Genomic DNA, 101873 nt, shown 5'->3' on the forward strand with positions numbered 1-101873 from the left:
GGTAATGGGAGTTTATCCCCACCATCACCCCAGCTATGGCAACCTTACGGACCAAATGTGTATATATTGTTTGTATACTGTGCTTAAGGTAGATACTTTAAGTTTATTTTGTATATGATTGTAACTACATTGTGGGGTGCATTATATTCTGATTCATGTGTAGTCTTAGTTAACTTTGTAGGTAATTAAAATGTCCAGGTGTAAAAAAGGAGCTGAGTGCCCTCAGTAGGACAGAGAGATTGGGGCTGCCAGGAGTTCACTCTGGCAAGAATAGTATGGAATATTATTGTGTTTACTGGTAGATATCCTTTTGTAAATATTGACAGTTTTCTCTAATCTTGGTAAGTTTGATTTTTGACGTACCTAATAAACACTCTTGCACTAAAGTGCTAAGCGACTCCAGCAATTTTTTTCTTTGGTCATAACCCACGTATCTAACACACGGTGGCGGCGGTGGGATGGGTAAGTCGTAAAGGAGTGCGTTTCACTCGGGGGAGTGGGATTGCAGTCCCACGTCAGGAAATTCCCTGAGGCTAAAAATGAAGCTGGTACCAGGAAAACAGCAGAGACCTCGGAGGAGGAAGAACTTCAGCCCAGGGCCAAACGCAGACCAGAAGCAGAAGGGTTTCAAGATGCACCACCTCCGAACCCTCCCTGGAAAATCTAGTCAGAGACTTTGCTCAGTAGAGGAAAGACAATACTTCTAGAAAGGAACTCCAAAGCCTGCGGAAGGGTCCCAAGATGCTTTCCTTTCAACGGGGTGACAATATTACGAACTATCTCAAACAAGAGGAAGTCTGCAGATGCTGGAAATCCGAGCAACACACAAACACAATGCTGGAGGAACAGTGGACCAGGCAGCATCTATGGAAATAAAGTTTCGGCCCAAAATGTCGACTGTACTTTTTCCATAGATGCTGCCTGGCCTGCTGAGGTCCCCCAGCATTTTGGGTGTGTTGTGAATTGTCTCGTCAGGTTGGAGAGGATGACCCAGATATGGCAATGACCAGAGGGGGAGTGGGCCTGCCAGCTAGTGCCACCACTGACGGGTTAAGCTCTCGAAGCCTATACTACAATGGATGAAGAGAGTTTCCACTATCATCCTGAGCTGAAGGAGGCGCTGCTGGCTAAATTTGATATCTCAGCAGAAACCTATCACCCATGCTTCCATTCCAGTACTCTACCACCTGGAGAGCCACCTTTTGAGATGTATCATCACCTGAGAGGTCTCCACCGCCATGGATTCGATCAGAGCAGAAGTTCAAGGAGGAGATTGGTGAGGCCATTGTTCTGGAGCAACTGCTGTGGATTCTTCCTTCAGACACCAGAAAGTGGGTCCAAGAGCATAAGCCAGCGGATGGGCTCTTGCCTTGCAGTACCTCAATTCCCACGAGGGGGCGCCATCACAGTCATCATTCTGAAGCAACAGAGACTCTAATGCTTCAAGGAACTCTCAGGGTAACTGCGGAATTGGGGAGTGGGAGAAATGAGGGCACAGAACCTTCGGTAGTTTCTTCTAAATCTTTTATTTGCTACCATTGTCAGCAGCCATGTCATTAGTCCTCTGTGTGTGTCCTTTCAAGAGGGCCAAATAGTCAGGTATGTGCTCGGTCGCAAGAGAGGGGGAACGTGATGATGATGATAATGACTGTATGATGATAGTGTGAGTATGGTCACGGAAAACAAACAGAATGTGAGGAGAAAGAGCCCATGTTTATAATAGTCAGTCAATGGAAAACCTGTTCGAGCTCTTTTAGATTCTGGCAGCTCACTGTCATTTAGTAAGAAAAGTTTTACCTCTGTCTTTGGTGTAGGCTCCAGTCACCAAACACCAATCTAATGTGTCTCACTACTGAGCTGAATGACCACAAGCATCTGATGAAAGTGGGGGTGCTGAATAAACTGCCCATTGACATGATTCTGGGGGGAGACTTGTCTGTGTTACGTGACTTCCTGAGGAAGGGAAATAGCCACTCACATCCAGGAGTAGACAGTGCTGTTTGTTACTTAGGCATGGCTGGTGCTAAAAGCAAAGCGATGGCCGGTTACAATCTCTGCCTGACTTGGATACTAGTCTGTGCAAGATAGGAGCCAAAAGACCTAGAAAGTCATGCTGGCAAAGGCGCCTTGAGAAATATACTGGTTCTCCTACCTCTGTTGATATTTGTACAGATGAAGTACCCATTTGATGTTGGCTCGTAAGGGGTCATGGTGGCCTGGGAAGGTTGACCTCTCCTGTCTCAATGGCTGCCAACCGTGGAGCTGCAAAGGGCACTTGCTGACCTTCTACAGCTGTTCCGGCAGAGACCACGACTGACGAAGGTCCTAAAACATTCCTTCAGGATCAGAGATGACTGGAGGTCAGTATGCAACACTGCTACAGAGCACCAGAGCAACTTGAGGGGCCCCTGAAAGATGAGGTTCAGACTATGCTGGAGCTGGAAGTCATCAAGTCTTCAACTAGTGAGTGGAGCAGTCCCCAAGAAGGATGGCACCTTGAGATTATGCATTGCTTTCTGGAAGTTGAATGCTGTTTCTATTTTTGATGCTTATTCTATGCCCTGTCGTGATGACCTACTAGAAAGGATTGGTAAAGGCTACTGGCAGCTTTCCCTGGATGACCAGTGCCTTCCACACACTCCTGGGTCTGTTTCAGTTCACCATGATGTCCTCTGGTCTTCCTGGCGCAGTGCGGATAACTTCACTGAGCTGATTCCACAGCCCATGGACTCACTTTCAAATACTCTACAACTCAATACTGTTTATTATTTATGATTATTATTTGTTTCTTGTTCGCCTTTGTAGTTTGTTTTCATTTGCGGATTGGCTATTTATCCCTCGGTCATTTTTCAATGATTCTATTCCGCTTCTTTAGATCTACTGTGAATGCCCACAAGAAAAAAATGAATTTCAGGTAGAATACATACTTTAATAATAAACTTACTTTGAACTTAATAGTTTCCAGGATTATCCCAAGTTCCTGTCGTAGATGTGTACCTTCCCTCCCCTACCTGGCTCAGGTGTGTACCCTCCCTGGCTCAGGTGTGCACTTCCCTCCCCTACCTTGCTCAGGTGTGTACCCCTGCTCCTCTACCTGGCTCAGGTGTGTACCCTCCCTCCCCTAGCTGGCTCAGGTGTGTACTCCCCTCCCCTACCTGGCTCAGGTGTATACCCTCCCTCCCCTACCTGGCTCAGGTGCGTACTCCCCTCCCCTAGCTTGCTCAGGTGTGTACCCCTGCTCCTCTACCTGGCTCAGGTGTGTACCCTCTCTCCCCTAGCTGGCTCAGGTGTGTATTCCCCTGCCCTATTTGATTTCTCTCACCACTATCCCCTCCTGTCAGATCCCACTATCTGCACTCCTTCATTGTCTCCACCAATCACCTCCCAGCATCTAGCTCCAATCTCCCCACCCCCAGTCGGCACCTTCTGCCCACCAGCCGCTATATTTCAAACTGGCTACACCCTTCCCTTCTATACTCTATCCAGATGGTGGGTCTCTATCTGAGGTTGGAGGGCTGTGTATGCATGTGGGTGCTGACTTGAGTTTCTTCATCAGCCCGTTTTGCTTCAGATTCCAGCAGCCGCAGTATTTCATGTCTCCATCACCACCACCCTCTGCATCCACGGGGTTTATTGGCTTTGACTTTCACCATCCAACATACTGCAGGTTACATAACAGTTTAGCCCTTCCTCTGACCTCCCCATTCACTCTTTGCCCCTTCCCTCAACTTGCCATCCGACTTTAGTGGCCCTTTCTTCTCCGCTGCCCTCTCGTATTTCCCCACTCACTCACCCATGTCCTAACTCTTCTATTTTCAGTAGGAACTTCATGTCAAAGAATAACTAGTTCAGCTCCACCATGGATTTCCCTTCACCTCAGCTTACAGTTCACTTTTGCTGAAACGTAACTTCGTAAAACTGACCTTACTCTGGATGTAGAAACCCAGACACACATCTCCCGAGTCAAATATTTTGCTCTCATGAGAAAAAATAAGACATCCACAGCCACAAAAATAATTTAATGTTTTCTTTAAGTTGGACTGAACAAGAACATGCAGTACTTCATTTGAAACAGCCAGCCTCGGGATACATGCAGTGAAAGGGTGAATGATTTGGTGAAGGACAGACCATTAATGAGTGGTTTTGCTGAATCAGTTTAAATCATGACAGTCCCTCAGTTTTCCACTTTGTAACAGCACACGGGACAGCCAACTTCACAGGCTGGACAAAAGGAGTTTTCACTCTAGTGTCACTGCCTGTCCTCACCCCATCACCCTGCACTCTCTCTCCTGTAGGACGTCTGCCAGCTCCCTACTGAATGGTGTGAACGAACCTGCCTCCACATGCCATTCCAGACCCAGTGGCTGCTTCAAATAAATCCTATACTGCCCATATCTTACATGATTTCAGATTCCCTCACAACCTCCTCTGGTCCAAGGCAAACAACCCCAGCTTCTCTAGTTTGTCTACAGAACTGAAGTCTCCCTTCCCCAGAGGTCTGGATTGAAGCTCGAAAGTTGATTGTTTGCCTGGATCGAGGCTTAAAGGTTGACCGGAATTCATGTTGAGGCACAATAGTTGGAGCCCCAAGTCTGTGAATGTTGGAGGACGATGAGGAGTGAGAGTGTGAGAGTGTGTGAGTGAGTGAGAGTGTGAGAGTGTGTGTGTGTGAGAGTGTGCAAGTATTGCGAGAGTATGTGAGTGTGTGAGAGTGAGAGTGTGTGAGTGTGAGAGTGTGTGTGAGAGTGAGTGTGAGAGTGTGCAAGTATTGCGAGAGTATGTGAGTGTGTGAGAGTGAGTGTGTGTGTGAGTGTGAGTGTGTGTGTGAGTGTGAGAGTGAGTTTGAGTGTGAGTGTGTGTGTGTGTGTGTGTGTGAGAGAGTGAGTGTGTGAGAGTGTGAGAGAGGGAAGAGAGAGGGGGAGGGAGGGGGAGGGTAAGGAGGGGAGGAAAAGGCTTGTTTGATGTCGTTGCTTGGTATATTCTGTTTGGATGTGTTCTCTGTTCTGCCGAGCATTGTGATCGTGTTAATGTTGGTGCTGGAATGTGTGGTGACCTTTGTGAGCTGCCCCCAGCAATTTTGTTGTCAACACATTTTACTGCATTTTGATGTACGTGTGACAAATAAATGAGAATCTGAATCAAAATCCTTTTGGGGAATCCCCTCTGCACCCTCTTCAAAACCACATCTTTCCTAATGAGTGGCACGGGCAGTGTCGGGCTTCATTGTGACTCTGTTTATACAGACTTTTGTGACTCTCCTCAGCTGCCCTACCACCTTTCCATGAGCTGTGCACTTGTACCCACCATCCATTCCTGTGCATACCCGTCTCAACTTTCTCAAACTCCTAAAGTTGCATCAAACTTCCAACAAAATACACTGAATGTCTGAACAACCCAAGTTCTTGAGTTAGAAAAGCTGAAAATACAAAGTTCTCCTCTCAAACATCTGGATTAAAACTATCCGATAGACTAGTCAAAGACAGACCTTGACGTTGACTACACACCGGCTCCCTGGTAGAACGGCCCATGCTGGAGGGGTAGTGTGTGAAATGGATGGACTGTGGACCAAATAAAATTCAGTGGCTCACTGCCTCTCAGACCCACTCTGCGCTGAACAGTACTCTGACGCAGTAGGGAGAGAGTCCTGTGTGCTAGCTGCACTGTGTCATGGGCATCTGTCATGTTCCATAGCTGTCATTGACGAATTTGTGGGGGAGGGTGACAGGCAGTGCTGTTGGGCAGAAGGGCTGAGATTAGGGTGAGGTTTGAAAGCAAGGGTGAGAATTTCACTGCCAAGGTGCTACCTGTCTGTTGTCAATCAGGAGCTCTGTGTGAGATTACCAAGAGCAGGAGGAGGGCAGAACCACCAGGAATCTGATGTGCAAGTGTGTCTCACCGCTAGAGGGAGAACAATAAAAACAGCCTGGTGAAGACTGGAGTGTGAAATGATGATGGAATAAATATAACAACAGTGGTGTTTAGCAACCTCAAATTTTAAAAATCCATCATCCCCAAGTAAAGTACATGCTAGGAAATGAAAGCAAACAGTGGCAGAGGACACAGCACAGACACTAAGCACGTCTGGCCCCAGGGGTGGGGGTCGTAGGCCTGAGTAACTGTGGCCACTCAGCCCAACACCGTGACAGTAGAAATGATCACATGATCGCAACATGAATGTTGAAGTGGGGGGGGGGGGAGTAGTTGATGAGAGTAGCATCTGATCTCTTCATCGGCTTCAGTAAAGCTTAAGACAAGGTCCCAGGTAGCAAACTGGTCATCAGGTAGAAGACTGGAGAAGAATGAGGCCTCTCTGTCTATTGATTCTGCTCTGCTATTCCATCATGGCTGATAGATAATCCCTCTCAACCCCATTCTCCCCGTAACCTTTGTCGCCCTGACTAATCAAGAACCTATCAACCTCTACTCTAAATATACCAATGACTTGGCCTCCACAGCTGTCCATAAGCAATGGATTCCACAGATTCACTACCCTCTGGATAAAGAAATTCCTTCTCATCTATGTCCTAAATGGATGTACCTTGATTCTGAGGCTGTGTCCTCTCGTCCTAGACTCACCCACTATAGGAAACATCCTCTCCACAAACACTGTGTCTGGGCCTTTCAATATTAGATAGGCTTCAATGAGATTCCCCCTCGTTCTTCTAAACTCCAGAACCATCAAATGCTCTTCATGCATTAACCATTTCATTCCCAGAATCAGTGAACCTCCTCTGGACCCTCTCCAATGCTAACACATCTTTTCTTTGATAAGGGACCAAAAACTGATCACAGTACTCCAAGTGTGGTTTGACCAATGCCTTATAAAGCCTCAGCATCACATCCTTGCTTTTATATTCTAGTTCTCTCAAAAATGAATGCAGTTTCTGCAGATTTTCTCGTGTTTGTGATTGGATTTCCAGCATCTGTTGATTTTCTCTTGTTTGTGATAGGCTAACGTTGCATTTGTCTTCCTCACAACCAGCTCAACCTGCAAGTTAACCTTTAGGGAAGCCTGCACAAGGACTCCCGAGTGCTTTCTCAACATAACCTGCCCCTCCACCTATCTTTGTATTGTCTGCAAACTTGGCCACAAAGCCATCAATTCTGTCACCCAAATCATTGACATATAACGTGAATAGAAGCTGTCTCAATACTGACCCCTGTGAAACACTAGTCGTCTCTAGCAGCCAACCAGAATAGGCCCCTATTATTCCGACTCTTTGCCTCCTGCTAAACAACATAATTCTCGAGAAAATGGCTGACTGGATGCAAAGCTGGAATCAAAGGGTTCTACTGAACAGTTCAGAAAGGATGCAGAGATCCGCAGGAGAATGTGGAGAAGATGCTGGTGTCATGGGATGTATAAGGATTGGTAAATCCCCAGGGTCACACTAGATCTAATCCAGTTTGCTACAGGAAACAAGAAATGAGATAGCTGGGGCATTAACAAAGAATTCAGATTCAAATTCGTCTATTTATCACATGTACATTGAAACACACAGTGAAATGTGTTATTTGTGTCAATCTAAGGATGGGCTGCGGGCAGCTCACAATAGTCACCTCACCTCACATTCCAGTGCCGATATAGCAAGCCCAGTGCTCAGCAGAATAACACAAGTGGCTTCAACAGGAAACAAAGGCAACCACAGCAAAACAAGCCCTTTCCCTCACTCCCATCCCCAGACCCAGATCCAGACACCCATCCACCCACTCACACACACCCCCCTACCTGTCCCCCACCCACTCACAGACAGGCCTGACCTCAGCTACAGAACAGACCACTTTACCGCAAGCTCTGCAACTTCATTACTTAAAGAGAAGCTTCCAGAAAACAGGAGGACAACAAATGTTGTTCCTTTATTTCAGAAGAGCGGCAGGGATAGGACAGGTAACTGCAGGCTGGTGAGCCTTGCATCAGTGGTAGGGAAATGATAGGAGAAAATCCTGAAGGACAGGATTTATGCATATTTGGATGAACGGGGACTGTTGAGGGACGCTCAGCTTGGCTTAGTGAGGGGAAAATCCAGTCTCACTAATTTGAGTTTTTTTGAAGAGGTAACTGAGAAGATTATGAAAGTAGGGAGGTAGATGTTGTCTTTATGGACTTTAGTAAGGTATTTGACAAGATCCCATATGGTACGCTGGTTCAGAAGGTTAAGGAGCTGGCCAACTGGATCCAAAATTGGCTGGGTGATAGAAGCAGACATCAGTGGTAGAGGGTTGTAACTAGCGGTGTATGAAGGGATTGGTGCTGAGACCTCAGTTATTTGCCACATGTTAAAGAACTGAGTGTGAATATAGAAATCACGATTAGTCAGCAGATGACACAGTGTTGGTATAATGAAGAACAAGGAAAGTTGTCCGAAACTACAGAAGGATGCAGATCAGATGGAAAGCCAGGCAGAAAGTTAACACTGAAATCTAATCCTGAGAGTTAGATCAGGGTACAGAGTAAATAGTTGGGCACTGAAGAATTTTGATGAAGAGAGGGACCAAGTTCACATTTCACAAAGGTAACACAGGCAGATAGGGTCATGAAAAAGGGATACGGCATGCTTGTCTTCACAGAATGTAAGAGTTGGGATATTGTGTGCAGCTTTTCAAAACTCAGTTTGTACTTGTAATAAGTGTTAAGTGCAGCCCTGGTCACAGCATGACAGAAAGGATGTGATTGTGTTGGAGAGAAAGCAGAGAAGATTTGTCAAGATGTTGCAGGAATTGGAGGACTTTAGTCATGGGGAGAGATCAGATAGGCTGGGCTTGTTTTACACAGAGTGAAGGGGACTGAGGGATGACCTGATGGAAGAGCATATAATTATAAAAGGTCTAAATAGAGCAGAGGGGTATATGGGGTGTCAGAGAGGGGTAGCACCTCTGGTGGGGGAACATGTCGCGTCCTTTTCAGGGCGGTTAGTCCACCTTTGGTCCCCACCTGGCACTCAACTCTCACCTGGGGCTCCCCGTAGCTGTTTGCATGCGACAGCGGCCACACCCCGGGCAACGGCTTTGACAAGCCGGCTAAACCAGGTGAGGGTAGCCGACGGGTCTCAAACCCTCGGTGAGATAGGGAGTTGTCTATCCCAGCATGTGAAGACAGACTCCGGCGGATTGAGCGGACAAAACCAATGGAAGGTCCAACGGTCAAGAAGGCGGTCTCTGCAAGCGTCGTGGAACGTGTAGAGCAGGACAAGACACGGAAGACGTCCTGGTCATCCACTGCACCTAGTCCCATCTCCAGCCGTCTAGACTCTGTCTTGCCACTGGACCCAGATGGGAATTGGGAAGAGAGAGTGAGGCTGACGCTGCACAACTCTCCCTCACTTAAATCCAAATCACGCGCTAGTCTCGACACCATCATAATGGTGTCGAGGTCCTCATCAACGTCAACAATGGATGAACAACAAATAGAGCAGAGAGTAATAATCTTTTCCTCATGGTCAGGGTATGAATACTCTTTTCCTCATGGTTGGGGTATGAATAATCTTTTCCTCATGGTTGGGGACTTATTTGCGGAGTTGGAGATCACAGACAGCGTTGAAGACAGTTCCTTGCGGAGTTTATGCACCAATTTTAAAAAGGGAGTGGTGTCTGTCAGAGGGAGAAATTGCTTGGGTTATTAGAAAGTTAGCAAGGGCCAATAAGAAACTAGGTTTAGGCAGAGCAGCCATTGTTGGAGTGGAGCAGTGTTAGAGTGGTCAGGCTTTCTCAATAGGCTTCGGCAAGAATAGGCAGAGGCCAAGGTTGCTGGTTTTTTTTGGAGTCATCTATTTGATTGTAGAATTTAAGCTTGAGAAGTTAGAGACAATGGTATAACAAGTGTAAGCAGGATAGTAAAGCAATGAAATACTCCTCCTGTAAAATGTGGGATTACAGGATACCCAACTATTTCACTGATAGCTACATCTGCAGGTTGCACCCAACTTCATCTCCTGACTGACCAGGTCAAGGAACAGGAGCTGCAGCTGGATGCACTCAGGACCATCCGAGAGACGGAAAGATGAAACTTTTACGGAGGTGGTCATACCTAGATGGGTGACCAGCAGAGGTGAGGGGAGTAAGCACACAGTGCAGAGTTCCTCTACGGTTATCCCCCTGAGCAACAAGTACATCCCTGTGGCCCTCTCTGAGCCGTAGCAGGGAAGGGTAAAGTTGGGCAGAGGATATTGATAGGAGACTTAATAGGGGAACAGACAGTAGATTCTGTGGTTGTGAAAGAGACGCCAGGATGGTGTGTTGCCTTGCAGGTGCTAAGGTCCAGGATATTTCTATGCAACTGCAGAATATTCTTAAGGGGGAGGGTGAGTAGCCAGAGGTCGTGGTGCTCATTGGCACCAATGACATAGGTAGAAAGACTCGTGCCGAAGGGTCTCGGCCCGAAACACTGACTGTACTCTTTTCCATAGATGCTGCCCCGCCTACTCAGTTCCTCCAGCATTTTGTGTGTGTTGCTTCAGTAGAAAAGGAAGAGGTCCTGCACAGTGAGTAGAGGGAGTTAAGAAAGAGACTGAAGAACAAGACCTCTGGATTACTCCCAGTGAAATGTGCTTGTCAGGGCAAGAATAGGATGTTAGTACAGATGAACAGGTGACTGAGAAAGTGGAGTAGGAGGCAGGCTTTCAGGTTCTTAGATCATTGCAACCTTTTTTGGGACAAAGGTGACCTGTCGAAGAGGGAGGAATTGCACCTAAACTGAAGGGGAACCAATATCCTGGCCAGAAGGTTTGCTGGTACTACTCGGGAGGCTGTAAATTAGTTTGGCAGGGGGAAGGGAACCAGAGCATCAGGTCAGAAAGTGGAGGGATGGATGTCAGGGCCAGTATAAACAGGGAGGAGCAAAGTAACAGATACAATGGGACAGATAGTCTGAGTGTGCATATTTTAATGCTAGGAGTATTATGGGTAAACGTGATGAACTTAGAGCATGAATCAGTACATGGAACCATGATGTTGTTGCCATTACAGGGACTTGGCTGAGAGAGGGACAGGAACGTAATGTCCCAAGGTTTCAATGTTTTAGAAAAGATACAGAGGGAGGTAAAAGAGGTGAGGGAATTGCACTACTAATCAGAGACAGTATTACAGCGGCACTCAGAGCAGACATAATGAAGGTTCAGACACTGAGTCCGTTTGGGCAGAAGTTAGGAAGAGGAGTGGAACAATCATACTACAGACCCCTGCCACCCACCACCGGGACATTGAGGACCAGACATGCAAGCAGATTAAAGAAAGGTGTAAAAACAATAGGGTTATAGGGTTGGTGTCATGGGGGATTTTAACCTTCCTAATATAAACTGGGACCTTCTGAGCACAAGGGGTTTAGATGGGGCAGAATTTGTTAAGTACATCCAGGAGGGTTTCTTAAATCAATATGCAGATAGTCCAGTAAGAGGAGGGGCTATACTGGACCTGGACCTAGCCAGGTGACTGACATTTCAGAGGGGGAGCAGTTAGGGAACAGTGATCACAACTCCTTAAGTTTTCAGGTAGTTCTAGATGAGGATAAGTATTGAGCTTGCAGGAGACTATTAAATTGGAGCAGGGCAAATTATGAGAGCATTAGACAGGAGAGAGAGCATTAGTGAAAGTTATTTGGAAGCAGCTGTTTTGGGCAAGTCCACATCTGACATGTGGGGGGTTTTTAAAGACCAATGGCAGAGAGTACAGGACAGGTATGTTCCAGGCAGAAGGAAGGACAAGGACGGCAAGGTAAGAGAACCTTGGATGTTGAGAGAGGTGATGAATTTTGTAAAGAAGAAAAAGGATAAGAATGAAAGTCAGACGAAGCACACGAGGAATATAAAGAAGCCAGAAAAGAATCTAAGGAAGCAAATTAGGAAAGCCAGGAGGGGCCATGAAAAGTCCCTGGCAAGTAGGATTAAGGTGAATCCCAAGGCATTCTATACATACATCAATAGCAGGAGGATAACTAGGGAGAGGGTAGGATCACTCAAGGATAAAGGATAAATTTGCTTGAATGCAGAGGATGTGGGTGAGGTTCTTAATGAATACGTTACATCAGTATGTACCAAGGAGAAGGACGGGGCGGAAAGGGAGTCAGTGCCGCGTGCATTAATATGCTGGGGCATTTTGAAGTAAAGGAGGAGGTCGTGCTGGGTCTCTTAAAGGGCATTAATGTGGATACATCCCCAAGGGCCTGATGACATATCCCCAGTTTATTGAGAGAGGCAAGTGAAGAGATTGCTGGGGTCTTGGACAACATCTTCGTGTCTTCTCCAGCCACAGGTTTCCTCTATTACTCAAGGCATTGAATTCAAAACTAAGCAAGTTGTGCTGCAGCTCTAGTTAGGCCACATTGGGAGTATTGCATACAGCTCTGGTCATCCCATTATAGGAAGGCTATCGAGTTGACCAGGATTAGAGGGCACATGTTAAAAGAAGAGGGTGGACAAACCTGGTTGTTTTCTCTGGGGTGGGGCAGGAAAGGCTGAAGGAGATCTGATAGACGTTTATAAGATAATCAGAGGCATTGACAGAGTAGACAGATACTATCTTTTTCCCAGTGTCTAATACCAGAGGGCTTTGACTTAAGGTGAGAGGGGGTAATTTCAAAGGAGATATGAGGTGCGTGTTCTTTTACACAGAAAGGTGCGAGTGCCCGGAGTGCGCTGCGCAGGATGGTGGTTGGTGACAGAGGCAGAAACATTAGGGACATTTAGATAGGTGCGTGAATGTGAGGAAAATGGAGGGATGTGGACATTGTGTGGGCAGAAGAGATTAGTTTAGTTCTCCATTTGATTACTGATTTCATTAGTCCAGCACAATATTGTGGGCCGAAGGGCTTTGTTCACTGGAAGGATTGTCTTTGAAGATTCACAGGGAAGACTCAGTGGGAGGTGTGGCTTCCATCTGCCTGACGTTGATGGAGGAAGTCACAGGTTTGGTAAAGTTCTCAGATTAGCCCGCGTAAGTAACTACAGTGCATTTTGTAGATGATGCACGCTGCTGCCACTGCACTGGTGATGGAGGCAGTGAGCATTTAGGGTGGTTGATGATGTGTCAAACAAGCAGGCAGCTTTGTGGATCTCCTAGAGAGTTGTTGCTACTGTACTGAGCCAGGCAAGATACCCACCTCTGACCGGTTCATGAAGCCAGAGTATTTATGTGGCTAATGGCAAGCTCCAAGATGCTGATGGTAGGGAACTTGTGATAATAATGGTGGACAGACTTGCCCTTGTTGTATATGGTTAGTGCTGGTCACTTTGTTTGATGTAATTGTTGCTTGACCTGGCTGGTGGTGTAGTGGCAACAGCGCCGGACTTCAGGATGAAAGGTCCCGAGTTTGAATCCAGCCGGCTCCCCTGCACGCTTTCCATCCGTGCTGGGTTACGAGCTGGTGATCTTTGGAAACTCACCCGGCAGAAGGCAATGTAACTTGCCTCGTACGCGGTTCCCCACTACGTCAGTGAGGCGTGGAGGGGAATCGTCCGCTAACCGGAGAAACTCTGGAGGTGACGTACCTTTCGTTTGTTTAAATTGTTGCTCACCAATTAACAGCCATGTCTGAATGTTTTCTCATTTTCACTGTGTGCTAGCAGCTTCTTCAGCTGAGCGGGTGTATGTGGATGAACATAACCCAGCCCCCAACAGCAACACTCCGTCTGGGTAGCCTCCAACCTGATGGCATGAATATCGATTTCTCGAACTTCCAGTACTTACCTCCCCTTCATCACTCCCCATTCCCATTTCCCTCTCTCACCTTAACTTCTTCCCTGCCCATCACTTCCCTCTGGTCCTCCTTTCCCTTCCCTTCTTCCATGGCCTTCTGTCCTCTCCCATTAGACTGCCCTTTACCTCTTTCAGCAATCAACTTCCCTGCTCTTTACTTCACCCCTCCCCTCTCCTGGTTTCACCTATCACCTACTACCTTGTACTTCTTCCTCACCTCCCCTCCCCTTCCTACTCTGACCGCACCTCTTTCGCCGGTCCTGAGGAAGGGTATTGTTCCGAAACGTCGACTCTTTACTCTTTTCCGCAGATGCTGCCTGGCCTGCTGAGTTCCTGCAGCATTTTGTGTGTGTTTCTATTAATGATACAGGGAAACCGCTGAAGAAAGCTGCGCACCAACCATCTTCTGCAGTGACATTCTGGAGCTGAAAACCACAAGTACCTTCCTCTGTGCTCCGATCTCTGATGCCAATTAACCTCAGTTTACCAGTGCATCTTGGAAAAATGCACTTGGACCATGTTTGGACTGAGGCTAGGATAGGTTCTGGACCAGAATGGCATCTGGAGCGAAGTGTCAATGAATCACACTGTTGATGACACAATCCAAAGTGCCGACTGATTGGGCAGTGGAATGGATTTATCCTTTGGTGAGAGGACAGCACTGTCTTATTTCCCACATTGTCAGGTAGATGGGAGTGTTGCAGCTGTACTGGAACAGCCTGTCTACAGCACACATACTTGTGGATCATCGTCTTCATTACAACAGGAGGAACATTAGCCTTCCCCACAACCAGTCAGCTGATCACGTGGAGTGAGTAGAATTGCCTGGAGTCTGGGGTGTGTGACGCTATGATCTTAGCAGGAAGCCAGACTGAAATGCTTACATGGAACTTCTGGCAGAACTTGGTGACAATACTTGTGCCTTTTCTTCACCATTCACTTGTTGAAGGTGAGGACGTTCTTCGAGCCTCCTCCTCCTGTTAGCTGTTTAATAATTCTTCATTCACACCTGGCTTCGGACTAATCTGTTCACATCTCTCAGCTTTGTCTACACTTCAGGACAGCAGAACCTTCTCTGAATGGTTCCCTGCAGCTAAGGAGGCGGAGGGAGACTCTGGAGTGCACAGTTGTGAGGGGTGTGGATGGAATTTCCTTTGGATGGGAGGTCTATGTAGGGGACATGGATTTAAGGTGATGTGTTGAAGATGGAAAGAGAACTGTGCTGGTATTGGACCTCTGTTGGTGAGGAGAGGAAACAAACCCCGTTGAAATCTTGAGGCTGTGGAGGAAACACTGACAAGTGGGATTTGATCGGACTGCAGTGCATCAGCCAGTGTGGATGTGAAGGGGTCGTTCCCTTCCCTATAAACAAAGGTTTCCCCATCTCCATTGGCTTGTGTCCCGTGCGATGATGCAAGTGCATAAGGGGCCAGGACCAGAGGTCACTGGAGATCAGGGTGAGGGTTGGGGGCCAGTGTAAGGAGTCAGAGTGGGGGTGGGGGTGAGGGTGATGGGTCGGGGCCACTGTGAGGGTAAGGGTGGGCGCCCGGGTGATTAGTCAGGGCCAGAGTAATGGTGATATGTCAGGGACAGGGTTTGAATGAGTGGCAGAGGTCAGGATGAAAAGGATGAATGAGTAGGTCTGTTCAGAGAAAAGGTGTTGAATCTGAAGCCAATGAGAAGGAACAGGGTGGGGTTTGGACACTCTGCACCAGACTGATGACAGGTAAATCAGACTGAGACCAAACATCGTCAACTTCCACAAAACTGCAGAATGATCGGGGTCTGAATGAGCAATGGCTTTGCAGAGTTTTAAATTAGCAATTCACATTCGTAAAGTGACACTTTCACCACACACCTTGAACACAGAGGACGGAAGCAGACAGCAGTGTCGGGATCTGTGCCAGAGAACACAGCACACGTGAGCGTGGCTAATGACCGGAGAGTGACGGCTCGTCCCGGCTATGCGGTGGCTTCACTCAGGGAGAACAGGAAGGCTTTGGGGGAATTCTCAAACAAAGCTGCTCGGTTCTGTTGCAAACCTTTCTTCACCCAATGTCCGTACACCTTGAAAGCACAGCCATCGATGATTTTACGAACTCCTTTAAAAGCGTAGGGGTCGCGGATGAGCACATGTTTGTTGAGAGGCTTAGCCCGCCGATACTTGTAGTAAATACGGACTGAGGCCAGAACTGTCCAGATGATTGTCTGAAGAGCAGGAACAGGAACAGGGTTAGTCACGAGCAAAGGGCTGTGAAACCCTTCACACAACACCACCTCCCCCGGTACCACCAGTCCCCGATCTCCACAACCAGCTCCAGCCCCTCCACACTCCATCTCCCCGTTCCCCACACCCCACTCAACCCCTCCACACTCCACCTCCCCGTTCCCCACCCCTCGAGCCCTCCACACTCCACCTCCCCATTCCCCACCCCTCGAACCCTCCACACTCCACCTCCCCACACTCAACCCCTCCACACTCCATCTCCCCATTCCCCACCCCTCGAACCCTCCACACTCCACCTTCCCATTCCCCACACCCCATTCAACCCCTCCACACTCCACCTCCCCATTCCCCACCCCTCGAACCCTCCACACTCCACCTCCCCATTCCCCACACCCCACTCAACCCCTCCACACTCCACCTCCCCATTCCCCACCCCTCGAACCCTCCACACTCCACCTCCCCATTCCCCACCCCTCGACCTCTCCACACTCCACCTCCCCATTCCCCACCCCTCGACCTCTGCACACTCCACCTCCCCATTCCCCACACCCCACTCGACCCCTCCACACTCCACCTCCGCATTCCCCACCCCTTGACCTCTCCACACTCCACCTCCCCATTCTCCACCCCTCGACCCCTCCACACTCCACCTCCCCATTCCCCACCCCTCGACCCCTCCAAACTCCACCTCCCCATACCCCAGCCCTCGAACCCTCCACACTCCACCTCCCCATTCCCCACCTCTCCACCTCTCCACACTCCACCTCCCCATTCCCCACCCCTCGACCCCTCCACACTTCACCTCCCCATTCCCCACCCCTCGATCCCTCCACACTCCACCTCCCCATTCTCCACCCCTAGACCTCTCCACACTCCACCTCCCCATTCCGCACACCCCACTCAACCCCTCCACACTCCACCTCCCCATTCCCCACCCCTAGACCTCTCCACACTCCACGTTCCTATTCCCCACCCCTCGGCCCCTCCACACTCCACCTCCCCATTCCCCACCCCTCGACCCCTCCATACTCCACCTCCCCATTCCCCACACCCCACTCAACCCCTCCACACTCCACCTCCCCATTCCCCACCCCTCGGCCCCTCCATACTCCACCTCCCCATTCCCCACCCCTCGACCCCTCCATAATCCACCTCCCCATTCCCCACCCCTCGACCCCTCCATACTCCACTTCCCCATTCCCCACACCCCACTCAACCCCTCCACACTCCACCTCCCTATTCCCCACCCCTCGGCCCCTCCACACTCCACCTCCCCATTCCCCACCCCTCGACCCCTCCAAACTCCACCTCCCCATTCCCCACCCCTTGAACCCTCCACACTCCACCTCCCCATTCCCCACACCACACTCAACCCCTCCACACTCCACCTCCCCATTCCCCACCCCTCGACCCCTCCACACTCCACCTCCCCATTCCCCACACCTCGACCCCTCCACACTCCACCTCCCCATTCCCCACCCCTCGACTCCTCCACACTCCACCTCCCCATTCCCCACCCCTCGACCCCTCCACACTCCACCTCCCCATTCCCCACCCCTCGACCCCTCCATACTCCACCTCCCCATTCCGCACACCCCACTCAACCCCTCCACACTCCACCTCCCCATTCCCCACCCCTCGGCCCCTCCACACTTCACCTCCCCATTCCCCACCCCTAGACCTCTCCACACTCCACGTTCCTATTCCCCACCCCTCGGCCCCTCCACACTCCACCTCCCCATTCCCCACCCCTCGACTCCTCCACACTCCACCTCCCCATTCCCCACGCCTCGACCCCTCCACACTCCACCTCCCCATTCCCCACCCCTCGACCCCTCCATACTCCACCTCCCCATTCCGCACCCCCACTCAACCCCTCCACACTCCACCTCCCCATTCCCCACCCCTCGGCCCCTCCACACTTCACCTCCCCATTCCCCACCCCTAGACCTCTCCACACTCCACGTTCCTATTCCCCACCCCTCGGCCCCTCCACACTCCACCTCCCCATTCCCCACCCCTCGACCCCTCCATACTCCACCTCCACATTCCCCACCCCTCGGCCCCTCCACACTCCACCTCCCCATTCCCCACACCTCGACCCCTCCAAACTCCACCTCCCCATTCCCCACACCCCACTCAACCCCTTCACACTCCACCTCCCCATTCCCCACCCCTCAACCCCTCCATACTCCACCTCCCCATTCCGCACACCCCACTCAACCCCTCAACACTCCACCTCCCCATTCCCCACCCCTCGGCCCCTCCACACTTCACCTCCCCATTCCCCACCCCTAGACCTCTCCACACTCCACGTTCCTATTCCCCACCCCTCGGCCCCTCCACACTCCACCTCCCCATTCCCCACCCCTCGACCCCTCCATACTCCACCTCCCCATTCCCCACACCCCACTCAACCCCTCCACACTCCACCTCCCCATTCCCCACCCCTCGGCCCCTCCACACTCCACCTCCCCATTCCCCACCCCTCGACCCCTCCAAACTCCACCTCCCCATTCCCCACACCCCACTCAACCGCTCCACACTCCACCTCCCCATTCCCCACCCCTCGACCCCTCCAGACTCCACCTCCCCATTCCCCACACCCCACTCAACCCCTCCACACTCCACCTCCCCATTCCCCACCCCTCGACCTCTCCACACTCCACCTCCCCATTCCCCACCCCTCGACCCCTCCACTCTCCACCTCCCCATTCTCCACCCCTTGAACCCTCCAAACTCCACCTCCCCATTCCCCACACCCCACTCAACCCCTCCACACTCCACCTCCCCATTCCCCACACCCCACTCAACCCCTCCACACTCCACCTCCCCATTCCCCACCCCTCGACCCCTCCACACTCCACCTCCCCATTCCCCACACCTCGACCCCTCCACACTCCACCTCCCCATTCCCCACCCCTCGACCCCTCCACACTCCACCTCCCCATTCCCCACACCTCGACCCCTCCACACTCCACCTCCCCATTCCCCACCCCTCGACTCCTCCACACTCCACCTCCCCATTCCCCACGCCTCGACCCCTCCACACTCCACCTCCCCATTCCCCAGACCCCACTCAACCCCTCCACACCTCCACCCCCCATTCCCCACCCCTCGGCCCCTCCACACTCAGCTCCCCATTCCCCACCCCTAGACCTCTCCACACTCCACGTTCCTATTCCCCACCCCTCGGCCCCTCCACACTCCACCTCCCCATTCCCCACCCCAGACCTCTCCACACTCCACGTTCCTATTCCTCACCCCTCGGCCCCTCCACACTCCACCTCCCCATTCCCCACCCCTCGACCCCTCCAACTCCACCTCCCCATTCCCCACACCCCACTCGACCCCTCCACACTCCACCTCCCCATTCCCCACCCCTCGACCCCTCCACACTCCACCTCCCCATTCCCCACACCCCACTCAACCCCTCCACACTCCACCTCCCCATTCCCCACCCCTCGGCCCCTCCACACTCCACCTCCCCATTCCCCACCCCTTGACCCCTCCAAACTCCACCTCCCCATTCCCCCACCCCACTCACCCTCCCACTCAACCTCCCTATTCCCCACCCCTCGACCCTCCACACTCCACCTCCCCATTCCCCACCCCTCGACCCCTCCACACTCCACCTCCCCATTCCCCACCCCTCGACCCCTCCACACTCCACCTCCCCATTCCCCACACCCCACTCAACCCCTCCACACTCCACCTCCCCATTCCCCACCCCTCGACCCCTCCACACTCCACCTCCCCATTCCCCACCCCTCGACCCCTCCACACTCCACCTCCCCATTCCCCACCCCTCGACCCCTCCACACTCCACCTCCCCATTCCCCACCCCTCGACCCCTCCACACTCCACCTCCCCATTCCCCACCCCTCGACCCCTCCACACTCCACCTCCCCATTCCCCACCCCTCGACCCCTCCAACTCCACCTCCCCATTCCCCACACCCCATCAACCCCTCCACACTCCACCTCCCCATTCCCCACCCCTCGGCCCCTCCACACTCCACCTCCCCATTCCCCACCCCTCGACCCCTCCACACTCCCTCCCCCCGACCCCTCCACACCACCTCCCATTCCCCACACCCCACCTCAACCCCTCCACACTCCACCTCCCCATTCCCCACCCCTCGGCCCCTCCACACTCCACCTCCCCATTCCCCACCCCTCGACCCCTCCAACACTCCACCTCCCCATTCCCCACACCCACTCATTCCCCACCCCTCCACACTCCACCTCCCCATTCCCCACCCCTCGACCCCTCCACACTCCACCTCCCCATTCCCCACCCCTCGACCCCTCCACACTCCACCTCCCCATTCCCCACCCCTCGACCCCTCCACACTCCACCTCCCCATTCCCCACCCCTCGACCCCTCCAAACTCCACCTCCCCATTCCCCACACCCCACTCAACCCCTCCACACTCCACCTCCCCATTCCCCACCCCTCGACCCCTCCACACTCCACCTCCCCATTCCCCACCCCTCGACCCCTCCACACTCCACCTCCCCAGTCCCCACCCCTCGACCCCTCCAAACTCCACCTCCCCATTCCCCACGCTCCACTCAACCCTCACCCTCCACACTCCACCTCCCCATTCCCCACCCCTCCCCCTCCACACTCCACCTCCCCATTCCCCACCCCTCGACCCCTCCACACTCCACCTCCCCATTCCCCACCCCTCGACCCCTCCACACTCCACCTCCCCATTCCCCACACCCCACTCAACCCCTCCACACTCCACCTCCCCATTCCCCACCCCACTCGACCCCTCCACACTCCACCTCCCCATTCCCCACACCTCGACCCCTCCACACTCACCTCCCATTCCCCACCTCACCCCTCCACACTCCACCTCCCCATTCCCCACCCTCACTCCACACTCCACTCCACCTCCCCATTCCACCCTCGACCCTCCACCTCACATTCCCCACCTACCCTCCAACTCCACACTCCACCTCCCAATTCCCCACCCCTCGGCCCCTCCACACTCCACCTCCCCATTCCCCACCCCTCGACTCCTCCACACTCCACCTCCCCATTCCCCACGCCTCGACCCCTCCACACTCCACCTCCCCATTCCCCCACCCCACTCAACCCCTCCACACTCCACTCCCATTCCCACCCCTCGCCCCTCCACCCCACTCCCATTCCCACCCCTGACCCCTCCACTCCACCTCCCCTCCCCTCCACACTCCACCTCCCATTCCCCACCCCTGCCCCTCCCACCCACTCCCCACACACCTCCCCATTCCCCACCCCGACCCCTCCACACTCCACCTCCCCATTCCCCACCCCTCGACCCCTCCACACTCCACCTCCCCATTCCCCACCCCTCGACCCCTCCACACTCCACCTCCCCATTCCCCACCCCTCGACCCCTCCACACTCCACCTCCCCATTCCCCACCCCTCGACCCCTCCACACTCCACCTCCCCATTCCCCACACCCTCACCCCTCCCCCTCCACACTCCACCCCATTCCCCACACTCCACCTCCCCATTCCCCACCCCTCGACCCCTCCACACTCCACCTCCCCATTCCCCACCCTCGACCCCTCCACACTCCACCTCCCCATTCCCCACCCCTCGACCCTCCACACTCCACCTCCCATTCCCCACTCCATTCCCACCCTCGACCCCTCCACACTCCACCTCCCCATTCCCCACCCCCCGACCCCTCCACACTCCACCTCCCCATTCCCCACACCCCACTCAACCCCTCCACACTCCACCTCCCCATTCCCCACCCCTCGGCCCTCCAACTTCACTCCCCATTCCCCACCCCTGACCTCTCCACACTCCACGTTCCATTCCCCACCCCTCGGCCCCTCCACACTCCACCTCCCCATTCCCCACCCCTCGACCCCTCCATACTCCACCTCCCCATTCCCCACCCCTCGACCCCTCCATACTCCACCTCCCCATTCCCCACACCCCACTCAACCCCTCCACACTCCACCTCCCCATTCCCCACCCCTCGGCCCCTCCACACTCCACCTCCCCATTCCCCACCCCTCGACCCCTCCAAACTCCACCTCCCCATTCCCCACACCCCACTCAACCGCTCCACACTCCACCTCCCCATTCCCCACCCCTCGACCCCTCCAGACTCCACCTCCCCATTCCCCACTCAACCGCTCCACCACTCCCCTCCACTCCATTACCCCTCCACCTCCACCCCCACCCCTCCCGACCCCTCCACACTCCACCTCCCCATTCCCCACCCCTCGACCCCTCCACACTCCACCTCCCCATTCCCCACCCCTCGGCCCTCCCACACCTCACCTCCCCATTCCCCACACCCCACTCGACCCCTCCACACTCCACCTCCCCATTCCCCACACCCCACTCAACCCCTCCACACTCCACCTCCCCATTCCCCACCCCTCGGCCCCTCCACACTTCAGCTCCCCATTCCCCACCCCTAGACCTCTCCACACTCCACGTTCCTATTCCCCACCCCTCGGCCCCTCCACACTCCACCTCCCCATTCCCCACCCCTCGACCCCTCCATACTCCACCTCCCCATTCCCCACCCCTCGACCCCTCCATACTCCACCTCCCCATTCCCCATACCCCACTCAACCCCTCCACACTCCACCTCCCCATTCCCCACCCCTCGGCCCCTCCACACTCCACCTCCCCATTCCCCACCCCTCGACCCCTCCAAACTCCACCTCCCCATTCCCCACACCCCACTCAACCCCTCCACACTCCACCTCCCCATTCCCCACCCCTCGGCCCCTCCACACTTCACCTCCCCATTCCCCACCCCTAGACCTCTCCACACTCCATCTCCCCGATCCCCACACCCCACTCAACCCCTCCACACTCCACCTCCCCGCGCCTCGACCCTTCCACACTCCACCTCCCCATTCCCCACACCCCACTCAACCCCTCCACACTCCACCTCCCCATTCCCCACCCCTCGGCCCCTCCACACTTCCCTCCCCATTCCCCACCCCTAGACCTCTCCACACTCCACGTTCCTATTCCCCACCCCTCGGCCCCTCCACACTCCACCTCCCCATTCCCCACCCCTCGACCCTCCATACTCCACCTCCCCATTCCCCACACCCCACTCAACCCCTCCACACTCCACCTCCCCATTCCCCACCCCTCGACCCCTCCACACTCCACCTCCCCATTCCCCACCCCTCGACCCCTCCAAACTCCACCTCCCCATTCCCCACACCCCACTCAACCCCTCCACACTCCACCTCCCCATTCCCCACCCCTCGACCCCTCCACACTCCACCTCCCCATTCCCCACCCCTCGACCCCTCCACACTCCACCTCCCCATTCCCCACACCCCACTCGACCCCTCCACACTCCACCTCTCCATCCCTGCACACTCTCTGCATTCCCACACTCCGACACCCCCATCTCTCCTTCCCTCTGCAGTGTCATCTTCCTCGATGATTTGAACTGGCGACCTAATTGAACCAAAGGAGAGTTGGATGCTCTGTGCCGCGATCAGCCAGGAGTTGGTTCCCAGCTGGGATGTCCAGACAGGGGAGAGCAGTTTCAGGGTGAGAGGCTGCGGGTTCACATAGAGGGGAGAGGTTTCTTCAGCTGTGCGTTCACTCCAGGATTCTCAGGGGTCTGTGACACTGCCAGTGATGAACACTCAGACTGAGCACAATGGTGGGGGTCTGGGTTTGGTGCAGGATGGCGATGCTGAGGTAAACAATGTTCTGTGACTTCACTGACGTGGAGCAGTCATCAGCGGCTGAAGGGTCTGTTCCACTTTGCAGCCCTGCTCCCTTCACCGGCGCACTGCACGCTGCTCCCTTCACCGGCACACTGCACACTGCTCCCTTCACCAGCGCACTGCACACTGCTCCCTTCACCGGCGCACTGCACACTGCTCCCTTCACCGGCGCACTGCACACTGCTCCCTTCACCAGCGCACTGCACACTGCTCCCTTCATCGGCTCCCTTCATCGGCGCACTGCACGCTGCTCCCTTCACCGGCACACTGCACACTGCTCCCTTCACCGGCACACTGCACACTGCTCCCTTCACCGGCGCACTGCACACTGCTCCCTTCACCGGCGCACTGCACACTGCTCCCTTCACCGGCGCACTGCACGCTGCTCCCTTCATCGGCGCACTGCACGCTGCTCCCTTCACCGGCACACTGCACACTGCTCCCTTCACCGGCACACTGCACACTGCTCCCTTCATCGGCTCCCTTCATCGGCGCACTGCACGCTGCTCCCTTCACCGGCACACTGCACGCTGCTCCCTTCACCGGCACACTGCTCCCTTCACCGGCGCACTGCACACTGCTCCCTTCACCAGCGCACTGCACACTGCTCCCTTCACCGGCGCACTGCACACTGCTCCCTTCACCGGCGCACTGCACGCTGCTCCCTTCATCGGCGCACTGCACGCTGCTCCCTTCACCGGCACACTGCACACTGCTCCCTTCACCGGCACACTGCACACTGCTCCCTTCACCGGCACACTGCACACTGCTCCCTTCACCGGCACACTGTTCACTGCTCTTCACCAGCGCACTGTTCACTGCTCCCTTCACCGGTGCACTGCACACTGCTCCCTTCACCGGCACACTGCACACTGCTCCCTTCACCGGCACACTGCACACTGCTCCCTTCACCGGCACACTGTACACTGCTCCCTTCACCGGCACACTGCACTCTGCTCCCTTCACCGGCACACTGCACACTGCTCCCTTCACCGGCACACTGCACACTGCTCCCTTCACCGGCACACTGCACACTGCTCCCTTCACCGGCACACTGCACACTGCTCCCTTCACTGGCACACTGCACACTGCTCCCTTCACCGGCGCACTGCACACTGCTCCCTTCACCGGCACACTGCACACTGCTCCCTTCACTGGTGCACTGCACACTGCTCCCTTCACCGGCACACTGTTCACTGCTCCCTTCACTGGCACACTGCACACTGCTCCCTTCACCAGCGCACTGCACACTGCTCCCTTCACTGGCGCACTGCTCACTGCTCTCTTCACTGGCACACTGCACACTGCTCCCTTCACTGGCGCACTGCTCACTTTACTGCACACTGCTCCAGTCCACAGCCATAGTGACAAATACCCACAATGTCCTGACCGACAATGATCAGATATTATAGAGAGAGAGCAGAGGAGATTTACAAGGATGTTGCCTGGATTGGGGAGCATGCCTCATGAGAATAAGTTGAGCGAACTCGGCCTTTTCTCCTTGGAGTGACGGAGGATGAGAGGTGACCTGATAGAGGTGTTTAAGATGATGACAGGCATTGATTGTGTGGACAGTCAGAGGCTTTTTCCCAGGGCTGAAATGGCTAACACGAGAGGGCATAGTTTTAAGGAAGTAGGTACAGAGGGGATGTCGGGGTAAGTTTTTCACACACAGAGTGGTGGGTGCGTGGAATGGACTGCCAGTGATGCTGGTGGAGGCAGATACAATGGGCCTCTTAGATAGGTACATGGAGCTTAGAGAAATAGAGGGTTACGTGGTAGGGAAATTCTAGGCAGGTTCTAGAGTCAGTTACATTGTTGGCACAACAATATGGGCGGAGGAGCCTGTAATGTGCTGTAGATTTCGATGTTCTATGTTCAGAGAAGTTATTTGAGGTGTAAGGATTGGGTGGGGCTCTGAGGAACAGGGAGGCCCCTCGAGCTCGGAGTCAGACTGTGATTAGGAGTGGGGAGTAGGGTTATTAAAGGGACCCCTTCCTGCTAGAACCAGTGAACACCATCTGGCTGCAGAAGACGGGTGGTCCCAAAGTGCAGTTCCCGTGTTCTGGTTCACCTGATACAGCTCCTGGCACTGAGTGTAAATGGTGAGGCCACGACCACACGGGGTTTCGTAGGGCGGAGGTGGTTCTGATGTTACTAAGTCTATTATCTGGGCTTTATACTTGCTGTTTAGACATAACTGCACTGGGACCTGTGAGTGATTGGCCAGGGCTTTTCAGAATCAGCCGTGTGCTGGGTCTGCACTGACCCCCCTCCCACAGACACACAACCACACCAAGGTGGCTGCTGTGCCCTTGTAACACCACCACACCCATCTCATAACAGCACGAGTTGCAGACTGCAGAGTGGTTGCCTACCTTAAATTTCCTGTAGGGACTGAAGTAACGAACCTCCTCCACTAGGTACTGCTGGAAGAAGGGGTGAGCCAGGGCCTGATCTGCAGTGTAACGCCTCTCGGGGTTAACCACCAGCATCTGGGAGATCTGATCCATGCACAAAGAACCACATGTCAGTACGCCCACACTCTAGCACAGCAGCACCAGCCCCGGGACTCTTTGGGTCCACCACTGGTGAACAGAAGGTTTCCCTGTCTCCCCTCTACCTGGTGCCCTTCACTGGAAATCCTCAGATCAAAGGCAAAGGGGAATAGGATTTCCGGATCAAAGGCGAAGGGGAATAGGGGTCAAAGGCAACCGGGAATAGGGATCAAAGGCGAATGGGAATAGGGTTTCTGGATCAAAGGCGAAGGGGAATAGGGATCAGAGGCGAAGGGGAATAGGGATCAAAGGCGAAGGGGAATAGGGATCAAAGGCGAAGGGGAATAGGGATCGAAGGTGAAGGGGAACAGGGTGTCTGCTTCACCCAACTGGAATCCGTCACATCAGACCCGATGGAGGGAAAGAGTTGGGCCTCGGGCAAGGGGTAATCTGTGTGTGGGAGAGGTCGAGGTCCTGGCTGAATACTTTCCATCTGTATTCACCAAATATACATTCATGAAGACTCAAGGTTAGGTAACGAATAATCTAGTGCAGGTTAGGGCAAAGTGATGTTAGACGGAATGGGAAGGGTAAGGATTGATAATTCTGAGGGCCAGATGAGATCTAATCCAGGTTGCTATGGGGAACAAGAGATGAGATAGTTGAGGCCTTAGATCACATTGTATCCTATCCTCCCTCACCCTCTCCTGTACATGACAATGTATCCAATCCTCCATCACCTAGTCCTATACATCACAATGTACCCAATCCCCCCTCACCTTCTCCTGTACATCACAAAGTATCCAATTCCTCTTCACCTCACCTTCTCCTGTACATCCCAATGTATACAATCGCCCCTCACCTCCTTCTGTACATCTTAATGTATCCAATCCCCCCTCACCTTGTCCTGTACATCACATTGTATCCAATTCACCCTCACTTCCTCCTGTACATGATAATGTATCCAATTCCCCTTCACCTTTATACTTTATAGGTTATTGTCACCAAACAATTGATACTAGAACGTACAATCATCATAGCAATATTTGATTCTGCGCTTCCCGCTCCCTGGATTACAAATCGATAGTAAATATTAAAAATTTAAATTATAAATCATAAATAGAAAATAGAAAATAGAAAAATGGAAAATAAGGTAGTGCAAAAAAACCGAGATGCAGGTCCGGATATTTGGAGGGTACAGCCCAGATCCGGGTCAGGACCTCCTCCTGTACATCACAATGTATCCAATTCCCCCCAACTAGTCCTGTGCATCCCAATGTATCCAATCCCCCTCACCTTGTCCAATAGATCTTAATGTATCCAATTCCCCTCTCTTTGTCCTATAGATCACAGTGTATCCAATCTCCCCTTACCTTGTCCTTTATGTAACAATCTATCCAATTACAGATGTTCCCTGCTTTTCGAACGTTCGCTTTACGAGACCTCACTGTTATGAAAGACCTACTACCCTGTTTTCGCTTTCAGAAGGTGTTTTCACTGTTATGAAAAAAAAGCAGCGTGCGATAAAAAATCAGCGTGCAAAAAAATCAGCGTGCGATAAAAGGCAGCGCACACCCTGAGCAGCCACTCTCCCCCGGATTCGGAACGGCATTCTCACTGGCATTGCTTAAACACGAGCCTGTGAGCAGCCGTTTGCAAGATGAGTTCTAAGGTATTGGAAAAGCCTAAAAGAGCTCGTAAGGGTGTTACACTTAGCGTAAAACTAGACATAATTAAGCATTTTGATCGTGGTGAACAAAGTAAGGTCAAAGTGGGTTTGGCTTGTGGAAGCTGATGAACATGATGTTGAAGAGGTTTTGGCATCCCATGACCAAGATCTGATAGATGAAGAGCTGATGCAATTGGAAGAAAAAAGGATAACAATCGAAACTGAATGAGTAATGATAAAGTACGACTTTAATTTTGAAAGAGTACGTAGGTTTAGGGGATATTTGCAAGATGGTTTGAGTCCTTACAAAGAACTGTGTGATAGAAAAATGCGCAAGGCTCAGCAGTCAAGCAAGCCTTCCACATCAGCCACAGCAGACGACGAACCTCGACCTTCGACATCGAGGCGGGCAGAGATAGAAGAAGATGAACTGCCTGCTCTAATGGAAACAGGCGACGAGATGACACCCCAGTGTCCCACCACCCCAACCCCCAGGCTGCGGACAGATACTGATTCACGGAGAATGCAATGGTAGCCGGGAGGCACACAGCACATCTTTAAGAAAAAAGCTGAAATAAATATGCTAATTAATTACGTGCCAGGCGGCACCTAATTAATTAGTATGTTTGTTTCGGCTGTGTGCCTCCCGGCTACCATTGCACCCCTGCGTGCCTCGCGGCAATGTATCGCTCGGCGGGCTGGAGGGTGGGGGCCACTGCAACACCCAAACTCCGACCCAGCCTAACACACCATCATCCATGTGCTCGGCGCTGTCCCGATTCCGGTAAGTGATACTACACTGCACATACATTATTTCTACTTTATATAGGCTGTGTATTTTTACGTGTTATTTGGTACGATTTAGCAGCTTCATAGTTTAAAGGTTACTGGACGGCGCTTGCACCGTGCTTTTGCCAACAGCGCTTGCGTGAGATCTTCTGCCGACGGCGCTTGTGTGAGATTTTCGCTATGGAGAACAGTACAGTAATGATTGTGGAAAAGTATTTCTACCTTATATCGGCTGTGTATTTATCATATCATTCCTGCTTTTACTATATGTTACTGTTATTTTAGGTTTTATGTGTTATTTGGCATGATTTGGTAGGTTATTTTTGGGTCTGCAAACGCTCACAAAATTTTCCCATATAAATAAATGGTAATTGCTTCTTTGCTTTACAACATTTCAGCTTACAAACTGTTTCATAGGAACGCTCTACCTCCAGATGGCAGGGGAAACCTGTACTCCTCACTTTATCCTGTACATCACAGTGTATACAATCTCCCTCTCCTTGTCTTATACATTACAATGTATGAAATCCCCCCTCACCTCATCTTCTCCTGTACATCACCATATATCCAATTCTTCCTCACCTTGTCCTACACATACAATGTATCAAATCCCCCTCACCTTCTCCTGTACATTCACAATATATCCAATCCTCCCACACCTTGTCCTGTACATCTCAGTGTATCCAATCCCCCCTCACCATCTCCTGTACAACACAGTGTATCAAATTCCCCCTCACCTCCTGCAGTACATCACAATATATCCAATCCCCCCTCACTTACTTTGTCCTGTATATCACAATGTATCCAATTCCCCTCACTTCACCTTGTCCTGTACATTGCAATTTATCCATCACCCCTCTGTCCTATAGATCACAATGTACCCAATCCCCCTCACCTTCTCCTGTACATCACAATGTATCCAATCGCTCCTCTCTTTGTCCTATAGGTCACAATGTATCCAATCCCCCTTATCTTGTCCTGTACATAAGTAACAATGTATCCAATTACCCCTCACTTTATCCTGTACATCACAGTGTATCCAATCCCCCCTCATCTTGTCTTATACATCATAATGTATCCAATACCCCTCACCTCACTTTGTCCTGTAGATCACAATGTATCCAATCCCCCCCACCTTGTACTGTACATCACAATCTATACAATCCCCACTCACCTCATCATCTCCTGTACATGACAATGTATGCAAACCACCTCACCTTGTCCTGTACATCAGTGTATCCAATACCCCTCACTTTGTCCTGTATGTAACAATGTATCCAATCCTCCCCTCACCTTGTCCTGTAAATTACAATGTATCTAATCGCACCCCCCCCCCGCTTTCTCCTATAGGTCATTGTATCCAATCCTCCCTCATATCCTCCTGTACATCACAATGTATCCAATCCCCTCACCTTGTCCTGCACATCACAATGTATCCAATTCCCCCTCACCTTCTCCTGTACATCACAATGTATCCATAGAACATAGAATAGTACAGCACAGCACAGGCCCTTTGGCCCACAATGTTGTGCCAACCCTCAAACCCTGCCTCCCATATAACCCCCCACCTTAAATTCCTCCATATACCTGTCTAGTAGTCTCTTAAACTTCACTAGTGTATCTGCCTCCACCACTGACGCAGGCAGTGCATTCCACACACCAACCACTCTCTGAGTAAAAAACCTTCCTCTAATATCCCCCTTGAACTTCCCACCCCTTACCTTAAAGCCATGCCCTCTTGTATTGAGCAGTGGTGCCCTGGGGAAGAGGCGCTGGCTATCCACTCTATCTATTCCTCTTATTATCTTGTACACCTCTATCATGTCTCCTCTCATCCTCCTTCTCTCCAAAGAGTAAAGCCCTAGCTCCCTTAATCTCTGATCGTAATGCACACTTTCTAAACCAGGCAGCATCCTGGTAAATCTCCTCTGTACCCTTTCCAATGCTTCCACATCCTTCCTATAGTGTGGCAACCAGAACTGGACACAGTACTCCAAGTGTGACCTAAATAGAGTTTTATAGAGCTGCATCATTATATCACGACTCTTAAACTCTATGCCTCGACTTATGAAAGCTAACACCCCATAAGCTTTCTTAACTACTCTACCCACCTGTGAGGCAACTTTCAGGGATCTGTGGACATGTAGCCCCAGATCCCTCTGCTCCTCCACACTACCAAGTATCCTGCCAAACATTGGTTCATTTTTCACTCTGGAGCCTGGGGCCTGGGCTCCGCTGCTTCCATCCAGCTCGAAGTCTGCACCAATGGCTGCCACAGCTGATTCTGCATTCTCAAATTTATTTCGGAATACCGCAAAAACGCCAAATGGTAAAGATGGTTCAAAAGCACGACTCCCAAGGGGAAATTATAGGCCATGGATTGCAGTGATTGTAGTCCAGAGTGTAATTTAGTCAAGATGAGGCTTTCCTTTCTGAAAACACTGGAGATGTCCTCGTTCTTCAAAGACTGGCTTTCCCTTCCTCTATCATTGATGCTCCCTTCGCCTACATCTCCTCTATTTCCTGGACATCTGCCCTTGCCCCATCTTCCTGCCCCCATAACAGAGATAGAGTTTCTCTTATTCTTACCTCCCACCCCACGGGACTCCACATCAAGCAGGTCATTCTCTGCAAGTTCCACCATCTTGCCCATTCACCTCCTCCCTCACTCTCATTCAGCCCTCAAGCAATCCCTCCAGGGAGGCAACACTGCACCTGCAAGTCCGCATCTACTGTGTCAGGTACAGTATTCCTGGTGCAGCCTCCTCTACATCGGTGATACCCGACAGAGAAATTGCGTTATTGAGCACCTTTGCTCAGTCCACAACAGTGAGGATTTCCTGTTGGCCAGCCATCGTAATTCTAGTCACCATTCCCATTCCGAACCGTCGGTCCACGGTCTCCTTTACTGCAACAATGAGGCCACTCTCAGGTGTTTAACACCGCATACTCCATCTGGATAGTCTCCAACTTAACGGCATGAACACTGATTTCTCCAACGTCCAGTAATTTCTCCCGCCTCCCCTTCTCTTTCTCTATTCTAGCCCCACTCTTGCTCCTTCTTTTCTCCTCAACCCGCTATCACCTCTCCCTATGGTGTTCCTCCTCCTTTCCTTTTCCCATGGTCCTCCGTCCTCTCCTATCAGATTCCTTCTCCTTCAGCCTTTTCTATGTTCCACCTGTCACCTCCCAGCTTCTCACTTCATCCCCAACCCACCTACCTTCCCCTTCACCTGGCCTCACCTGTCACCTCCCAGCTTCTCACTTCATCCCCAACCCACACACCTTCCCCTACACCTGGCCTTACCTGTCACCTCCCAGCTTCACACTTCATCCCCAACCCACACACCTTCCCCTACACCTGGCCTCACCTGTCACCTCCCAGCTTCTCAGTTCATCCCCAACCCACCTACCTTCCCCTACACCTGGCCTCACCTGTCACCTCCCAGCTTCTCACTTCATCCCCAACCCACCTACCTTCCCCTACACCTGGCCTCACCTGTCACCTCCCAGCTTCTCACTTCATCCCCAACCCACACACCTTCCCCTACACCTGGCCTCACCTGTCACCTCCCAGCTTCTCACTTCATCCCCAACCCACCTACCTTCCCCTACACCTGGCCTCACCTGTCACCTCCCAGCTTCTCACTTCATCCCCAACCCACCTACCTTCCCCTTCACCTGGCCTCACCTGTCACCTCCCAGCTTCTCACTTCATCCCCAACCCACACACCTTCCCCTTCACCTGGCCTCACCTGTCACCTCCCAGCTTCTCACTTCATCCCCAGCCCACCTACCTTCCCCTTTACCTGGCCTCACCTGTCACCTCCCAGCTTCTCACTTCATCCCCAACCCACCTACCTTCCCCTACACCTGGCCTCACCTGTCACCTCCCAGCTTCTCACTTCATCCCCAACCCACCTACCTTCCCCTACACCTGGCCTCACCTGTCACCTCCCAGCTTCTCACTTCATCCCCAACCCACACACCTTCCCCTACACCTGGCCTCACCTGTCACCTCCCAGCTTCTCACTTCATCCCCAACCCACCTACCTTCCCCTACACCTGGCCTCACCTGTCACCTCCCAGCTTCTCACTTCATCCCCAACCCACCTACCTTCCCCTTCACCTGGCCTCACCTGTCACCTCCCAGCTTCTCACTTCATCCCCAACCCACACACCTTCCCCTTCACCTGGCCTCACCTGTCACCTCCCAGCTTCTCACTTCATCCCCAACCCACCTACCTTCCCCTTTAGCTGGCCTCACCTGTCACCTCCCAGCTTCTCACTTCATCCCCAACCCACACACCTTCCCCTACACCTGGCCTCACCTGTCACCTCCCAGCTTCTCACTTCATCCCCAACCCACACACCTTCCCCTTCACCTGGCCTCACCTGTCACCTCCCAGCTTCTCACTTCATCCCCAATCCACACACCTTCCCCTTCACCTGGCCTCACCTGTCACCTCCCAGCTTCTCACTTCATCCCCAACCCACACACCTTCCCCTTCACCTGGCCTCACCTGTCACCTCCCAGCTTCTCACTTCATCCCCAACCCACACACCTTCCCCTACACCTGGCCCCACCTGTCACCTCCAAGTTTCTCATTTCATCCCCAACCCACACACCTTCTCCTTCACCTGGCCCCACCTGTCACCTCCCAGCTTCTCACTTCATCCCCAACCCACACACCTTCCCCTACATCTGGCCTTACCTGTCACCTCCCAGCTTCTCACTTCATCCCCAACCCACACACCTTCCCCTTCACCTGGCCTCACCTGTCACCTCCAAGCTTCGCACTTCATCCCCAACCCACCTACCTTCCCCTACACCTGGCCTCACCTGTCACCTCCCAGCTTCTCACTTCATCCCCAACCCACACACCTTCCCCTACACCTGGCCTCACCTGTCATCTCCCAGCTTCTCACTTCATCCCCAACCCACCTACCTTCCCCTTCACCTGGCCTCACCTGTCACCTCCCAGCTTCTCACTTCGTCCCTAACCCACCTACCTTCCCCTTTACCTGGCCTCACCTGTCACCTCCAAGCTTCTCATTTCATCCCCAACCCACCTACCTTCCCCTTCACCTGGCCCCACCTGTCACCTCCCAGCTTCTCACTTCATCCCCAACCCACACACCTTCCCCTTCACCTGGCCTTACCTGTCACCTCCAAGCTTCTCATTTCATCCCCAACCCACCTACCTTCCCCTTCACCTGGCCCCACCTGTCACCTCCCAGCTTCTCACTTCATCCCCAACCCACACACCTTCCCCTTCACCTGGCCTTACCTGTCACCTCCAAGCTTCTCATTTCATCCCCAACCCACCTACCTTCCCCCACACCTGGCCTCACCTGTCACCTCCAAGCTTCTCACTTCATCCCCAACCCACACACCTTCCCCTTCACCTGGCCTTACCTGTCACCTCCAAGCTGGTACTCCTTCCCCTCCCCCACCTTCTTATTCTGGCTTCTTTCCTCTTCCTTCCCAGTCCCGATAAAGGGTCCCGGCCTAAAATGTTGACTGTTTATTCGTTTCCATGGATGCTGCCCGATGTGCTGACTTCCTCCAGCATTTTGTGTCTGTTGTTCTGGATTTCCAGAATCTGCAGAATCTCTTGTGTTTAAAAACTGCACCCAGCCCTCCAGGTGTGGCCCCACCATGCCCAGGAGAGAGACACCCCTGCCCCTGTACTCATCCTGCTGCCTTTGGCATCGATTGTTGCACCTGCTGTTGATGACGGGAGTACTCCCCAATCTAACACCATTTAGTTAATACACTGCCTTTCTGCTTTCCTCCTTAATATCCGTCCACATCTGCCACGCTTCTCTGCTTCCTCCACCTGCCTAAGTTTCCCTGAAGTCTCTTTCTGTCTTCTTCACAACCCTACTCCCCACTGTTGGCAGATTCTAAAATAGTTTGTCTCCTCACTCATACTGTACCCAGGCATGCAAACCCAGCACCTACTACCTTTATTCCCACTGTTTCCTATTGGTGCTCGCCATCCTCTGAGTGAAGACATTTCTCCTCTCCCCCATTCTAGATTTCAAACTGTGCCCTGTCCCATACTCTTCAGTCACAGGAACCATCCTCCCCGCATTCAGCCTGTCCATCCTTTTCACAACTTTGTAAGGTTAGATTAGATTTCCTGTCATCACCTAATGTCAGAGAATACAGTCCCTGTCAACTCGAGGTCTCATCTGACGTGATTGTCATGCCTGATCCCTGGAGCCAGTTATGAACCTTTGTTGCAGTTTCCCGATGGTAAGTGCATCCTTTGGTAAGGAGACCAAAACGATCCACTATATTCCCACCGTGGTTTCACTAAGGCCAGGATTTAAAGGAGGTTCGCGGAAATGACTCCAAGAATAAAAGGCTCATCATATGAGGAGCATTAATGGCTCTGGCTCGTTGTACTCGCTGGAATTTAGTACAATGAGGTGGTAGGGATCTCATTGAAACCTATTCAAAGTCGGAAAGCCTGGATAGAGTGCGTGTGCAAAGGATAGTTCCTATGGTGGGGGAGTCTAGGACCAGAAGGCACAACCTCTGAATAGAGGGACTCCTTTTAGAACAGAGATGATGGTGGTGAATCTGTGGAATTCGTTGCTACAGGTGGCTGTGGAGGCCAGGTGTAATTAAGGTGGTTGATAGGATCTTGGTTACTCAGGGTGTGAAAGGTTATGGGAAGAAGGCAGGATAATGGAGTTGAGAGGGAAATGAATCAACCATGATCAAATGGTGGAGCAGACTGAACGGCCTGATTCTGCTCCTATGTCTTGTAAAATATTCCGTCTTTGTCTCTATAACCCTCTATCTTTGTCTGGATATCTATAACCCTAGTCCAGTGGTCCCCAACCACCGGGCCACAAAGCATGTGCTACCGGGCTGCGAGGAAACAATATCATTTGGCGATATGAAACAATACGAGTCGGCTGCACCTTTCCTCATTCCCTGTCACACCCACTGTTGAACTTGAACGCACGCGAGGTCATTACGCACCGTTGAGTTTTTTGAGTGGAAGAAACGTGAGCAAGCGGGACAGAAGCAAGTGCTGAGCGTCACCACCTCCACAAATGCTGCTGCTCTGAGAGCGTGGTACTTAATGGCTAGCCGTATTGTTAAGGCTAAGAAGCCTTTCACTGTTGGTGAAGAATTGATTCTGCCTGTTGCCAAGGACATGTGCCGTGAACTGTTGGGAGAAGCTGCAGCTAACAAGATGGCACAGGTTTCTCTTTCAGCTACCACAGTTTCAAGGAGAATTGATGACATAGCGGAGGACATTGAAGCACAGCTGTTGGAACGGCCTAACGAGTCACCATGGTATGCCATCCAGGTCCACCAGTCTACCGATGTCGAGGACAAAGCAATACTGCAGGTTTATGTGTGATATATATTTCAAGACAATGTGCACAAGGGTATGTTATGTGCACTGTCGCTGCCAACTAACACAACTGGGGCAAAACTATTCAAGTCTTTGAATGACTACATGTCAGGCAAACTGGACTGGTCATTCTGTGTTGGAATATGCACAGACGGGGCTGCAGCTATGACTGGACGGCTGTCTTGTTTCACTACCCGAGTCAAAGAGGTTGCTCCTGAATGCCAGTCTACACACTGTGTCACACACAGGGAAATGTTGGCTAGCCAAAAAATGTCACCTGATCGTAACAGCGTATTGAGTGACGTTGTTGAAGTTATCAATCACATCAAAGCAAAAGCCCTTAACTCACGTCTGTTTGAGCAGCTTTGTGAGGAAGTGAATGCAGAGTACAAACGCCTTCTCTTACACACTGAAGTCAGGTGGCTATCAAGGGGGAGAGCCCTGGCCAGGGTTTTTGAGTTAAGAGAGCAGCTACAGAGATTTCTTTCAGGAAAAAAGCCACCACTGGCAGCACACTTCAGTGACGAGGAGTGGATAGCAAAACTCGCTTATCTGTGTGACATCTTCAACCTGCTCAATGAACTCAATTTGTCAAATTGAGTGTATTAGCTACTTATAAGTGACTTATAGTTGACTTATCACCTGTATTCCGGTCGTGATTAACACTAGCGCCCGCCCCCCCCCCGCCCCTGTTGACCGGTCCACAAGAATATTGTCAATATTAAACTTGTCCGCAGTACAAAAAAGGTTGGGGACCCCCTGCCCTAGCTGTCTATTTTATCTCTCTCAGCAGCCTGCTCTCATATTCTACCTTGTACTTCTTCATCAATTTCATGGTCCTCTTTTGGGGAATTCTAAAGTACTTCCAATCATCAGGCTGACCGGCATTTCTACAACATTATAAATCCCTGCAATATTTATCATTTTTATTTTACCTAACTCATTGCACATCTCAAAGGGTTCTTTAACCATGTTATCACAGTGTCATGCCTTTGTATCTTGCACAATATTTGTAACACTGCCGGGGGAGAGACCAGCTCAATGTCTCAGTGCATTCGTGAATACTTGGAACAATCTTGTGCTGCTAATAAAAGGCCTGTTGGAATGTACGTTCATCACTTCATGCTCCTGTGGTTTGATAGGAGGTGAGCATTAATGCAGTTTCGTAATTTGATACCCAAAATACATACCAAGTCCTTGACAGTGTCTGACCGGTCTTGCCATTCCAGGGAATTGAAATTGTAATTTCCCTCCATGATCATTCTGAGCATCAGCATCTGCTTCCTGTGCCAGAACGGTGGGGAGCCGCTCAGCAACGTGTACATGATCACTCCACAGCTCCACCTGCACACACAGAAACAACATCACGCACAAGCCTGTCTCACTGCAGCAACCACCCTTGATTTCTGTGCGTGGATCCAAAGTTACACTGTACAATCCCCAACCACAGCCATAACATGCTGCCGGGCAGGAATACTAGAGTACCACTTTTCCACATCAGGAGATATTAGCAAGAATGATCAAAGGTTGCAGTAAAGAGCGATTAAAGAGAAAACAGGAGGGAGGTTTAGGGAGAGAATTCCAGAGCAAAACACCTATGCATCTTCGATAATTAGAAAGATTATGTGTTTAAGGGAGTTCCAGCAAAGATGAGAGGTGAAGCTGTGTAGACATTGGAAACCAGTGATGCAGACTGCAGGTTAATTGCCTTGTATTAAATGGGACCTGAGTTCTGGACCATCTCTAGTTTACAGTGAGCAGAGATGACCAGACGCGTGCCAAGGGAACTAAAGCATCCAGTAAAACTCTCCTGGGCAACTAAATTTTAGAAAGGGCAAGTGTTAGTTGGCACCGATACAGGGAGGTGTGACAGAAGGCAAGTTCCAAATGGATCAGCGCAGAGCTAGAAATCTGAAGCAGAAGCAGGAAATGCTGGAATCGGACAGAGGGAGTTAACATTTCAGATCTCTGAGTGCCCAGCAGTGCTGGGAGAGAATCAGCCCCAGCCGTGTGAAGGAGAGCCATTTCCACAGAAAGTGGGCTCCACAAGGACAGGTTCCACAAAGCAGTATTTCCACAGGGCTCGGGCTCGGGCTTGGGCTCCAGTGAAGGCATCTTTTGGAAGGATTGAACTATGATTCGGGCACAGGCTGGGTGTGTCCTCCAAGGGGAGGAGATAAAGGAAGCCAAGAGAGAGCTTCCTGATCAGCAGTGACAAAGAATGGAATGAAACAAAGCAAGTTCGTTTACAAACTATGTGAATAATTTAAGATATAATCTGACAAAACATTAAAAACTGCCAGAGAAGGTGAATAAGAAAGTAAGGCAGACACAGAAAACTTGTTATCATAAAAAGCTTCCAGAACAAATAAAGTGGATAGGGAAAGGTTGAGTAAGACTTACTATGGAGCAAGGTTTACCCTCCGATAGACAGAGAGGGGGGCCAAACATTCATCAGTCTTTACTAAGGAACTCAAAGCTACGTATAACCCACTGTCAGTGGAGGAAGGAGGACATGGTTCTCAGCTGGTCTGGGTCAGAGTACCCCTGGAGGAGGGGAGGAGGGGAGGAGGTGCGGACATTGCAGGAGAGCTTGCCATAGCCTGGGTGCAGGAGTGGTGCTAGGGGAACGGAGAATGGCAAATACGATTGCTTTGTTCAAAAGGGGCAGTAGAAATATATCAAGCAACTACAATCTCACTGCTGGGAGCTTTGAGTTAATTAAGCGGAGCCAGTATGGATTAGTTAAAGAGAAATCAGGTTTGACTCTCCTGGTTGGATTATTTGAAGAGACTACAGAGAGATTGATTAAAGCAAGGCCATGGTTGTGGTCCTAATAGAGTTTTGAAGTCCCTCAGAAAACTCGGGTGAAGAAGTTGAGATCTGTGAAATTAAATCATCAGTGACAAAGTGAGCAAGTGTGATGGCAGACTGAGGTGCTCCTTGGGGTCAGGGTCGGGTCTACCTACATATTAATGACTTGGGGGTTTAGGGACAATTTCAAAACCTATAAATGACATCGATGGTGGAGCTGAGATAAAATGGGGGAGCAGTGGGAGGTGAAGGTGGTGGTAGACAAACGGTCCACAAACACAAGTTCAAAGCCCACAACAGCGTTTGGGTAAGTTATTTGTAAAAGTGACCAGAAACCTACCAGACTGACGTAAAAATTCAATTTGTTCACTAAATGTCTCTCCTCATCTGGCCTGGTCTGTGTGCGACTCCAGACACAGCACTCTGAAATGGCCGGCAAATCAAGGGCAGTCAGGGATGGACTTGCCAGCAACATGGCACAGTACAGGCCCTTCAGCCCACAATGTTGTGCCAACCTATTAACCTACTCCAAGATCAATCTAACTCTTTCCTTCTACTTAACCCACCATCTTTCTTTCATCCATGTGCCCATCTAAGACTCTCTTAAATGTCCTAATTCTACTCCTATGTCTTATGGTCCTTAATGTATCTGCTTCTACCACCAAACTCGGCAGTGCATTCCATGCACCTACCACTCTCTGTATAAAAGATTAATTTCTGACAACACCCTCCCCAAAACTTTCCTCCAATCGCCTAAAATTATGCCCTCTTGCATTAACCATTTCCACCCTCAGAAATAGTGCTGGCTATGCACTCTATCAATGTCTCTTTTACACTACTATCACGTCATCTTTCACCCTCCTTCGCTCCAAAAGGAAAAGCCCTCGCTCACTCCCTAATCTATAGAACATGAATAAAAGTTCTAAACAGAAGGATCGGGGTGTACACATGCAATAACAATTGAATATGGTTGAGAGATTGCTTAATGAAGCATTTATGGGATTCTGGGATCATAAAACACAGAAAGAGAGAGGTATTAAAAATAGTTGCATTTGTAGGCTAAACCCCCTTCCTGTTCACTTCTGCGACAGGGTGTAAATCTACCAGAATGGTTCCAAAGGTGAAGGAGTTTCTGGCCACAGTTAGATTGGAGTAGAGGGGTTATTCTCCTTTGGGTAAAGAAAATTGAGAGGAAATCCAGCAGGGGTGGATAAAATTACTAACTGGTTCAATTCAGGTAACTGAAGGAAACGGCTGCCATGAGTGGAGGGTTTAAGGAACGGGAGCACAAATTCCGAACGGCTCGAGCTTCGGGGATGTCAACGAGGATTTTATCTGCAGTGTGGGGTTGCCGTGGAACTCACTGCCCGTAGGGTGGTGGCAACAGTTCTCAGCACCTCTAAAGGGAAACATGCAGTTGGCTTGCTGGGCTGTGGGGCATGAGCTGAGGGAGGAATGGGAGTGACAGGGGCCCCACAACAGGGCAGCATAGGTTTGGTGGTGGCGTGTAACATCCTTTGATTCTTGGTGTTGACAGCTCTGCTTTCTCAATAGTTTGACAGCTTTAAAAAAAAATAGTCTGTATGAATAAAACTCTTACATTCCTTCAAATAATTTTAACAAATAAAACGTGAAGGACTTTTCTGCAGCAAACACTCCATCAGAACAGCTAACGGCCATCACCATCCATTTCAACTTGACTTCCCATTTTGACATGGCCTCCTCTAACTAAGATGAGGCCATATTCAAATTGGAGGAGCAACTCCTCATATTCTATCTGGATAGTCTCCAACTGATGGCGTGAACATCGATATCTCTAACTTCTGGTATGTCTGCCCACTCCCTCTCCTCTCTTTTTCCATTCCCCATCCTGGTCCTCTCACCCGCTCCTCACCTGCCCATCAGCTCACTCTGGTTCCTCTCCTCTTCCCTTTCTTCCATGGTCCACTGTCCTCTCCTGTAAGATTCCTTTTTCTTCCACCTATCACATCCCAGCCTCTTACTTCATTCCCCCCTTCTTATTCTGGCTTCTAACCCCTTCATTTCCAGATGAAGGGTCTCATCCCAAAACATCGACTGTTTACTCCCCTCCACAGAAGCTGCCTGACTTGCTGAGTTCCTCCAGCATTTGTTCAAGGGTTCCAGCACCTGTACAATGTTTTATGTTCCTGGGAAAAGGGACATGCAGACTGCACAGGCCAGGTGAAGCAAAAGAACCAACTGCTGGAGGACTCAATGTTGGGTGTAGGACCTACCGTCTCTCTCGTCTCCCTAATTACTGTGGCAAAGACTTCACAGCAATGGCAAAAGCCTTCAAGTAAACACTCGGTTGATAAAAGCCACAAAATATTTATTGAATCAACCTAATATATTTTATTCAAAACGTAACTGGAAATTTCTGATCACTAAAAACAGCTGACGCAGAGGTTTGAATGACTTACAGAGCTGTGCTGGTGATTAGTAGGAAAGTCAAAGGCAAGAGTATATCTGTCCCTGTAATATCAATGTCAGACGTTTCCATAGGGAGCATGCAGACAAAGCGAGTAACCTGATTTTAGTGTCTCATTGTGCGTTGAGTATAAACACACAATGATGCCATAGCCTTGGCCATCCGTCCCTAGAAAACAATGCCTCATGCACCAGGATGTAGTTTGTCAATTTCAGCTTGGTGTTTAACATGATCATTCCTCAGAGGCTGGTGGGTAAACTGTCCTCGTTGGGACTCAACACCCATCGGGATGCTCTTTAGTAACTACAGCTTAGCGTTCAATACCATCAACCCCTTCAAAATTAATCAATAAGCTTCAAGACCTTGGCCTTTAATACTTCCTTGTGCAATTGGATCGTCAATTTCCTCACTTGGAGACCTCAGTTAGTTCAGATTGGCAACAACGTCTCCTCCACAATCTCCATCAGCACAGGTGCACCACAAGGCAGTGTGCTTAGCCCCCTGCTCTACTCACTTTACACTTATGACTGTGAGGTTAAGCACAGCTCCAATGCCACATTTAAGTTTGCTGGTGACACCACTGTTGTTGGACAAATCAAAGGTGGTGACGAATCAGCATAAAAAGGGGAGATTGAAAATCTGGCTGATTGGTGTTATTACACAGCCTCTTAATCAATGTCTGCAAGACCAAGGAGGTGATTGTTGACTTCAGGAGGAGGAAACCAGAGGTCCATGAACTCATCAGATATGGAGAGGGTTAGCAACTTTGAACTCCTCGGTGTTGTCATATCAGAGGATTTGTCCTCGGCCCAGAATGCAGGCACCATTATGAAGAAAGAACAACAGCACCTCTACTTTCTTAGAAGTTTGTGAAGATTTGGTTTGTCATCTAAAACCTTGACAAACTTCTATAGATGTGTGGTGGAGAGTATATTGACAGGTTCTATCACAGAAATACCAATGCCCTAGGATGGAAAACCCTACAGAAAGTAGTGGTCCATCAGTGGTAAGGTCCACCAACATTCAGCACATCCACACGGAGCACTGTTGCACAAAAGCAGCATCCATCACCAGGGACACCCTCCACCCAGACCATGCTCTCTTCTCACTGCCATCAGGAGCTTCAGGACCACACCACCAGGTTCAAGATCACCCTTCAACCATCAGGCTCTTGAACTAGAGAGGATAACTTCACTTAGCTTCATTTATCCTATCACTGAACTGTTTGCACAACATAAGAATTCACTTTCAAGAACTCTTCATCGCATATCTCGATATTTATTGTTTGCTTCCTTATTTATCTGTTTGTTTTTATGTATTTATTATTATTATTTATTTTTGCATTTGCTTTTGTTGTTTTCTGCACATTGGTTGTTGTCTGCCCTGTTGGGTTTGGTCTTTCATTGATCCTATTGTGTTTCTTCTATTTATTATGAATGCCCATAAGAAAATGAATCTCAGGGTGTCTATGGTGACATATATGTACTTTGATAAAATTTTACTTTGAACTTTGAAGGACCCCAGTCAGTCCAATTTGGCAGCGATATTTCAAGTTCCATCTCGCTGAGTACTGGCTCAGCTGATTGCTGCTCATGCTGGTGACTTGCAGCTGCACTGTCTGAGCCAGCTCAAACCACATCATTAAATTCACTGATGATCCAACAGTGGCTGGTCTCATCGGCAACAATGATGAGTTGGCATACAGGCTTGTCAAATGGTGTGAGAATACAATGAGTCTCAACATGGCAAATCAAAGAAATGATTGTGGACTTCAGGGAGGCACAGGTTGACCACACTCCATCACACAACAATGGCTCTGCTGTGGAGGGAGTGAACAGCACAAAGTTTCTTGGTGTGCACATACTGTTTGATCTAACCTGGGCCCACCACACCTCTTCATTAGTCTAGAAGGCATAGCAACGTCTATACTTTGAGGAGATTGAGGTATGCAGGACTCCCATTCCAACAACTTTCTACAAGAGCAGCACCGACAGTGTCCTGTCTGGCTGCATCAGTGTATGGTACAAAAGCTGCAAGGCATCAGACCATAAGACCCTACAGAGGATAGTAAAAACCTTGTGGTTTTCCTCTCCCTATTTGTGATATTTACTGGGAGCTTGTATATGAAGACCCCAAAGAATTGTTGAGGACCCCCACCATCCATTGCATAATGTCTTGACCCACTACAGTCAGGAAGGAAATACAGGAGCATCAGGACTAGGTCTGCCAGAGGAGGTAGCAGCTCTTCCCTCAGACTGTGAGACTAATGAATACCCTGCCGCCACTGAGGTAATGTCACTAGGACAACGAGCTGTTTGGTGCTTACTGGACTGTTTCCCGGTGCCGCATACATCACATGCATTTTTGAATTAGATTTTATTAACTTATTTGTGATAATATTTAGTTTTATGTGCTGCGTGTGATATATGTATTGTGGGTGCACCGTTGTCCAGGGGAACATTGTTTTGTTTGGTTGTATATATGTAGAGTCAGATGACAATAAACTTCAACTTTAACTTACAAATCCACTTCTTTGCCATATCCAGCGTGGGTTTCATCCATAGAGCACATGATGATTTCTGGAGCCAGGTAGCCTGGAGTCCCACATAATTCTGCATGAAACAAAAGCAGAAAGATTCAGATTAATTTATTTATGACAAGCATGATACATGGAAACATACAGTGAACAGGGTCATTCGCATTAACAACCAGCACACCCAGGCATCTAGACCATTCAAGTTGTGAGCCAAGTACAGGGAGGTGGGATTAATAGGGGTAGGAGCCCATTGTTCTGCATGCCCATGGTGGACTGACTGCCCTGCTTCCGTGCTTCATGGCTATGACACTAATCTACTGCCATACTGTAATCTGAAGGGTAGTTCAATCTTATAGACAATATTGTATGAGTTACTAATAGGCAGTGAAATGGCACCTCGTGTTGTGTAAGATTCGTTTTGTTGCTGCTTGTGTTGTTTTGTGGAACATTGTGGGAATGTTATGTTGGTGCCAGAATATGTATCGACACCTGCGGACTGCCCCAGCACATTCTTCCAGCATCCACACCAGCAGCAACAATACAAATCAAGGCAACAGCAAAATAAGCCCCTTTCCCAGCAACTCGCACATCCAGGCAGGCCCCTACCCCAGGGCAAGCCACCTCTGGCCCTCCAGTCCCAGAAGATTGCTGTTTAGAGTTTGAGTGGTCAGTAGGAAAGAAAGCCAGAGCATAATGCTAATACAGGCAGTGCTCTGCCACTTTTCGAGGCTGATGTGCCACCTGTAGTTACACCATGACTTGGGAGGGTGTGATGCAGTTACACAAAGGTTCTGAGGGTTGGGTGCACATACACATCTTACACAACACGAGGTGCCCATTTCACTGATCACTCGATCCTTCAGCCCCTGCTCTCAGCTGGCCTCATCATCTCACAGCCTCTCACATCACCGCTATTCTTCCACTCTCTCTCACTCCTCTCATCTCTTACCCTCACAGCCCATGATTTCTTTCCCTCTAACCTCTCCTTTCCTGGAAGGTTACTGAATGATTGTGTCTCGGTTCACCAAATGAGCAGAGCTGGGTCAAGGTTGGGATATCAGGCTGCGGCCTACACAGAAACATCTCACCTCGCAGCTTCTCCCCCTGGGACAGTTGTAGGGCAAACCCAAAGTCCGACAGCTTTATCTTCATGTCATCGTCCAGAAGGATATTTTCAGGTTTCAGATCACGGTGCACAATGTTCTTGGAGTGGAGAAACTGAACGACCTCCAGCAATGCTCGCATGATGCTTCTGGAAGGAGGAAGGAGTACTCTTTAATTATGTCAATGTGTTCCACCTCACCCAACCCTCCCCCAAAGCCTCTGATCCTCACTGGCCCAGGGAATCTCAGCAATCTGCTCTACAGGATCAGAGACGTCCACCACTGAGACCAATCCCAGATTCCAGCTCCCGCAGTGGTAAGCGTCACAGCAGGTCGAATCCTAGAGATGGTTCCGGTCTAGGAGACATGGCCAAGGGGGGAGAACAGAAGCTCTTGAGATCACTGCCAGTTGTAAAACATGGTTTAAAGAGGAGGACGAGCAGCAGCTACAGGTACCCGGTACAGAGAAGGATGCTGGGAACAGTCAAGGAAATAACTGCAACCACGGGAACAGTGGATCAATAGGGCAATGAGCCCAAGTGGGTAGAACTGAGGGGCCAGAGTACTGATCACCTCGCCTGAGAAACACAACATGAAAAGATGTACGCACTTGCCTTCGTACAGCAATAAAGGGCCAGCAAATCCCTAACATCGAGTGAGAAACAGGGTACAAGGAAATGAGGCCACGGGCAGGCTTTTAATTCCATGTCAAACACTACAGGCCATGCATCTAAGGTGAGAGGGGGACAAGTACAAAGGAGATGTGAGGTGCACAGAGGGTGGTGGTGCCTGGAATATAATGGATGGAGGCAGATACAATAGAAGTGTCTGAGAGGGTTTTAGTCAGACACATGAATGTACAGGGAATGGAGTACGTGGACAATGTCATCGTGTTTGGCACAACCATTGTGTTCCTACATTGTGCTGTCCTATGTTTCAAACAAGAGGACATGAGTTGAGAGTTAGGGGGCAAAAGTTTAGGGGTAACATGAGGGGGAACTTCTTTACTGAGAGAGTGGTAGCTGTGTGGAACGAGCTTCCAGCAGAAGTGGTTGAGGCAGGTTCGATGTTGTCGTTTAAAGTTAAATTGGATAGATATATGGACAGGGAAGGAGTGGAGGGTTATGGGCTGAGTGCAGGTCGGTGGGACTAGGTGAGAGTAAGCATTTGGCACGGACTAGAAGGGCCAAGATGGCCCGTTTCTGTGCTGTAATTGTTATATGGTTATATGTACAGCCAGGCCAACAAGAGAGAGAGGTGCTTCTGCATATTGTTCTGGGCACTGAAGCTGGGGCAGGGACATTGGTCACGTGGAATTTGGAGGAGGGAGGGTAAATGATTCACTGTGTCTACACCGACCAAGTGTGGAGTTACTGCCCTACAACTGTTCTTCCAGCAACGTGCAAAGGATTTCAACTCCACCACTTGCCCAAGCAAAGAGTTCCACACTCCAACTCTGGCTGGGTGAATCAGTTGATTTTCTTGGGGCTTGGGATCTGTGCCGTTGGTAAAACCAGCCTATTTGCTCATGAACTGAGAGGAATTCTGGGCCATTTCAGAGAACAATTAAAAGGCAATCCCATTACCAGATGTGGATTACGTACAGGTCAGACTGAATAACAATGTCACGTGTATTCGGTGAAACTAGGAAAAGTTAATTGGCGACAACTGTTTTGGGGCAAGTCCATATCTAACAGGTAGCGTGTGTTTTTAAAGACCAATTTCACAGAATACAGGTCAGGTATGTTCCAGTGAGGAAGACAACAGAGGTTATGAATTCCATCAAGAAGGAAAAGAAAGCTTATGCAAGATGTAGGAAACTAAAATCAAAGGTCATTGAGAATTGTAAAGAAACCAGAAAAGAACTCAGGAAGGATTATCAGGAGGAACTGAGAAATTAAAAAGGGATAACTACCTGTTGGGATCGTACTATACACCTTCAAACAGCCAACATAGAGGACAAATGTTCAGGGAGACTGGGAAGAGTTGTAAGAATAATAGGATTGTCATCAGAGGACATTTTAAATTTCCGAACATTGGGTAGGATTGGATGGGATGGATTGTATTCAGCGTGTTCAGTAAAGTTTGCTCAGGCAGTATTTAGAGGGCCCTAAGTTGCAGACATCCCACCCTGCAAAAACTCATTTCAGGGAGGTAGCACCATCAATTTGCGGGAGACTCCCGGAACTTCTGGGAGAGGTGGGATGTCTGCAACAGAGTAGCTCCTTAGCAGCTAGCCAGACAGTTTAAATAACGTTAGCTATGCTAATGAACGAATGACACCTGTTAAACTCACCTCAACATGTTTTTTACAGTCTTAACCCACCACGGGCAATAGAAAAGTCATTGTTGCAAATGATGCAGCGAGCAACACTGTCATTAATTTGACCCCTATTAGGCAGGGGTACACTTTAGTGTAGTCTGGGGTGACGTACGTTTTATATTTTTTTGGAACACTCTGCCATGGCACGCTCTCGCTCGCACGCTCGCACGCGCTCTCTCTTGCTTTTCTCTCGCTTACTCTCAAAAAAATTGATTTCCGTGACAATGTATATAATTTGCGGGCATCAGGGAGCCACTATTAATGTGCGGGAGATTCCTGGAAGTTCCGGGAGAGGTGGGATGTCTGAAGTTGTATAAGACATTGGTGAGGCCTAATTTGGAGTATTGTGCACAGTTTTGGTCACCTACCTACTGGAAAAGAGTAAATAAGTTTGAAAGAGTACAGAAAATATTTACAAGAATGTTGACAGGTCTGGAGGACTTGAGTTACAATGCCAAAACAAGTATTCACTTCCCTTGGAAGTTTACATGCTTTAGTCTTTTACAACATTGAATCACAGTGGATTTAATTTGGCCTTTTTGCCTCAGAAGGCAGTGGAGGTCAATTCTCTGGATGCTTTCAAGAAGGAGCTAGATAGGTATCTTATGGATAGGGGAATCAAGGGTTATGGGGACAAGGCAGGAACCGGGTATTGATAGTAGATGATCAGCCATGATCTCAGAATGGCGGTGCAGGCTCGAAGGACCGAATGGTCTACTTCTGCACCTATTGTCTATTGTCTATTTTTTTTACATTGATCAACAGAAAAAGACTCTTTCATGTCAAAGTGAAAACAGATCTCTACAAAGTGATCTAAATTAATTACAAATATAACACACAAAATAATTGATTGCTTAAGTATTCACCTCCTTTAATATAACACACCAAATCATCACTGGTGCAGCCATTTGGTTTTAGAAGTCACAGAATTAGTTCAATGGAGATCACCCGTGTGCAGTCAAGGTGTTACAATTGATTGTAGTAAAAATACACCTGTATCTGGAAGGTCCAACTGCTAGTGAGTCAGAATCCAGGCAAAAACTACACCAAGACGACAAAAGAACGCTCCAATTAACTCCACCAAAAAAGGTTATTGAAAAGCACAAGTTAGGAGTTAGGATACAAGAAAATTTCCACGTCACTGAATATCCCTTAAGTTAAGTCAATCATCAAGAAATGGAAAGAATATGGCACAGCTGTAAATCTGCCTAGAGCGGGCCGTCCTCAGAAACTGAGTGACCGTGCAAGAAGGGACTAGTGAGGAAGGCCACCAAGAGACCTATGACAACTTGGGAGGAGTTACAAGCTTCAGTGGCTGAGATGGGAGAGTCCGCACGTACAACAACTGTTGCCTGGATGCTTCACCAGTTGTAGCTTTAAGAGAGATTGGCAAAGAGAAAGCCACTGTTGAAAAAAATCTCATGAAATCTTGGCTAGAGTTTGCCAGAAGGCATGTGGGAGACTATGAAGTCAACTGGAAGAAGGTTCTACAGTCTGTGAAACCAAAATTGAGCTTTTTGGCCATCAAATTAAACACGTGTTTGGCATAGGCCAAACACTGCACATCAACAAAAACACACCATCCCTACTGTGAAGCATGGTGGTGGCTGCATCATGCTAAGGGAGTGCTTCACTGCAGCAAACCCTGGAAAGCTTGTGAAGGTAGAAGGCAAAGTGAATGCAGCAAAGTACAAGATATTCCTGGAGGAAAACCTGATGCAGTCTGCAAGAGAACTGCAACTTGGGAGAAGATTTGTTTTCCAGCAAGACAATGACCCCAAGCATAAAGCCAAAGCTACACAGGAATGGCTTAAAAACAACAAAGTTAATGTCCTGGAGTGGCCAAGTCAGAGTCTAGACCTCGATCCAATTGAGATCTTGGAAAGGACTGTTCACTCATGATCCCCATGCAATCTGACAAAGCTTCAGCAGTTTTGTAAAGAATGGGGAAAAAGTTGCAGTGTTCAGATGTGCAAAGTTGATATAGACTTATACACACAGAATCAAGGCTGTAATTGTTACCAAAGGTGCATCTACTAAATACTGACTTGAAGGGGGTGAGTAATTATGCAAGCAATTATTTTGCGTTTTAATAATTATAATAAATTTAGAACAATTTGTAGAAATCTGTTTTCACTTTGACATGAAAGAGTCCTTTCTGTTCATCAGTGTCAAAAACGTCAAATTAAATCCACTGTGATTCAATGTTGTAAAACAATAAAACATGAAAACTTCCGGAGGGGGGGTGTTGAATACTTCTAATGGGTACTGTATATGGAAAAATTAAATAGGCTAGGACTTTATTCCTTGGAACATAGAAGATTGAGGGAAGATTTGATAGAGGTGTACAAAATTATGAGGGGGGTACTCCTCTAGAACAGAGTAGGGAGGCCCAGGGGTATTCTAGAGGGAGTGCAGGGGTACTCCTCTAGAACAAGAGAGGGGTGGGGTTACTCCTCTAGAACAGAGTAGGGAGGCCCAGGGGTATTCTAGAGGGAGTGCAGGGGTACTGCTCTAGAACAAGAGAGGGGTGGGGTTACTCCTCTAGAACAGAGTGTGTGCAGGGGTACTCCTCTAGAACAAGAGAGGGGTGGGGTTACTCCTCTAGAACAGAGAGAGTGCAGGGGTACTCCTCTAGAACAAGAGAGGGGTAGGGTTACTCCTCTAGAACAGAATAGGGAGGCCCAGGGGTACTCCTCTAGAACAGAGTGTGTGCAGGGGTACTCCTCTAGAACAAGAGAGGGGTGGGGTTACTCCTCTAGAACAGAGAGAGTGCAGGGGTACTCCTCTAGAACAAGAGAGGGGTGGGGTTACTCCTCTAGAACAAAATAGGGAGGCCCAGGGGTACTCCTCTAGAACAAGAGAGGGGTGGGGTTACTCCTCTAGAACAGAGAGAGTGCAGGGGTACTCCTCTAGAACAAGAGAGGGGTGGGGTTACTCCTCTAGAACAGAGAGAGTGCAGGGGTACTCCTCTAGAACAAGAGAGGGGTGGGGTTACTCCTCTAGAACAAAATAGGGAGGCCCAGGGGTACTCCTCTAGAACAAGAGAGGGGTGGGGTTACTCCTCTAGAACAAAATAGGAAGCCCCGGGGTACTCCTCTAGAATGGGGGGGGAGGGGATACTCCTCTAGAAGTTATATTGAGATTGGACAAGTCATTGGTGAAGCCACACTTAGAGTGTTGTTTTCAGTTTGTCATTCTTGTCATTTGCACGAGTTGTTTTTTTGCAAGGAGGAGCTGTTGATGTTCTTGTCACTGTCTGCACAATTTGTTTTTTTTTTGCGTGAAGGTTGTTTGATATTCTTGTCTTTTGTACAATTTATCTTTTGCAAGGGGGGGGCTGTTTGATGTTTTCTTTCCTTTGAACAGGTTCCATGGTTTTCCTTGTTTTGTGGCTGTCTGTGGGTTGTACTCTGCAAATTGCTTAATAATACAGGTACAGTACTTTGAATCCTTTGGGTTAGGGAATCAAACAGCAGAGAATGTGGCTTTAAGGTTAGAGGTGAGAAGTTTAATAAGAGGTGAAGGGCAACTTTCTTTTCATAAACACACCAAGTGGTAGATATATGGAACCAGCTACCAGAGTTAGTGGTCAAGGCAGGTATTTTAGATATGTTTAGTAAGTATGTGGTTGGGTATATGGATGATAAAATTTTCAAGGGATGTGTGGCAAATGCTAGGAAATAGCTTGAATGTACACCTTGCTTGGTAGGGACACACATGGGCAAAGAGCCTCTTTCAGTTCTCCCTGACTCTTTGACTCTATAAGGGAATTTGGAGAGCCGGGGTGGGGGGGGGGGGGCGCGGGGGGTGTGGTCATGAAAAGCTCTTAGCAAATGGGATTAAGGAGGCTTCCGAGTCATTCTATAAATAGCGATGCACCATAAGAAGCATCCTATTTGGATACACCGTGGCTTGGTACGGCAAGTGATCTGCATGTGGCCACTAGAAACTGCAGAGTTGTGGGAACAGCACGACGCATCACAGAAACCAGCCACACACTCAATCTACACTTCTTGATGCTTCAGTAAAGCAGCCAGCATAATCAAAGACCCCACCCGCCCCAAACATTCTCTCTTCTTCCCCCACAATCAGGCAGGAGATATAAAAGGCTGAAATATACTACTAGTTTATATCCTCGGCGCTCTATGTATCCTACACACTAGCAGGCTCAAGGACAGCTTCTATCCTGTTGTTACAAGATTACTGAACAGTTCCCTAGTAAAATAATAGGGACCCTTGACCTATATCCATCTTACACCTTAATGCTTATCTGCACTGCACTCTCTCTCTAGTGGCAACACTCTATTTGGCACTCTGTTACTGTTTTACAGCACACTGTTTTAAATTGATCTGTATGAATGATATGTTCAACAAGTTTTTGATTGTACGTATGACAGTAATAAACCAATTCACCAACTAAGAAGTCACAATTGGCAGAAATGTTGTGATGTTGAATGACCAAAAGCAGCGCCATCATCACTGGTTAGATGCTGATGACGGAAGTTCAACACTGAACTTCAGGCTGTTTCTCAGACCAGTCCCTTTCTGTCTGAGCTGTTTACGCACCTGGTCTCCTTCTCACTGAAAGTCACTTTTTCTGTCAGGTAGTCAAACAGCTCTCCTTTCTTCATCCTGTCAGCATAAGAACATGTTGAAGATGTCACTTTATCAGTTGAAACGTTGCCTTAACAGTTACCCCAAATTCACTCCAAATCAAACACTTGTGCTTATTTGACACCATCATCAGGAAGGTCAAAACTGCCAGGATTCTGTCCCCAACATCAATGTAGTACTCTACAGCTCACCACCACCTCCTCGGGATCTATTACAGATGGACAATTAAATGTTAGCTCAGACTGTGAAGCCCACACCCTCAAATGAATGTAAATTAAACATTCCACATAGGAAAGCACCCACGCTGTTTCACAGGGACATCAAGTCTTATCAAGAGATGTTGTTGCAGGTAACCAAAGCTTAGTTAAATACAAACAACTACTGCTTAAAGTCTTAAAGGACAGGTAAAGAAGTTGAAAAAGATACATTTTAGAAATTTGGAACATTGACAACTGATGCCTTGTGGCAGAATGGTTAAACGTGGTGATGGTGTAGAGACCAGTGCTGAGTTTGTAGATCTGATGACTGCTGAGGAGGGTCAAACTCAAGAAGGGGCTTGGACACAAAGTCAAGACTAAAACTGCAACAGTACTCAGACACACAAAGACCCAGTTGCTGTGTTGGTTCTTTGCTCTACTATTTCCTGCCTGTGACAGTCAGATTCTGCCCGTCAAAATCTGTAGTGCACCATCAGTATCTGTGTCCTCATCTACCTCTGCAACACCCCAAAAGACAGGACAAAAGGACAGCTTGGAGGTCTTCATTAAAGTACACACATAATTCTGACTCTTGGTAACCCTATCCAAAATACACCATCATCAGGAAGAACATATTACAAATTATTAATGTAAAAAGTCACTCAAGCATGGCACAAATTGGTAATTAGGTCCACAATGATGGAGAGAAACTGTGATGTTTCAAACCCATTATCAAGGCCACAATCCATTGAAGAACCATTGATTATCAAGATTACCATCAGCTCCAATGGTCCATAAGGCACCTTTGTGGTTTAATTCACATCATTTTACCATCTGCAACCCTTACTCTTTAGTGAAAGAGATTGTGGGTGATGAGGAATTGGTTCTACTTTGTGACCATTTCCTCTCCCAGCGATTGGTTAAAAAATGGGTTTCTCCCACTGCTGCTTGAGAAGGAAAACACCACTGTCTTCTCATTATTTTATTCTTATGATGAGGGAGTTTGTACTGAAGTGGTGAAATGTTAGATAATACAGCAGTGCTATCCCGGAACAGTGGATGAGAACATCAGTCACTTTCTTTGGCACTGGAACAATGGTTGCCACCTTGAAAACCAAGGGGACAATAGATTGTTCCAGAGAGATGTTGAATATATCTGTCAGCTGGGCTGCGCAGTCTTTCAGAACCTGATCAGGTCTTATCAGGTCTTCCTCTTCTCAGCTTTAGCCAGACGGAATGTCTGCTCCCCTGGGGCGAGGGGTGCCTTCCTTGCCAGCACTTTGTTCTGTGCATCAAACTGGGCGTAGAAGGCATTCAGCCTCTCAGGGAGTGAAACGTCCTGGTCACTTGTAGTCTTTAATCCTCTGAATTCCCTGCTACATGTGCCTCGTGTCTCTGGTATCGCAAAAGTGGCTATAAATTCTCTGAGAATACTCCCATTTTGCCGACCTGATTGAGCAGGAAAGCACAGTTCTTGCTTCCCTGAGAGCTGTCGAATCCCCAATTCTAAAGGCAATATTTATTATTTATTATTGACATAACAGCATGAAACAGGCCCTTCTGGCCCTTCCTCACAATCCCTCAACCATGCACAGACGTCAGCAGTAAGCCATGGCTTCTGATTTGCCCTCTCCCAGGTGTGTTTCGTGATGGTAACATCATCAGTACACTTCCCTATGTACACGTTTGTAACTGGTCACAGAATCCAAACACTCCTCAATGTTGAGCAGCTTGCCATGGGTAGCAGCCTCCCTGAACATTCTCCAGTTGGTGCTATCAAAGCAGTCCTGCAGTGCTGAGATTCCCCCCTCAGGCCAGGTTTTCACCAGCTTTAGGACTGGTTTGACCCTTCGCTCCGTGGTTTGGATGTGGAATTAACATTACAAATAAGTGATCTGAGAGTCCAATGTGGGGTCAAGGGACTGCTTTATAGATTCCTGGTATGTCAGTGTAAACCATATCTAGCGTATTTTCACGCAAACGCGAGGAAATCTGCAGATGCTGGAAATTCAAGCAACACACACAAAATGCTGGTGGATCACAGCAGGCCAGGCAGCATTTATAGGAAGAGGTACAGTCGACGTTTTGGGCCGAGACCCTTCATCAGGACTAACTGAAAGAAGAGATGGTAAGAGATTTGAAAGTGGGAGGGGGATGGGGAAGATCTGAAATGATAGAAGACAGGAGGGGGAGGGATAGAGCTAGGAGCTGGAAAGTTGATTGGCAAAAGGGATACAAGGCTGGAGAAGGGAGAGGAACATGGGACGGGAGGCCTAGGGAGAAAGAAAGGGGGAGGGGAGCGCCAGAGGAAGATGGAGAGCAGCAAAAGGATAAATAAATAAATAAATAAATAAGGGGTGGGGTAAGAAGGGGAGGAGGGGCATTAACGGAAGTTAAAGAAGTCAGTGTTCATGCTATCAGGTTGGAAGCTACCAACCTTATAGTTCCCACACCTTGCACTTCCCGTTTCTACCTCCTACCCAAGATCCACAAACCTGCATGTCCAGTAGACCCATTGTCTCAGCTTGCTCCTGCCCCACCGGACTCGTTTCTGCATACCTCGACACGGTTTTATCCCCCCTTGTTCAATCCCTTCCTACCTATGTTCGTGACACTTCTCACGCTCTTAAGTTCCCTGGCCCCCACCGCTTTATTTTCACCATGGATGTCCAGTCCCTACATACCTCCATCCCCCACCAGGAAGGTCTCAAATCTCTCCACTTTTTTTGGATTCCAGACCTTACCAGTTCCCCTCTACCACCACTCTCCTCCTTCTAGCAGAATTAGTCCTTGCTCTTAATAATTTCTCCTTTGGCTCCTCCACTTCCTCCAAACTAAAGGTGTAGCTATGGGCACCCGTATGGGTCCCAGCTATGCCTGCCTTTTTGTTGGCTTTATGGAACAATCCATGTTCCAAGCCTATTCTGGTATCTGTCCCCCACTTCTCCTTCACTACATCGACGACTGCATTGGCGCTGCTTCCTGCACGCATGCTGAGCTCGTTGACTTCATTAACTTTGCCTCTAACTTTCACCCTGCCCTCAAGTTTACCTGGTCCATTTTCGACACCTCCCTCCCCTTTCTAGATCTCTCTGTCTCTATCTCTGGAGACAGCTTACCTACTGATGTCTACTATAAGCCTATGGACTCTCACATCTACCTGGACTATTCCTCTTTTCACCCTGTCTCTTGCAAAAATGCCATCCCCTTCTCGCAATTCCTCCGTCTCCGCCGCACCTGCTCTCAGGATGAGGCTTTTCATTCCAGGATGAAGGAGATGTCTTCCTTTTTTTAAAGAAAGAGGCTTCCCTTCCTCCACCATCAACTCTGCTCTCAAACGCATCTCTCCCATTTCACACACATCTGCTCTCACCCCATCCTCCCGCCACCCCACTAGGGATAGGGTTCCCCTTGCCCTCACCTACCACCTCACCAGCCTCCAGATCTTCCACCGCCTCCAATGGGATCCCACCACTAAGCACATCTTTCCCTCCTCCCCCACCCCCGCTTTCTGCAGGGATCGCTCCCTACGCGACTCCCTTGTCCATTCGTCCCCCTCATCCCTTCCCACCGATCTCCCTACCGGCACTTATCCTTGTAAACGAAACAAGTGCTACACATGCCCTTACACTTCCTCCCTCACCACCCTTCCAGGTGAGGTGACACTTCACCTGTGAGTCGGCTGGGGTGATATACTGCATCCGGTGCTCCCGATGTGGCCTTCTATATATTGGCGAGACCCGACGCAGACTGGGAGATTGTTTCGCTGAACACCTACGCTCTGTCTGCCAGAGAAGCAGGAACTCCCAGTGGGCACACATTTTAATTCCACATCCCATTCCCATTCTGATATGTCTATCCACGGCCTCCTCTACTGTCAAGATGAAGCCACACTCAGGTTGGAGGAACAACACCTTATATTCTGTCTGGGTAGCCTTTTTTAAATTGTTTTTTCCTTTTTCTCTCTCTCTCTGTAACTCCTTGCCTGCTCTCCATGTTCCTCTGGTGCTGCCCTCCCCCTTTCTTTCTCCCTAGGCCTCCCATCCCATGATCCTCCAGCCTTGAATTCCTTTTGCCAATCAACTTTCCAGTGCTTGGCTCCATCCCTTCCCCTTCTGTCTTCTATCATTTCGGATCTCCTCCTCCCCCTCCCACTTTCAAATCTCTTACTATCTCTTCTTTCAGTTAGTCCTGTCGAAGGGTCTCGGCCCAAAACGTCGACTGTGCTTCTTCCTATAGATGCTGCCTGGCCTGCTGTGTTCCACCAGCATTTTGTGTGTGTTGCTAGTGTATTTTCACCTCTGGAAGCAAAACCAACATGTTGATGGAATTTAGGCAGCACTCTTTGTAGGTTTGCATGGTTAAAATCACCTGCGATAATGAAGATACCATCAGATGTTCGGTTTTAAAGTTACTTTATGATGCTGTAGAGCTCACACAGTGCTTCATTGGCATTAGTGGGAGATATATACATTTACCAACACGACTGTAGTGGACTCCCTCGGTATATAAAACTGTATTCACCACAAAAATAAACTCTATCAGTCATCGGTGAACAATGGGACACCACTTCCTATTTAAGTAAGTACAGATACCGTCACTGCGGGCTTGCCTGAGATCGCTGGGTTCCCGCCAGCCCGAAACACACTGAAACCTCCAGCTGGATGGCCGTGTCTGGCCTCCAGTCCTGAAGCCAGGTTTCGGTGAGAATGAGTGCACAGATGCTTTTCTCTCGCTGGTTCAGTCTTGGACGCAGGTAGTACAGTTTATTTCCAAATGAACAGACGTTTGCCAGAGAGGACGAGGGGAGAGCCGGCCTGAGGGGCTTTGGCCTAAGTCATTCCCAGATTCCAGCGTGTTTTCCCCTTTGTTGTTTCCTTGCGCATCTCTTCCTATGGTGTCATTCGCGGTGGTCTGAAGCAGGCAGTGGCGTGCGCAGTAAGCCCAAGCTGCAGGGCTCCTCTGCAGTCCAACAGCTCACAAGCTTGGTAGAATTGCTGTGCACGGTATATTTAATAGCCAGCAGCGTTTTCCAATCACAACAAAGATGTACAGGACATGGTGAACTATTACACCCGGAGACGAAGTGGTCACTGCGTCCGAACATGCCACCATCTTGGAACAAGGGCTGATGGAGAGGAATTCCAGTAATGTAGCCGGGAACCTCCCACTCTGAGGCAAGTGAATCCTTTATGGAGATATGATTTTAACACAGCAGCTCCTTGTCGAGAACAGTCAGAGGGTGCCCGAGTGCCATAAATCACTACAGCATTGAAACAGGTCCTTCTGTCCAGCTAGCCCATGCCATGCTGATCTTCCTGCACCCAGATCATAGCCCTCCCTGCCGCTCTCATCTATATACCTACCCAAACTTCTCTGAAATGGTACAATTGAACCTGCATCTACCACTTCCACTGACAGCTCCTTCCACTCACGCCACTCTCTGAGTGAATCCAGTCTGAATCCGGTGTCTAGGTTACTGGCAGGTTGTCCTCCCATTTTGTAGTTATGTTTTCATGTTACACTTTGGTAGAGTTTGTTTCGTAGAGTGGTTATAAGTTTCCTGTGAGGAAGAAGTGAGGTCTCTAGTCATGACTGGATAAGGTCAGATGTCCTCCACAGAGGAGAGGACAGGACAGTACTGGGTGTATGTCAATCTCTGAGTTTTGAATCCCAATGTATTTGCCCCTGTGCTACAATTTCTAAAATTTATAAGTTTTCACAACTTGTAATGCAATAACTTGTAATATAAAGTTTGCAATAACTTTCAACAAGGGATTGGACAGATACTTGAAGAATTAAAAAAAACTGGGAGGATTTATAGGAAGTAGAGATAATTGAATAATTCTCTTCATAACTGCAAAAACATAATCCAGAAATACAAATCTAATTCATGAAAACTAAAGAGGGTAACTTCCTATGATTACTACTTGACAAAAAGTCATCCAATTCATGCAACCCAATACTACTTAATGTCAGGTAAAATTAGCCCCCTAGTGCTGCATTCACCACAAGCAAACACAACTTCTTTCCGTCTCACATGACATCGATAAGTTTCAAGATTTCCCAGTATAAATGCAACCCTGAATCTGTACAATTCCCTGTTCCCCGTGTCTAATATTGGAATCCAAACTGTGGAAAGGTTTCACTTGCCCCATCACACACACACACTTAAAGTGCTGTCCGATCCATCTGTGAATTTACCCTGATGAAATTACAGCCCTGCTGTTATAAATAGTGCTCAACATGGTGCTAACTTTTCATACTTCCCAATAGTAGTCTGAAATTGAGGTTAGATATTCAGAAGAGAAACAATAAAGCCAAGAGGGCAGCTGGCAATTGCCAGGCCAGATAAAATTCAACAGAGAAATGGGATGTTAAACATTTTGCCAGAAAGTTAGAGATGAGATAACACTGATTAAATTGTGCTGTTTTGATTGGTGTACAGGAGTGGTGACAATGGGTGAATGTGTGCGTACCCCTTAAAAGTGGCAGGAGGTGAAGAGTCTTGGCCTGAAACAGTGACCGTTTATTCCTCTCCAGAGATGTTGCCTGACTTGCTGAGTTCCTCCATGTTGTGTGTGTTGCAAGTCACAGCAAGGATCTCATTACAGTTACATAACTGAAGAAACGCTGGTCACACACCATGTGAGGTACAGAAAAGTCCCCATGAAAGGAAGAGAGTCAGCTCCAAAAATGGGCTGGAGAAGCTGAAGTTGTTCTCTCTGAAACAAAGAAACGGAAAGGAGATTTGATAGAGGTCTCTATTTCCTGAGGAGACTGAGGTCCTTTAACATCTGCCGGACGATGCTGAGGATGTTCTACGAGTCTGTGGTGGCCAGTGCGATCATGTTTGCTGTTGTGCGCTGGGGCAGCAGGCTGAGGGTAGCAGACACCAACAGAATCAACAAACTCATTCGTAAGGCCAGTGATGTTGTGGGGATGGAACTGGACTCTCTGACGGTGGTGTCTGAAAAGAGGATGCTGTCCAAGTTGCATGCCATCTTGGACAATGTCTCCCATCCACTACATAATGTACTGGTTGGGCACAGGAGTACATTCAGCCAGAGACTCATTCCACCGAAATGCAACACAGAGTGTCATAGGAAGTCATTCCTGCCTGTGGCCATCAAACTTTACAACTCCTCCCTTGGAGGGCCAGACACCCTGAGCCAATAGGCTGGTCCTGGACTTATTTCCTGGCATAATTTACATATTATTATTTAATTATTTATGGTTTTATATTGCTATATCTATACTCTATTCTTGGTTGGTGCAACTGTAACGAAACCCAATTTCCCTCGGGATCAGTAAAGTACGACTATGACTATGACTGGGACCAGTTTGAATGGTGGGGAAGGTTTGAGAGCTTGTAGCTTCAATTTGATGGACATGTGGTACCAGGGAAAGTGTGTTTTGTGCAGAAGGATATGGTCTGGGGCTAGCAGTTAGGGCATTCAATAAAGAAGGGAACAGCATGAGGAAGAAGCTAACTTTGAGAGCAACATGGACTCCTACACCACATCTAATCTGTGGTCTTGTGCTGATTACTGACACTCTCAGATTTTCCTTGAGCATTTGTCTCCTAACCCAGCACTGTGTGTAAAAGATTCAGAGATCCTTGAGATTATCTCAGAGAGATGGTGGGAAAGGTAATGGGAGCGATGTTGCCTAGAAGCGAGACATACCTGTGGGGTGAACCTGCTGACCAGCCACCGATTGCCTTTGGGCAAGAGGAGGTGGACAGAGCTTTCTCTGCTGCAGTACCACAGCTGGAGGGTGCTGGGGTTGGGAATTCCAGCGTCTTGACCAGAGGCAGTGATACACTTCCTAATCAGAATGGATGGATGAATCAGAAGGATAACTTAATGTTGATATTTGCCTGCTGCCCTTGTACCTTGACTGTCACTGCTGACAATGTGGGCGAGTCACTCTGCGGCCACTGTAAGTGAATGAATGAATGATCAGGGTGGTGGATAGAGTCCAGGTAAAACAGCTGCTTTGTCTTTTCAGAACTGCCTAGGTTTGATGGAGTTGCACTCATCCAGGCAAGTGGCAAGTATGCCTTGGGGCTCCTGCTTTACAATTTGTAGATGGCAATAAAGCTTTGGGGTGACAATTGGTGAATTATTTGTTGCAGAATACCCAGAGTGGGACCTGGTCTTATAGCCACTGTGTTTACAGAGCGTTTCAGTTGAGGTTCTTTATCAGACAGGGATGCTCAGCCACGGTAATGCCATGAAATTGCATACCCTGTGTTGGAGATGGTCACTGCCTGGCACCTGTGATACGAATATTTCTCGTCCTTAACCAACCCAGGCTTGAGCATTGCCTGGGTCCTGCTGCACACGGGCGTCAGCAGCTTCACTGGCTGAGGAGTTGAAGATGTTTTGTCACTGGTACAGGCCACTACTTCTAGCTGCTCCCACCCACTCCCCTCCCCGATGTCCTGTATTTTCCAGTAACCCTCACTCCTGCCACCTCCAGGCAACATGTTGTAATTATGTTCTCTTGAAGCCATGACGATCTATCAGAAATATAAACACAAGAGATTCTGCAGTTGCAGGAAATCTTAAACAACACACACAAAATGCTGGAGAAACTCAGCGAATCAGGCAGCATACATGGAGGGGAATCAACAGTCAATGTTTCAGACCAAGACCCTTGATCAGAACTGAAACTCCTCACCCCCTCTCTTCTCCTCAACTGTCCATCATCATTCTCTGATGCCCCTTCTTTCTGGTTCTCCCATGGTCCACTGTCCATATTAGATTCCTTCTTCAGTCCTTGCCTCTCTCACCTATCACCTCCCAGATTCTTACCCACCACTCACCTGGTCTCACCTACAACCCTCCCCACTTTACCATCCCACCCCCCCTCACCTTCCCATCACCTGCCAACGTACTCCTTCTTCCCCCCCCCGCATCTTCCACCTTCTTATTCTGACTTCTGCTCCCTTCCTTTCCAGTCCAGATGAAGGGTCTTGCCCTAAAATGTTGTCTGTTTATTCCCCTCCACACATGCTGCCTGACTTTGAGTTCCTTCAGCATTGTGTCTGCGTTGACCCAACTATCAGATCTCCTTTTACTGTAGTTCCCCTCATTCACCCCCCCCCAAACACTTAGTAGAACACTTTGCCATGGATTGTGTGTGCTCCCCTGAGCATCATCACTCTCCACTTCCTAGTGTAGACGTTAAACCTGGTGTTTCAGATCTGGAGCTTTTTTTCCAGTTCATGTCACCTCCTGCACATGTTTGTCCAGGCTGCAATAAGTTATTTCACAACTGTGCTTGTGATAAATGTCAGTCACTCTCACATCACTAAATAACGCAAGAAGCTAATGAGCCCCAAGCTTGTTATTCACTGTTCTGTCCTGATCATGGGAGAAACTACAGACTGAGCCCAGGAATCATCTCTTGTTACGTTAGGTTAGAAACAGTTAAGTTGGAAACACAGAGAATTGATTGGCAGGTAAAATCATGTACAGTGAAATGGGTCAGTGAACACCAGGCCCAAGATGAGCACTATTTATAGCCTGGAGCGCAGCAGGGCTGTAATTTCATCAGGGCAGGCTCACAGATGGATTGGACATCACTTTGTGAGTGTGTGTGATGGAACAAGAGAAATCTTCACACACCAGACTCCAGTATCGTACAGGGAAATACACCGATTTAGGGCAGGCTTTTGTCAGGCACGTTTTGAGACTATCAGTCTTAAAACAACAAAAGCATGGATAGGTTCGACTGTCTGGTGGGAACAGCACAGTAACATAATGGTTAGTGTGACACGATTACAGCATTGTTGATCTGGGTTCAAATCCCACTGCTGTCTGTAAGGAGTTTGTACGTTCTTCCCCACACCCCCTAGCCACCCCTGTTACCACATGGTTTCCTTCAGTTTCCTCCCATGTTCCAAGATGTGTGGGTGAGTAGGTTGGTTGAGCACCACGGGCTCGTGGGCCAGAAGGGCCTGTTACTGTGCAAAATGAGACAAACCTCAGAACAAGCCAGATGAGGAGGTTGTTGTCAGCACAGCTTATAACACAATTTGCTTTGACAGGTGTCGCCATCAGAATGTACTAAGGAACTGTGGGAAGTACGTCTCAGGAGGCTATCACTTCATCACAGCTTTGTGCAGTCATCAAAAGCACCAGTTAGTTTTCCCCTCTCACTCAAAACACTTGCAGCTTTTATCCTTTTCTCTGTGATTGCTGTTGTCCTTCGCAGCTCCAGAAACAAACTGAAAGAAAAACACCGGTCCGGGATACTTGTCCTTTCCTTCATTTTTTAGTGAGGCACTCGCATATGACGTGGTGGCACAATGACATATGCCATTCACACACTTACATATACCCCATAATTATATGAACAAATGAATCCTTAATCAAACAAAATATTTACAATATTACTCAAATCCTACTGAAATATTAAATACGCAATACTCTTCCATGCTATAAACTCCAAATGAATATAGAATCTCAACTCAAATATGTAACAAATTGTTCTCTGGTCATTTTATATATTTCCTGACCATTGGGGGGGGCGGGGGTAGGGGGAGAGGTCACTGTTTGTTGGGTGAGACTTGTGGCTGTGAAACAATCACAGGTTGTGGAGCCTCCTCCATGAAGTTTGTAGGATTGGACTCCAGGACTGCAGGAAGTGGTCTGACAGCTCTGGACACCTTTCTTCTCTAACAATTAACTCTGCTCTCCTCAAATGATCAACGTGTCGTTTCCAGATGCTATCAGACACAATCTTCACTGTGTAGGAGAGTGGTCCAGTTCTGTCCCTAATCTTTCCAAATACCCACTTTTGATCCTTGTTATCCTCACCAGTAACAATGATGTCATCTAGGTAACACGAATGTCTAGGTAGCCTTGCAGTACCTGGTCCATAGTTTTCAGCCATCATGAAATTCTTGGAGAGGCTGGTCATGACATGCATTAACTCCAGCCTTCCAGACAACCTCATCCACTGCATTATGTCTACAATGGACGCCACTTCCTTGGCCCTACACTCATCTTGACCATAAAGATACATACATTAGACTATTGTTTATTGACCATACTTCCACCCTCAAGCAAACTCATCACAGAACTCTAGACACTATGAGTCAATGCTTCTCTTTGCAATTACATCCTCAACTTACTGTCCAACAGATCACAATCAGTAAGGATAGGGAGCAACATCTCCGTCACGATTACTGGTGGTCCACAAGGTTGCCTCCTCTGCCCCCTACTCATGACTGCGTGTCCAGATTCGGCTTCAACACCATCTACAAGTTTGCAGATGATACTACTATTGTGAGCTGTACCTAACGTAATAATGAGTCAAAGACCAGGAAGGGGACAGAGAACTTAGTGACATGGTGGCAGGACAACAATCTTTCCTCTAATGTCAATTAAACAACAGAGCTGGTCATTACTTCAGAAAGGGGGGTGATGCCCATGCACCTGTCTACATCAACAACGTGAGGTGGAGAGGATTGAGAGCTGCAGATTTGAGGTTGTGAACATCACCAACAGTGAGCACTTGTCCAACCACTTTCATGTCATGGCCAAGGAAGCTCACCAACACCTTTACTTGCTCAGAAGGCTAAAGAAATCTGGCACGTTCCCGTCGACCCCTACTCATTTTTATCAATTCACCATAGAAAGCACTCTACCTTGATGCCTGATGACTTGGTACAGCAACTGTTCTGTATGTGACCATAAGAAACAGAGTTGTAAACGTAGCTCAGCACATCACGGAAACTAGCCTCCCCTCTATGGGTTCATTCTATACTTGTTACCTCAGCATAATCAAAGACCTCACCCATTCTCTCTTCTCCCCTCCCCATCAGACAAAGCCTGAAAACATGTACCACCAGGGTCAAGGACGCTGTTATCAGACTCTCGAATGGACTTCTTGTACAATAAAAGGAGAAGTTTGCACACTATACCTTGTCATGATCTTGCACTTTACTGTTTATCTGCACTGCACGTTCTCTGTGGCTTTTAAATTTTCTTCTGCATTGTTATTGGTTTACCTCAATCCTCTGTGTAATGATCTGATCTGTATGAACAGTGTGCAAGACAAACTTTTCACTGCATCTTGGTACATGTGACAGGAATAGACCAATACCAAGTTGTTGAGGTATAGGATACGTTCATATCATCTCAGTTTCAAAGCAGATTGTGAAAACACACAGAAGTGAGCAGTAAATTCGTCTTAGTCCATCTGATTTCTTTGCCACTTATCAAAGCATATTTTTGCTCAGTCATGTTCTTGACCAGCTCAATTAAATCTTTCCACTTCTCTGCTTTCTCTAGATTCATAATGCCTCTTCTTCCCATTCACATGGACTTCTCAGGACCCCTTTCCAGAAGAGCAGGAACAGTAGTTGATCACAATATTTCACATACTTGGAAAAGTTTTGGTCAACTTCCTCATTTTATTTATTTGAGTCTTAGTCATAGTAAAGTACAGCACAGAAACAGGCCCTTCAGCCCATCTAGTCTAAGCCGAACCATTAAAACTGCTTACTCCCAATGACCTGCACTGGGACCACAGCCCTCCAGACCCCTACCATCCATGTACCTATCCAAATTTCTCTTAAAGGTTGAAGTCATGCTTACATGAACCACTTGCACCGGCAGCTCATTCCACACTCTCACAACCCTCTGGGTGAAGTTTTCCCTCATCTTCCCCTTAAACTTTTCACTTGTCACCCTTTCAAGCTTATGTACATCTTTCCTCCAGATCGACAACCAAAACTGCACACAATATTCCAAATTAGGCCTCACCAACATCTTGTACAACTTCAACATGACATCCCATCTCCTGTACTCAGTACTTTGATTTATGAAGACCGGTGTGCCAAAAGCTTTCTTTATGAACCTATCTACCTGTGACGTCACTTTTAATGAATTATAGACCTGTATTCCCAGATCCCTTTGCAAGTTCCCTACTATTCACTCTGATGATCGTGCTGAAGTGCAACACCTCACTCTTGTCTGCATTAAAGCCCATCTGCCATTTTTCCAGCTGGTCCAGATCCCTCTGCAAGCTCTGATACCCTTCCTCACAGTCAACTACAATCTTATTTTATCTGCAAATTGGCTGCTTCAGGTTAACCACATCATCATCCCGATTATTGATATAGATGACAAACAACAATGGACCCCAGCACTGATCCCTGTGACACTCCACCAGTCACAGGCCTCCAGTCAAGAGAGGCAACCATCTACTACCACTCTGACTTCTCCCACAAAGCCAAAGCTAATTTACTACTTCATCTTGAAAGCCGAGTGACTGAATCTTCTTGACCATCCTCATATGTGGGACCTTTTCAAATGCCTTGCTGAAGTCCACACAGACAACATCCACTGCCTTGCCTTCATCAGCTTGCCCAGTAACTTCCTCAAAAAACTCTATAAGATTGGTTAGACATGAACTACCAAGCACAATCAGCCCATATCTATCCAAATACTGATAAATCTGGTCCCTTAGAATACCTTCCAATAACTTTCCTGCTACTGATATCAGGTTCACCGACCTATAATTTCCTGGTTTATCTTTAGAGCCTTTCTTAAACAATGGAACAACATTGGGCTACCCTCCAAACCTCCAACATCTCACCGGTCACTAGGAATGATTTAAATATTTGCTAGGCCCAGACAATTTCTGCACTAGCCTCCCGCAGGGTCTGAGGGAACACCCTGTCAGGCCCTGGGGATTAATCCACCCTGATTTGACTCAAGACAGCAAAGACTTCCTCCTCTGCAAACTGTATAGGATCCATGCAGTTGATGCTGCTTTGCCTCACTTCTATGGCCTCTGTGTCTGTCTCTTTTGAAAGATGCAAAAAAATCCTTTTAAGATTTCCATCTTTTATGGCTTCATGCATGGATTACCATTCTGATCTTCCAGAAGACCAAACCAATTGTGTCCCTTGCAATCCTTTTGCTCTCAACATATCTGTAGGATGTCTTAGGATTCTTCTTTACCTTGTCTGCTAGGGCAACCTCATGCCTCCTTTTAGCTCTCTGGATTTCTTTCTTCGGTGTTCTCTGGAATTTTTTATACTGCAAAGGACGTCATTCGTTCCCACCTGCCGACACCTGCTAGGCACCTCCTTCTTTCCTTCACCAGGGCCTCAAAATCTCTTGAAAACCAAGGTTCCCTAAACCTGTTATCTTTACCTTCTATTCTGACAGGCACAAACAAGCTTTGTACTCTCAAAATTTAGAACCTCAACTTGTGGACCAGACGTTTCTTTTACCATATTTACTTTGACTCGGATGGCATTGTGGTCACTGAATGCAAAGTGTTCCCTTACACAAACTTGTCACCTGCTCTGTCTCATTCCCTAACAGCAGGTCGAGTATCGCACACTCCCTCACTGGGACTTCTACGTACTGATTAAGGAAACTTTCCTGAACACATTTGACAAACTCTATCCCACCTAGTGGGAGTCCCAGTCAATATGTGGAAAGTTAAAATCACCTACCATAAACAACGTTATGTTTCTTGCAACAGTCTGCTTTCTCTCTACAGATTTGTTCCTCTAAATCTCATGGACTGTTAGGTGGTCTGTAATATAGCCCCATTAACGTGGTCATACCTTTCTTATTCCTCAGTTCCGCTCATAATGCCTCACTAGATTAATTGTCCAGTCTGTCCTGACAGAGCACTGCCGTGACATTTTCACACTGCAGGGGAAACACCACCCCTCCTCCTTTAACCCCTGCCACTCTGTTGTGTCTAAAACAATGGAGTCCCGGAATATTGAGCTGCCAGTCCTGCCCCTCCTGCAACCAAGTCTCACTAATGGCTACAACATCGTAACACCATGTGTTGATCTATGCCCTGAGCTTCATCAGCTTTTCCTACGATACTTCTTGCATTGAAATATATGCAGCTCAGGACACTAATCGCAACCTTTGATTCCTGACTTTGTCTGAGGTCTTACTAACGTTTGCCTCCACAACTTCTTCACTATCTGTTCTGGTGCCTGGTTCCCATCTTCTGCAACTCTAGTTTAAATGCCACCCCACCCCCATGCAGCCCTTGCAAACCTTTCCATTAGGGTACTAGCCCTAGTGAGAAGAAATTCTGTCCTTTGCCTTTAGTAGGTTGTATTGTGCATGCTTCTCCTGTAGAGAACCTACCCAACATGTTCCACCAGCTTCAATGATTCGTCTTTCTGCTCCTTAGCCTTTTCTCTGGAAAACAGTATCACGGTACAGAGTCATGGTCTAGGAGTACAGAAGCACAGAAACAGGCCCTTCGACCCAGCTAGTCCGTGCCGAACTGCAAGTCTGCTTTGTACTACCTGGCCCCTTCCCCTGCCGTTTGGAAGCATTGCCTCACACCTCTCTCCATGGGTGCTGAGGCGGGAGGAGAAGATGGCGGCGCAACTCAGCGCGCGCAGCTCTCCGGTGAAAATGATATCGTATTTGTAAGTAGGACGCCGTGCACAATTCTGATTTGATGGAGACAGATGTGAGAAGCACAGAGGAACATCTGGAGAAATTTCTGAAATGCCTGGTTTGCTGCCGCTGCTACTGTGCGATCGAGAATCTCCAGAGGGGAGGCCCCAAAATCCCCAGCTTTGCCTGCTGCTGGCGACCGAGGCTGAGGTCAAAGTGTTCAGATAGAGATGATGCTTGGTACTCGGTGTCAGAGGGCTGATTGGAGCTCGAAGTTTTCGGACGACTCAGAGTCGGACTGTGGTCGGGCATGGCAGGGAGAGTTTTCTTCCTTCTCCTGTCTATGTGAGATGTGGGACTTTCGAGAGACTTTGAACTTTTTTACTGTGCCCATGGCCTGTTCTACATCAAGTTATGGTATTGTTGCACTGTTGTAACCACATGATATAATTATGTGGTTTTTGTTAGTTTTTCAGTCTTGGTCTGTCCTGTGTTTCTGTGATATCACACCGGAGGAATATTGTATCATTTCTTAATGCATGCATTATTAAAGGACAATAAAAGAGGGTTGCGTGTCCTCATAATCTAATCTAATATCCCACGGCCTCCCAAGTCATTTGCCATCTTCATCACGATTCACTGCATTTAATATGGAATAAGAACTATGAACCATGAACCTGTCTTGGTCACCAGTGTCTCAGTGTCTCAATGGCTGATCCACAGTGGCCAGCTGGAACTGCCAGTCTCACCTCTCCAGCTCAGGTGGCTAGACCAGTGGAGTTGCAGGCCACTGGACATAGCCCTTTGCCTGGCCTCTGACCGCTGAGAACCAGGAAGCCTTTGTACCAATGAATAAACTCCAAGACCAAGATCTGGTTTCTCCATTGGTCAACAGCCGGAGGCTGTGAGCAAGTGAGGCTGGAGGAGCAGGGCAGCTCTGGCTCAGCTTTGACCATGGTGGGGTGTGGTGGTGGTGTGGGGAGGGGTCACTGGGGGAAAGTGCAGAAAGTCTCAAATATAGAAGTTAATAATATTCCCATTATTTCAGTTTGATATTTGATTAGGCTGGTGCACAGGAAGGGCACAAACTAAAAATGTTCTCTCCCCATAAATGCTGCTCGCATTTGTTGTTTATTTTAAACTAAAAATGTCACCACTGCAAGTCTTCAGTGGCAATGCCATCAGCCTCCACGTCAACCATGATACCATGATGCAGCCGTGATACATGACCCAGAATAAAGCCCGCAGAGTGTACTGCTAGGGGCATCCTTCACTGCTCTGAACCCTCACATTGCTATTCTTCCCCACAACTCCACCATTCCTTATACAAATCTGCTGAGATCTCTTTGTTCTGCCGACTTTATGGATATCGAGCTTCACTTACACATACAGAGCCTGATCTTTGGTGAAATTTTTACATTAGATTGAATGTTGCATGTACAGATATCAACCTGTCAACAATTATAAGAACTCCTCCTTGGGACTGTAGCTAATTTTAAAATCACTCACCTAATCAGTGTTTATACAGTTTAAGGTTGAAGCATAGCTAAAATATTCCACTTACTCCACAGTGTGTATTTTGACTGTATGAAACCAATCTGCTGAAACAGAACTATACATCTTAATACTTAGTCAGAACTATTGTCTTTTTCCCTCTGTGGACACTTAATATATAGTGGAACATTAATGTAATACGTTAAGCTATACTTATTGCTGCAATTAATTCTACTGTTACAACTATATACAGCTAATGCTAAAAGGTCTATGACATGGTTTCTTACACCTTCTTCGATATTACTGGCTCCTTTCGTCCTGTATGCAATGACGACAGGTGATCTGTGCTGAGCTAGTTCTCTCCAAAAGTGTCAGCAGCTTCCTACTGTGCTCCATCCAAGATATTTCACTCTCCTTTCACTTCCCTTATGTATAAAGAAAATTCTGTCAGGCTTAAGATGTCAGAAGTTTATAAACTAGCTTTACTCGAGACAATTGTTAATACTGCCACGATCAACGCATAACCTCTAGCCCACTGCTGAGACTTGCATGCCTGAGGCAGGAATCACCATGGTCCAAGAGGCCAGGAGGGACATCAGGGATTACTGCGTTCCAGGAGTTCAGAGGGTCACCAAGGGATAGAAACATAGAAAATAGGTGCAGGAGTAGGCCATTCAGCCCTTCGAGCCTGCACCACCATTTATTATGATCATGGCTGATCATCCAACTCAGAACCCTGCACCAGCCTTCCCTCCATACCCCCTGACCCCCGTAGCCACAAGGGCCATATTTAACCCCCTCTTAAATATAGCCAATGAACTGGCCTCAACTGTTTCCTGTGGCAGAGAATTCCACAGGTTCACCACTCTCTGTGTGAAGAAGTTTTTCCTAATCTCAGTCCTAAAAGGCTTCCCCCTTATCCTCAAACTGTGACCCCTCGTTCTGGACTTCCCCAACATCGGGAACAATCTTCCTGCATCTAGCCTGTCCAATCCCTTTAGGATTTTATACGTTTCAATCAGATCCCCCCTCAATCTTCTAAATTCCAACGAGTATAAGCCCAGTTCATCCAGTCTTTCTTCATATGAAAGTCCTGCCATCCCAGGAATCAATTGCCGAGGACTGTGGATTCCTCTCATTCGTCTCAGGAAGGAAGCTGGTGAGTTAGGGGGTGGGAGGTGGGTTAGATGTTCTGGCAGAATACATCAAAAGAACAACATTCCCAAACTAGTATCGCTGTATCTCATCACCACTCTACACTGAAGTTAAAAAACCTTTAATCCCTGCCGCCTGTGTTACTAACATCCACCAGTGGTCCTTGATCACCCTTCTCCATTACTTTATCAGGAACTCTGTTGTGCTAGTCACAAAATTTGCTTTCAACAGATCAGTGCTTGCAGTCATTATTGAACCTAGATTTTGATCTTAGCAGATTGGAGAACCTAAAGTCTTCCCGCCACTAAATCTTATACTGACTAGTCTGTACTTGTGGTGTTTTCCCCTCTCTTCCAGCATTTACAGCCACCTTTCTCCAGCACTACTCCCAAGCCTGAACAGAATTGAAAGGTCATGGACAAACTATCCACCCTTTCCATTATTTGTTCTGCATTAACCCTAAATGTACTGTCACCACTTTTTCAATTTAGCTAACAACTCATTTAACATCGCCTTCTGTTTCCAATGGGCAATTTCCTTTCTGACCCCATCCTCACTTTTGAGTATTCTTTTACTGCATACAGTATGTTAATTTCTTTTATATTGTCTGTATATTTATATCTGTATTTCCTGATCCTCTTTTGCTCTGATTTGAAGTTTCAGCAATATTCAGCTTCTGTTACCAGCTACTACATTATCAGCAGCTTTTTCCTGTCTCATTTTTTAATCACCTGTGAAGTCTACCACTAAATTTCCCTCTTGGTGAATTTGCCTACTGTCTTCCGAAACATTTGTCACTTTTAATGTCTCCCATACTTACAGGTCAAACACCAAGAAGTAGAAGCTTGAAGATTCATAGCAGTCATTGAGCGCAACTGTAATAAAGAAAACAACTGTGTAACTAACACGGGAACTTATTAAAAACCAAATAACTGCAGAAGCTGGCACTGTTTGTTGGGGCATTTCCTCACAACTTCTGTTGAATGGAGTTCGCAGCACACATTGTTTTTGTTATTAAATGATAAGGTCACAGAGAAATGCAACATAGAAAGAGGTTCATTGGTCCAACTCACTCACACCAACTAATCTACCCCCACTTGCCTGCATTTGGCCTGTATACAAGTGCTTAAATATTGTTATTGTACCTGCCTCAACCACTTCCTCTGTATACACACCAACCTCTACTTGAAGAAGTTGTCCCACAGGCCTCTTTCTCCTCTCACCTTAAACCTACGCCCTCTCGTTCTCAATTTCCTTTTGCTGGGAAAAAGACTGCATTCACCCTATCAAGAAGACAACATCCATTAAAGATGCACTATTTGGGCCATGCCATCTTTTTGCAGCCACCATGGGCAGGAGGTATAGAAGCCTGAATATCATAACACCAGGTTCAAGCACAGCTACCTCCCTTCTTGAACCAATCAACAAAATCCTAATCACTACAGTTTAGCATAATTTCCTTGATCACTTTGCACTGAAATGGAATTTTTTTGTTCTAATTGTATTCTTTCCTGCATAATTTTGTTTAGTTTAGTTTTTGTTGTGAATATTTCTTATCTGATGCTATGCACCTAAGTAAGTTCTTCGTTACAGCTGTCCATACATGTACTTGTGCAGATGAGAATAAACTCAAGTTTAACTGATCATTTCAGTCTCCCACACTCCAAGAAATGGAGTTCCGTCAGGCTGCAATCATCGCAAGCAGTCACGTGTTCGGCTGAGGCAGCACAAGGCTTATAAAGAACTCGGAGCATTTTGACACTTTTAATTGGGCTGCTATCATAATGATCTCTTAGTTACTTGTCAAGGGGCAATAAAAAGAAGTGAGGTGTAAGCAGAGCGGCCATTGTTGGGGTGGACAGTGTTAGAGTGATTAGGCTTTGACTCAACAGGCTTCTATGAGAACAAGCTTTGGCAAGAGCAGGTGAAGACTCGAAGTAAGTTTTTTAAATCTCTTTCTTTGTCTGTTAGTGTGGTGAGAATAGGTCCAGGGTTAGTGGCATGTTCTTTGTGTGAAATGTGGGAACTCAGAGACCTACAGTCTCCCTGATAACTACATCTCCACAAAGTGCATTGACCCGCAGCTCCTTAGAGACTGTGTTAAAGAACTGGAGCTGCAGGTGGATGATCTTCGGCTCATACGGGCGAATAAGCAGGTAACAGACAGGCGCTACAGGATGTAGTCACCCCTAAGTTACAGGAGGCAGGTACATGGGTGACTGTTAGGAGAGGGAAAGGGAATAGGCAATCAGTGCAGAGTACTCCTGTGGCCTCTTGGATACTATTGGAGGAACAGCATACCAGGGGGAAGCTATAGCGATCGGGTCTCTGGCACTGAGTCTAGCTCTGTGGCTCAGGAGAGAAGGGGAAGGAGAAAAGGGATGCAGTAGTGATAGGGATTTCCATAGTTAGAGGAGCAGACAGGAGATTCGGTGGACGTGTAAAAGATACTCAGATAGTATGTTGCCTCCCAGGTGCCAGGATAAGAGATGTCTCAGATCGGGTCAACTCATTCTGAAGAGGGAGGCTGTGCAGCCAGAAGTCATGGTAAATAAAGGTGGCAACGACATAGGTGGGAAAAGGTCCTGAAGAGAGAATTTAGAGAGTTAGGTAGAAAGCAGAAAAGCAGAATGGGTGATGAATCTGTGGAATTCGTTGCCACAGGGGACTGTGGAGGCCAGGTCATTGGGTGTATTTAAGGTGAAGGTTGACAGCTTCTTGATTAGTCAGAGCGTGGAAGGTTATGGGGAGAAGGCAGGAGATCGGAGCAGAGAGGGAAATGATGAAATGGCAGAGCAGACTTGATAGGCCAAACGGCCTAATTCTGCTCCTGAGGGAATTACAGGGACGTGAAAGAGGAGCTGGCCAAAGTTGACTGGAAGGAGACGCTAGTAAGGATGGTGGCAGGGCAGCAATGGGTGGAGTTTCTGTGATTAGTTTGGAAGGCACAGGATAGATACATCTCAAAGATGAAGAAGAACTCTGAAGGGAGAATGATGTAACCATGGCTGACAAGGAAAGTTAAAAACAGCACAAAAGCAAAAGAGAGGACATATAATATAGCAACAGTTAGTGGAAAGGTAGAGGATTTGGAAGCTTTTAAAAACCAACAGAAGGCAACCAAAAAAAGACACAAGGAGAGGAGAGATGAAATATGAAGGTAAACTCGCCAATAATATCAAGGAGGATAGCAGAAGATTTTCAGCAGTAAAAAGAGTAAAAGAGAGCCAGGAGTGGATATCAGATCTCTAGAAAATGACGCTGGAGGGGTAATAATGGGGGACAAATAAATGGCAGACGAATTTAATAAGTAACACACATCAAAGTTGCTGGTGAACGCAGCAGGCCAAGCAGCATCTATAGGAAGAGGCGCAGTCGACGTTTCAGGCCGAGACCCTTCGTCAGGACTAACTGAAGGAAGAGTGAGTAAGGGATTTGAAAGCTGGAGGGGGAGGGGGAGGGGGAGATGCAAAATGATAGGAGAAGACAGGAGGGGGAGGGATAGAGCCGAGAGCTGGACAGGTGATAGGCGAAAGGGGATACGAGAGGATCATGGGACAGGAGGCCTAGGGAGAAAGACGGGGGGGGGGTGACCCAGAGGATGGTCAAGAGGTATATTCAGAGGGACAGAGGGAGAAAAAGGAGAGTGAGAGAAAGAATGTGTGTATAAAAATGAGTAACAGCTGGGGTACGAGGGGGAGGTGGGGCCTAGCGGAAGTTAGAGAAGTCAATGTTCATGCCATCAGGTTGGAGGCTACCCAGACGGAATATAAGGTGGTGTTCCTCCAACCTGAGTGTGGCTTCATCTTTACAGTAGAGGAGGCCATGGATAGACATGTCAGAATGGGAATGGGATGTGGAATTAAAATGTGTGGCCACTGGGAGATCCTGCTTTCTCTGGCGGACAGAGCGTAGATGTTCAGCAAAGCGGTCTCCCAGTCTGCGTCGGGTCTCACCAATATATAAAAGGCCACATCGGGAGCACCGGACGCAGTATATCACCCCAGTCGACTCACAGGTGAAGTGATGCCTCACCTGGAAGGACTGTTTGGGGCCCTGAATGGTGGTAAGGGAGGAAGTGTAAGGGCATGTGTAGCACTTGTTCCGCTTACACGGATAAGTGCCAGGAGGGAGATCAGTGGGGAGGGATGGGGGGGACGAATGGACAAGGGAGTTGTGTAGGGAGCGATCCCTGCGGAATGCAGAGAGAGGCGGGGAGGGAAAGATGTGCTTAGTGGTGGGATCCCGTTGGAGGTGGCGGAAGTTACGGAGAATAATATGTTGGACCCGGAGGCTGGTGGGGTGGTAGGTGAGGACCAGGGGAACCCTATTCCTAGTGGGGTGGTGGGAGGATGGAGTGAGAGCAGATGTACGTGAAATGGGGGAGATGCGTTTAAGAGCAGAGTTGATAGTACTTTGTGTCAGTCTTCACTATGGAAGACATTCAAGAGAGTCAGAAGTGAGAAGTGAACGCAGTTGTTAATACAAAGGAGACTGTGCTTGGGAAGCTAAAATATCTGAAAGTAGATAAATAACCTGTACCATGTACCAGAAATAACCTACACCCCAGAGATTGTAGAGGCAGTAGTAGTGATCCTCCAAGAATCACTGGATGGGATTTCAGGGCACTTGGGAGCACATTACAAAATAGGCCAAAGTCAGCATGGTTTCCTTAAAAGAAAATCTTGCCTGACAAATCTACTGGAATTCTTCGAGAAAATAACAGGCAGAAAAAGCAAAGTAGAGTCAGTGAATTTTGCTTACTTGGGTTTTCAGAAAGCCTTTGATAAAGTGCCACACATGAAGCTACACCCCAGGTTCTGAAGGAAGTAGCTGAAGAGATTGTGAAGCACTTGTAACAATCTTTCAACAATCACTGGATTCTGGAATAGTTCCAAAGGACTGGAAAACTGCAAATGTCACTCCACTCTTTAAAAATGGAGGGAGGCAGAAGAAAGCCAAGTTTGCGGATGATATGAAAATAGTTGGAGGGGTAGGTAGTGTTGAAGAAGCAGGGAATCTGCAGAAGGACTGAGACAGATTGGGAGAATGGACAAAACAGTGATAGATGGAATATAGTGTTGGGAAGTGTTTGGCCATGCAGTATGGTAGACTATTTTCTAAACAGTGAGAAATTTCAAAAATCTGAGTTGCAAAGGAACATGGGAGTGCCTAAAGCTTAACCTAGCAGGTTGAGTCAATGGTGAGGAAGGCAAATGCAATGTTGGCATTTAGTTCAAGAGGACTAGAATATAAAAGTGAGAATGTTATGCTAAAACATTGGTCAGGCTGCACTTGGGGCATTGTGAGCAGCTTTGGGTCCCTTATCTGAGAAAAGATGTGATAGCATTGAACAGGGTCCAGAGGAGATTCACGAGAATGATTCCACAAATTAAGTGGTTAATGTATGAGGAGCATTTGACGGCCCTGGGCCTGTACTAGCTGGAATTTGGAAGAATGAGGGGGGATTTCACTGATACCTATTGAATTATGAAAGGTCTAGATAGAGCAGAAGTGGAGAGAATGTTTCCTATAATGGGAGAATCTAGGAACAGAGGGCACAACCTCAGAATAGAGGGATATTCATTTATAACAGAAATGAAAAGGAATTTCTACAGCCAGAGGGTAGTGAATCTGTTGAATTCATTGCCACAGACAGCTGTGGAGGCCAATTCACTGGGTATATTTAAAGCGGATGTTAATAGGTTCTTGATTACTCAGGGTGTCAAAGTTTACAGAAAGAAGGTAGGAGAATGTGATTGAGATGGAAAGCAGATCAGCCATGATGGAATGGCAGAATGTACTCAATGGGCTGAATAGCCTAATTCTGTTCCTATGTCTTTTGGTCTTATGGTCTTGAATAAAGTCCTATCTTTCTCTGTAACTCTGGCCTGTTATGTCCATTAATTTTCTCTTTGACGTCCATCTAGACTATAATCATCTACAGCATGACATTCCATAGCAAAGTCTACATCTAATATATCTCCTTTCAGAGCTATTATGTGGGACTGAAACCTGCTTCCTGAAGGTACGTATGTGTCAGAGCAGCAGAGCCACTGGAAAAGGAGAAAGGGGAAAATTCAGAGCAAATAGATTCCTAATAGTGAGAAGGGAGTGTCATGTCAGATTCCCCGGAAGCCAAAGAACAAAGATAAATGTGATAAATAAAAACAAAAGCTTATGACAGATACAGAGAATTCAGTACTACTGAACACCACAGGCAAAATTAAACAGGAAATCATGACAAAAATGTAAAATCAGAGCTAACCTTAAATGTTTTATTATTAGGTGCTTCCTTTCTCTCTGTCAGTACATCCTAGATCAGGCAATTACCTGGAAAAATTAACTAGATGGTCCAATGGTCCAGGGGCAGTTCCTATGAAGGATCCATTCCCAGGGCTAAATGGTGTGTGTGTGTGTGTGTGTATGAGATTTTTGATTACGTTGGCGCTTTACTGAGGCAGTAACAAGCCCCATGAAGAGGAAGCATGTTTCCATGACGTCCTGAGTTCTGTCTACAACTCTCCACTGTTTCTTGTAATCATGTGCAGAGCAGTTGCCATATCAGAAGACCATAAGACATAGGAGCAGAATTAGGCCATCTGGCCCATCGAGTCTGCTCTGCCATCCAATCATGCCTGATCATTTTTTCTATTTCCTCCTCAACCCCAGTTCCTGGCCTTCTCCCCATAACCTTTGATGCCATGTCCAATCAACAACCTTTCTTGACGCCCCTCTATCCCGAGGCTGTGCCCTCTTGTTGTAGACACTCCCACCATGAGAAACATCCTTTCCACATCTACCCTGTCTAGGCCTTTCAATATTTGAAAGGTTTCAATGAGATTCCCCCTCATCCTTCTCAATTCCAGCAAGTACAGACCCAGAGCCATCAAACATTCCTCATATGATAACCCTTTCATTCCTGGAGTCATCCTTATGAACTTCCTCTGGACCCTCTCCAATGCCAGAATATCTTTTCTAAGATGAGGGGCCCAAAACTGTTCACAATACTCAAGGTGAGGCCTCACCAGTCCTTATAAAGCCTCAGCATCACATCCCTGCTCTTGTATTCTAGATCTCTTGAAATGAATGCTAACATGGCATTTGCCTTCCTCACCACCAACTCAACCTGCAAGTTAACCTTCAGCGTGTTTTGCACAAGGAGTCCCAAGTCCCTTTGCATCTCAGATTCTTGTACTTTCTCCCCATTTAGAAAATAGTCTGCAGATTTACTTATACTTCCAAAATGCATGACCATGCATTTTCCAACATTGTATTTCATTTGCCACTTTCTTGCCCATTCTCCTAATTTATCTAAGTCCTTCTGCATCCTATCTGTTTCCTCAACACTACCTGCCCCTCCACCAATCTTCGTATCATCTGCAAACTTGGCAACAAAGCCAACTATTCCATCATCTAAATCATTGATATACAGAATAAAAAGTAGTGGTCTCAACACCGATCCCTGCGGAACACCCCCAGTCACTGGCAGCCAACCAGAAATGGATCCTCTTATTCCCAGTCGCTGCCTCCTACCAATCAGCCAATGCTCTAACCATGTTAGTAACTTTCCTGTAATACCATAGGCTCTTAACTTGGTAAGCATCCTCATATGTGGCACCTTGTCAAAGGCCTTCTGAAAGTCCAAATATACAACATCCATTGCATCCGCTTTATCTATGCTACTTGTAATCTACCCAAAAAATTCCAACAGGTTCGTCAGGCAGGATTTTCCCTGAAGGAAACCATGCTGACTTTGTACTATCTTGTCCTGTGTCACCAAGTACTTCATCACCTCATCCTTAACAATTGACTCTAACATCATCCTAACCACTGAGGTCAGTCTAACTGGTCTATAATTTCCTTTCTGCTGCCTTCCTCCTTTCTTAAAGCGTGGAGTAACGTTTCAGTTTTCCAGTCCTCTGGCACCAGTAACTGCACTCACTTAGTTTTCTTCACACACTACAACATCAGGCATACTGCTAATATCTTTCATAGTGAAGAATGATGCAAAATAGTCACTTAGTTCAGCAAATTTAGTCCCCCATTACTATTTCTCCTGCCTCATTTTCTAGCAGACCTATATCCACTCTCATTTCTCTTTTATTTTTAACATACTTGAAAAATATTTTACTATCCACTTTGATATTAGCTTTTCCCTTGTAATGATTTTTTTAGTTGCTCTCCGTAGATTTTTTAAAACTTCCCAATTTTCTTTCCTCCCGCTAATTTTTGCTTTGTTATATGCTCTTTCTTTTGCTTTTACAACAGTTCTCTTGTCAGCCACGGTTGTACTATTTTACCATTTGAGTATTTCTTCATTTTTGGAAGATACATCTCCTGCACCTTCCTCATTTTTCCCAGAAACACACACCATTGCTGCTCTGCTGACATCCCTGCCAGCAGCTCCTTCCAGTTTACTTTGGCCAACTTCTCTCTCATACCACTGTAATTTCTCGTACTCCGCTGCTACATCAGATTTCACTTTCTCCCTATCAAACTTCAAGTTGATCTCCATCATATTGTGATCACTGGTTCCTAAGGGTTCTTTTACCTTCAGCTGCCTAATCGCCTCCGGTTCATTACATAACACCCAATCCAGTATAGTTGATCCCCATCAACAAACTGCTCTAAAAGGCCATCTCTTAGGCATTCAACAAACTCACTGTCTTGAGATCCATTACCAACCTGATTTTCCCATTCGACCTACATGTTAAAATCTCCCATGGGTACCATAACATTGCCCTTTTGACTCGCCTTTTCTATTTCCTGTTGTAACCTGTGGTCCACCTCCCAGCCACTGTTGCGAGTCCTGTATATAACTATCATCAACATCCTTTTACCCTTGCAGTTTCTTAACTCAACCCACGCGAATTCAACATCTTCCGATCCTATGTCACATCTTGCTACTGATTTGATGCGATTCTTTACCAGTAGAGCCACAATACACCCTCTGTCTACCTTCCTATCCCTCCGATACAACATGTAACCTTGGACATTCAGCTCCCAAGTACAACCATCCTTCAGCCACGATTCAGTCATGGCTTCAGTGATTCACAACTCATATCAAGCCATGATGTGTCCAGATAGAATGTTTTCTATGGTGCAATGGTATGTATAGAATGCCTTTGACTTCTCTTTAAATTCTACTTACTAAGCAGAGCACATGCACTGCCTCCTTCCTGAAGTCTGTTACCAGCTCTTTAGTTTTGCTGACTCTGAGGGAAAGGTTGTTGTCACAACACCATGCCACTATGCTGTCTATCTCTTTGCTGCACTCTGATTCATCACTGTTTGAGACGCAGCCCACTAGGTATCATCTGCAAACATAGATGGAGTTATAAGAAGAGAGGGATTAGCTTTATTTGTCATACGTACATCAAAACAGAGTGAAATGTGTTATTTTGATTCATATCAAATCAGTAAAGTTTGTGTTGGGCAGCCCACAAGTTCTGACGTGCTTCCAGCACCAATATAGCATGCCCACAACTCACTGTCCGTCTTTGGAATGTGGGGGGAAACCGGAGCACCAAAGGAAATTCAAGCTGTCACGGGGAGAACGTATAAAATCCTTTTAGACAGTGGTAGGAATCAAACCCCCATCTTACAGTTGGCTGCCATAAATCATTGCACTAACCTCTACACTATCATGCCACCCAGAGCAGAATCTGGCCACACTGTCATGAATGTTTAGGGAGCAAGGCGATAATGCAGCTTCATGGGACACTGGTGCTGAGGGACACCAGAGTTTAGCCTCACGATGGCAGTAGAGGAGGCCATGTATGGACATATCCGAATGGGAATGTGAAGCAGAGTTGAAGTGGGTGGCTACCAGGAGATCCTGTCTGTTGTGGCGGACGGAGCGGAGGTGCTCGACGAAGCGGTCCCCCAATCTGCGTCGGGTTTTACCGATGTAGAGGAGGCCGCACCGGGAGCACCGGATGCAATAGATGACCCCAACAGACTCACAAGTGAAGTGTTGCCTCACCTGGAAGGACTGTTTGGGGCCCTGAATGGCAGCAAGAGAGGAGGTGTAGGGACAGGTGTAGCACTTACACTTACAGGGATAAGTGCCAGGTGGGAGATCTGTGGGGAGGGACATGTGGACCAGGGAGTCGCGGAGGGAACGATCCCTGTGGAAAGCGGAGAGGGGTGGAGAGGGAAAGGTGTGCTTAGTGATGGGGTCCTGTTGAAGGTGGCGGAAGTTGCGGAGGATAATGTGCTGGATCCGGAGGCTGGTGGGGTGGTAGGTGACGACAAGGGGAACTCTGTCCCTGTTGTGGTGGCGGGAGGATGGGGTGAGAGCCGAAGTGCGGGAAATGGAGGAGATGCAGGTGAGGGCATCATTGATGACAGCAGAAGGGAAACCACGATCCTTAAAGAAAGAGGACATTTGAGATGTCCTGGAACGAAAAGCCTCATCCTGGGAGCAGATGCGGCAGAGATGGAGGAACTGGGAATAGGGATTGGCATTTTTGCATGTTGCTGGGTGGGAAGAGGTATAGTTGAGGTAGTTATGAGAGTCAGTGGGCTTATAAAAGATGTTAGTGGACAGTCTGTCTCCAGAGATGGAGACCGAGAGATTGAGAAAATGGAGAGAAGTGTCCAAGATGGGCCAAGGGCTGGGCGGAAGTTTGAAGTAAAGTTGATGAAATTGACGAGCTCAGCATGGGTGCAGGAAGCAGCACCAATGTAGTCGTCAGTGTAGCAAAAGAAAAGTTGGGGAGCAGTACCAGTATAGATTTGGAGCATAGACTGTTCCACATAACCAACGAAGAGGCAGGCATAGCTGGGGCCCATGCGAGTGCCCATAGCTACAACCTTGGTCTGAAGAAAGTGGGAAGAGCCAAAAGAGAAGTTATTAAGTGTGAGAACCAATTCTGCCAACCATATACAGTTCCTTATACACTTCCATTCCCCAGCAAGCCCTCCGCTACTTTCTGGACAATAGACCTCACCAGTTCCCCACCACCACTACCCTCCTCCGGTTGGCGGAACTGGTGTGGGTAATCTCCAGCCCCTTGGTATAAACATTGAATTCTCCAACTTCCAGTAATTCCCTCCCCCTCCCTTCCCCTATCCCTATGTCACTCTGCCCCCTCCCCCAGCTGCCTATCACCTCCCACATGGTTCTGCCTCCTTCTACTACCCATTGTGTTTTCCCCTATTCTTTCTTCACCTTTCCTGCCTATCGCCTCCCTGCCTCCCCTCCCCCACCCCTTTACCTTTCCCCTTACTGGTTTTTCACCTGGAACCTACCAGCCTTCTCCTTCCCACCCTCCCCCCACCTTCTTTATAGGGCCTCTGCCCCTCCCCCTACAGTCCTGAGGAAGGGTTCCTGCCCGAAACGTTGACTGATCGTTTCCATGGATGCTGAGTTCCTCCAGCGTGCTGTGAGTGTTGGTGGAGTCAAAGTCAGGTACGCTTAGCCTTTTGTCAGCAGCTTCCTCAAACATAACTATCGGTACTTGGCCATCTCAGTTAGTGTGTTACTACAGAGCTGCTCCTGCTGGTGGCCACTGACGTTCCCACACGATACCAATGATCCTCACACAACATTTAACGCTTCTACCAATTCAGGTTCAATACTAATTCATCACAGGAGAATACAGTCAGTAGTAATACCCAGATCACTCTTGCTCAGGTATAATCTGATCACATGCAATACTGTGCAAAAGTCTTAGGCACCCTAGGTTTTTTATATGGTTTCAGACTGAATGGCCTCCATAGTGCCCTGATCTCAAGAATACTGAGGCTATCAAGGATTACCTGCAGAGAGATGCAGGCAAAGTCTGCAGAACAACTGAGGCACATTCTGCAAGATGCTTGGAACAACCTACCAGCCGACTTTCTTATAAAACTACACCACAGTGTACCTAAGAGAATTGATGCAGTTTTAAAAGCAAACAGTGGTGACACCAAGTATTGATTTGATATACTTTTTGCTGTTTACTGCTCTTTTTAGTAACTCTTTCAATATTTTGAAACTTTCATTTCATTATTTTTGAAAGCATCTTCGCTTTACAGAATTTTTTTAAACATGTGCCTGACTTTTGCACAATACTGCGAATTTTCAACTGATCCAAAGTCAAAGCTGATACTCCCCCCCCTCCCCATGGCTAATGTTACCCGATCATGGTCGGTTTGCCCTATCAATTGACAGGGCTCAGTCAGAAATTAGAGAAGCTAACTGTGGGCCATTTTGCTGTTGGTAGTGAGGAGACAATTGTTTATCCAGGTCCTACTTGTTTATTTGAACTCGTTTGTCTTTCTTACTTCAAATCGGACAATCTTTACTTACTTATATTTGGGTGTCCTGACACTTGTTTGAGAATGTTGATTTCCTGGGTAGTCGATGTGCAAATCTCCTCCAGCTCCTCTGGGGTCAGGTGCTCCGATGTGATGTCAATAATCTTGACAGCGTAGTGTATGTCTGTCTTCCTCTCTATGCAGCGCCTGACAACACTACTGACTCCCCTAGTGTAACAGGAGGAAACAGTCCATAAGTACGTTCCAACAATGTTTTTAAACTCTGCAGATTGGCTTTCCAACTAATTGTCCACATCTGCAAGTGAAGTCAGTCTAAAATAAGATCAGCGTCTCCTATTCTGGTAATCGGGGTACCAGAATCAAAACCAGGTTTATTATCAGACATATGTCATGAAATTTGTGGTTTTGTTGCAGCAGTGCTGGGCAAAACATAAAGATATTACTGTAAGTTAGAAAAAATATGAACACTGCAAAAGAGGAAAAGTGAGGTAGTGTTTGTGGGTTCATGGACTGCTCAGAAATCTGTTGATGGACAGGAAGAGGCTGTTCCTAAATCATTGAGTGAGGGTCTTTACCTCCTGCCTGATGGTAGTAACAAGAAGAGGACATATCCCAAATGGTGAAGGTCCTTAATGGTAGATGCCAAAGATCCAGGGAAATAAGTTCAAATCATACCCCAGCAGAAAGGAAATTTCAATTGCTGATGAATTAAGTATTACTTAAGCTAACAGGATCACAGTTGTTGGGATGGTCATTTCTTCTACCAGCCTAGTTTTTCTGTAACTCAATTTCCAACAGAAAACTAGCTGACACTTAACCATTTTTGAATCTGCCTGTCAAACTACTTGGTTGCACTAACCTGTTCTAGGAAAGTATAGCAATAAAATAACCAGACTGACCTCAGGTATTAACACGGGAAATTCATTTGCCAAAGGAGCTTTCCAAGGCCAACCCACACATGCCACTGGGCGAAACTTATACGACAAATCAAATGGCAGCCAACAGTGCTGTTCTGGGGACACAGGTTTGATCCCAACCCTTTATGTGGGGTTTGCAGGCTCTTCCTGTGACACACGTGCCCAGGTTTCCCCAGGTGCCCTGGTTTCCTCCCACATCACAGAAATGTGCAGGTGTGTCTGTCAATGGCCATTGTAATTTGCCCCTACTGTAGATGAGCGCTGGAGTTTGTGAACATAGAACATAGAATAGTACAGCCCTTCAGCCCACAATGTTGTGCCAACCCTTAAACCCTGCCTCCCATGTAACCCAGACATCCCACCTCTCCCAGAAGTTCCGGGAGTTTCCTGCATATTGATAGTGGCTCCCTGATGCCCACAAATTATATACAATATCCCGGAAATTGATTTTTTTGAGAGTGAATGAGAGAGAGAGAGAGAGCGCACGAGAGCGCCATGGCAGAGTGTTCCAAAAGAAGAAAATATAAAACATACGTCACCCCAGACTACACTAAAGTGTACCCTTGCCTAATAGGGGTCAAAATAATGACAGTGTTGCTCGCTGCACTGTTTGCAACAGTGACTTTTCTATTGCCCATGGTGGGTTAAGACTGTAAAAGACATGTTGAGGTGAGTTTAACAGGTGTCATTCATTCATTAGCATAGCTAACGTTATTTAAACTAGCTGGCCAGCTGCTAAGGAGCTACTCTGTTGCAGACATCCCACCTCTCCCGGGAGTTCCGGGAGTCTCCCGCAAATTGATGGTGCTACCTCCCTGAAATGAGTTTTTGCAGGGTGGGATGTCTGATAACCCCCCACCTTAGATTCCTCCATATACCTGTCTAGTAGTCTCTTAAACTTCATGAGTGTATCTGCCTCCACCACTGACTCAGGCAGTGCATTCCACACACCAACCACTCTCTGAGTAAAAAACCTTCCTCTAATATCCCCCTTGAACTTCCCACCCCTTACTTTAAAGCCATGTCCTCCTGTACTGAGCATGGTGCAATCTTGTACTGAACGGGGTAGGAATGTGGGATATTTTACAATGTAATGAGTTTTTGAATGGACACACATCAAAGTTGCTGGTGAACACAGCAGGCCAGGTGGCATCCCTAGGAAGAGGTACAGTCGACGTTTCAGGCCAAGACGTCGACTGTACCTCTTCCTAGGGATGCTGCCTGGCCTGCTGCGTTCACCAGCAACTTTGATGTGTGTTGCTTGAATTTCCAGCATCTGCAGAATTCCTCGTGCTTGAGTTTTTGAATGGGGTGGGAATATGGGATATTTTACAATGCAATGAGTTTGTGAATGGGGTGGGAGTTGGTGGGAATGTGGGATATTTCTCAGTACCTGTTATCTGTCCCTTAGGTTCATACTATCCCACGGGCTCAAAGCCCTATTCATGTGTTGTACTGCTTTATCTCCTCTAATCCCATGTTTTTATTCTATTCTGCTAATATGTTGGAAAACTGGAATAAAATGTGGAAATTACCATTATGGTAGTTCAGGAAACTGACCTGTCATGAGACTTGTCAATAACATCAAACTCCAATGCTGGAGAAGGAAGCCAACAGCCACCCTGCATGGGATGGACTTCCCAAGTAATCAGTCCAAATTCTGGGAAAGAACTACCTTCAGTAACCTCTTGGCCATAAGAAATGTCACCACAGCATGACTGAACAGATTAAACAAAACGTTGAAAAGCTTTATACAAAGTCACATTTAAATCATGTTTTCATTTATTGGTTAAAAAGATTAATTTTTGGCTTTATTAGTCTACCATTTTGAGTAGCTTTTTTAGATAAACTATTTAATCACAGTTCAATACAGACGGGGTGCACACAAAGAACTATAGAGCTGGTTTTTGCCATGAGTACTTTGATTAAAATATTTTTTAATAATTATATACTGCAAAGTTATAAAACATCTGAATTAGAACTTTACCGGCCAAGGACTTCCTTTGGATCATATTTGCTGTAAAACTCCTGGGCTCCTTCCCAGTCTGGCATCTCTTCTTCACGAGTCATGATGGGCTGTGTGTGGCTGAGCTACCCTCCAGTGATCAGCGGTCGTGACAGTCTTATTGTAGCACCAGTTAACTATCAAAATAAAATACGGTACAGAGCTCCAGCTACACATGCATCTATCACAAGTTTACCAAGGAACAAGATGGAGAGGGAAGGGAGTGAGGAAGAGGAAGGGTGAGACAGGGGCAGCAGGTGATAGGTGGACCGAGGAAGTCTGAGGAATGGGGCAGAGATGGAGCCTAATGTGGGTTCTCAACCCAAAACCCTGAAAATTCATTTTCCCCCATAGACACAGCTCGACCACTGAGCTCCTCCAGCAGATTGGTTGTGGCTCTGGATTCCAGCATCTGCAGTGTCTTGCATTTCCTGGGAGCCATACCTGAACAGGAACTAAAGTCCTGGCAGAACAGATACAACAGAGCCTGTGCCCCATTCGAAAATGTTTAAAGTTTTTAAACCCTACCCTCCATGACTTTATCATCCCTGTCTCCATACTTGAAGTCTGGAATTCAGATTAGTAGAGCACACCAAGCTGGTGTTGATGGGGGGTGAATGGGGAGGGGGAGGACTCAGTCAGAGCAGGTCCTCCCGGCCCACCTTATCTCTACCGAAGGAGTGTGGTAATGCAGAGGAGGATCCTACAAATGACACAGGGATGTGTTAGAGGACACAGCTGAGCTTGGTACCACGGAGAAATCTCTGGCCAGGGGAGATCAGAGAGACCAGGTGATTTGGGAGGTACATCTGGACACGCAGCAACCACCGCCAGTTCCTCACAATGGCCCATGTTCATCGTGCTCAACATCTTAGAAACATAGAAAACCTACAGCACAATACAGGCCCTTCGGCCCACAATGCTGTGCCAAACATGTACTTACTTTAGAAATTACCTAGGGTTACGCAGAGCCCTCTATTTTTCTGAGCTCCATGTACCTATCTAAGAGTCTCTTAAAAGACCATATCGTATCCGCCTTCACCACAGTCGCCGGCAGCCCATTCCACGCACTCACCACTCTCTGCGTAAAAAACCCCTGACATCTCCTCTGTATCTACTTCCAAGCACCTTAAAACTGTGCCCTGTCATGTTAGCCACTTCAGCCCTGGGGAAAAGCCTCTGACTATCCACACGATCAATGCCTCTCATCATCTTATACACCTCTATCAGGTCACCACTCATCCTCCGCCGCTCCAAGGAGAAAAGGCAGAGGTCACTCAACCTATTCTCATAAGGCATGCTCCCCAATCCAGGCAACATCCTTGTAAATCTCCTCTGCACCCTTTCTATGGTCTCCACATCCTTCCTGTAGTGAGGCGACCAGACTGAGCACAGTACTCCAAGTGGGGTCTTAGTGCCAAGCTGCCGTACCATTTGCCCAGACCACTCAGCACTGGCTCTGCCTATGTGCACTGTCAAAGTGATTACAGTTCACACTCAGCTACGCAGCATTGACATCCTGAAACTGTTTCAATACAGAGCTCAGCCACAACCTGATTCCCTAGTTTGGTTTAGGTCATTTCAAAGTTCAAAAATTCAAAGCAAAATTTATTATTTGAGAGCATACATGTCACCACATACAGCCCTGAGATACTTTTTCTGTGGGCATACTTAGCAAATCTATAGAACCGTAACTGTAAACAAACTGTGCAAATACAGATATGAGTAAGTAGCAATAAATAACAAGCATGAAATAACCATCTAAATCCTTAAATGAGTGTATTTGTCCCCTTTTGTTCAAGAGCCTGATGATTGAGGGGTAGTAACTGTGAACCTGGTGGTGTGAGTCTGAGGCTCCTGTACCTTCTACCTGATGGCAGCAGAGAGAAAAGAGCGTGGCCTGGGTGGTGATGATCTTTGATGATGGATGCTGCTTTTCTACAGCTACATTTCATGTAGATGTGGCCGGTGGTTGGGAGTGTTTTGCTTGTTATGTACTTGGCTGAATCCACTACCTTTTGTCAGATTTTCCACTCAAAGGCACTGGTGTTCCCATACCAGGCCGTGATGCAGCCAGTCAGCACACCTTCCACCACACAGCCATTGAAGCTTGCCAAGGTTTTCAATGACATGCCAAATCTCCGCAGACTCCTTGAGGGAGTAGATATGCTGTCGTGCTTTCCCTGCAACTGTATTTCTAAGATTTGTTGAAGCAGCTAGACATCAGCAAAATGGGTAGGGATGAAATGTTTACCAAGTGATAGGTTTGATGGAAGGAGGGTGGGGGGGTGGGAACGTTGACTCAGACCACGGGAGGCCTGCGTCGGGCATTTTCATGCCTTACAAGGCGCAGATTGGAAGTCTGTGTGGGGCGCCAGAGCAATGTGTGATTAAGTGCCTTGCTCAAGGACACAAACACGCTGCCACAGCTGAGGCTCGAACTAGCGACCTTCAGATCATTAGATGAATGCCTTAACCACTTGGCCACATGATGGAAAGAATGAGAATATCATACAAGAAAAGAATGCAAGCTAAACGGGACTGCTTCTAAAGGTATGTATGAAGATAAATGTTTTAAAAGAATGTAGAGACTAGTACATAAAAGGGGGGGTGATTGTGAGATTCAAAGGAAGGGGCACAGAGTCACAGAATCATAGAAAAGTACAGCACAGAAACAGGCCTTTCCACCCATCCAGTCCATGCCAACCCATTTACACTGCCTACTCCCATCAACCTGCACTCCTGGACCAGAGCCCTCCATACCCCTCCCATCCATGTACCCACCCAAACTTCTCTTAAGACTTGAAATCAAGCTTGTACGCATCACTTGTGCTGGCAGCTCATTCCACTCTCATGACCCTCTGAGGGAAGAAGTTTCCTTTCATGTTGCCCTTAAACTTTTCTATTTTCACTCTTAACCCATGGTCTCTAGTTGTAGTTCCACCCAACCTCAGTAGAAAAAGCCTGCTTGTATTTACCCTTTCCATACCCCTCATAATTTTGTATACCTCTATCAAATCTCCTCTCAATCTTTGATGTTCCAAGGAATAAAGACCTAACCTATTCAGTCTTTCCTTATAACTCAGTTCCTCCAGACCCAGCAACATCCTCTGTACTTTTTCAAGCTTATTCACATCTCTCCTGCAGTATGTGAACAAAACTGCACACAATACTCCAAATTAGGCCTCACCAATGTCTCACATAATTTCAACAGAACATCCCATATCCTGTACTCAATAATGTGATTTATGAAAGTCAATATGCCAATATCTTTCTTTACGACCCTGTATACGTGTGACACCACTTTCAATGAATTGTGGACTTGTATTCCTACATTCCTTTGTTCTACCGCACTCTTCAGTGCCCTACTGGTCATCATGCAAGATCTACCCTGGTTGGTCTTACTGAAATGCAACACCTCACACTTGTCTGCATTAAATTTCACCTGCCATTTTTCCAGCTGGTCCAAATCACGCTACAAGCTTTGATAATCTTCTGCGCTATCCACTGCAACCCCAATCTTGGTGTCATCACAAATTTGTTGATCCAGTTAACCACATTATTATAGATGACAAACAACAACGGACCCAGCGTTGATCCCTGCGGCTCACCACTAGTCACAGGCCTCCAGTCAGAGAGGCAACACTCTGCTACCACTCCCTGGTTTCTCCCACAAAGCCAATGTCTCAACCAATTTACTACCTCATCTTGAATGCCAAGCAACTGAACCTTCTTGACCAACCTCCCATGCAGGACCTTCTCAAATACCTTGCTAAAATCCATATAAAGAACATCCAGTCTTGCCTTCATGAACTTTCTTGGTAACTTCCCCGAAAACTCTATTAGATTGCTTAGCCACAACCTACCATGCATGAAGCCATGCTTACTAATCAGTACATATCTATCCAAATACTCATATATTTGGTCCTTTAGTATACCTTCCAATAACTCTCCCAATGATGTCAGGCTCACCAGCCTGTAATTTCCTGGTTTACTTTTAGAGCCGTTCTTAAACAGTGGAATAACATTGGCTATCCTCCAATCCTCTGGTACCTCACCTGTTGCTAAGGATGATGAAAATATCTCTGCCAGGGCCCCAGCAATTTCTGCACTTGCCTCCCATAGTGTCCAAGGGAAAACCTTGTCAGGCTCTGGGGATTTATCTACTCTAATTTGCCTCAAGACAGTAAACACATCTTTCTCTGTAATCTGTAGAAAGTTCATGAAGTTGATGCCGTTTTGCCTCACTTCTATACACTCTGTGTCTGTCTCCTGAGTAAATACAGATGTAAAAAATTAATTTAAAATCTCCCCATCACATGGATTACCATTCTGATCTTCCAGTGGAACAAGTTCGTCCCTAGCAATCCTTTTAACATATCTGTAGATTCTCTTAGGATTCTCCTTCATCCTGTCTGCTAAGGTAACCTCATGCCTTCTTTTTTGTGTTCTCTTGCATTTCTTATACTCCATAGCAACTCACTTATTCCTAAACACGAGAAAATCTGCAGATGCTGGAAATTCAAGCAACACACACAAAATGCTGGTGGAACGCAGCAGGCCAGGCAGCATCTATTGGAAGAAGGCCAGTCAATGTTTCCAGTCGAGACCCTTCGTCAGGACTAATTGAAAAAAGAGATAGTTACAGATTTAAAAGTGGGAGGGGGAGGGGAAGACCCAAAATGATAGGAGAAACAGGAGGGGGAGGGATGAAGCCAAGAGCTGGGAAGTTGATTGGCAAAAGGGATACAAGGCTGGAGAAGGGGGAATATCATGGGACAGAAGGCCTTGGAAGAAAGAAAGGGGGAGGGGAGCATCAGAGGAAGATGGAGAACAGGCAAGGACTTATTATGAGAGGGAAAGAGAGATTTCTCTAACTTCCGTTAATGCCCTTCCTCCCCTTCTTACCCCATCCCTAATTTTTTTTTCTGTCTTTTTCCCTCTTTCTGAGATCACAACCCTGGAGGTCGTACACTTAACTCCCTGAAGTCACTTTGCAGAATGGCGTCACTCATCCTACCTATGTCATTAGTACCTACATGGACCATGAGCTCTGGCTACTCACCCTCCCACTTAAGATTGCTGAGGACGTGAACTGAGATGTCCCAGACCCTGGCACCCAGGAGGCAACATACCATCCGGAATCTCGTTCTCATCCACAGAACTTCTCTTTCTGTTCCCCTAAGGAATGTCCTATTACCAAAGCTTGCCTCTTCTACCCCCCCTGCCCATCTGGATCACTGAGCCAAACCCAGCGCCAGAGACCTGACCGCTGTGACTTTCCTCTGCTAGATCATCCCCACGACAGTATTCAAAGCGATATACCCGCTGTTGAGGGGGATGGCCAGAGGGGTACTCTACACTGGCTGTTTAACACCTTTCCCCTTCCTGACTGTCATCCAGTCTCCTGTGTTCCAGACCTCAAGTGTAACTACCTCTCTATATGTGCTACACACACACAGATTGCTGGAGTAACTCAGCAGGCCAGGCAGCATCTGTGGGAAAAAGTACAGTTGACTGTAACGTCTGTACATCTGTGATCCGAAACGTCGACTGTACTTTGTTCCATAGATACTGCCTGGCCTGCTGAGTTCCTCCAGCATTGTGTGTGTGTTGCTCGGATTTCCAGCATCTGCAGATTTTCTCATTTGTGATCTGATCTCTATACGTGCTATCTATCACCCCTCAGCCTCCCAAATGATCCAGAGTTGATAAGGTTGCAGCTCCAGCTCCTTAACGTGGAATTCTAGAAGCTGCAGCTGGATGCACTCCTTGCAAGTGTAGTCATCAGGCCTTCCCACATCCCACAACAGAAGCATTCAACTATCCTTCCCGGCATCTCTACTATTCTAACTGAGCAAGAAGAAACAATAAACTATGGGGAAGGGAAAAAAAAACTTCTACCTACAAGTCCCTAATTCATTGAAATTGGTGTCACAGGTTGATAGAGTCATAATGAAACTTTTGGCACAATTGCCAACATAAAGTAACTTACTGAGTACAGAAGATGGGTTGTTATGTTGAAGTTGTATAAAATGTTGGTGAGCCTAATTTAGAGTATTGTGTGCAGTTTTGGTCACCTACATACAGGAAATATGTAAATAAGGTTGAGAGATTTCAGGAAAAAATTACAAGGCTGTGCTGGGTTTGGAGGACCTGAGTTATAAGGGAAGATTGAATAGGTTAGGATTTAATTCTTTAGAATGCAGAAGATTGAGGGAAGATTTGATAGAGTTATACAAAATTATGAGGGCCGTAGATAGAGTAAATGGAAGCAGGCATTTTCCACTGAAGTTGGATGGGACAACTATAGGTCACAGGTTAAAGGTGAAGGGTGAAAAGTTTAAGGGAACATGAGGGAAACTTTTTCTCTCAGAGGGTCATGAGAGTGTGGGAACGAGCTGCCAACACAAGTGGCAGGCACCAAGACCTCGCCTGGCTGGCGGTGAGAGGGGCCCTCCCAGTCAGAGCCCTCCTGTACGCCTGGAACGTCGTCTCCGCACCCCACTGCCCACGGGAGGACTGCAGTGAGGAGGAGTCTGTGACCCACCTCTTTGCACACTGCCAGTTCGCAAAGAGGGTGTGGAGGAGGATGGACGGGCTAGTGTCACGTTTTATCCCCAGCAGCTGCGTAACAGAGGACTCTCTGATCTGCGGGCTGTTCCCGGGGACGCACACGGAGACCAACATCCGGTGCTGCAGGCAGATCATCAACTCGGTGAAAGACGCTCTTTGGTCGGCCCGAAACTTGATGATCTACCAGCACATGGAGATGTCCGTGGGAGAATGCTGCCGACTGGCACATTCTCGGCTGCAGGAGTACGTGCTGAGGGACGCACTGAAACTCGGTGCAGCCACCGCAAGGGCCTGATGGGGAAGGAACACGGTATAGGTTTCTCCACCCGTGGGACTGGGAGGGGAATATACCCCTCAACAATGATATGGTAAGCTGAACTACTGGAGTGCCACGTGGGTGGCTATAAATACGGATATGTACTGAGTATAATGGAAACGTATGTAAAGGATGAAAAGTTATTGAATGGTTTATTGTATATATTTATCTTTGAATAAAGTATATTTTGAAATTTAAAAAAAAGTGGTGCAAGCGAGCTCGATTTCAATGTCTAAGACAAGTTCGGAACGGTACATATGGAGGGCCGTGGTCCGGGAGCAGGTCGATGGGAGTAGGCAGTTTAAATGGCTCGGGACGGACTAGATGGGCCGAAAGACCTGTTTCTGTGCTGTACTTTTCTGTGACTCCACAGCATGAGGAACAAAACTGTACGCGGAGCCTGTAGTGAGCCCAGCTGTGGTCACCTCCCTCCCGGACTGAGGGGCTGCGGGAGCCATTTCCAGGGATGTCAGTCACAAGGGGAGAGGGCGAGCATCTCTCCGGGGTAGCAGGCCACCATTCACAGACAAAGCAGCGGGGACAAGGGCCGCGCCACCGGGTTCACACTCCACAGTCGGCCGTCGGTTCCTGGGCCGTGGTATTCTCCCGCTACCCCCTCCCCCGACCTCGGCCCCGACCCCTGCACCTGTCCCTGCCCCGGCCCTCCTCTCGCTCGACCTCCCCAGTCCCCACAAGGTCTCCCCCCGCGGCACTCCGAACCAGACCTGGCCGCCCTCCGGACGAGGCCCGAGTCCGCGCCGCTGCTCCCGCTGAGCCCCGAAGGCTGGGCCTGTTGCTGCCTCGCACTCACCGTTGTCGCACTCCGACTGAAGCCCGAGGGAGGCGCGACCGCCACCAGTCGGTGCCGGGTTTCATTCGCCAGCTCAGCAGGCTCGACCCCGCCCGCCCGTCCGCTCCTCCGGCTCTGGCTCCCCGGTCCCTGCAACGCGCCGGCTCCCCGGCCCGGAACTTTCTGGTACCGCCTCCCCGAGGCCCCTGGACCCAGTCTCCAACCCCGGACACCCATTCACAAGTCGGCGGTAAACTCCCAAATACAGCAGTGTGGGGGCACTAGGAAGCCGAGGGGCTGAATGGCCCTCTGGGGAACGGAATGTTCACCTCTTACCGAATGTTGGATAAACAGGGTGAAGAGCTGCAGCTGAAAGTGGATTTGGGCTTGATATGGGGTCGGGGGGAGGTGAATATCAAAGCTTCAACATGTTTTCCAGTGAAGTTTGTGAGGGGGAAAGAACAAATAATATCCAGCAACACCAAGTTGCTGTGGGTATCAGTGAGACAAATCACTGTGGATCTGTGGATGGTGTTGAATCAGGTTGGTTAAAGAGCAAATGCATCAGGCTTAGGGTCTGTTGGTCATCATTTATCCAAGGATTGAGATCAAGAGAAGCTTTGGATGTAGAAACTTTGTAGAAGGTGAAGGGATTTACCAAGTTGCTGCCTGGGTTAGAGAGCATGTCTTATCAGGATAGATTGAGCAAGCTAGGACTTTCATATTTTGGAGCCAAGGAGAATGAGAGGTGACTTGGACTTGACAGAGGTATGTTGTGATGGATACTCCTTTCTTGGCCAGTGAGCCTCTTGCTCATGTTTGCCAGTCTCGGCTTTGTAAACTCAGCAGCTGCCATCTGTAAGGTCAAAACCAGATGTAAGTAAACTTCCAGCTAACACATAGAAGTTGCTGGTGAACGCAGCAGGCCAGGCAGCATATCTAGGAAGAGGTGCAGTCAACGTTTCAGGCCGAGACCCTTCGTCAGAACTAACTGAAGGAAGAGCTAGTAAGAGATTTGGAAGTGGGAGGGGGAGGGGGAGATCCAAAATGATAGGAGAAGACAGGAGGGGGAGGGATGGAGCCAAGAGCTGGACAGGTGAATGGCAAAAGGGATATGAGAGGATCATGGGTATAGTGAGATAGTAGAGAGCACCCCTCTGGCCATCCCCCTTAATAATCATTATCTCATTTTGGATGCTGTTGAGGGGGGGGTGACCTGACAGAGGACAACAACAGTGATTGGGTCTCTGGGGGAGGTATGACCTGTACAAAAAGGACGGGTCACATCTGAACCCAGAGGGGTCCAATATTCTAGCAGGAAGGTTTAATAGAGCTGCTAGGGAGGGTTTAAACTAATTTGGCAGGGGGATGGGAACCAGAGTGATAGGGCTGAAGAAGGGGAAAACAGAAATAAATCAAAAATAGTGTGCAACAGAGATGATAGAAAGGACAGGTAGGAGATAAGGCTTAATCACAGCCAGTGGCATAAGTTACAGGCCAATAGAGGTGTGGTGCAGTTAAAACCGAAAGCAACAAATATTGGACTGAAAGTGTTATATCTGGATGCACGCAGCATTGGAAATAAAACAGACGATCTTAAAATTCAGCTAGAGATTGGCGAGTTATGATGTTGTGGCCATCTCTGAAACTTGGCTAAAGGATGGCTGCCATTGGAACTGATCGTCCAAGGATCTCCAGTGTATCAGAAAACTAGGTTAGTAGGCAGAGTGGGTGGTGTGGCCCTGTGTATAAGAAATAAATCATCAGAAAGGGATGACATAGGATCAATTGGTTAGCCAGCAGTTTGCCAATTTTGTCACTATGTACATAAAATTCACTTCTTGTTTTCTTTAATTGGTTTACAATCGAGGACGAAAGTAATAAACTGTGTTCCATTTGAAGTTCAGTTCTTTGTTTATATAACTCCTCAGAGGGAGCTGTAACATATTTCTTATCAATTTCCTTAATCTTGTCCACAATTACCAACTCCTCCTGCTTCAGCTTCTTCCTCAAAGCAGCAGAATACGAGATAATCTGACCACGAATATAAGCTTTAAAAGTATCCCAAAGAATGTTCACAGAAATATCCTCTGTATAGTTGATTGTTAAAAAAAAGATCAATCTGTTCATTCATAAAGTTAACAAAGTCCGAGTCCTGAAGCAACAGCGAATTAAAACACCATTGTCTATTATTTTGTGTATTGGCCTGAATTTTAATAGAAAGCTTAAGTAGAGCATGATCCGAAATGGTTATAGAGTCATAATCACATTTAAAGAGATAAGACGAGAGTCAATAAAGAAATAATCAATTCTTGAATAGGAATGGTGAACATGTGAAAAAAAAGAAAAATCTTTTTCCTGAGGATGCAAAAAACGCCAAATGTCCGTCGACCCAGAATCAGAGAGGAATGAATTAATCAAAGTTGCAGATTTATTAGGTAAGGTCCGTAGAGGAGCCGAACGGTCCAAAGCTGGAGATAAATAGGTATTGAGATCTCTGCCCCAGATCAATGAAAACTCATTCAAATTCAGGAACTGATTGAATAATGATTTATAAGATTCCAGACAGTCCATATTAGGAGCATAAACATTAACCAAAACTACCTTTTTATTAAATAGTAGACCACTAACCAGTAGAAATCTACCATTCGGATCAGAAATAATATCATGTTGTATAAAAGTAACTGAGGAGTCTATAAAAATAGAGATGCCTCGAATCTTAGCGTTGCAGTTCGAATGAAACTGTTGTCCCTTCCAGAATTTAAAAAAACGTAGTCTGTCCCCCCTCCGCACATGGGTCTCTTGTAAAAATAAAATTTGTGCTTTAAGTCTCCGGAACACTTTAAAAACTTTTTTCCTTTTAATAGGACAGATCTTCAGACATGTTGACACCCAGGAACTTGAAACATCTCACCCTTTCCAATGTCGACCCCTCGATGAGGACTGGTGTGTGTTCCCTCATCTTCCCCTTCCTAAACTCCACAGTCAATACCATGGTCTTACTGATGAGCGCCAAGTTGTTGCAACACCACTCAACCAGTTGATCTATGTCACTCCTGTACACCGCCTCATCATTATCTAAAATTCTGCCAGATTAGAGTAGAATGCAGGTTAGACAGAGGAAACCCCACTGTACGATCACAATTTGTATGAGATCCCAACAATATAACAATAATCTGTGCCTGAAAACATCAAATTGGTCCCTTTTAGAGAGAAACCAAACACCTGGGAGAGGACCACATGTTTGTGATAGAACCTGGAGACCCATAGCTTAATCCTGATGCATGGAGATATCATGTATTCCTATCAGGCACGTATGAGGTAGTAAACCCAAGAGGTGCTGTACTAATGAAGCCTGGAGAATATGCACTAGAATTACTAAAAAGATTAACCTCGATACAATAACTATTACTATTGCTGAGCAAACTTGTGGGCCTAAAGATAGGCAAGTCCCCTGGTCCTGATGCAATGCATCCCAGGGTACTGAAAGAAATGGCAGAGGTTATAGTAGAGGCTTTGGTGATAATTTACCAAAATTCTCTGGATAGGTCACAGCAGATTAGAAGAGCTGAATGTCATGTTCAAAAAAGGATGTAGGCAAAAGGCAGCTAACTATAGGCCAGCTAGTTTGATATTTCTAGTTGGGAAAATTCTTGAAGCTGTCATTAAAGAAGAAATAGCGAGGCATCTGGAAAGAAATGGATCCATCAGGCAGACACAGCATGGGTTCAGCAAAGACAGGTCCTGTTTGACAGACTTACTGGAGTTCTTTGAGAATATAACTGTGGATCGAGGGGAACAGATGGACATTATTTACTTGGATTTCCAGAAGGCGCTCGATGCATAGAGTTGAGGGTGATGTATTAGCATGGATAGAGGATTGGTTAACTAATAGAAAGCAGAGAGTTGGGATACATGGGTGTTTCTCTGATTGGCAATCAGTGGTGAGCCACAGGGGTTAGTGCTGAGCCTGCAACAGTTGACAATATACATTAATAATCAGGAAGAGGGGACTCAGTGTAGTGTATCTAAGTTTGCTGATGATACTAAATTGAGTAGAAAAGCAAATTGTGCAGAGGATAGGGAGAGTCTTCAGAGAGATATAGATAGGTTAAATGAGTGGGTAAGGGTCTGGCAGATGGAGTACAATGTTGGTAAATGTGAGGTCACCCACTTTGGAAGGAAAAATAGAAGATCAGATTATCATTTAAATGGTAAGAGATTGCAGCATGCTGCTGTGCGGAAAGATTTGGGAGTGCTTGTGCATGAATCGCAAAAGATTGGTCTGCAGGTACAACAGGCTACCAAGAAGGAAAATGAAATGTTGGCCTACATTGCTAGAGGGATTGAATTTAAGAGCAGGGAGGCTATGCTGCAACTATACAGGGTATTGGTGAGGCCGCACCTGGAGTACTGCGTGCAGATTTGATCTCCTTACCTGAGGAAGGATATACTGGCTTTGGAGATGATGCAGAGGAGGTTCACCAGGTTGATTCCAGAGGTGAGGGTGTTAGATTTGTGAGGAGAAATTAGAAACATAGAAAACCTACAGCACAATACAGAACCCTTGGCCCACAAAGCTGTGCCGCACATGTCCCTACCTTAGAAATTACCGCCCTCTATTTTTCTAAGCTCCGTATACCTATCCAGGAGTCTCTTAAAAGACCCTGTTGTATCTGTCTCCACCACCGTTGCCGGCAGCCCATTCCACGCACTCACCACTCTCTGCATAAAAAAACTTACCCTTGACATCACCTACTTCCAAGCACCTTAAAACTGTGCCCTCTCCTGTTAGCCATTTCAGCCCTGGGAAAAAGCCTCTGACTATCCACACAATCAATGCCTCCCATCATCTTATACACCTCTATCAGGTCACCTCTCATCCTCCGTTGCTCCAAAGAGAAAAGGCCGAGTTCACTCAACCTATTTTCATAAGGCATGCTCCCCAATCCAGGCAACATCCTTGTAAATCTCCTCTGTATCCTTTCTATGGTTTCCATTTCCTTCCAGTAGTGAGGCGACCAGAGCTGAGCACAGTACTCCAAGTGGGGTCTGACCAGAGTCCCATATAGCTGCAACATTACCTCTCGGCTCCTAAATTCAATCCCACGATTGATGAAGGCTAATACACCGTAAGGCCTCTTAACCACAGAGTTAACCTGCGCAGCAGCTTTGAGTGTCCTATGGATTCAGACCTAAGAATCCTCTGATCCTCCACACTGCCGAGTGTCATGTACCCCATGATGGGTTAAAGAACCAGCAGAAATGGAAGACTCCTTGGAGTCTGGTATTGCTGCTAACTAATACTCGTTTATTAGTATCTATGCAATACAGTAATACAATTCAGATATATCAAACAGGTTAGCAAAGATTATATATATAAGTGTGGAAATATAAAAAACAAGCTTCTTCAAGCTTAGGGGTAAATGGATACAGTCTTACAGTGATAGGTAAAGTTCAGTTCAGTTCAGTTTGTGGTATTCAGTTGATTAGTGATGGGGAGAGAGAGAGGTGTTTAGTTCTTCAGGTGAGCTGATGCCGTCGATCTTCCCATTGCCCTCCAAAATCCTTTAGAAGTCACCGAATGTGACCACAACAAGGGGACCGTTTTTCTGTGGTGAGGTAATCAACCCAGGCAGGGGTTGGACACACAGTTAACTTCCCACTGGTCACACCTTTTCCACACTGCAAGAGCCACTGATCAGTTCTCCTGATCGATCCTCCAAAAACCCACCTTTCTGTGGGCACAACAAATCTCATCCAGTGTCCAAGACCATGTGTCTGTGTGTCTACCAGCTGACCTTCTATTTATCTCAGCATGCCGAACACCAGCTGTCCATCAAGTAGCTCCTTCCTTCTCTCTCTATAGGAACTCAGAAGCTGGCAGTGTCCTTGCAAAAGTGTAAACACGCTGCAGAGAAACCATAACACCATCTCCAAGCAAACTGTGAGCAGTCTTCGCCTCTCTCTCTCTTAATAACAAGGTGCGTGTGTTGTACAGCTCTCGCTCTTTTTTAGAAAGGCACAGTCCATAAGGGATAATTCAGGATCAGTCACACAAAAGTCTACTATTAGACAATATTCTGCCTTCATAATTGACCTACCAAAATGAACCACCTCACACTTATCTGTGTTGAACTCCATCTGCCACTTCTCAGCCCAGTTTTGCATCCTGTCAATGTCCTGCTGTAACCTCTGACAGCCCTCCACACTGTCCACAACACCCAACCTTTGTGTCATCAGCAAATTTACTAACTCATCGCTCTACTTCTTCATCCAGGTCATTTATAAAAATCATGAAGAATAGGGGGTCCCAGAACAGACCCTTGAGGTACACCATTGTTCACCGACCTTCATGCAGAACATGACCCATCTACAACCATTCTTTGCCTTCTGTGGGCAAGCCAATTCTGGATCCACAAAGCAATGTCTCCTTGGATCTCCTGCCTCCTTACTTTCTTAATAAGCTTTGGATGGGGTACCTTATCAAATGTCTTGCTAAAACCCATATACACTACATCTACTACTCTTCCTTCATCAATGTGTTTAGTCACATTCTCAAAAAATTCAATCGGGCTCGTAAGGCACGACCTGCATTTGACAAAGCCATGCTAACTATTCCTAATTATATTATGCCTCTCCAAAGGTTCATAAATCCTGCCTCTCAGGATCTTTCCCATCAACTTACCAACCACTGAAGTAGGACTCAGTGGTCTATAATTTCCTGGGCTATCTCTACTCCCTTTCTTGAACAAGGGAACAACATCCACAACCCTCCAATTCTCCAGAACCTCTCCTGTCCCCATTGATGATGCAAAGGTCATTGCCAGAGGCTCAGCAATCTCCTCCTTCGCCTCCCACAGTAGCCTGGGGTACATCCCATCCGGTCCTGGTGACTTATCCAACTTGATGCTTTCCAAAAGCTCCAGCACATCCTCTTTCTTAATATCTACATGCTCAAGCTTTTCAGTCTGCTGCAAGTCATCACTACAATCACCAAGATCCTTTTCCGTAGTGAATACTGAAGCAAAGTACTCATTAAGTACCTCTGCTACCTCCTCCGGTTCCATACACACTTTTCCACTGTCACACTTGATTGGTCCTATTCTCTTACGTCTTATCCTCTTGCTCTTCACATACTTGTAGAATGCCTTGGAGTTTTCCTTAATCCTGTCCACCAAGGCCTTCTCATGGCCCCTTCTGGCCCTCCTAATTTCATTCTTAAGCTCCTTCCTGCTAGCCTTATAATCTTCTAGATCTCTATCATTATCTAGTTTTTTGAACCTTTCATAAGCTTTTCTTTTCTTCTTGACTAGATTTACAACAGCCTTTGTACACCATGGTTCCTGTACCCTACCATCTATGCAGAACTCTACGCAAATATCCGCTAAACATTTGCCACATTTCTTCCGTACATTTCCCTGAGAACAGCTGTTCCCAATTTATGCTTCCAAGTTTCTGGCTGATAGCCTCAGATTTCCCCTTACTCCAATTAAACACTTTCTTAACTTGTCTGTTCGTATCCCTCTCCAATGCTATGGTAAAGGAGATTGAGTGGCTTGGGACTCTACTTGCTGGAATTCAGAAGAATAAGAGGAGATCTTATAGAAACATGTAAAATTATGAAAGGGATAGATTAGATAGAGGCAGGAAGGTTGTTTTTACTGGTAAGTGAAACTAGAACTAGGGAACATAGCCTCAAAATTTGGGGGAATTGATTTAGGACAGAGATGAGGAGGGACTGATTTTCCCAAAGAGTGGTGAATCTATGGAATTCTCTGCCCAATGAAGCAGTGGAGGCTACCTCAATATCAAGACAAGGTTGGATAGATTTTTGCACAGTAGGGGAATTAAGGGTTATGGGGAAAGGGCAGGTAAGTGGAGATGAGTCCATCGTCAGATCAGCCATGATCTTATTGAATGGTGGAGCGGGCTCGATGGGCCAGACGGCCTAGTCCTGCTCCTATTTCTTTTTTTTTTAATTTTATTTTTATTTGGATAAGGAATTCACAATTATCATGTACTTTTTTCACACATATAACCTTTTCCATTTTTTTATATGTATAAAACTACAATTATTTATACATTCTTAAGTACACATTGAGATGATATAAAAGGAAAGTACTTATAGCGAGTAAAAGAATACAGGGCCAGTTCCTGTACAGGGAGCCGCTGCAACTTCCCCAGTTTAAACTTCCCATCGGGTTTTTCGACTTTCAACTATTTAGAGCTTGCAGGCACAATGCGCTAAGCACCAACTGATACTGAAGGAATTCTGAAATGGCCACTTCAGAATGCCAGGAGGTTACGGGCCTTCCGGGCCAGTCATACTCACCAACATATTCAGCAATTCTTATTAATGTTATTTTCCGTAGCCTTGGTACCACCTCCACTCAAGTGTGGAAATCCATATGGGTGGAGGAGAACTTAGCACTGCAGTGAGTAAAATAGGCAAAAGCCAGGGCTTAATAACAGAACAACTGGCGGGGCTAGACTGGGACCAAGTTCATTCTCTAATGTTCTCTCTTATCCGAGTGAGACTCTCCGCAACGCGTGGAATCACCAGCAGCCGAAACCCAATACATGAACAATTTCAGGTTGATAAAGATATCCTAAGCACCCATGTGGCGGTGGCAGGATTTCCGTTCAATCCCACACAAAGGCAAGGAAGTTTCCAACACAGAGTCCTTCCCTTTCCCTTCTTTGATGACAAAGTCATCAAACCAAACTCATTCCTCGGATCAATGGCACTCAGCGTTCTCCTGCACCAGCCCCTTAGCAAGGAAGACGTAATCAACAAACCAGTCACAATCAAGAGAAAATCTGCAGGTGCTAGAAATCGAAGCAACACACACAAAACACTGGAGGAACTCAGCAGGCCAGGCAGCATCTATGGAAAAGAGTACAGTTGACCT

At 47.7% G+C, this 101873-nt stretch overlaps 1 protein-coding gene across 2 annotated transcripts; it reads right to left on the reverse strand.

Moving 5' to 3' along the window:
• Nucleotides 1–4768: 4768 nt before the first annotated feature.
• LOC134336912 (phosphorylase b kinase gamma catalytic chain, skeletal muscle/heart isoform-like) lies at nt 4769–93136 on the reverse strand. 2 transcript variants are annotated; one of them, XM_063031548.1, is made up of 10 exons: nt 92980–93136; nt 85259–85413; nt 82386–82561; nt 70905–70959; nt 51778–51843; nt 44871–45034; nt 43768–43858; nt 37174–37327; nt 26021–26146; nt 4769–15894 (listed from the first exon to the last, which is right to left on the reverse strand). In XM_063031548.1, the coding sequence occupies exons 2-10, from the start codon at nt 85339–85341 to the stop codon at nt 15649–15651; spliced, it is 1161 nt and encodes a 386-aa protein (XP_062887618.1). In that variant the 5' UTR covers nt 85342–85413; nt 92980–93136; the 3' UTR covers nt 4769–15648. The 2 variants fall into 2 exon arrangements, with proteins under 2 accessions (XP_062887618.1, XP_062887619.1); XM_063031549.1 differs by having other exon boundaries at nt 92894–92994.
• Between the last annotated feature and the right edge of the window lie 8737 nt (nt 93137–101873).

This window comes from Mobula hypostoma, chromosome 23 (genome assembly GCF_963921235.1).
Source record: "Mobula hypostoma chromosome 23, sMobHyp1.1, whole genome shotgun sequence".
Classification (NCBI taxonomy): domain Eukaryota; kingdom Metazoa; phylum Chordata; class Chondrichthyes; order Myliobatiformes; family Myliobatidae; genus Mobula; species Mobula hypostoma.

Excerpts from the sequence above, each read along its gene's own strand:
- LOC134336912 (XM_063031548.1), bottom strand. The coding sequence starts at position 85,341 with ATGACTCGTGAAGAAGAGATGCCAGACTGGGAAGGAGCCCAGGAGTTT. Across the intron at positions 51,844-70,904 it reads TACTTCTTGGTGTTTGACCT|GATGAAGAAAGGAGAGCTGT; the intron begins GTAAGTATGGGA and ends TTATGCTGACAG. Across the intron at positions 26,147-37,173 it reads CAGACACTGTCAAGGACTTG|ATCTCCCAGATGCTGGTGGT; the intron begins GTATGTATTTTG and ends TGCATGGATCAG.